Consider the following 118816-nt stretch of genomic DNA (forward strand, 5'->3'; position numbering starts at 1 on the left):
GGAGAAATCTCACTGCTCCTGTGAGCCAGGTGAAACTCCCAGGGGGTGCTTTGCCCTTTCAGCCCTTCCTGCTCTAAAATACATGAGTAATAAAACAGTCACCCAGTGGCCTTGAATAGCAAACAGAGTCCACATCTCCATTCAGGGACCATTATTCTCCAGGGCTATCTTTTAGCATAGACTAAGGAAAAAAGCTTCCTTCACCATCCAAACAGCCCCCACATCCACCACAGGGAACTGACTGGAAAACAGCATTTCTGTAGGTAAGCCTGAAGCCATTCCTGCTTCAGTCAGGAAACAAAGCCCACCTAACTATTTCTGTCCTTTCTGTGATCCAAAATGCTTGGGCAAATGCAATCCAATCAGCATCAGTCCTTCCCCATCCTTTCAGCTGTGGCCCCAGCTCTAACACAATTTCAAGACACTAACCCTATTAGAAGCCAGAAAAGCTTTTACAGTACTTGCCTCCCAGATGGAGATTTAATTATATTATCCCCTGGACTGTTTAGATGTTTCATAATGAATGGACTAAGGGAAGCAAGATTTACATTTTTCTTAAAAGCAGTTTTATAAACAGATCTCCTGATTTTAATGTAGCTTTATTTAAGCATCTGAACATCAATAAATCCAGAGTCCAGTTAACATTGTTCATGGTTTCAGCATATTTAGTATATATATATATTCCATATCTTACATCTGATGAAGAGAGCCACACTGTGCCTTATTGCCCCAACATCCACGGGATCACCACAATCCAGGTGATAAGCCAGGGCAGTGGCTAGCAGATTGTCAGGAATCACTCTGGAGCTGGATGTAGCTTCCCCCTTTATACACATGGGAGGCCTCCAAACTTCTCATCCCCCAGCTCGCAGCACTGCACCTTGGAGCCAACCTGTTGGTCTGATGCAGAGTGTTACAACCAGGACCTGTAGGTCCAGGCACCTCCTCTTCCTTCTGATGGAAAAATGAAGACCTTTGTGTCCTGGAGGCATCTTAACCACTCCACCTTAAGGACATGATAATCAGTAACTGTTACACATTATCTGCCTCTGCCAGCCCAGAAGGTTGAGGGGTTTTTTGACAAATGTGACCAAACAGGTCAAACTTGTTTCAGTAAAGGCTGCTCTGTTTCAGGGAGTCAGAAGAGTACAGTCCACAGAGGATTCTCATTCTCCTCCTTAACACTGAGGGAATGAAAAGGGAGGAACAAACAAGAGGACAAGATTTCTTTTCCAGCACCAGGTTCAATCAGCATTAGCCTCTTATTTAGGTCAAAAGGTGTAACAGGAACTGACAGCTGTTAAAGTGAGGGGAACAACAGAAGAGAACAATCAAGCAGCTCTCTAGACTGCATCCATGAAAAACACTGGCAGAGCACTGAACAACTTAATTTAACAACTTAATTTTGGGGGATGGCAGAATGGGGGACAAGAGGTACAGAGGAAGCCCACATTTCCTCTTCAACCCCATGAGGGGCCCTGACACACTGGCCAGTTGTACATTTCTACTTGATATGCAACAAAACACCAGCAATTAAAAAGTAAATTGGAACTAAAAGCCAGAAGCAATTCAATGCTTCTGAGAGAGTAGATTAGACAGTCCAACTGCTTTTTATCCAGATCTCCCACCTGCACTATAATCATCCATTTCAGAACAGGCTAAAGCTCTGGAAGTGTGTCAGTTAGTGCCTCCAGGACATCAGCTGGAGAAGGATGCTGTGATCTACTCACCCAAACAAGTGACTCGAAACCATTACAGTAGTGCAATCTTAAAGGTTTGGTTCCTTCTCCAGGGGCACAGGAGAAGGTGGGGAGTGTGCAAAGGGGAAAAGAAAATTAGTAAAAAAAAAAAAAAAAAAAAGTTCTGCCTTCAAGCAGCTGCGAGATGTTTATCTCCCAAATCCTAACACCAGCATCTAGATAATATCAGCTGTCTGTGTCCTATCCCACCCCAGTCTGGGGGCTCACTGACTGAACCTGAGTCCGAGGGGAGCAGTACCAGCTGTCACAGAGATGGAGGCTCTAGAGGTTTCCTTGTCTCTTGATCTTTGCTTGCAGGACACTGGACTCCCTCGGCCCCTGACACATATAAGCCCTATTAGGAGCAATGCAGCAATCCCCACATTCATTTTCTCCTCCATTCAAAGGTCATTTCTCCTCACCAGCACAATCCACCTCACCCCAATTCCTGTTCAGAAGAACAGCAACACCTCTAATTCCCCCTGGGCCCTGCTCAGAGGCCAATTAATCTGTCTTGATCCTCATCCTGATCGCAAGCCCTCCCCATCCTGCAACTGAGGCAAGAAGCTGACTCATTCAGAGTCATGTTTGTCAAGTACTCCTTGGCCAGTTTGATAGTGATTGGAGTGGAGAAAGGGGAGCATCTGGGTGAAAGGGGACTGAAATGGCCTTTTGCTTCCTTCTAGTTGATCAGAGGCTTTCCCCTTTTCTCGGGGGTTCAAGCTTGCTCTTTGTCTGCCCTCCACAGGCGCTCTTTGACTTCCAAGGGCAGGGTGTTGAACAGGTCCTCCTCCACCACGAGCCCACTGCGTTTCAGCAGCGGGCACTCTCCCAGCTCCACAGGCAAGCACTCCAGGCGGTTCCCTCGCAGCTCGATCTGCGACAGGTTGGTCAGCTCTCCCACCCGGGAGGGCAGCGACTGCAGCACGTTGTTTCCCAGGTTCAAGGTTCTCAGCTTCCTGCACTGGAACAGCTCTGGTGGGAGACTCTCAATCTGAAAAAAAGAAACCAATCATGGGCAAAGTCACCAACAGATACAGACACGCCTTCACAGGTGACCAACAAGCCAACACGAAGCTCCAAGGTTTATTGTCATTGTTTTCAATTGTCCACTTCTCCCTTGAGTGAGTTCCTGCTTTCTGAGCTTCCTGCTTTGGGTGCTCCCAATGCTATGATTGTATGGATTCCTCTTTCAGACACTGCATTAGTTACAAGTGATCACCAATGATGGTGGCTAAAGCAGATGTTGTCTCCAAGGCCAGGATCAGAGGACCAGAAACCAGCTTATAGCTGGCCTACACTGTCACATGCTTTCATCTGTAATGGCTTCTTTCCATACCAAATCCTTTATTGTGTCATTGGATCTTAGCTCCTTTGCTTTAAGATGCCATTCTACAGTTGACATTACACTGAACAAAGACTGGATTTATTCAGGACTTGGAGTTGGGCTGTAAAGTGACAGAGATTACATGGGTACAACCTCCTGGTCCTGAGAACTGGCAATCATCTTCCATCATTTCTGTAGGGCTGTGAAATGTTGCAAAGACTTTCTAGGCTCCAAGTCACAGGGGCCTTTTACAGTGCCAAAAATAAAACAACAAAGTCATCAGCTGTTAGCTTTCCCAGCACCACCTTCAAGTAACCATGAATCACTAATTTAGTAAGCCTTATTTCTAGCAAATCCTTGTAATAGTCCAGTCTTCCCAAAGAATTTCTTTCTATGCCTAAGGTTTAGCAAACACTAGGCTAGAAACTAAATACAGCAACTCAGGATCCTCCCCTTAATACAAAGTCTCAGCTTGGAGGCTGTCATTTGCCTTTAAAAGCAAAAATTACTTTTCTAAATGCAAATTATGTAGCACATCATTTGTGCTAAATTAGCCTGTAATCCATTCTGAAGGAGGAGGAATCTAAGAAAAAGCCAAGATGAAACCAGACCAATTAGAGACAATTCAATGCAGTCATTGTTACTGGTACTGGAGTGTTTTGCAAACAGCAACATATCAACATATGATCACAGACTCTTGAAAATAATAGAGTTATTTGAGGGACAAGTATTGGTTTAGGAAGGAAGCAATGTGTTAGAACAGCCTGCTTTCCAGAACAGGACAGCAGTGCCAGCCAACTCCAGAAGTCTCTACTTACTAAGACTGTTGAGCTAGGAAAGGACATTTGAAATAATTCCTGTTCTTGGGAAGTGGCAGTCTACCAGTCCTTGTGTTTCTTGCTGTCACCATTTACTGGGAGTAACCAGGCTGTAATTCTGGCTTGCCCAGGTATCTAGTACAGGCTGGCTGGTCCATGGGGTCCTCACCACCTTTTGTTTCTGAACCCACTGGAGCAAAGGCTGCTCCAGCCTTCCTGTTGCGTGGGGTTTTTTTTCCAGAGAGAAATGGGTGGTGCCACACTGTGCTGCAGGAAATGGAGCTGCCTCTAACTCCACTCACCCAAGAAATGCTCCACCCCAAAACTGCAGAGGATATACTGCAGATTAACCCTTGGGAAGCTGTGCTAGGAAGGTTGCCAGAAGGCAAATGTGCAGAATTATCTGAGTTCTGAACAGTAACACACCACAAAGTTTACCAGAGCTTCAGCCACCCACACAAACAGATGCATAACCCTCCAGTGCCAGGAAACCCCAGTGAGCAGATGTTCAGCTGGAGCTGCTGAATGACTGCCCCTTGTCTGCCCTTACTCTGCAGAGGCACAAGCTTCTAGACACTAACTTCAAATTATGACTGGAGTTTTAGGAAGCCTGTCTAATACTGAAATACACTAGCAATTAAATACTTGATTTGAGAGCACTTCTGTGAAAAGCCAAACCACACCCAAGCTGTTGTGTGCCTCTCACAAGCAACCTGGCAGTGTTCAGCCAGAAACAGATCTTGCCAACAGTAGGAAGGACCTTGATGTATGACAGTGAAAACTAACACTGCTCCAGGACAATCCTGCTTGGTCCCAGAAGAAACCAGAAGCACCTAATTATCTGTCTGCAATTTGTACTTATGTTAGAGGCTCTTTCAACTTAAGGTGATAATAAACTCAAAGGGAAAAAGTATCCCAGGAATTTGCAGACAGATCAAATGAAAGCTCCAGCTTTGTCAGACATGGTAAATGAAGTCTCCTTACTCTTAAAGAAAGAAACAAAGAACTAGACATGGGTATAGTTTGCTTTAGGCAAATAAACACCCACCAACACAAGCCAAGAAACATCTTATGGTAATCAGGCAGCAGAGCACACTTGGTCATCCTCTCTTATCTGCCCTGCACTTAGACTGAAACAAAAAGCACATGTTTACAAGACCAAACTGTGGAGTACTCCCTGCAAATTCGAAGTACTCTAAGGAAAGCTGTAAGCCAGACATGCATTCCCTACATGGCTATTCCCACAGTGTATGTACATGTCTGAAGTAGACAGGTTTAAGCACATAGTTTTAGATTCAGACTACAGTTTCTCAGATCTCCATTTAAGCCCAAAATCGATGTCAATCTAGAGACTACATGCTTCCAACTGCAGAGAAAAAACTGACTTGAAGGGTTTCTAAACAGCCTCTAATTGGCACTTGGAAGCAGCCTCACTGTTAAGAGAGGAAATGCAATAGGACAAAGACTCTTGGAAGACAGGCTTGCCCTGGAGCTATCTGCAATGTCTGGCCTTAGATAAACCCCTCAGAGAGATACAAAAGCAGTGAAAGTTGTATCCACAGACCATTGTAGCATGTTTAATCACACAGATAACAGAAGTGCCAGCACTATTTCCTCACACAGCAACTCAGCTCTTTGCTCACTTACCCTGTTGGCTGTCACAGCCAGATTCTGCAGGTTTTGAAGAAGTCCAACGTCTGGTGGTATAAAAGTTAAGTTGTTGTGGCTGAGATCCAAGTACCGAAGTTTTCGGCAATAGAAGAGCTGGGTAGGGATCTTTTCTATCTTGTTACGGTTCAAGTAAAGGCGTTCCAAGTTGGTCAGGTTGCCTATCTGCATGGGGATGTAGGCAATGTGGTTGTACCACAACTTAAGGCAAGTGAGACGATGTAAGTGCTGGAAGCTGATGATTTCCTCAATAGTCTTTAGGTTGTTGTCCTTCAGGTCTATTTCCTGCAGATTGTGGAGGCTAAAAATAGAGTGAGGAATGCGTTCCAAGTCACACCGGATGAGCTCAAGCTCTGTCAGGTTGACCATCTTCTTAAGGCTGTTGAGGACAATGAGCTTGGTGCCCTCATTGTTGATGGAAAGCTTCTGAAGATGGACACCAACATCTGTCACCACCTGTGGCAGTTTGGTGAGGTTACTCTTCATCCTCAACACCTTCAGCCTCTTCAGCTCCCTCAGTCCATCTATCACAATGTACCGGTTGTTTTCAGCGCTCAAATTCCCTGTCAGGTGAAGCTCCTCTAGTGTCTTGAGGCTATAAATCCAAAGAGGAATCTCCTTAATGTCTGTGAACTTGATGTGGAGAGATTTCAAATTCTCCCTCAAGAAGGCAAGGGCTGGGGCCTCAATTTTGGCAGCTGTGTGGTAGAGCCACAGTTCCTTAAGGCTGGTGAGCTGAGCAATGCTGGGGGGAATAGTGACATCAGGGATAAGCTCCAGCTTCAAGACCTCCAACTCGATAAGGTCAAAGACTGTGTCAGGAATGCCACTCAACATGAAAAGATGCAATTCCAGCTTATCCTGAGAGTTTTTGGTGATCCTCTGGCGTAGTTTCTCCAAAGTCCACTCATTGTTGAGGTTCAGCTGCCGCAATTTGTTCTCACTCACCTCTGACAGAAAGACAGCAAAGCGCTTGGAATAGAGGGGGTCATACTGATCAATCAGATGGAGCATAAAAGCAAAGTCATTTTTCACATCAGGAATGTCACTGTAACTGCTCTCCTCCCGGATGGACTCAAAGGAGTATTTCTTAAGCGACCGCCTCAACATCCACCACAGTGTGTACATGCAGATCAAACCATAGAAAATCACCAGACTGATGTAGAAAGAAGCCAAGATTTTGAAGAGAGTGGCCAAAGGATGAGCACAGCGGTACATCCTGTAGCCAGTCAAGCTCTCAATGTCCACTTTACAGTCTACATCAAACGTTATGTTGTTGACATAGTACACAGTATAGCAAATTATGAGAATGAACTTGATTACTTTGATTATGGTCTGTCTCATGTACAGGCGATAAACTATGTCTCCCTCTTCCACATGAGTACGGAACTTTTTCACTTTCTCAAAGAGCGCTTTGGCTTGCTCACCTTCCTTTTTGTCTAAGACACCAGTCTCAGACCTGTCCACAATCCCTTGCTCAATTCGAGACTTTGTTCTCTGCAGCATGGGAACAGTGGCTTCCACATCCTCACTGACCGTGGAGGATTTCTTGTCCATGGAGCCATTCATTTTTCCAAATGCTGGTTTGGTATCACTCTCTTCCACCACCGTCTCAGACAATGCTCTCGTTGTCCATGGAGAGTCAAAACACTTGAGTAAAATAGACACAAAGTGCTCCAGCTTGGAGCTGGTCCTTGGGAACTTGAACCAGAAGTTGCTACAAGCCAGAAAGATGAGGGTATGTAGCAGCACCAGATAAGGAAAATACTTGGCAAACCAGTGAAGACGGTTCTCGTAACACACCGCATCCACATAGTTGTACTGGTGCCGGTCCAGATCGTATCGGATCCCTGTAGGCCCCGAATCAGCAGAGGGAATAAGACTAGTGTTGTAGTAGGGACGCTCCGGGGCTGCCACTGTCCATCCCCTGACAGAGTCATTGCAAGAGTCTTTGGTAACCCATTTACAGGGCAAACAAATCATTTTGTCCTGGGTGACCTGGAGCGTTCCTCCAAACACAGCGATCATCAGCATCACTATGGAAATGTAGTCCGTGAAGACGTCCCACCACGGCTTCAGGATGCGATAGGCTGGCTGAGTGTCAGCGAAGTAGCGCAGCTCAGTGACTGGAATCATGATTCACCTGGAAGCAAACCAGAAACAGCTTAGAGAGTTTGGTCCTGCTCTTCAAGAGGGCATGAGAAAACACATGTTAAGTGCTGGCATAGCAAAACTGGGATTAGCCGAGATGCAATTTCAAGTACTGTGAGACAAATCAATGAGGCTGCCTGTGAGTCATTTGCTACAGCCCAGACAGTGAAGTTTGTTCAGCCTTCCGTGACAGACAAATTGTCACAAAACCTCAGAACTAGTACTTATTGTTAGCATTCTGTGGGGTAAGACACTCAAAGAAAACTCACAGGGCAGACTTAACTCCTTGACCAGACCAGTGTTTGGAAATTTACTGTTTTATCTAGGGATTTTATTTCAGGGATGAAGGAATTTGCCAGCACTGTTAGAAGTGATAAAATCTACACACAGAGCATATTTATCATTGGTTTGTTCCTGCTTCTACATAAAATTCTGCAGATGGCTGGTTCTCAGATTGAAGGGGCAAGGAAAAAGATCTACATACAATACAGTTATGTTTCCTATAATCACTTCATTGATACAACTCATTATGACATTTGTAAAGCAAGCTGGAAAAGAGAAAAAACATTGCTCAATATCATGACTTTTCCAAGTAAGTAATTTTGGCTTCCTTCCTTTGCATTAATTCTCCAAGGAAAGATTAGCTACTTGCTTTCTGATAAATTCAGTACTGAAATGCTGTAGCAGCTGGGTTTTTGTCTTACTTCAGAAACAGAGGAAGGGGGAAACATACTTCCAAGAATTTGCTTCTCTGACCAACCTAGAGTTCATCCCAGCAGGGACTTAAGTGTCACAAAGGAAACCAAAAGGTTCTGGGAAGCACAGGCCTGATGGCAGTGCTTATTCTGTCCTTCAGACTTGCAGATGAAACTTTGAGCATGCTCTTCAAGACGCCCCAAAGCCTGAATGATCCATGGATAATGGAGCTCACAAAATTCCCCTATTTGACAGGTAACACAGAAGAACATGGAGTCACTGTAACTCATTCTAATGACAGTGAAAAAGCAGTAATACCACAGCATCCTTCTAGCAAAGTTCAGGAGCAAGACAAGCACTAGTCTTTCAGTCATTCTGAAACTCACAAAAAATTCAAGTATAAAGGAGAAAGCAAAAATTCAAGCATGCTACCCCAAGCCATAAGACTTCATTTGTACAGACGGTCCAACAAGTCCTGGAGGGCCAAAAGCTCAATATCACTGGTTGGGACAAAGCCTTCTGTGACAAGGGGGGGTACCCACACCACCTGCTTTGGTAGAATTCAAGTTTTTATTTTAAATGAACTTCCACCACTGAACTGCAAAGAAAGCCATTCTTAACATGAACTCAAAAAGCACTACATTCCCTAGAGACACTAAATACAGAACTCTATTCTTTGGTTTGCTGTTTACAACAATAAATGGTCAAATGACAGCTTTGGCACAGTGCTGCTTGGGAAAATTTCAAGGAACTACAAGTGGTAGACTGATAGATGAAAACCATTCCTGAAGTTTTTCCTTCTGCCCATCCAGGTCCAACACTAAAGCCAGACTGGGGAAATGCCATTTTCTTTTTGTGGGTAATTTTGAGAGGAAAAAGTGGTATTACCTGTTCTATGAATTCAGTAAAACAAGGAACATCAAATCTATTAATGATCAACCACAAAAGTCATGAACAAGGGATTAAAACAGAGATCTAGAGCACTGTCAGAGGAAAAAAATGTCCTGTAGGACTGCAGAGCCCCTGAGAAGTGGCTGACACATCTCTCCAGAAGGAACTGCACTAAACTGGGCAGGAGAATTGTACCTCCACAGGTAAGAGAGCAGGCAAAGCTGAACCTCTTCTGGACAGCACCTGAACAGCCAGAGCAGAGTGACAAGGTGTTGAAAGCCTCCCTCCCAGCCCTGTGACTACCCTGCTGCAAGCCCTAGGCAAGGCATTTCAGCTTCCTCCTTGGAATACATCTGCCTCAGGGAGAGGAGAGCCCACAAGCAAGATACATTTAGGAAAAGCTGTCTGTGAGTACTACAGAAATAATTGCAGGATAAAGCAGAAGTTCTCTCTACACACCGAAACACCTGAAATGAATCCAGCAGTTAAACAGTTATTCATGAAAGAACCTACTCCTTCTACTCCACATCAAGGGGAAAAAAAATGTTTATCTCTTTCCTCTTGCCTTGATACCACTTGTCCTAAAAGGTCCTTCCTGCTTCCTCCCCTCTTGGTAGAGAAACTTGCAGGAAATATCAGACCCTCCATTGTAGGATTATGAAACTGGGATGATGTCTTTTCAGGAACTGGGGTCTCGTGACATTTGCAAACTTGTGTTGTAGTGCTGGGTTTACTCATTTGGCACAATCCAGAAAATGCCTAATTCTTTCTCACAAGAAATGAACCTTTTGCTCACTTTGATTTGTAGCTCACGATATGTAGGAAGGAAACCAAAAAGAAATTAGCACAGCTGGCTCCCTAGTTCTGCTTACCAGTCACATGGGGTAGGAAATCCTACACTGTGCACTTACAAGACAGCTAAAAAAAAAAAAATCATGAGCATCCCTTGAAACCTATTACAGTTCAGTGTCAGCAATTAACAGGGTGGAGCAGGAAACCTCCTGCCTTCCAGGAACAATGACAGGGGCAATAGGGGAAGAAAAGAACATTGACGGCAAATTCCCACTTCTGGCAGCAGTGGAAACCTCATTCGAGTCCCAAAGAGGAACAATAAAACTAGGGGCCACCTTTGCAGGAGCTAGAATTTACTGTCTTATCTAACCTTATTCCCAGTATCTGCAATGAAAGGGAAAAGTACCCAGGAAAAACCTAAAGTCACATCCCTCCTCACCAGATTCCCTGTGCATGCAATTCAATTCTAACTCCGGATAGTTCTACATCAGGAGATGTATCTTGTCATCAAATGTCATCTTTATTTTGTGAACTCCATCCTGTAATGATTTTAGAACACGATTCTTGCTGCAACATTCTCCTGGATTAGAGCAGTTTTGCTGCTAGGTGAACAACAGCAAACTAAAAATCACATTCTCAGGGCACATCACTGTCACTCGATTTCCCAATGCACAGAAGGATTCTTCCCACAAGGACTGGGATTTCCACCACTCTATAGGGAGAAAACATGCAGGTAGATGCAACACCAGCTCTCCCAACATGGGCAGTAGAACAGAGGGATTTGCATGGAGGGTATTCTTCTGGCATAGGACTGGGAACAATCCTTGCACGAAGAGACCTGGCCAGAAATAAAATTATCTCCCTTGTGATCAAGAGCAAACCATGATCCCCAGGACCAGCACACTGGAGATTTCAAGTTTCTCCTCTTTTTAAGAGCTGGATTCCAGGATGCTTTGTCAGCAGCAAAATATTCACTGTGAGGAAGGTTTATCTGCCAAGTCCCTTCCAGCACATAACCTCACCAAGGGCTGAGCACAGAACACCTGAACCGAGTGACTGAGTTTATGGACAGGAACAGCTACAGAAAAGGAAGTTCAGTGTCAGAGCAGTGTTGGTGAAGAAGGATCCAAGCTCCTTTGTATATACTTCAAATTGCAGAGCCTTCCAGTTGGAGCTCAGGAATAGCCACATTTGCAGTGTAGCTACCTCTGCCACAGGAAGTCATCAATACTGAGATTCTTCAAGAGTGCCTAAGTTTAAGGACAAGATGACTTTACTAAATTTACATAAGCTGATATGTCAAAACTTCTGTCTAAACTTCTGTCAACTTACCACACAGTCCTTGAGCAGTCCCCCAACCCCTGCCCCCTCAGAAATGACTTTGTATTGGAGGGTTTCAGCTACATCAAGCAACACTACTTTGAGCTTCTCTATATCCAATAAAGAACCACCTCAAGACAGTTTAGAGCAGCAACATCTGAGATTGCTCAGTAAAATATCTGTATGCTAAAGCCCCATTGTTATATAACAGGATCAATTCAGCCAAGATAAATATGCTCCTGAAATATTTACACATTCCATGTTTGGCTACTACATACCTCTTCAGGGCCTGCAAATCCACCTGGATCCAGATCTGCACCCCACAAGGGACCATCCCTACCTCGGCCTGCTGGGCACAAATCTACAAGCCTCCCCACTAATGCTGAACAGGCTGTACCAAGTGAAGGAACAGCAGTTCCAAACTTACATAACTAGCCTGCCAAACCTACCCAGCCTTCAGCCAACCATAAGCATCACCAAGTACTAATCCTATGTTTTACCAAACACACCTGGAGGAGAAAGATAATCACTCATGTTGGAATAACAGGGACATTCTGAACAAACCACACCTACACAGTAAAACCAGTCAGAAACAAGATTAAATGCATCTAGCTGACAGACATCATGAAAGCAGCAAGTACCTTCTTAAAGGCTGACAGAGCTGAGAGCATGAATGCTTCCCACAAACCACAGGTATTAACAGAGTAACTCCTCAGTAACTATGCTCTGATTTTGACAATTCCTCTATCCAAAACCATTTTATTTCAAAAACTGAAGATTGACCTATTGTCAACAGACACCTAGCTGAACAGTACTTCAAATTCCTGCCTGCAGCTGCTGGCCAGCACATCCAGCTCGGGACAGAGTGAACAGAAACAACATCACTGTTCTGTTTCACCAGCCAGTTTGTCAGCTTGACTCATCATTGCTGAATACTTTATCCAGCCTCCTCTTTCCTCCTCTTTTCTGTTGGCCATTCTGTTACCAACAAAGCTATTGGCCAGAAAGCATTTATATGCACAACTCAAGACACATACAAGAATGCACAAACCCCTGATTTGAAGAAAATCCTCACATTTAGTCTCACTAAACAGTACTGGGTACATAGACGTGGATGAATTTTTATGTTGAATCTTGCAACCCTTTCGTTTTGTCTACACATATTTTTAATTACCAGTTGATTTCATGTTAAAATTGTGGAATGCAAAGCACAAGTCAAACCCTGCTGACAGAATTTCTTACCTCTCAGAAGCCCAGAGAAAGAGGGAGTTGTTCAGGTGCTGACAGCATCAGAGGTAGATAGAGGAAATAATAACCTTGATGCCTTGAAGACTACAGCCCTGATTATTAACGCGCTACAACACGTTACAGTAAGTTTTCAACAGAGCAGAGCTTCCCTCCTCAGCAAGCTGCCACCTGAAATCCTAAAGAAGGGCATGACACAGAGCTCTTTGTTCAAAAATCAGGAAATGCAAGAGCTTACTGTGCAGAAATGGGACTGGGAATTTATGTTTCTCCACCCCCATGTTTATTAAGTCCAGAATTAAGATGGGGGGAAAAAAAGGGAGGCTGAAAACAGAGCTGCTTTCAGGCACCCCTCAGAAAACCTTCCAAGCTCAAGAACAGCCACATGATCAACTGGAAAAGCCCAAGACATGAGATGGAACAACTGCAGTTGTTTTGTCCTTTGCTGCTTAGAACAAAACAGCAGTGAAGCCAGAAGCCAAAGCCCTAAATAACCATTATTCCTGTATCAGGCCCCTTCTGCTTTAAAAAGATAAACCCCTCCTGTGGGACAAAACATCTTCTGAGGCACAGAAATGAACATGATCACTAGATGATCTTTAAGGTCCTTTCCAACCCAAACCACTCTATGATTCCATGTAAGTTAAAAGGGTCCTTTATCATTTTGACAGGGTGGAACAGGCAGTGAACCCAACAGTGAAAGCAGGGTAAGGTGGTTTTCACAATGCTCAGCCCCACCCAAGCCACATGACACAGCAGGATGAAGTGAATCCACTGCATCACATTGTCTTTATTGAAGTTCATTAAAAACAATAATCCCCCTACATTAGGGGTAGTATTTTATCATCTTCACACCTATCCATTAATTGACTCTGTCAGATGCAAGACTGTCAGTCTTAAGCCTAGTGCAACAGCTCCTGTTTACCATCACACAACCACACGTGTCCTGACAAGTACAGGGAAGAACAGCTGCACCACCAGAACAATCCATGCTAGACTTAGCTCAGCCTGCCACATTTTCTGCCTCCTGACAGTGTTTTGCCCCAGCTGCACAGAACTGAGCACAGTCTGTAGCTACCAGCATCACTGACACTCGGGGCAGGGACTGTGTGCTGGTGTTGTAAATTTAAATCCATCAGATGACTTGCAACACTGATGTAAACCAGAGCAAAATGGCTGTGTCAGCTTATAAATTATGAATATACATGGCCACAGGCTTCCTATCCAAAATTAATTTTCTCTTTGCCATAACAAAAATGCTTCAAGGACAGGACATTGAACCTGTCTTGGAAAAGTACTACTGGCTTCCTCCAACAGGACACAATGAAGCAGTCCCTTGTGCTGCCTGACACAAGTGATTGAATTAAATCTGCTAGTAACTACTCAAGAAAACCAGACCAGTTCCAAGCACCTCACCAGATGCAGGAGGGGGCTCTTCAGCCCTTAACTCCAGCACCAAGAGCTGGAGGAACCAGCTGCTCTCAGTTCTCTGTGGGTAGACAGAGCAGAGCTTTGGCATAACTAACAACAGATAAGAAGTCAACACTAAATTCCATGTGAGTAAAAGCAAGGATAACTTAATTCACTGATGACAGACTGTCACAGCATGCACAAATCCATGGGTGTTACCACAGCTATCTTCCAGCTCCAAGAGATGAGCCAGTCAGGATAAGACAACACAGACAAGAGCAATGCAAGACAATTAAGACACCAACTATCAGCACACTAATATTTTGCCTCAGTCTGAACAAAGAGGAGCAAGTACATCGTCACACATTCCCTACAGGGCTTGCCCTCAGGACCACCAGCTTTAAAACTATGACTTCCAGCTCAGAACATTTTCTCACTGTATTAGTTAATAAAAAACAGACCTCTTCACCCTGCATCATCAAGGCCTGATAAAACCACAACTCTAAAGGAGAACCTGTTAACTAGTCCAGCACACATCTTTGCTGCGCACAGAAGTAGGCTGAAGCTCCAGGAGCAGCAGTCACTAGAGGAGCTTTGTAAAAGTAATTTTATAGCATATGTTAACAATGTTTGGTACACAAGGTAAGAGGAGCACTGTTACTTCAGCAAGGGAGCCAGGACTGAATTCACCTTTTAGTTTCAAAAGCAGTTTTACAGCAGCAGGAAGGGCAGAGATAACCCAGCTTTAGGAACTGGATTTCAAGTTGCAATACAAGACACATGCACCACATCAACTATTTAAGAAAAAAAGCTGCTTGGAAGCATTCAAGAGACACTCTCCAAAGCATGTAGACTGCTGAATGTCTGTTCAGTATTAGTGTGCATAGCCTAAACTGAGGCTGGGTTTGAAAACACTTGTAGAAATGCGTAAAAGGAGACTTGCCACATGGCAACTGAAGACTGAATTGTAACTGTTACCAAAAAAATAGCTGTGCACAGCTCCCCTCACTTTAATGAGCTCCACACAGAAATCCTAACAGACCCTTCTGCAGCACCACTCACCAGATAGTGCCCCTCTATTTTCTGAGATACCAGTTAAGTTCAGTTAAACACAAAAAGACTTGCTTCTGAAGTACTCTACTGAACAAAAACCTTCTTTAATATTTGGAAAAAGCACATGAAGGCTTCTAAAAAGCCAGCTCTAATCAAACAGCAATAATTTGATACATGTGACCTCCACAGCTTTTTTTTTTTTTTTTAACAGCAAAAGGGACCCCCAAACCACAGACCATCTCTCTTGACTGCCTGCAGCAGTTACTATAATGCAACCAGCTTCAGAAAGTCATCACTGGCTTCAGGCACTCACATCTCAAGCATGGCAACATTAGCTTTTAACACATGGCTTCTGGCATGCTTTAAGGAAATATTTATGCATGTTGTCTTTGACCTACAAGAATTAAAAGTTTTCAAATACCATGACAAAGTTAAAAAAAGAAAAGGGTCAGTGAACTGCCAGAACACCAGATGAGCCTTAGGGGTTTCTTCTATTCTGGAATGAACACACTGCACATCCCTGCTCAGAATACAGCCAAGCTGAACAGAATTTCCCATCCTCAAGATGGGCACAGAACTCTGCAATCCCTTTAATCACGGTCCCAGTGCAGAGCCAAGGAGGCTGGGAGATTGCTGCAACTGGTTTCTGCCATTGCCCAACTGCCACCCACACAGGTGACAGGTGAGTGCACTGGAAAAAGCTGCCTGGAGACGCCTATACAGAAGGACAAACATCAGCCCACGGGAAACACAAGGGCACCCACCAAACCGACAGCCCCTCCTACTTCTCAGCTGCATTCCTTTCAGGCAGCAGTCACCAGAACGTTTACTGAGCAGCCTCTATTTACTGTTAAGTGCAGTAACAAGTCAGGGTTTATGCAGCCAGGATTTCATTTTATGGGTGACTATATACTGTTAGATTCTACTTTTTACAAGGCTCAGTTCCCTTGTCATCTCCAAGCTGGTTAAGGGCTCCCAGAATTTAATTAACACTACCACAATTAGATACCACCTTAGATACCACCACTCTCCAACCAAACACCATTCCTCAATATCAATTATCTCATGCACTGGGCTTTGCATCTATGCTTAAGCAGGTCCCTGGTTTTTTTTTTTTTTTTGGCTTGACAATTTAGAGCTGGTCCAGAGCCCTCACCTTGCAGCAGGGTTCTGCTATCTGCACGTCAGTTCTCTGTGCTGGAAGTGGCTGATATTCCTACTTGCTGGATCCTGAGCGAGTGCTGAAGCGCTGCACTCCCCACAAGCCATGGGAACAGTTTCCCTGAAATGAAACACAGATTATCAGCAAAAGAGAGGGATTGAGTTCACAGAGGGACATGTAAAAGCTCAGCAAACACTATCTAAGAAGCAACAAACAACTCAGAGGGTCACTGGGAGCCAGAAAGAGACATGCTGATACCTAGAAATATGACAAGAACACTAGGAGCTAGGTAAAACTCAGCAGGAAGGAATTTCCAGCATCTATGATTCTAACAGAAGTTACCAAAAAGCAGGTGTTGCAGACCCAGCCAAAAGAGAAGCTGAATACTAACATCACTATTAAGTCCACACAAGTAGAGGCAGAAAAACAAATCATTGTCAGATGGAGAAAGAGATGACTTTACTGCCTAATTTCTAGTCTGAAAAGCCTAAACCACTTTAAATGTTACTATCAGGTATCAGAAAACACAGATCACACTCCTAACCACTCCAGATTCAAGCAACTGCCCCCTTCACTGACAACACGGATCTTCTTGAAGTGGAAGCAGTTTAGCACCATCAACAAAAATTACAACAGGGCTGGGTTTTTTTTCCTTGCTTCCTGCATGTCAGCACGGGGCATGGGAAAACAGGCAAGGGAGCAGATCCTTAGAGGGATCTCTCAAGCATCCAGCCTCCCAGCCATGTAGGAGAGGACTGCAGAACATCGGAGAGCGTTGTGTTAATAACAGGGAGAAATGAGAAAAGCCAGACATCAGTGGGAGAAAGTCCAACCCCGTAATGCTGAGTCCGAGGGTTCATTCCTCTTGATCCCAAAGTTACCATTCGGGCTGACAGATTTTGAAGCAACACCCTGCAAACCAAAGCTATTGCATTTTAGCCGTACCATAGTGCCGCAAAGGCAGCACTGATAGGAGAGGACTCTCTGACCTTCTCCCTGCTCCAGGCAATGAGTACCAGCCTCAACCCAGCACACCTCGACACCAGCCCCCGCCACTCCACCGCGGCTTTCCGGACACAGAAAGAAACATCCTCTGGGAGAAATAAATAAATCCCACCGCGCTTCCGTCCGCAGGTAATGAAGAGCGGCGTCCTCCCCTCGCTGGGGAGACACTGCGCACAGCCCGGCCCTGCCTCGCCCCACAGACAGGGCGAGGACCCCCCTGCCCCGGGCGCTGTGAGAGCAGGGAGGACGGGACACGGAGGAACCGAATCGCTGCCCAATTACTCAGCAAATCCTTCCTACTCGCCGCTTCCGAGCCCCCTCAGCCGCGCCCCTCCCGAGACGGTGTCCCACCTCATCCCCTCCGGGACATCACCCCACAGGGGAACACGTCCCCACAGCCGGCCCGTGGCGTGAGGGGAGCGCGGCACACCCACCTGCCCGCCGCGGCCGTGACGGGAACCACCGCACCCACCTGCCCGCGGCGCCCACTCTCCCTTACGCCGCTCCGGCGCCTTTTGTCCGCCCTGCCCGCAGCGGCCCCGCCCCGGATCTGACCTCACCCGGCCAGCGCTGCCACTATCGCCTCGTCGCACCGCCATCTTGGGGGCGGGCACGGCGACAGGGACGCGGCGCCATCTTTGTGCAGGGCGCGCTCCACGGGGGAGTGGGCGGGAAGAGCGGAGGGAGTGAGGGCGGCGGCGCCATCTTGGTGCCGGGCAGCGCTCAAAATGGCGCCAGTCTTAAAGGAGCCGAGTGCATTCAGCTGCTGAGAAGTTTGTGGTGTCTGAAAAAAGTGATTCACTGGTAGTTATTTTTTACTTGTCTGACGCAATGGAGAACACTGTGCAGCATAATTTCTTTTTCAATTAATAAAGGATGGTTCAAAGACATTAGTTGTAATTTTATTCGTGTACAGCAGGCGGTTCTAAGTGGTTAAGTGCAGCCAATTTTAACTTGTCTACACCAGTGATGTGTGTAACAATAAAGTAAGTGCATCTGGGGCTTTCTAGGAATATTATAAGTCTTAGCAACTTCCTGTAGCCACAGGCACAGGACCTACACCAGAGGAGCTGGGATCCCAGTGCCAGCACATAGGGCTGTAGACTCTTATCAGCCCAGTTCAATACCTACTTTTTTTTTTTTTAACTCAACACTAGTTAAGAATTGTTCATGTCCCAATGCATTTGTTAAATTAAAATTACCTGAAGAAAATGAAAGTTGTAATTTTCCTCGAGTTTTACAGTAAAAAGTACAAGGTCAGATGTGTCCTTTACATCACTGACCTCATCCAGAAATTTCTGCTGAATTTCAAAAGGGCATTAAGGTGAAGTTTCATTATACTGTTGGATGAATATAATGTCTAAATCCTGACAGAGAAGTTGGGGGCTTGTGTCCATCCCTTTTTCTCCCTACTCCTCCCTGCCCACATCTCTTTTCCCTTGCAGGACCTTTTGCCCTTCATATCCACCCTGAACCAGTTCAACTCATGGACCAGACAGAAAATTGGCCACTTTTCTGCCAAACTGGCTTTTTTCTAATATGTGTAATCAAATGAGTGCAGCTCAGGGATAAACAATAACCAGGGAAGGTACAAGGCTAGTGGAGGATAGGGCAAAGAAAGCACAGGAAAAAATGCCACTAAGCCATTTGAAGGCTCCGGATCTGACGTGAACATTCTACCCAACCAAATTTTCCATCAAATTGTTTGTTTCAGTGTTTGATTTAAACAGAATTGTAGAAAACAGAGTTTTTCTCTCCCTGCAGACATTCCCTCCTGCTTAATCACCTCAGGGATGCCTGAGGGCTGTCGCGTTGGGATTGGGAACCTTTGGCACAGCGGATGCAGCCGCTTCCTTTTCCCCATGGCTCATTTTTTCCTGCTGTGAAAGGGCGACAAAATTATTCAGGAGACTTACACGACCTGACTCATGGGTGCAGGTCAAGCCTTGTCACTAAAGGAAGAGGGAACAGAGGGCAGTTTTCTCTCAACACCTCACCGCAGCAGCTGTCAGCTCTCAAGCACTGACAGAGCTCAGCTCCTGCAATCGCTGCTATCCCTGCCTGGCCGCCCACAGCCCAGGGCCGGGCAAAGCCAAAGGATCGTGGCAGGAGGACCTTACACTTATCCCTTCCCTTCTCGAATAATATTAAGCCTGCAGGACGACATTTTTGAGAGGGTTTTGACTTAGAAATTAATTTTTCAAAATGACCGAAGGCTTCACTCAAAGGGAAATCCCTTGCCATTGCCACGCTGAAGTATTTACAGCCAAACCACCAAAAATACGCCGCTATGGTTATGCCAGCATGAGCTTCCACCTGAACACAAGCTGGGGTATTTCCGCAGGCAGCCGAACCCCTCAGAGCCCTCAGAACACTTTTCCCCGCCAGCGCTGCCGCTCCACTCCCGCCTCCCTGCGGCCTCAGCGGCTCCTCCCAGGAAGTCCCAGCCGCAGATGAAGCCTTTCGGGCGGAGGAGAAGGCAGAATGTGTGCCAGGGCAGCCCGGGCGGCTCTGCCAGCCTTTGCAGCCTAAAGCAGCGCGGCCCAGCTCGATGTAAGTTGGTTTTGTCCCCGCTGTCCCTCTGGCAGCTGCTTTGTCCCTCAGTGTCAGCTCCTGCTGGCGCTACTGCTGCTCTCGCCCTGCACTCGCCCTGGTCCTGCGCTCCTCCTGGGACACATCCAGGGACAGCCGTGTCCCCAAAGCCTCCCGGGTGCCCTCCTGAGCTGCCAAGGGGGGGGATCGAGGAGCACCGGGATGGAGGAGACGGCTGCGACCCGCGGGCTGGAGGTGGTGAGTGACCAGTCCCCGAGGTGACCTTCCCGGTTGTCACCTCCCAAATCCTCTGCTCAGCCCAGTTCACCCTTCCAGAGTCAGCGGTGTCCCGGTCGGCTGCTCCCGGGTGCTGCCCTCAGTCCAGTGCACAGCTCTTACATAGCTCTGTAGTTTGCTGCTATCTGATAAAGCCTTTTTTACTGCCACACTTTGATCTGTCCCCTGCAGGGTAGGTCTCCTCATTCCAGGACTCCTTTGCTTTGCACCCCAAACAGTGTCCCCTCACATCTCAGTGTCATGCAAGCACAAGGTGGAGATTTTACAGTCATAAGCAATATGATGCTCCGGCTTCCAATTTTTCCATAAATTGTGCTGTTTTTCCCACTTGACAAACAGATATAAAACCTCACTGGTCTCAGCTGGCAGCTGCTTTACACTTTTTTTAGAAATAACAAAAAATAAAGACACTGGGGACTCTCAGTCTGCATGTAAAGATGGAAAGTGCCCTTAGGAGTATTGAGAGCTTACCTGTGGGCTGGTCAGCTTCAAATCTGTTTTAATTAATTTTTTAGCAGATGGGTAAATTAATTAATGTCTGGTCATAATAAAGATGCATACATCCTCCAGCATCATTGCTTTTATCTTAAGCACCCAATAAAACATTCACTTATTTTAGCTTAAATACTGCATGTTTAAGTAATGCTGTAGAATAGTTGAAGAAACCTGAGTTGAAGGAACAGACTGCATTTTACACACAGAAATCAATTTGTTTGGGCCTTGAAGGAAAGATAACCACCAAGATCACTTTAGAGATAGAAGTGGTTTAATTCCTGTTAATTGGAAGAAAACTTGTGACTAAACCAGAGCTGCAGCAGCTGAGAGGCCAGAGTTTCTCTGTATGGGCCAGGAAGGTGAAAGTGTTGCTAGGGAGGAAAGGCAGAGGCAGGAGTTACCTGGGCTCGGTGACACTGGATGGGGGGCTGATGCTGAGTACCAAATTCCCAAAAGATGCCCTCTCACTGGTGTCCATTCCACTCCCATCGGTGCAGAGGAGAGCAGGGGAAGCCTGGATTGGGAAAGAGGAGGCAGAAGTCATGGTTGCCCTTGTGATCCTGATCCTGTTTGTCATGGGCACAAAGTACAGCCCCAGCACTGTTGGACATTGCAGTGATGACACACATTTTGCCTTTTCCTCTCTGTGGCAGAACAACCTCTGCTTTGGGTCTGGGCCTGCCTGATCCCAGGTACAGGTGTGCTTTAACCCTGTGGAGCAATGGTCTCAGCCCTGTCCTTTATCTGGGAATTGCAGGTGTGTGCCTGCAGGAGTGAGAGAGCAGGAGCCGTGGCATGCTCAGGAGAGCGGGACCGTCCCTGCGCCACTTCTTGCTGGAGAGGAACAGCAGTGCTGGACATAGCTCTTGCTCCAGAGAGGTATGGAATGCCCAGTGGCACTGTTCCTGGCTGGCAGCCTGCCTAGGGCAGCTCAGCTTGGCAGCAAGAGCAGAGCACATCAGGAAAAGCCACTCTGCTGCAATTTCCTCTGTACCTGCTTATTTCCAGGGAGCATTTAAAGGATCCTCATAAGTAAGGGGATATCCTTCATAGAGGAGAAGGCTCCTTGTTGGTGGGGTTGCTTCTTCTGATGGTCTGTACTAGAGCCTCTTGGCTTGCAAAGTACTTGGAAAATATCAGCATCCCACTCAGAGATCCCAACATGTAGAGCAAGGCAGTCAAACACAGCAGAGAGTCAGTGGTGGAAGATCATGGATGCCAAGTGTTCTGCACTGGCACCCAGCTCTCCTGTGTGGCTGCCAGGCAAACTGCCCCTTCTGTCTGGGGACAGAACAGGCTGAAACACATTTGATGGCTGCATGGTCCTGAGCCTGTGTTGCTCTCTATGGCTGCATCACACACAGGCTGGGATAGGATGAGATGCAGGAGATATCAGAAAAAAAAAGCATTTGTTATTTCTGTTCCTGAAGCAGACAATGCCTTTCCTCAGAACTGGGAATTTCAAGGCTTAAGGCACCTTCTTCCCTCTGATCCCCATCACACTTGGTCATCTGTTAAACTCTCTGACCTGTGGCCTTCAGCAGCCCCACTTTGCAAGAACAGCGTTGCAGCTCTTAATACTTTACCTACAGCTATCTTTTACTTCCCAAGCCATAAATCCTTCTGCTCCCACCCAAATCAGCTCAGGCACTGGATCTTGTGACTGTAACAGTCATGAACTTGTGCAGAAAGAGCAAAGCTGAGGGAGAGGAGAGAAGAGAGGAGCTACCATGGATTCAATGACTTCTGCTTGTCCTTGGCTGCCTGCCTGGCACCAGGGTGGAGCAGAGTCCACCTGGTGCCCTCTGAAACACAGAGCTCCTCAGCTGAGTGTTTGCAAAGATCTCCAGTAAGGGCTGAAGCTGTATAAAAATCTAAGGACCTCAGCACAAAGTATCCTTGGGGCACTGCCTAAATTCTGGTGCAGTGCTGTGGAAACAGCAGAGGGGAGCAGGTAGGTCCTGCTGCAGCTGAGTGGTGGGAGGAGGCTGACCCAGTGTCCCCCCCACTGTCCTGGCACGGCAGAGCACAGACCCCTGCACATCCCCTCACCCTCAGCTGCTTTTACATGCCTTCCTGGTTCCAGTTCAAATGTATTTTATTTGCCGTGGTGACAATGGCTTTCTTGACTCATTGCTTCAGGGCTGCCCTCCTCCTGCCCCCACACTGGCTCTTCCTGGTGCACTGAGCTTCTTTTGTTTCCAGTTTCCAACCCCTTCCCTGTCTGGGTGCCTTTTCCCTGCACTGCTGAGTTACTAAATTCTGTCTCTGCTGCTTTTCATCATCCTCGTGATGAATTCCCCATAAAGCACATCTAACTTTCTCCCACTGTGCTTATCCAACTGGAAGAAGGGTTTTGCTTTCAGTGTTTCCTACTGTCTTTCTTTCCACTCCCCTGAACCATGATGTACATGGAAATTACAAACCAGTCACAGCATGGTACCTCAGTGTCTCTGTACATCACACTGACCTCTGTGCTGTGCTCTCTCTTGCCTGTACCTAGTTACTGCTTGGGTTTGACATGAACTTTAAATAGAAAACTCTGCACATTTTGTAGGATTTAGAGCAAGCACTTCAACAGGATAGAAGAGTATCTACTTCTGTTACTTCATGGAGCAGCATGGAATAAAATAGTTTGTTCTTCTGGGAAAAGGGGGTAGTTCATGGCTTGTAGTGTAAGGAGGTCCTTCCCATGAAGATGGAGAGGTTGTGGAAGGTAAAAGCCTGAGGTCTGGGGTCCTTGGCCTAGCTGTTACAGCCTGGCTGAGGTTGACCCTATGACTAATCCAAACAGGTAATGAGGTTTAAGGCATTGCCACCTCCCCAGTGAGTGTACAAAAGCTTCTCTTGTTCATCTATTTTCCCAATTCTTGTTGAAACTTGTAAGTAAAAGCAGAAACCACTGCAACAGTTATTATTGCTCCACGATCAATCAGGAACAGGCCATGAAGCAATACTAAAGGGCACACCTTCTGGTGGGAAAAACTTCCCTGGGGAGGCCACAGCCCCTTTGTGGCCTCATTGAAAAGCTTCAAACTCACTTTCTTTCTCACTCTCTGCAGGCAAAAATGTCAAGGCCAGTGCAAGCTCGGAGGCTGGAGGGAATAGATAAAAATATCTGGTGAGTTAAAAGAATATCTGGTTTACCCAGGTGGTAGATGTGGTTTTAGGCATCCTTAAACCAGATTGAAACCACAGTAGCCACACAGTACAGAGCAGAAGTTTCCCTCAACAGCTTTGCATGTGTTCAGGAAGCACATCAGAGCAAGTTTGTCCCAGAAGACTTTACCATGAGTCAGTGCTGTACCTGCAGCTCTCACTTCAGCATGTGTCAGGTTTTTTGCACCATTGGGCAGGCAGAAGCACCGCCCTCCCTCTGACCCATCCGCCCAAATGATCCCAGTGGCACCCAAATCCGAGCCAAGTGTTTGCTGCACACTGGCTGCTGCCTGGCACCTGCTCCAAGCTCACCCTGGGGCACCACAAGCAGAGAGGCAGGGGAAGGGCAGCTGCAAATGCCATTCCCATCCTGCCAGGCACAATGTGGCATTGGGAAAGTTGTGTGCTGCAAGAAGAGTTTTAAATGGTCTTTCCCCAGGGCCCTGCTGTGTCTGGGCTCAAGCTACAAACTGCCAGTGAGCTGGCTCTTGTTTGGTTTGAGAGGAGCAGCAAGTTCAACCCACCTTGCCCTCTGCAGAGGCCTTCACAATGTCTAGTTGCTAAATTTTGCAGAGCTGGTATGACCTTGAAAACCTCCAAGTCCCCTCCTGCTCAGTCCAGTGTGATCTGAAACACCATAGGCTTTCAGCTGTGACCACACACTGACCACAGGAGCTGTTTCCTGGGAGAATGAATTAAAACAGTTCCCCCAGTGCAATAGTTCATCATCCATGGTTTAATTGCAGCAGGTCTGAAATGACCTGTGCTGGGTCCTGCCTGCCTGTCCTGTGAGCAGCAGGATGGCTCTGCAGGAGGGACACCAACCCCACTCCCTTCCAAAGGGATGCTGCCAGCAGACCTGGTGCCAGCACACTGCTCAGACACTCTCAAAGTGCTTTTATTTACCTTCTCTTCAGGGTGGAGTTTGTAAAACTGGCTGCTACCTACTCCAAGGTGAACCTGGGCCAAGGCTTCCCTGACTTCCCTGCACCAGACTTCCTGAGAGAGGCACTGATGAGAGCCCTCAGCGGGGGGAACCACATGCTGCACCAGTACACCCGTGCCTTTGTAAGTGACAGATCTCCCTCCCCAGCACCACACCCTCCGTCCCCACCTGCCCTGGCTGCTTTAGAGCTCACCAGGCATCAATTGACAGGAAAAAAAATGAGGCAAAATACACATCCAGCCTTGATCCATGCCCACTGTTCCCAGTAGCTCCCTGCTTTACTGGGGTGTTTGAAGCAGCCAGGCTGGAAGATCTCACAGGGCTCTTGGCTTCCCAGTCCCTTTCCAAGGGTTCATCCTTGGTTTAGGGGTCTTCTGCAACCTAATTCCCACCCTCCTCTCACCCCACAGGGCCACCCTCCTCTGGTGAAGGTCCTAGCCCAGTTTTTCGAGAAGCTGCTTGGACGAGACCTGGATCCTATGACCAATGTGATGGTGACTGTGGGGGCATACCAGGCCCTGTTCTGCTGTTTCCAGGCTTTAGTGGATGAAGGTGATGAGGTAACCCAAGATAAGAGCTTGTAGCACTGGCAGCCCTACCCCAGGGGACCTGCAGGCTGGTTTTCATTGTCCTTTTTCAAAGCAAAACCAGTTTTATCCCCATTCTGCAGTACCCAAGCTTCCAAAGGAAGAAAATATTTGCTGCAGGGCACTGTCTCATTTCTGCATAAAGCAAAATAACCCTTTTTGTCCTGAGTGATGGTGTCCTTCCTGACACTCCCCACAGGCAATGCGGGTTCTCCATTACAGTAATGAGGGATTAAAATGTCCTGTCCCTCCCATTGCTCTCTGCACTTCTCAGAGAAGGTCTGAGCAGGACCAGGAGGATGCCGACGTGTCACTTTCTTCCAGGTGATAATCATTGAACCCTTCTTCGACTGCTATGAGCCAATGGTGAAAATGGCTGGTGGGACACCTGTGTTTGTGCCTCTGAGACCGGTGAGTGGGTGGAGAAGGGAAGAGTCAGAGCAGTCAGCAAAGAGGTGAGTGGTAAACAAGGTGCAGAGGTAGCAAAGCAGACCAAGATTCCCGTGTTCTTTCTAGAATCCTCCAAAAGATGGAAAATTGATGTCTAGTGCAGACTGGCAGCTGGACCCAGCTGAACTGGCTTCTAAATTCAGTGAACGGACAAAAGCCATCGTCCTGAACTCCCCCAACAACCCTCTGGGCAAGGTAACACTGCTGGCCAGGCTGGGCCCTGGAAGCTGCTGGGGTGCTGCAGCCACATTTGCAGGGCAGCAGTGACTCAGCCTGCCTTGCACACAAGGGAAGTGGGTGCTGTGGGGGCACCACATGCTGTGCTCAGTCTCCTGGTGGTTCTAAGCCTTTTGTGCCAGCAAAGACAACTGTTAGACCACTGCAGCAGCTCCTGCCCCTCCTTGGCATGGGAGATGGTGCCAGGAGGACACTCACAACCTGCAGGGACAGGCAGGGGCTCAGAAATACTCCCGCTGTGCCTCTGCTGCCCTCCGTGCCTGCTGCAGGTGTTCAGCCGTGGGGAGCTGGGGCTGATTGCAGAGCTGTGTGTGAAGCACGACGTGCTGTGCATCAGCGACGAGGTGTACGAGTGGCTGGTCTACGACGGGAAGCAGCACATCCGCATCGGTACGGGCTGGGCTGGGCTGGGCGGGGCGGGGCTGGGCTGGGCTGGGCGGGGCTGCTCCGGGCAGGGACGGGCATTGCACGGGCCCCTGGAAATCCCGGGAGCTGCCTGCATGCACCGCTGTAGTAGTCATGAATCCCCCACTGGGGGAAGCTGCATTTCAATCTCAGCCTCCAAACCAGGTCCTAAACAGAAGCTCTGACTTCAGAGCCAGAGGGGAGATCTAGAACAAAAAAAGCCACTTGGCTCCAGTGAAACTGATTTTTTTTCCCATGGTTTATGAAGCCAGAGTTTTCTGAGTGTCTCTAGTTCCAGGAAATCCATTTCAACACAGTTTCAGCCTGTTCTTCCAGTTGGAGTAACATGCCATCACCTTGATGCAAGGTGATGGTGCTTGGCATATCCGAGAGCCCCTGGGGCTGGGTACATGCCTGTGAAAATGCTTAGTTAAAAGGAGATGCTCTTGAGAAACCTGGCTGCCTGCTTGGGATGTGCTTTGAGGCTCATCCAGGTGAAAGATGTGCAGTGAACACTAAAGATCACCATGAATTATGGTGACAGAGAGCTCCCACGTGCCATTAACACAGCCCAGAAAGGAGCATGCTGAGCTCTGCCATTGGGGGTTCTCTCCTTTCATTGCCAGCCAGCTTGCAAGGGATGTGGGAGCGCACGGTGATCATCGGGAGTGCTGGGAAGACCTTCAGTGCCACGGGATGGAAGGTGAATATCCCATGGGCACCTCGTTGTGTCCCCATCCCTGTCCCTTTGCCACAACACAGCACCAAGGACACTGCGGCCACACTCAGCTTTGAGCCTCAGGGTCTGAAAGTACCAGAGGTGCTCCATGAAATTTCTAGAAAGTCTAGAAAGCGCAATGAAACCAGCACAGGCACAGAAAGGAGAGCCTGAGCAGGCAGCCAGACTCATCTTCTTCCTCTTCTCCTGGCTGCAGGTGGGCTGGGTTGTGGGCCCTGACAGGCTGCTGCAGCACCTCCGTACTGTGCACCAGAACTCCGTGTACCACTGTGCCACCATTGCCCAGGTAAGGCAGCTCCCTGCACCTGGCCCTGCAATGCCCAAGCCCTCAGAGCAGGGATAAGAGATGGTCCTCTTGCCCACAGCTGACCTGAAAGGCACACACAAGTGATTTGTGGTGCCCTGGAGAGGCTCCTTCCTCTCTCCCTACAGTTGTTCCATGTCTGGGAGAGAGGGGAGAATCCAGCCTGCCTGGGGTGTATTCCTTATCTTGCACTGACAAATTTAAGGGGCAGTTCAGAGGGGCTGGTGGCAGAGAGCTCCCTAATCACCTGAATTACAGGAACTTCAATTCCCGAGAAAGCCCTGACTGTCTTCCCACTGGCCACTGGCCCCTCTCTCCTTACAGGAGGCTGTGGCTCAGGGTTTCCAGAGGGAGCTCATGCTCTATGGAAAACCAGAGAGCTACTTTGTCCAACTGCCCAAGGAGCTGCAGCAGAAGAGAGACTGGCTGGTTCAGAGCCTGGATGGGGTGGGGATGAAACCCATCATCCCAGAGGGCACCTACTTCCTGGTGGCAGACATCTCCCCGTTCAGTGAGTCACCTGCAGTCCTGCCCAGGTGGGCTGGGTGTGGGGTGTGGTACCACTGGCAGGGACAGGAGCCTTCATAAACCATCATCAAAGCAGGGATGGGCTGCATGTTCCTCATCCCAGCTGCAACGAGGTGGGCTTGGGGCTCAGCTGAGGCACCTGGCAGCTGCCCCAGCCTCTGTCCTGCTGTGCTTCTCCTGCAGAATCTGATGTCCCTGATGACCCCAACTCAGATGAGCCCTATGACTCCAGATTTGCAAAGTGGATGGTCAAGAACAAGGTAAAAGGGTCTGGCCCTTCCTGCTCCTTTTACCCTGGGTGGGTTTGTGCCCACCCAAGCTCAGGCTGGGGGCCTGGAGTTCACCCAACCTGGGGCACAGCAGGCTGCAGCCAGCCCCAGAGCAGCACCCTCAGCTCCACGCGCTTCCTCTGCCCAGGGCCTTGCTGCCATCCCGCTCTCCGCTTTCTACAGCGAGGCCCACAAGAACAACTACACCAATTTCATCCGGTTCTGCTTTGCAAAGGTGAGATATGGACAGCACTAAGGAAGGCAAGGTTGGGAGCAATAATCAGGGCTGGTTTAATGAGAGAAATGCCAAGAAGAAATGCAGGATTCCTCGGGCATTGGAACCCCACCATGGCATCCCAGCTGGAGCAACCACTCCTGCAGACACATGAGCTGAGCTGGGGGCAGCAGATGTGCCAGGGCTGTCCTAAACTTTGTCCCATCAGGATCCTACATTTCTTGGCCAAGGAAGGGACTCTCTAGGTACCCCTTTAGCTGCCCAGTGGCTGTGCCTGTCTCGTACTGAACCTGCAGTGCTTCAGAATGAGAACAGGAATTTTGTATCAACAATGGCTGCAGTGGGAGGGAATAGGATTTGGCTGGGAGCCACTGACCAAATCTGTGGTATTTTTTAGGAGGAAGCTACACTGAAGTCAGCAAGTGACATATTACAAAAATGGAAACAGGAGAAAACCAGCTCCTGAATACACTGAGAGAACCAGGCTCTCCTTGGTCATCTGTCCCAGCTGCTCTTCTTCTTCACTTGTCTACAAACTTTGGTATGTTCTTACTTCAGTGCTTTCAACAACATTTTCTGACAGACAAATGGTTAAGTTTTTCCAGGCCCAGGGCCTGGGGAACATTTTCAGTCACTGTGAAATTATTTCAAGAAGTGAGACTTTGTGTGCACGGACAGCATTTGACATTTCTTACATTTGAAAACTTTGCTAATCAGTTCTGGGATGCGTCCAGCAACACACAAGGTGAGGATGGCTCCTGGCCTCTGTCTCACCACCAAATTCTGAAAAGGTGTTTCAGGATTTACCTTTAAGGCCGTGCTGGAGGGTTAGAGTGGTTTGTCTTGCTCCATATCCCTACTCAGGGCAGCATTGCCATTGGCACTCACGTTCCCACAGGACTAGACAGCATCACCAGACATCAGTAAGGTGACTCTTATGATCCTGATGATTACAAACCCAGTGAAATGACATTTCTCATCATAAACTATTTTCCCACTATTATTTTCTGTGCATCTCTGGGGAAAATGACCACACAATTGGTTTCCCCCAGGAAACAGGCTTTCACCAGTAGCCTGGCTATTGTCAAACCTCCCAAATTACTTCTGGCACTTTCTCAAGCTTGGCAGCATCGTCCAGGCTGCAGAGCAAAACCTTCTGGCCTTTGACAAGTGCACACAGTGGCTGGGGAGAATGGGCACCGTGGTCTTGGCTGCTTCTACTGCTGGTGGCCACCACAACCTCCCACCCAGTGGGCTGGTGGGGTAACATGAGCAATTCTGGAGAGGTAATTCTTGCATCAGTGTCAATTTCAGCCTGGATAAGAGTGTAAAACATCATCATCAACCATGTGGGAGTTCTGTGCAACTGACAGTGCAATGAGTGTTTGTAGCAGTTAAATTATTAAAGTGGAATTACTGCAATCATGGAAGAGTGTCTCTGTAATGACTGCAGGACTGGTGGATCTCTCCTTGAGAGCTGCCTCATCTGTGCTGGGTCCTGTGATGGTGGCTACTTGTCCCACTCAGGCTGGTGGGGAGAGCTCAGTAAGTTTTCCGTATTGGGCTGCAGCTGGTGATACCAATCCCCTTAAGAGGCAGAGCTGCATGGGCCAGCAGGAGGGAGGGAGAGAGGGAAGGAGGCAAACAGCCACCTGCCTTTCCTGGTGTCCCATCTCACCTGCGTGCTCAGCCTGGGTGGGTGAGGGTGCTGCTGAAAGCCCTTTTGCACCCATATAAGTACCAAACATGGGGAGAGTCGCAGTCGCTGAAACAGAGAAAGAACCGTGCAATTAAATTGTTAATATAAAGATTAATTGCAACACCCCCACATGCGTGGGCTCTTATCTAGGCCATGACACAACCTGCAAAGGGCAGTGTGCATCTATGCATCATCCAGAACACACGCAGGGCTTGTGCAAAGACTCGCAGACGCGAGTACGCGGATTTTGCACACACTCCCACGCGGGAATTTGGATCTTCCTCAGCGCCAGGGGCTGCGTCCAGCGCCCCGCACTGTTTGGGGTCACCCATCCTCCGCGGAACGCGACCGACCCTGCTTAGCTCCGCTGCCGCGCGGGCCGGTTAAAAGCCAGCCACGTGACCTCAGGCTCCTCCTCACTGTGGGTGGGGCCTGCGCCTTCTGGCCAATCAGCAGCGCGGGGAAGATGGCGGACACGGAGAGCGGCGTGGGGAAGCGGCCCAGGGGCGCGCAGGTGTGCGGTGAGGGGGGGCCCGGGTCCAGCCCGCGACCCTGAGGGGAGCCCCGGGCGTTCCCAGTGTCCGGCTCTGAGGGGAGCCCGGCGGTAACGCGTGCTGTCCCCCGTAGGTTGAGGACAGGAAGGTGGACTGGCGGCGCTGGAAGCAGGAGAGTAAGGAAGGCCGGGCACACGCAGGGCTGGGGCCGCTCGGAGCGGTCACGGCGCGGTGTTTAACGCTAGGCGCTGTTCTCCGTCCCAGGGAAAGCAGAGACGAAGAAATGGAAGGAAATTAAGCTACTGAAGAAACTGGAGAAACAGCGGATGCGAGAGCAGGCAGAACAAGAAGCCCAGACGCAGGAGGAGCAGAAGGAAGACAGAGGTGATGCCTCCGTGACCCAGTGGGGAGACTTGGGTGGAAAGTGCTAGAAAACCTGGCTGTTAAAAGGCAGTCACTGTTCCCTATCGATAGGAAAGGTGTTACTTCATAGATCCGATGTGGATCAGTCCACATGCCCAAACAGGCACGAACACTGTGCAGCAACCACTGCAGTAGAGATCCTTCTTAAGAGAAAACCCATTGTTAAATCTAAGAAACAGAAGTTGCTTTTCCCCCACCACACACAAGTGCAGCTGAAGCAGCAGCTGTGACGCTGCACACTGCCTGCCAGGCTGTGGCTCTCTCATGTCTCTGCTCCCCAGGCCGGCCCCACACGCTGAGCGTGGCCCTGCCCGGCTCCATCCTGAACAACGCGCAGTCGCCGGCGCTGCGCTCCTACCTGGCCGGACAGATCGCCCGCGCCTGCGCCATCTTCTGCGTGGATGAGATCGTGGTGTTCGATGAGCACGGAGAGGACGTCAAGTAAGGCAAAGACTGAAGGAGAGCATGCTTAGATTAGGTTTCAGGAAGGAGTTCCTCCCTGTGAGGGTGGTGAGGCCCTGGCACAGCTTTCCCAGAGAATCTGTGGTTGCACTGTCCCTGGAAGTGTCCAAGGCCAGCTTGGTTGGGGCTTGGAGCAAACTGGGATAGTGGATGATGTCCCTGCTCATAAAAGATCATCTTGTTCTACCTCCTGTCAAGTTCCCTTCCAACCCAGGCCATTCTGTGATTCTCTGAAGAAAGAGCCATCTTGTTCTGCATGATATTTCCTCTCAGCTTTCTGTTCCTTCACTCTTCTATTAAGCTAAGGCCAGGAAGGGACTGCATGTACCTCTCCCCAATGCCAGAATTACAGGGACCACTATACCCCAGGGAAAACGAAGTTGACTGAACTGCCCTGGCAGCTCAGATCATTTATCCCAACGTGGGGTTGACAAAGCAACAGGAGGCCGAGTTCTGTACCCTTAAACTTTGCTGTGGAGGGACAGGGCATCTGTCGGGACATCTTCCTGACATCCTGACACATCACATTAATACATAAAGATCAGAATACAAAACTGAAAAAGGTATTTGGCTTGGAGAGAGTTCCAAGGATAACTTGTTAACAGATTGTCTCTGGAACAGCCCTTTTACAGGAGCTAGAGGGGAAGGATGTGCTGCTGTTGTCAGATTAAGAAGCAAGGCTTGGTCTTCTGGAGACCTGACCAACCTCATGTCTAGTTAACAAGCTGCTTGCTTTCACTTTCAGAAGCGTGGAGGGGGATTTTGAAGGAATTGGGAAGAAAGGCAAGGCTTGTGTGCAGCTGGCTCGGATCCTGCAGTACTTGGAGTGCCCTCAGTAAGTTTGCTTTTCTCTATACTCAGCTCCTTTGAGTCAGAACAGGGCTAGAATTGAGATCCAGATTCCATAAACATACCTTTTCACATTTCACCTTTCTCTGGCCACAGGTACTTGAGGAAATCCTTTTTTCCAAAACATGAGGATCTGCAGTTTGCAGGTAAATGCAGTTGTCTCTCTCCTTCCTGAGTTCTGGCTCATTGTGTGTGGAACAGCCAGGACTTTTCCCCACTTCGGCACTGGACCTGAGAGGGAAGGAGCAGGGGAGCACCTGCACCTGCACCTACCCCTGTGTTTTCCCCCAGCACCTCTTTGCTCTGTGCTGTTCTAGGGCTGCTCAACCCCCTGGACAGCCCCCACCACATGCGGATGGACGAGGACTCAGAGTACCGGGAGGGCGTCGTGCTGGACCGGCCAACCAAGCCAGGCAGAGGCTCTTTTGTTAACTGTGGGATGAGGAAGGTGTGTCTGTTACCCGCAGATGCCAAAACAACTTCCCTTGTCTCTCTGGCAGATTTGCAGCAGGCAGGGTGGGCACTACTCGGTTTCTGAAGGCTGCAGTGGGCTGGTGGGGGGTTTAAGGCTGTTGCTGTCTTGTCCCTTCTGACTTGGTAATGTTTGTGGCTTCCCAGGCCCCAGCCAGCCCCATGCATTCCAGCAGATCATTGCTTTACTGCTACAGCTGAACCTTTGAGTAGGAAAATAGCCTTCAAATTGATGAGCAAGCCCCTGAGCCACACACAGAGCTCCTCGTCCTAACTCCAGGCCAAAACAGACCCCCACTTCCTCAAAGGATTCCCTTCCTTCCCCACCTTCCCCCATCTTTCCAGAATGTCTGGTGCTGATGGTGACTGTCACTGCAGGAGGTACAGATTGACAAACAGCTGAACCCTGGTCTGCGAGTCACTGTGCGCCTGCAGGAGCCCCAGAATCCAGGTAATCCATGGCTCCAGGAGCATCTGTAAACTTCAGTCCTGCAGGACCTGGTCCTTCTGTATAACAGGTTTGAAGGTACCCAACAGTTCTGCATGATCCCTTCACTCCATACACAAATTTAATAACACCCTTACCATGCCTGCCTCAATAACTGGAAAGAACTATCAGCTCTTCTTCTCGGCAGTAAACAGCCCAAACACTCACAGGCTTTCCAGAACTCACCAAATTTCCAGAATAATTTTTCATATTGTGGAAAAAGAGAGGGTGATGGCTGTGGCTGGTCAAATCTCACCAGATCACAGGGGCTGTTTAACCTCTCTGCTTTCTTTCAGAAGCCAAAGTGCGGAAAGGCACCGTGGTGTCCTCGCAGCACCCCCGGGCAGTCTCAGGCTTGTACTGGGGTTACAGCGTCCGCCTGGCCTCCTGCTTGAGTGAGTATCCACAGAGATTCTCTGCCTGGGTGTCCACACCAGTCTCGGGCCTACTGGCTGCGCACATCTCTTTCCTAGAAATCTCCTTGTCCAAAGGAGACGTGCACGTTACACGTGCAGCCAGCAGCCACGTGGCAGTCAGATTTTAGGGCTGAAACGAGGCATGAACCACTCCAGTCACCCTCCAGGACTGTGCCCTGTAACCTCCACTCACCATTGCTCCAAATGGTTGCATGACAGCAAGAGATGAGTTGATGCCCCTCTCTATTTCCATGATAACTCCATCCCACTCATTCACATCAGAGCCAGCAATCAAATGTGAGTTCAAGAGCCCTTGAAAATTCTTTTTGTATCTTCTGGTTGATTCGACCTTGTAGGAAGACTGTAAGCTCTTAGAGGGTGGTTTCTGGCACCTGTCTTGAGCTTTGAGGAAAAGGATGTGGGAGACTCTTGCAGTGTGGGAAAGAGGAGTCATTCTGTCTCCAGCTGCACCTTTGGCACTGAAAGGAACTTCTGCTGCCACCACTCAACCATGGAGTGTTTTAGCCTGTCCAGAAGGCACATGGGTGAGGACATGGCAGCAGTAACCCCAAACTCTGTTTTCCAGGTGCTGTCTTTTCCGAGTGCCCATTCAAGGAAGGTTATGATCTCTCTATTGGCACCTCAGAGCGGGGCAGCTCTGTGGACCAGGTCACTCTGCCCTCCTTCAGGTTTGTGTCCTGCCTGCTTGGCTCCACTCAGAGCTCCCAGTGAGGCTGGTGCAGGCAGCAGAGCAGGGAAAATACCTCAGAACAAGGCCAATGCTTTTCCTTTTTTTCTGCAGTTGGTAGCAGGGACTGTCACATTGGCCACATGTTGTGTGGCTCTGGTGGGGAGGCAGCTGCAGTGGGCACCATCAGCAACAGACACAGCTCCCTGCTTCACCAGCACACACAGGAGCTTGGATGCAGACCTAGACAGTCTGCTCTCTCACCCTGTCCCTGTGCTCTCCCCAGGCATGCCCTTGTTGTATTTGGAGGCCTTGAGGGCTTGGAAGCCGGGGTTGATGTGGACCCAAACCTGGAAGTCACCGACCCAAGCGTCTTGTTTGACTTCTACCTGAACACGTGTCCCAGCCAAGGCAGCAGGACCATCCGGACAGAGGTAGGGCTGATGGTGCTGGGTGTGCACAGGGCAGTGCTGGGTGTCTGCCTGGGCAGGGACACACATGGCCCAGGTGTGCTCTGACCAGCCTGGCTCTGCTGCAGGAAGCCCTGCTGATCTCTCTGTCTGCGCTGAGACCACATATTGAGGAGGCTGTGAAGACACCCAAAGACAGCTGATGGAAGGGAAACCACTGACCTTGCCCTTGAGGAGGCAGCTCTTCAAATGTGGGGTGCCGGGCAAGTCACTCCAGGAGCCTGGAGGGACCAAGGCACAGCGTGACTGGAGCTGGCAGCGCTGCCCAGCTGTGGAGACCCAGGGTCAAAGAGCAGCACCCTTCTGAATACAGTGGTCTCACCCATAAGCAATTGCAGGCTCATGTTAATGCTGCAGCTTATATTGGGATGACCCAGTCCAACTGTCCCTTTTTCCTTATATGGACTCCCTCTAGAATGTTCTCCCCTCCCTTGTCTCCTATTGGTGCTGGATTATTGCAGTGCTCTGCCCCTGTTACCTCATTGGTTCCCCAGTTGGCAGCCCCTCCTCTGCATCACTTGGACTCAGTTCCCATTGGCCCTTGACCCTCAGATCCGCCCCCTTTCCCCCCTTATAAAACCCTGGGTGCTGAGGCTGCTTTGGTCTGTCCCTGGGCCCTCTGCATCACAATAAACTGCGTTTGGAGCTCTGCTCAAAGACCCATCTCTCACCTCGTTTGTCAGCAGGTTAAGCAGGCGTGCTCTGGGCTCTGGGAGTGCAGGTGGCTCACAGAGCCTGGTTGTGGACACACCACAACACCCAGCCAGGCATTCACTGCAGCTGGGAGCCCAAGTCTGTGCCCTCCTGTCTGTGTGGTCCAGCCAAGGGCTGGTGCTGCTTCCCAGCTGGCACGAGCCTGGCAGCAGACTTGGTCTCAGCAACTCGGATATCTAGGGTGGGAATAAAGCACTGTGTAACCTCAGTTGCTGTGAAATACAGGTGTGTGCCTGGATTTCAGGCAGTGCCTCTGGAGCAATGTAGCCTTCAGACTGAAACAAAGTCAGAACTTATGCTTATGCCAAGAAGCTGTTCCTGCCTCAGCCTGACTTCCTCCAGCCCCCCTTCATGGCTTCATCTTTCCCAACAGCAGGAAGGGCTGGAGCTTCAATTGAGCCTCAGCACTAAAACACATCATCTCATTACAGTCTACCTCTGTCTGTGATGCCTTAAGTTCTGCCTACAGTGAGCTCAGACAGGAAAGCAGCTGGAAAAGTTGGCTCCATCCTCCCCTCCTCCTGCTGAGATATTCAGAGCTTTGGTGAGAGCAGATAAGAAACAACCAATACCAAGGGTGTTCAAAGCTTTAATGCTAAAACCATCTTCTGAAAGAAAACAATCGTACAGTTCTCTGGCCACAGGAAGGCAGAACTTCTCTCCTCCCTTGGCACACACCTTGCTCCCCCTCCCTCCCTGCTAAACAGCAACAGATGACTTCCCTTTTGGTCTTAATGAGCCTCACACAACTCCAAGGCAGCAGTGGATTAGGGGCAAATCCTAGAGAGCTACTACAGTGTCAGGTGCCCCTGAGCCTCCTGCAGGACCACTCTGGAGCCCTGCTGTGCGTCTGTGTTTCATTTAGACACAAGGGGAACAGTGGAGAGAAGCACAGGTTTGAATCTTAATTCCACATTTACAACTGCACAAGGAACTATGACTCTGCAGTGATTGCCAGTCCCTTGGCAGGGGTTACCTGTATTTGTTCTAGTCAGGGTTCACTGCTTTCCAGCTGTGATGGCTTTCAAGTTACTTGTTCTCCTGAGGATGTTTGGGACAAAGAGGAGCCCTGAGGCTCGCTCAATGCTCTCAATGGGAACCAGGAACCGTTCCAGGGGGATTTTATCATCCACAGGGCTGTTGGGCATCACATAGGAGCGCAACTCAATCTCCCCACTCTCCTTTTCCAAGATGAGCACCTTGAAAAAATGGGTGGGGACGGCCACGTTGTTCTTCCCGATCACCTGGTACTTCACATACATCTTCCCATCAGGCTCCATCCTGCACCAACAGCAACATCCCAAGTTATCTCCTGGTTTGGTGTCACTCCACCCCCTCAGTCCTCCAACACCCCCTAAATAAAACCCCACCCACTGCAAGCAGCAGCTCTGCCCCTGCAACAGGGCTGTAAAACACGGCTGGGGCAGAGGCCATGTGACATGGTGAGGGTGAGCTGAGCATAGGGGCTGCTCCCAAATCCCCTCCCTGCTGGCTCTCTTTAACAGACTTTCCAAGCTATTTTCTGCTGCTGAAGAGATCTCAACTTGAGACAGCTGCTCTTTGGTGCTACGTGGAGATCTTTGAAAATAAAGTCATGTCCTTAAATGGTGAAGCACTCCATGACATTGAACCTGAAAGCTTTATTCTGCAGGGATGGGGTCTGCAGTCTAATCTGGTAATCAGCTAATCTACTAAATTGTTAAGGACTGCCACCAAAAACAAGCTGGTTATACTGCAGCTCAACAATCCCACTTGACTCATGAAATAATCATCTGGATGGGAAATGCATAAACTAATCCTAATCCTAAAAAGGTACCTTTCCACAGAACCTCTGTGCACAGCTGGTCTCACCTACTGAGAGAGCCCTTAACAGATCCCTCCTGGTCCCTCAGCCTGTTTTCCTTTGCCAGCACAATACATCTTTTGGGTGCTAGTCCAGCTCAGCCCTCGTGTTTACCTCGGCAGGAAGAGGGGTCCTGTGCAGACGTAGACATTCCTGTTGTTTTTTGCCAAACTCCTGCAGTACTTCTCAAGGTTATTCCAGGCATTCTGGTTTAAATGAGGATTCTAGAAACACAACCAGTAGTCAGTTACTGGGGTCCTTCCTCACTCTTCAGAGTAACACCACCTGTAACACATCTCAGAGAGCCCCAAGCACTTTCCATAGCAGATCTCCACTATCACTTCTGCTTTGGGAGCAGCGATGGCCTGGTTTGCAGAACCAGGACAGGACCCATTGCCTAAGGCCGCAATTTTTAGCGAGTGTGCATCTAACTGTTTAATTCTGCTCCTGACAGGAGCTGCACTGAACAGGGTCTCTCTTTCATGGCTTAAGAGGCACACAGAGGCAGGTGCATTTGCAGGATCTCTGTTGTTAAATTTAGCAGGAAATCGGCACCTCGAAGGGGCCAAAGTCACTCCTCTACCTGAACTGCTACAGACACAAATATAGTGGCGCGCCCGGGGGGTTTCCCGCAGGGAGCAGCGTCTGCCCCTGAACGCGGGCAGCTCCGGCTTCCCCCGCAGCCTGGGGCCGTACCTGCGGGGCGATGTTGCTCAAGTAGAAGGTGTCCCGCATGGCCTTCTGGCTCCACCTGTGGTTGGCGGCGGCGGCCAGGTGCCCCCGGTCGAAGCCGCTGCCGCGGTAGTCGGCGTTGGTGGCACGGTGGTATTCGTGCACCGAGTCGTCCTCCTGGAAGTCGCAGGCGGAGCGGTCCGAAGCGCCGCTGAGCGTGTCCCGGTTGAGCTGCTCGATGACCCAGAGCGCGCTGCGGCTCCGCGGGTCGTAGCACAGCACGTAGGACTCGCGGCTCCGCAGCTGCGCCAGCCCGGGCAGCCCGTACTTGCTCAGCTCAGTGCGCCCCGAGCCCGGCGGCGCGGGCAGGCTGGCCGCTGCCACGGCGGGCAGCACGGGCAGGCGGGCCAGCAGCCCCTCGGCCGCATCGCCCCGCTCCCGGTGCTCCCAGCGCTCCCAGCGGGCGAGGGCCGCCCCCAGCCCCGCGCCCACCGCCAGCGGCAGCACCCACCGGGCCCGCAGCATGGCCGTTCCACCGTGCGGCCCGGCCGCGCCTTAAACGGGCCAGCGCCGAGCCCCAGGCGGCCGCGCTGTGCCGGCGGCATCGCCGCTTTAAGGGGGAGCGCGCAGAGCGGGCGCGCCGCGACCCCGGGGCCGCTGTCCCGGGGAACGGCCCCGGGCCCGGAGAGCGGCGGGGACACGGGCACAAGGACACCGCGGTCAGCGAGGCGGGGGGACACCCGCGCCCACCGCCACCCAGAGCGCTCGCAGGTGCGGTGGCACCTGTGCCGCGTATTCCTGGGGAAGGCAAAGCAAACCCATCGCGGAAAGGAGAAGGCGGAGGAGGAGCCAGGCTGGTTCGCCAGGGCTCTCTGTCACGCCTACGGACACCGCAGCGGGAACCTGGAGCGGCCCCAACTCCGAGTCACACCAGCAGGAGAGGTTTGCAGAGACATCCGTTTAGTTAAAGGAAACCTTACAAAAATAGTGTTTGAAAAAAAGAAGCATAAAAGAAGGAGTTTTAGAGTGATGAAATGTTCACTACACCATTTTCTGCCAGTTCTTTGCAAATAAAGTGGGAAAAAAAAGTGTTATCTGTTCCTTTCTTTGGGGAAAGGGCATTTTAGAAGACTGCCCCAAACAGCTAAAACAGTCACTGACATTCCATAAGGAAAAACAGCTTCTGATTCCCAAACAGCCCAGATTCCCCCAAAACAACTTCTGGCCTTCACTCTGTTCAATGCCAAAGTGTGAATAATTCTAGGTCAAGTCACAAAATTCAAACTCTAAATCAGTCTCCCGAGTGACCACCACCAGCAACTTGATCTACCTCACTGGCAAAGCCACCAAGTTCTACAAAGCTTGAAGTCCAGTGAGATGCAGGTAGAACAGACCTCTCCTTCCCAGGGAAAGCTCATCTCTTCCCACATCCAGGAGTGTCCAGTTTTCCCTCCCAGTTGAAGGTGATTTCCCTTTCCCCTGTTTGGCAGTAGTCCTGCCTGTGAGGAACACATGGTAAGATCTATTTAAACATTCTCTGTTCAAGTCCCTATGAGATAATGGGTTCCCAAGGCAACCCAGACTAACACCTCCCACCCTAAAGTTCAGCTCTTTCAGCAGGTTAGGATTGTAAGAAACCAGAAGCAGAAACATCTCGAGGCTGGAACAGATGTTACTTGGCCACACAAACAAGGAAACACCAGTTAAGTATTGTCTCACTTCAAAAACAACAAAAATAAATCACCAAAAACCTTTGAGGAATGAAGCCAAGGGCAACCTGAAGAGATTCAAAAGCTGGTAAAAGGTTAAGACTTTCTTTTGTCCCCTCAGAAAATCTGGTTTTGCTCTTAAAGAAAGGAGAAAGCCTTGGAATAAAGAAATAGATGTCCCACTCCTTTCAATAGCAGGACAGAAGTTCTACCACACAGGAAGGAAATAAGCAGGAATATAAAACAGCTCTTTATGTATGGAACAGCCTGTCTGGATGTTTCAAAGTTGTTGCAAACTCTCCCCACAGAACTCAGTAGGTTTGGCAGCCATAGCTTGGATAAGGCTACAGAATTCATCCCAGAGATCCTTTCCAGCAGCCAAATCTCCCATTGCATCCCTTTAAACCACTGCAAACTCCTTTCAAAAGCACTCACTGTCACCCCGTGAAGCAAGGTGACATAACACGAGTCCTTGGACACCTAGGAAGGGAGAAGGCAGCACCACACCTGTGCTGCCACCTCCCCTGTGCCTTCCCCAGTGGGATGGTCACCCCAGGGCCCAAAGCTATGCTGAAAATGTGCACAAGTTCATTTCCAAGTAATGCTTTCTTCCTGATTTGCCTGCTGCCTCCTCAGGTTACTTTAAGGAGACTTCCAGCTGCTCAGAGCAGGAACACTCCTGTTGCCAGTAAGAAATTCCAGCATAAGGAAACCCTGCAGGTGCCAGGGGTACCCAGAATGAACAGCCCAGCGACAGATTCAGGGAGATGAGAGCAGAGTTTGTGTATGGAATGGGAAAGCTGCAGTATTTATAGCAGTTCTGAGGCAGAAGTGTTTGGAGCAGGTACAATTCTGCCTCCTAAGAGTGGGGCCCTCTGGTTCTACACTTGTAGAGAACCTCCCAGGTGGCTCTCTGACCACACCAGGTCTGGCCAACAGCCTCCCTAGTGCAGGTACCCACGAGCTGATAAGACCACCTGGACAGCTCAGAAAGAAGATCCATCCAGTGGCCAGAGCAGCCAGGATGCTCCACCACACTGCTGTCATGGTCTACCTGTCCCATTTTTCTTGGAGGAAAACTATACCCTCAAGAAAAGATTGCAGCAGAGAGGGATACTGTTGCCACAGGTATTAATTACAGATTGCTTTAAACCTTAAATTGCTCTTGCAACACAGCAGCAACACATGGCTGCACAAGTGGTACTCGAGCATCTTCTCATGAGGCAGAGAGTGCTTGGGATTGCCAATAAGAACATGGAACGTGCACCAACCTGTCCTGCCATCTCCCCACACACCCTGGTGAGAGTTACAGCAGCCTGTGAAGGCCGTCAGTGAAGGAAATAACACCAGTAAAATAGGCTGAAGGCTGCCAGCATCCCTCCTGCTAGGGCAAGTCTAGGCCAGCAGCAGCTTAAGATGATCTTACAAAGACTGACTGACCTTTAACAAATCATCACCCATAAATACCAAAGACTGCAGTGTCCAACAGCAGAGGTGAACTAGCACAGCACAGAAAGAAAGGGAAAACCATGTTGGATTAGTGTTCACTCAAGAGCTTCTGCACCACACAAGCACCTGGGTGCTGGCAGTTTCTCTCTCTGAGGATTAGGGTTTCTGCTCAGCTCAGCACTGTGGCAGGTCAGCAGTTCTCCCTGTGGTTTGTCTCAGTCCCTGTTCACCTGAGCCCACTGGACCATGTCTGAAAGTGCAGCAGTTTCCCTCTCAGGAGGAACAAGTGTCCAGCTCAGGACTGTGACTCCAACAGGACCAGGACAGAACAGTGGATCAGCCCCAGCAGTCAGCTCGAGACAGATGCCTGTATGCCTGCTGGATTGTGCTAGAGAAGGACTCTTATTGCAGATCAGAACTGTCTCTTCCTGGCAAGAAGTACTGTGAGGCAACAGCAAGGTTACTGTGACCAGACCTTAACAGGAGTAGTATTATTTAAGCCACTGAGGCAGAAAACTCCAGTTCTGTGCCTGTAAAAGCTCCTAAATACATCTGTCTTCATTGCACATGATTAGGTGTCCATTTCTTGTGTTTCAGAATCCTGATTGTAGCTGGATATGCTCCAGTTCAGAGCAGCACGAGGCCTCCCAGCAGCAACAATCCTGCTCTAAGGCTGTGTGTAGTAAGGCTTGACGTGGAACTACACTTCAGGGGGGGATTAAAACCACCACAGTGTTGCTTTCAAGGACACCTCGTTGATAAGGCAGTTCTGGATTCAGGCAGTTTGGGTGCACAAAGCCACCAGATGTCACCGTGTCCTCCCACCTCAACTTCCCAAGTCTGTTTCCCAGTCAAAGGAGTGCAAACTGCCAGGTGACCTTCACCAGAAAGTGATGCAATCTTCTTCTTCACACGCCTCAGGGATGGCCAAGTGCAGACACGAGAGAGGAGAATCCAGAATCTACTTGAATGGCAGAATGTGTGACTTTACTGGAATACATTCTATTCACAGGAGGAAGATCCTTCTATCCTCACCCACCAAAAATCACTGGACTTAAGTCTGTCCTTTCCCCATCAGAAGTTACTCCGTGTGTTACTTCCACAATACAGGAGTCCATCCCTTCAGGGATATGCAGACAGAAAGTTTCTTTCTCCCCAAACTCAGTCATTAAAAAAAGATACAAAGAACTGCTTTTGGCAGCAAAGAGGCATTTGAGATGTGGAAAAATCTGGAGTGCAGGACCCAAGTAGATAGGGAAGTAATCAGTCCTTGACCGAATAAATAGAGTAGAAGTCTTCAAGGTGGCCAGTAGTTCTTACAAAACCTGAAGTCTTGCAGAGACCAGTAGGAGCTTTAGTGCACCACACTGCAAGGGGCCATCTCCCAGGATCCACTGCCACACAGTTCTCTGACACCTTTTGTTAGGCCCACAGACTATTTGGAATCTTGAAGTTCCTTTGCCTTCTTCAAAATCAGATGAACATCAGAGATAGGATAATCCTATGGCAAGGAAGCAAAGGGATTTCAGTGACTTCCCAGCATTCTTGATACAGATTGTTTTGATTAAGCAAGGCAAACTTTGTTGTCAAAGTTCTTGGTTTATTATAATATACAGCCATGTTCAGTTACTCCTTTAACAGCTACAGTTTCCTGTTTTGTAACTGATCAAACCTCAATACCCTTCCAGAAGGTTTGTTGTTTTTTTTCCACTTTGTCCTCCAAGGGCACAGCAACCTGGCCTGCCACAGGGCTCTGTCTCATGTCAGAGAGCCTTATCAAAGCCAGTATCTTGCACAGCCCAAAGCAGGAACTGGCAGAACATGAGATATCCAACTGTGCAGTGCAGGCGTTTCCAACTTAAGGCTCTCAGAGATCTCAGAACTGAACAAAACCCTCTGGCCAAAAAATTTAGCAGTGTTACATAAGGTTTCACATCTTTGCTTGAAATTATTCAAATTTTTTTGCAAACCAAAGGAACATTAGAAACCTCCAATCTATGATAATTTCTCTGTAGGGTAGAAAGGGTGCATGTGCTAAAGACTCCCACTTCCAGTAATGAGAGTGCTGTAAGATCTCTGCAGATTTTCCTGCAGGCAAACATCACAAATGTGGTACTTGTCTTGAACCAGGCATACCCTCCCACCCTCTCACATACTGTCATCTTCTCTCACAGCACTATTTTAAGACTTTTCCAATTGCTCTCTGCACCCATTGAATTCTTACCTGTAGCAGCCTCATGTTCAGAGTGAAGTCTCCTTCCAGCAACTGATCCCGGATGAGTCTGAAAGACGGAAATTATTCCAGCTACTTTTGACTCTTTAAAAAGAAACTTTAAAACCGACAACCTCTTCACCAGATGCCCTAACACATGCCTAGAGAAGACTCCTGGATCCACGGAAGAGGAGGAAGGCTGTGTGTGTACTTACGTCAACATGGCACAACAGACGAGCAGGAGGAAATCGAAGCGCTTGTCGTCAGCAAAGAGGGAGTCCCAGATGCGGATGACATCTGGCAGCAGGAACTCTTGGGACAAGAGCAACGTCAGCCAGCGGAAGGCAAAGAACTGGGGTTTGATGTTCTGTTCTTGCTGTCAGACAGGCACCAGGCAAACAATGAGTACGTGCTCCCGGCCAGTTCCCTACAGGCAAGAGATGCACCCCATGTTTCCATCCCTGTCTCCTCCCCAACACTGCTCTAAGCTCCCAGCTCATCCTGCAGCAGCAGGAAAACCTCTGCATCCTTTGGAGACTCTCCCATTCAACCTTCACCAAGAGATTTTCAGTGCAGCCACACTCCACACTTATAGCCAAGCCAGAAAATGCTCCTCTATCCACAACATGGAGTAAAGGAAGCTTTTCTCCCTAAAGGCTCTATTTGTGTTCTGTTAAACCTGCCAAGTAATTCTGAAGTTCCCATTTCAACAGCATTTTATCTGCAAAGCTGCAGCCCTCCCCTGCTAACACAGGCACTGTTTGTCAGGATTTCCTCTCCTTTCCAGAACCCTTGTATTTAGGAAAAGATTTACTATTCACAAAGATAAACAAAGATGGAACAGAGTTCATACTGATGGTCGGTAAAACATGCTGTAAGCACCTTTAGCCTGAAGTTTTCCTGTTTTCTGATGTTAAATCCAACATAGCCTAAGTTTAACCAAGGTCAAACAAGCTCAGGATTCTGCTGATATTCTTAAAGACCAGCTGCTGCACAGCCAAGACCATTTCCTGCCAGCCAAACATTAAGCAGTTTTTCTCCCCACTGGATCTGCTACCAGCCAACATTCTGGGCTGTGTCACTGTGCTGACAAACCATCTTCTGGATTATAGAAGAAACATACCCTGACTTTTCTAGATGGAAAAATACCTCAGTGTAATTTGGTCAAGGTTGCAGTGACAAGAATAGCTTTCCCTTCCAAATCTCCTTGGACTTTCACACCAAATGGACTACAAGACTGGAGATGTTTGTAATGAAAGCTGCCTTGTGTTCTACAAAATTCACACAAAGCCAAAGCAGTTGAAAACCTCTGGATGAAAGGGAACAGTATAATTTGGCCAGTGGGATCATCCAGCTCACTGGTTTTCACTTCTCCTTTGGAATGTGCTCCATGGAGTTTAAGTCAGTGCTGTCAGGGCAGCCAGTGGCAACAGAAGTGTGAGTGTGCAGCACGGGGGATGCTTTTTGTTTTGTTCTTAAAAGCAGAAACAATTTCTGTAGTGTGGAATACTGAAGAGCTCTACAGCAGAACTCATGTTTTGATGTCTACAAGAGAGTAAAAACTCCAGCTCCAGCTATGCAGGTTACCAAGGATCATGGCCAAGTCCCTTCAGACTCCCAGCTGGCAGCTGTGCAACAACCATAGTTTGCTTTCAGAGGCAGGCAGAGGAGGAAGCCTTGCTGTGTCAGCTCACTCTGGGCTCACTCCAAGGAGAGGCTGTTGCAGCTCTCAGTAAGAGTCTCTGCCCCACAGCAAAGCCCTTCATACACTCTGTGTTCTACTCAAGCACAGTTTAACAAAACTGACATTCACGTGCACTGTTAAGCTACTCCTCTCATCCCACCCAAGACCCAGAGAAACACCTGGCTCCTCACCAGTTTCAAATACAGCTCCACATCTTTTTCCTTCAGGGTGGAGTACACCTTCTCCATTTTGTAGGTAATACCACACTGAGAATCATCCAGACTCTTAATGAAGTTATCCCGAATTTCAGCCATTAGATTGGTAAAGCAGAAAAATGTGTCTGCTTCAGCATGTTCTGGGGAGAGAAAAGAAGAACATGGGAGAATAGAGGAAGCCTCACTGAGAGAGGTACAGAGCTGTAAAACTGTCCTTGCTCCATAATCTGGTTGCTGTACTGGATCTGAGGAGTAGATCCCACCAGATCTTGGCTGGCTTGGTCTGGGTCAAAACTAGACAACCTGGTTTAGTTTTTTTTCTAAACTAGAAACATCTACAGAGCCATGGCAGATACTAACCCTGTGTCCAACACAAGGTCTTCGTGACATGAGGTCACAAAACAGTTATCTAGGCACAAGAACCTAATCTGCCACCAGCATGCACCCTCAGAGTTCATGTGAATCAGAAGCAACAGGTGAAGTCCTCCCTTTCAATTTTTTCCTTACCATCTATATAAAGTACAAGGAAACAAAAGCTTCTAAAGGGATTTTGAGTTTAACAAACAAACACAAATAGCTCAAAAATCCTCACTTCCCATGTGCTCACCACTCCCAGCCTATTCAGCTTCCACCAATTCCCCAAAATTCCTCATGCCATGCAGAGAAGTCACAGTACCACAGCCACTGCTGAGCAGTCAAAAGGCTTCCTCACCTTTCCATTCACTGTTAGGGTCTGTAGCAAAGGTGTAGTAAAGAGGCCCCACAATTTCATTCATGCCCTGGACATAGGCTATCCCAGGGTTCAGCTTGGCATAAATGAACAGGATCCTCTCCACCACTTCCCAGTGAGCTTCGCAGCCGTTGGGCAGAACTTCGTACTCGCTCAGAGAGCTGGGGGTGCTTTTAAGAGGGGAGCTCACCTGGAAAACAAGGCTGAATCAGGACAACCAAGTGGCACAGATCCCTTAGCACATGTGCCAAGCTTGGCTTTTAACACACACAGGCCCCCCAAAAGATCTGTGCTGTTTATACCACATAAACCAAGATAAGCAGCTCTGGGAGCACACAGGCAGAGAAGTCCAGGCGCTGGCTGTCCCTGAGGAGCAAAGTCTGTGCAGCAATGCACAGTTCCTTCTGAATCACTGCACCACATGATCTCACACAGTAAAAACCACAGCAGTTCCACTTCTTTGTCAGCAGTACGAAGGAAGGGTATTGAGAGTTGTGGGAAAAACCACCTTCCCCAACAGCACGTGTGCTGTAACGCTCACGAAAGGGGAAAGAGACTAGGCATTTTAACAGATATTCCTGATTCCAAGTTTGAGATCCAGCTCTGGAGGACTATGGAAATTTGTAATTCATAGTAAATTAACTCTTCAGTGTTTTGTTGCCATACAGGAAGGCATATGTCAAGCATAAAATAACTTGTAACTCCAAATTCTACCAGAAGTCAGGTAAAAACAATCTTTAAAATTAAACACACCTACAATTCCCTACAGTCTGTCAGGCACTTCAACTGATTCTACAACATCCAGCCCCCAGAATGCTCCATATCTGCTGGAGTGTTTCCTTAATTCCACCGCACAAGCAGAAAGAGAAACAGAGAACAGCCCAAGAATCACCCTTCCTCCTCCCAGTCCGAGACCTTGCCCTGTGACAAGGACAGCCCCCACCCAGAGCTCACATTTGTCACCCCACTGCGGTTTCGTGCCACCGTCTGCGACTTGAGCGTGGTCTGCTCCACCCGCCTGCGCAGCGTCTCAAACTCGTTCTGGGGGTCCAGGATTAACAGGCAGGGATAATCCGTGGGGCGCTGGAAAAATGCCATGTCAGGGTACAGCCTCCTAGGATGGACACAGGAGGAAATCAGGGACAAGAAGGAAGTTCGTGCCCCATGTTGAGTGGGAGGCTCGGTTTAATATTAAACTCTGTTTTCAAAGTACAATTTCTTGACCAAACCGCCCGGGTTCAGAAATCTGAGTGGCCATGCCTCACACACCTGACATCTTTGTCTATCTGGAGGAGCACTTCGTTATCCTTGAAGTAAGTGTTCCATCGACTGTCTGGATTTGGATTGAGAGGCTGAAGAGAGAAACAACAGAAACAGAACAAGCGTGTTTCACACATATCAATATCCTCAGTAAACATACAGTGATTTAACATTTCTGCTGTCACTCTGCCATCAGCACAATCTGAGCACTGCAGGGTCATTTTATCTCTCACATTTTGGATCCTTTTCACTCATCTCTTCAAGAGTTTGTGCCCAAATAGTTGCTTTTTTTTCCCCTCTCTTAACAAGATTCCTAACTGCAGCTCCAAACCTGTACCATGGAGATGGTATTTAGACTTGGGGTAAGAGTTTTCCACCCACCCAGCACTTTGATGTTGTGGTTCTTCTCTCCACACTAAGTTAACAACTAACCAAAGAAAAAACAACAAGCTACATTCCAAGGGATTCAGAGATCACTGTGACCTGCCTGTGTGGTTTTACAGACATGCCAGTTTTACACCACCAAGGCTCCAGGGATCACAGTGGGGCAGGTGACTGCAGGGGAGTGAACGCTCAGGTCATGGGAGCAGCTGTATCATTTTACAGTCTCTTCTGATCAGTTACTTCACTCACTCCTCCCACACACACACTCCTAACAGCACTTTCAGAGAAGGAGAAAGCCAAGGCATGCAGGAAATAGTCTGTTAAAAAAATAACAACCCAGCAGCATTATCAGAAATAATCAACTCTCCTGCCTTCCATAGCCCAGCCTGAGTCTCCTGCTTCTTTTCTACCCTCTGCTCCGAATCCACTTATGGACCCAAATTCCCAGGGGAGCATCTCATGGCTCCAGGAACCCCTTGTGAGCCTCTCCCTTTTCCTAGGAGACCCATGGCCTGGGCAGGCAGCCCCAAAGGGCAGGAGGAGGGAAGTGCACAGCTGGAAACAGCTCTCTACAGAGCTATTGGTGCTTTGCCAGTAATTCACACTCAAGGAAGCACAACAAAAGTGCCAGGCTGGCACCTGGGAACCATCCCTCGCCCCCAGCAGGGCAGAACAGTTGGGAACAGAGCCAGGAGTAGCCCAGGGGGCCAGGAACTCCCCAAAGAATTTTCTGAGCACAAAGGCTTAACAAAACTTACGTGATCCTCTAAGGTCACATCTTCCCTGGAAACACCCAGGTTGGCCTTGGCAATCCCAGGCTGGATAATCATTTCTTTTAGGAACTGGGAATACAGATCCCTTAAAGAAGAAAAGAGGAATTTGCAATGAGGAAGATAAGGTCAAGGTGAGCACACAGAGTTCAAACAGATGTTTCTGTCCCACCCTGCTCAGCCAGAAGGCATCTGATTTTCTCTTCAGTGTAATAGAAGGGGTCAGTCCACCAGGCAGAAGGGAGAACAGCACATTACACACAAGAACAATTTGTTTTATGAAAGTACTTAATTATTTAAAGACTCTTCTTCTTCTCTGAAGATATCTTTGAAAATAAAGGGACAAGTACCAACAGCCTCACCTCTGTTTCTTCAGCAAAGAGCTCCATAAGGCTTTCTCTAAAGGGAGGTAGTTCAGGAGTATCTGCACAGGAAACAGGTGAACAGGAATTAGTATTCAATGAGCTGTTACACCTGCAAGATGAGCAAAGCTAACCCAGTGGCTCAAACTGGCTCCTGGAAAATACTGGGAGTCCTCTCCAGAAAGCCAAGTACTTTGCTAAGCAACAGTCAGGAATATTTCAGGGACTGGCTTTCCACACAGAACTATTTGCAGGACTGATCAATAGCTAACCTGACTGAAATGCACTGCTTGCTTAAAACTGAGGCTGCTCACATGCAAAGTGCTGATCTCCACAAATTACTGCTGACTTCTAGTGGCTTTTAAGCTCTGGTTTTATTGTTTGTTTACAACTTTAACCGCCAAAAAAGCACTATGTGTACTTAATCAACCCAAAGCACCACTCTCAAGAAAGAAAAGCGCCCCAAGCAAAACCCACCTTCCAGCACAGGCAGCGCAGCCCACCATCAAAGGGAATTCCTGTGGAACACCAGGCAGAGAAATAACCACGTTAGCCCATCTCTCACCGCGGGTTGCTGATGTCACCTCAGAAACAGGCCTGGCAACACTTTTCCTCCCCGAGGGGCACGAAGCTTCCCCAGGGACGCTGCTGGAGCTATTCACGGGGTTATCTCCCAGGGGGACAGCCCGTGTCAGGCGGCACCAGCCCGGGGCACGGCCGTGCCCGGAGCCCCCTCCCCAGCCGGGGGCCGGTCCCCGCGGCACTCACCGCTGAAGCACAGCTCGCGGAGCTTGGTCAGAGCCACCGTGGGTTCGCCGAGCACCTCCTGGAAGTCCGCGATCCTGAGGGGAGCGAAGCCGCGGGCGTCATGAGGGTTGGTACAGGCAACCCGAGACACCCCAGAGCCCACAACCCCTCAGAGCCCCCGATTCTCGAGAGCCCCCACGCCGCGCAGCGCAGCCCCGGCACGGTGGGGAGGGGAAGGATCCCCGTCCCTACAGAGACCCCGACACGGACCTGCTCTGGTGCAGCCGCGACATGGCGGCCCCGACGCCCCTTCCCCGCGCGCCGCATAAACGCTCCGGCTGGAAACGCTGCCCGGGAAGGGGGATGCGGGACGGGCCCCGCCCCGCGAGGGCGTGGCAGAACCACCCGCTCCACACGGACCCTTCCCTCCGCTAAGCCCCGCCCCGCCCGCCCCTGGGCGCCTTTCCTGAGCGCCTGGCCCCGCCCCCTCCGTGACAAAGCTCCGCCCCGCCCATAGCGTCAAGCCCCACCCCCGCCCGTTGCATTCACTGTCCGGTAAGCCTCGCCCCTGCCCGCCTCGGAGCGCTGTCCGAGCCCCGCGGACCCGGTCCCTGCCCTGTCCCGGCTCACCGCGCCCCCCGGCCTGGGGGACACGGCGTGGGAGCCTCCCCAGGCACCAAGAGCCAGGAGAGACCCCGCGGGCTTGCAGCAGTCGGTCCCCCAAGCACTGAGGGGATTCGCGGGGTGGTCGCGCTGTCCCGGGCACGTTCCGGCCCATGACAATGGCAACCGTGAGCGGGGCTCGCGGGAATGGCCTCGCTCAGTGAGGAGGCCCGGCGGCACCCTGGCTCTACGGCGGCGGCAGCCGAGGCTCCTGAGCGAGGGACAGCCCGGGCTGCGCCGACCCGTCCCAGGGAGGCCCTGCCGGGACGCCGCGGCCAAGCTCTGCCCCGCGCAGTGACGTCAGTGTCTCCGCCGCGTGGCGTCACAGCCCTGTGACGTCACTGGGCGTCCCCGTCCCCGCCGGGTCCCCGCTGACCGAGCGTTCCGGCCGGGCCGGTGTTTCCGGGGAAGGACTCGCTGGCGCTTCCGGCGCGGGGGGAGGAAGTGACGGCGGGTTTGTTGACAGCGGAGGCTGCGGCGGGGGGAGCGGGCCCGAGCAGGACGCGGACCCCGGCCCGCCCCGGGGAGCCGGGACCAGCCGGGACCAGTCCCCCATGGCGCCAGGTGAGTACCGGTGCCCCCCTCCCCAGCCGGACCCGGGGCAACAGGCCTGCCCGCCCGGGCGGGGGGAGGAACCGCCGCCCCCGGCAGTGCCGGACGGTGCCCCCGGCGCAGTGCCCATCCCCTCCTCGGGACTCCTGGGAGCAGCCGGGCCCCGCCGGGCAGGGCTCCGGCCCGCGACACGGGGAGGTCACCTCCTGCACGGCGAGGTGACCTCTGAGTGCCTCGGGGACGAGGGATGGCTCGGGTTCGGGGCCAGCGCTGCCCGCGGGGTTGATAGAGACTCTCGCGGGCTGACGGAGCCCCAGCGCCCAGAGAGCCGTGACCAGGGACTCCGGGTAGTCTTCTTGGGCAGGTGACCTATGGAATGAAAATCCGTGATGTAATTTAATTCAGTGAGCTGAAGGAGCATCTTTACTGCAGGCAGGTAAAGATCTATGCATTCCCTGGCGAGTGCAAGCCGTCTCATTTAGGATGTCAGCCTGGCTGGCTGACAAGTTTGGGAGTTGCAGGCTTTGATGGGACAGAGGATAGTTCCATATCCTACTTCACTTTCCCTAGTGTCAGAAGGGATGGTGTTTCCCCACAAAGGCAGCGATGACCCATCTATTAATAAAATCACAGTGATTTGCAGCTGCAAGATGCCAGCTAAAATGACAGTGCAGTTTCACTTCAGAGCATAACCTGTGCCAAACTCTGCATTTACGTTACATTTATAATTCTGAAGTCGCTGTAATCAGCTCACGTCAGTGCATATTGTTTGCCCTCTCCTTGGATGAGTCCCTGATGCTGGAACAGTCAGCTTTGCCAATCATTTTTGTAGCAACAGCATAAACGTTGTGTGGTTGGCGTGGAGCCATGGTGAGTCAGGCTTGGCTTGGCTCCGGGCACTGCCTGGAGAGAGGCTGTGAGAGATGATGGGTCTGAAGTCCAAGGGAGAGGATATTGGCACTGGCAGCCCCAGGAGAGGTCCCCAGCCTCACGTGCTAGTGCAGCCCAGAATGCTGTAAGAGTGCAGATGCAGCCTGGAAAGAAGGAATATTTGCAAAGAGCCTGGTGGGTCCTGGATGCTGGGGAGGGGGTAAGTAGAGCTGCCTGTATTGCACCTGGTTTTGGGTCCGTGGATGGCAGGAAGGTGCTGTTACTGCACAGAGAGGGCTGTGTGACCATGGAAAGGGCTTTTGTGTGCCTGCTCCCGAGGCCCTGAGGAACTCAGGTCCTTGGTGCAATAAGATGGAAGCAAACCTGTCAGAGAAATAAATTGGAAAAAATACTGACAGCTGAAGTTCTGGTCACTTTTCAGTTCTTGCTCTTGAATTTTCAGCGTCTTTCATGCTGAAAACCTCTACCAAAACTCTATCAAAACCCACATGGCACCAGGCAGCTCATTGCTGGAAAAGCACTGGTGGCAGTCACTAGGCAGCTTCATCCTGTATGAAGCTTCCTGAGGAGAGCAGTTAGACAAATGTTAATGATTTTCCAGCCTTTCCAGTTCTTTTCTTTTTGTCACACATCGAGGTTATGACTAGAGACAGTATTGATTAGGGCAGCTATCGGCACTTTTACTTCCCTCTCTGCTGCTAAGGTGTCATGTCTTCAGTCTGAGGAGGGAGAGGCCAGCTTGTGTTGTCTCCTGGACAAAAGGTCACAGCAGCTGCTCAGATATCTGTAATAAATCAGGAGTATGAAAGCTTTTCTTTGGTCTTCTTTCAGTGGGACAGTTTAACCATTCTTGATATTAAACTTCTGCATGGGATTGTGTTGGTGGATCACGGGGAGCTCAGAAGTTAAAGGGCAGCTGATTTCTTCAGGGCTGAGAATCAACCAGCTGCATTGTGCTGGTCTCAGCAGAGAGGGAACAGAGGCTTGTCAGAGCCACAGGAAGGCAGTCCTTGCCCTCTGGTGCTCTGAGCTGCTTGGCCAAGTCCCAAGCACTGGCCGTTTCCAGCTGCACGTGACAATAGATTGTCAATGGGAATTTGTTTTCGAGTTCTCTGGCCGTCGGTAGTAAACACTGGAAGAACACTGGCTGCAGAGACCTCCTGTCTGATGGCACAGGGGAACTGGTAGGGACAGCAGAACACGCTTCCCAGCTGGTTCACATCTTCCTGTTGATCTTGCCTTTCTGGAAAGATTCTCTCCAGCAAGCTTCAGGCAAAATCTGCGAGAGGGACTTGTTCTGGAGGTGAGGCCAATTCATCTCCAAAGCAGACACAGGACAGCTTCCTCCCACCTGCATTCCCTTTGCCAGGACCTCCCAGCCAGGGAGACAATACTGTGCACTCAGTGGCCCATTTCAGCCTTGACTTCTTACCTTAGTTAACTCCAAAGGTGAGAACTGTGGATTGTGGAGCTCCTCCTTTATCAAAGCTGCAAATCCTCCATTTTCATTGACTGGACCTCATGCACCTCAATGGAGCTATTGTGACACTGTTGAGAAGTCTCAGTTTTACGTTCTTGTGACCCGCTGTCAGCACTCAGTGACCAAAAGAGCAAGTTCCACCCTTAACACCATGATTGGAGAGAGTTTAAAGTACAATTTTTACGATTGCTGAAGTTTTGGGGTTTTTTGCCTCAGCATTACCTTTTAGAGTGATTAAGCTGAGGAATGAGAGTTAAACTCTTCTGTCTTGTACTGATACCATAGCAATGAAGGAAAGAGAACAGCATAGGCTTTAGAGAAGCAGAGAGCTGGTGACACACAAGTGTCCTGCTATTTGCAGCTGCAGGATAAAAAAAAAGATCTGAAATAGAATATGGTTAAGGACATTTTGCAACAACTTCTCCAGCAATGGCTGCTCAGCTGTGGTGCAGAAAATAACAGCTACCTCCACAGCATCAGTGTTCTCAGGCCCAGCAGGGACAGACTTTTGATAAGACATAGGTTTTATATCAAAAATAAACATGTCAATTTTTTGTGTCTGTGGAAATATTTAGAAAAGTTTAGGTTTGCTTGTAATGTGATTTGACCCTTTGAAAGTGAAATGTCACTGTTGGTCTTCAAGCTATCTTCTCTGATAAGCCCCTTGGGGCCCACTGAGGAAGTCTTGATAGCAGAGCAGTCAGGTCATTTCAAATCAGAAAACAGGAATAGCTTCCCCCAGTGGTCTGCCTCACCCATCCTTTATCCTGTTCTAAAAATGAAGAAGGGCAAAAGCACTTTGTCTTTTTCCAGTTAGTCACTCTTTGTGACAGATTTGGGGTGGTGAGGGTGAGCTGGATGTAGAGGTATCCAGCACAGTCACAATCCTTGCCTTTACACTGCACTAAGGGGGATCCCAGACCAGTCTGTGTTTCCCTCTGGCTTCTGATCCACTTCACGCTCTAGTTCAAGGATTTGCATGAAGCTTCTGGCTTGGCACTACAGAGAAACACTGAACTTGAAAATGAAACTTGACTTGGAATGTTGGCAAAGAGAAGGACAGGCAGGAGATACAGGGCCACAGATCCCACTGGTGCCTTACAAAGGATTATGCTGACAGTAAATGTTCTGCTGGTTTATCCAACCCACCCTGAAGGAAACCAAGCAACGTGGCTTCTACCACTTCCCTTTCCAAGGGCCTTTGTCAGCCAGATAACCCTGCAATGAGGAAACATTTTGCTGTGTAGCCTCATTTCCAAACACATCACACTAACTCGTTCCCACAGTGTCCCCTTGGAGTGGGAACACCAAGGAATTAAGGGCACACTGCCAGAGAGGCCAAACTGCTGTGGGTCCTTTTGAGGTCAGCAAGTGATGAGCTGCAAATACAACGTCCTGCTGGTGTGACAGCTTTGTGGGACACTTGCAGTTGTGCCTTTCTCAATGCATCTTTTTTCCCTTCTCTGCTTATAGCTATCCTGATGGGCCCATAAATTCATCCCAGGACTTCATTTGAGGGAAGGATCTCCTGCATCAAAGCTTCCTTCTGCTCTTCCCTTTCCCATAATTTCCCTCAAGATGGCATCTGACAGTCCTGAGTCTCTGATGACCTTGTGCACTGATTACTGCCTTCGCAACCTGGAGGGGACTCTCTGCTACCTCCTGGACAACGAAACGCTGCGGCTCCATCCCGACATCTTCCTGCCAAGCGAGATCTGTGACAAGCTTGTCAATGAGTACGTTTCAGGCCTGGTTTGGGAGGATCTGGGAGCTCAGAGAAGGGGGAGTATAGTTCTCCAGTTGATCATATTAGCAAATAAGGGTTTGCATGAACTTCAGGAGGAAGTGTTCCCTTTTGTACTGCTGTCATTCTAATTTCTGTGGTAGTCACCCTTTCTAAGTTAGTCAGAGCTCATCGTGATGCTGTAAAAAGGGAAATTAAAAGAGTAAACCCAGAGTGAAACAGTCACTGCTTCTTCCTAGAATGTCAGTGAGCAACAAGGAAACCTTCCCATTTCCTATCACTGAAGCATTACAAGACTCTGTCCAAGCAGAGAATAAGAGTCCAAAGTGCTAACAGATGTTACATTTTAAGGCTTCCATAGTTTTATAAAGCAACTTGTTTCCAGGGATTTATGTAATTTGGCTGTCACAATCTCTCTTGGCTGAACTTGTGCTCACAAAGTCTGGCAGAGAATTCTGGCCAGCTAATTTTCTGAAAAATGGGGAGAAAAAATCAAATTACTAACTTTAAACAGCTAGGGAAAAAAATTCCTGGAGTTTGTGCTTGCCAGAATCCAGTTTGCTCACACACATTGAGTCCTGCACAAATCTTTGCCCAAGATTTTCCTAGGGATCGTTGGTTCTGTGCCAGAAGAGGTGGGTGAGCTGCTTTGCCCCAAAGGCTGATCTGGGTGATACTGGGAGGGAATGGGTTGGTGTGTGCTCACAACTCTGTCACGCTTCCTTGTCACCAGTGCAGGTTCCAGAGCTGTGGCTGAGCCTGTGCTGTGCTAACACCATTGCCTCACCCAGGTACGTGGAGCTGGTGAAGACAGACAGCATCTTTGAACCCCATGAAAGCTTCTTCACCCTCTTCTCAGACCCACGGAGCACCAGGCTAGCTCGGATCCACCTGCGGGAACACATTGTGCAGGACCAGGACCTGGAGGCCATCAGGAAGCAGGTGGGGCTGCACTGACAGCTGCCACATTACATAGCAGCATTGCTGCACAGGCACCAGCTGGAATCCCAGACACCCAGAGATTCCCAAGGCTCCATCCTTTGCTGTCCAAGTCTTCCTTGGACTAACCTCAGCTTCTCCCTTCTCAGCTCCCAAAGCCACTATTGGGAATGGCATAGGACACTGGTCAAGTTGGATGATACATGATTTCAGGCTGTCCCAGTGGGAGGTGTGGGGCAAACAGGGTGGGCACTTTACCTGTGAAATATCTCTAACCTTGATTTCCCTTTTTTTAGGATCTTATTGAGCTCTACCTGACTAACTGTGAGAAGCTGACAGCCAAGAGCCTGCAAACCTTGGTGAGCTTCAGCCACACACTGATCTCCCTGAGCCTCTTTGGCTGCAGCAATATCTTCTACGAGGAGGAGAACCCCGGGGGCTGTGAGGACGACTGCCTGGTGAACCCCACTCGCCAGGTCTTGGTCAAGGACTTCACTTTTGAAGGCTTCAGCCGCCTGCGCATCCTGAACCTGGGCCGCCTGATCGAGGGCGTAAACGTGGAGACGCTGCTGCGGCCCCTGGCCTCCCTCGCAGCTCTCGACCTTTCTGGGATCCAGCTGAATGATGTGGGATTCCTGACCCAGTGGAAGGACAGTCTGGTTTCCTTAGTGCTTTACAACATGGACCTTTCAGAGGAGCACATCCAAGTGATTGCACAGCTTCGCAAGCTCAGGTCAGCAGAGCTGTTCTTCATTCTTTATCCTTCTCTAGATGATAGGGAAAGGTCTTTGAGGAATGGTCTTCTTGCCTGCTATCAGAGAGGCACTCACTGCTGGGTTCAGCTTATAAACCTTCCTGTGAACAGGCTCACTGATTGTACTCTGTACATATTTGACATGTCTAAAGCCAGCCTGAATTTTGCTTGTAAGAAGACACGACTTAGCAGAAACTTCCCATTGGAAAAACAAAAACCAACATATGACCCCATCACCCCCACCTGGTGTGCAACAGGTAGAAGACACTTTTGTGAGTGGGATGTTTGCTCCAGTCTTCAGTACAAGCCAGCAAAGTCTCTCTGTCCTGTAAAGAACCCCACCTGCACACAACGGCTGGTCAGTTTGTCCCACCATTCCCCTAACAGCAAGATTTCCTCAAAGCTTAAGCATTTAAATACCTGAAAGAAATCAGGATAATGTAGTAGCCTGGGGTGGAAAAATTATAAGATGGGGGAAGCAGACAAAAAGATCTTCTGGTGCATCTTAATCTCCAGGTAGAAAGGCACAGGTGGCTGCTGTGATGGAGTTGGAAAAGGCAGTTTCTGAGCCTGGAGCAATTTCCTTTGTGATGTGTGGCTAGGTGATTCACTGTGGTCCATTCCAAGTAGCCCTCTACCAGATACCTGTGTGCTTTGGTTAGACACAGGGCCAGCTGCTGCTGCCAGAGCCTACAGAACCACATTCCTGTGGTTCCTTCCTTCTTGGGAAGGAAATAATGATAAATAATAATCACACTTGGCTCTGGTCGGGAGGCAGAAGCCCCAGCTAATGCTTTCCAGGCTGTGAGATGCTCTCTATCACTTGCAGGCACCTGGATATCTCCCGAGACCATCTGTCCAGTTATTACAAGTTCAAGCTGACCCGGCGGGTTCTAAACTTGTTTGTGGAAAACCTGGTGAACCTCACTTCGCTCGACATCTCAGGGCACACCATGCTGGAGAACTGCACTATCCCCAGCATGGAGGAGAAGATGGGCCAGACAAGGTGAGGGAACAGCAGTTACTGAGGTCTGCTAGGATGGATAGATAGTCAAAGATGAATTAAGAACAGTTCCCTCTTCTGAGTTCTCAAATTCTGTAGGTCTAACCAGTACTAAAAAGCAGGATACAACTCTTGCCAGGTTCCCCTGACAGTAGAGACTAGTGTGAGAATCAGCTGTGATTACTGTATGCAACACATGTAAGGACTTGTAAGAGTAATAAAGAATTCATCCCATCTGCCTGCCATGCATATCTGAAGTATTTCAGTTTTTTCCCCACACACATTCTCCCAGGGATCTTCTGCTGGATTTTTTTCTGAAAAGACTCCAAAGCCCTTTGCACATTTCCTACACAGAATACTCTTACTCTTGTGGAAATCCAGGCTCTTCTGACAGAACATTTATACACTGAGTCAATACATCAGCACTCATAGGAAGGCTGTGTGTTTTAGGACCTTGGAATCTAAAGGCCTGTTTCAGATTTGACCTGAATACTGGGCAGATCAACCCTTGGAAATCCCGGTGCTCCTCAGCAGAGGCATACCTAGAGGTCTGGTTTTCCACATCAGCCAAGACCTCTGCCCTCCTGTGAAGCACTTGCTGAACAGAATCACAAAAGTGAGACAGTAATGGCTCCTTTTCACCAGAGCTGGTGATAATGCACTGGCTCTTGGTCAATAAGAAACATGGCAGCCAAAACAATGTTCTTGCATGCTCACAGAAACAGACTTAGCATGTTTATCACATTACAAATACATTGGATGAGTGAAATCCACAGCATTTTAAGAGGAAATTTTCACCCCAACTAGTGAATTTCCGGACAGATTTTACCTGGGAAAGCTGCATCCTGTCTGCAGTAATTCTTTCTGCTGGTTCCATTCAGCTGTTCACCTCTCACTCAGGATCACCTGGGATGAGTATTTAGAGTTATGTTCATAAGCAGCTGCCTGGTATAAAATGAAGTGTAGCTTTTGCCACTCTGGGTATGAAGCAGTACAGCCAAAGTGAATGGAGGACTGCAGCCATCTCTGTGTCAGAAAGAAACATGGTACCAACATGAGCAATCTCGTGTGTTTTCCCCCCAGCATTGAGCCAGCAAAGAGCAGCATTGCTCCCTTCCGAGGCCTGAAACGACCGCTGCAGTTCTTGGGCCTTTTTGAAACATCCCTCTGCCGCCTGACTCATATTCCAGCCTACAAGGTAAGGAGGCTGCAGGAATATTGGCAGTAGGAACTTGCTAGAGGTTGAAAGAACATGAGAACCCTGGCTGCCAGTAGAATGGAGTTCTTTGGGTCTTGGGTGTGACAGCTGAGCTCTGACCTTTCAATAACTACTTCATAATGCAAGAAAACTGTCAGAAAGCAAGACCTGTACCCCACATAGTTTTTATAAGGATTGAAAAACATTGGAGAAAAGCATGGAGAAACCATCCTGCCTGGAGGATATCTGTGACTACAGAAAAGGATTTAAGACAGTAGGAGTCCTACTTTTGAATAGCATCCTCCTACCCCAAAGGTGCCCTTTCTCATCCCTCTGGACTGAAAAGTGACTCAACCTCTGTCTCATCCTGGGCTGAATCTACTCTCTCAGGGCAAAGGGAAGGTATACCCTTTGACCTTCCAGAGTTTCCTTCTCATGTCGGTTTTCCTCCTTCATAATTTCTCCCCTGACTCTTTTTGCTCTTCCACACCAGGTGAGTGGAGACAAGAACGAAGAGCAAGTCCTGAATGCCATCGAGGCTTACACCGAGCACCGGCCGGAAATCACCTCCCGGGCCATCAACCTGCTTTTCGACATTGCCCGCATCGAGCGCTGCAGCCAGCTCCTGAGAGCCCTCCAGGTAAGCTTTGGCCTCACCCTGACAAGGGGAATTTTGCATTCCCAGTTTTTTTTTCCACCCTGGGACACTGTAGCAGGCCATTCCAGAGAAAGTTCCAGTAGCGCAGTGGAACTGGGTACCTTCATTTCCTAAGCACGTTCCTGCTATGCCTGGGCCACACTTTCATTGTGGGCTTCTAACAGTCACTCCAAGAATCAGCAGCAAGTGTGTGGCACTGAAGCTCTGTGTTGCTTCTCTGCAGCTGGTGATCACAGCCCTCAAGTGCCACAAGGATGACAAAAACATCCAGGTGACAGGCAGCGCTGCGCTGTTCTACCTGACCAACTCCGAGTACCGCATGGAGCAGAGCGTGAAGCTGCGGCGCCAGGTCATCCAGGTGGTGCTGAATGGCATGGAGTCCTACCAGGAGGTCACAGTAAGAGCACCCCAGGCACCTTTGGTTCCCATAGTCCTCTTCCCCTGTATCAATTCTTTAGCCTGGTGTCAGCATTTGGGTTTCCTCTGCCTGCAGGGAGTTAAGGTAGAGAAGTTACTGCTTGCCCAGGTCTGCTCCTGGTCTCCACTCAGCAACGGGGATTACATGCAGGGTGCTCCTTTTTTTCCATGAATGGTGGTCAAAGTGTGTGTGTGACACACAGATACCCAGCACTGACTGTAGGGTGAAATTGTTGTGGGTAAAGGGCATGTTGAGTCAGCAGAAAGAAGCATCTCAAATCTCTGTACTGGAAGTCAGCTGTTTAGAGAGCCAATCAGCAGTGAGGAACTGGCTTGGAAAGCAATGGGCCCTGGATAATTGGGTGGCCTTGTGAGGCTGGAGTGACAGTCATGGAGCATGGCTAAAGCACAGCACGAGATCAGAGGGTAACAGGAATCTCAGTAGTTGTAGTCAGGCAAGAAGATGCTTTGAGTACCAAGCAGCAAGGAAACATGAGATGGTGGGGTCTGTGCTTTTGTAGCCACTTGGCCCAGTGCTTGCTTCCTTTTGCCCCAGGTGCAGAGGAACTGCTGCCTGACACTGTGTAACTTCAGCATTCCCGAGGAGCTGGAGTTCCAGTACCGCCGAGTGAACGAGCTGCTGCTCAACATCCTCAACCAGAGCCGGCAGGACGAGTCCATCCAGCGCATCGCTGTGCACCTCTGCAACGCCCTGGTCTGCCAGGTGGACAACGACCACAAAGAAGCTGTGGGCAAGATGGGGTTTGTCATGGTTGGTATGGTCCCAAGGTGTCTACTTATCCATAACCCAAGCTAGGACAATTCCGTTACAGCTGTCCATCAAATGCCTCCAGCCATGATCCATCCTTGCAATATCACAGAAGGGAACCAGTGTCCCAGCAATGCTGAGCTCTCCTGGAACCCACCCCTTTACTTGCTTAGCAGCACTGGAGGTTATGATCTCAGAGACAGGCTGGTGTGAGGGCAGGAAATCACTGTAACCTAACACCTGACCTCACCACATCAGGTTATTTCTAGATCTGGTACCACCTTGTGGCTGTCTTCTTCTGCTTCTCCCCAAGTTTGCATCAATTTCCCAACTCAACCCATATCCCCTGTCTTTTCCAAGAACTGCAAAGGCTGCTTTGGTGCAGTTATGGTGCATCCCAGACCTTGTCATACAGCTCAAAACTAACTCAACAGCTCAGGGACTGTGGCATGTTTCAGCTCTGTGAATGCTTAGCGCTTGGAACATGACCCAGTCCCCCTGGTTTAGAGAAAGATAGATCAAGTAGATTCTCTGCAAAAGATCAAAATTGGCCATAACTGCTGTGATACTACAGGACTGGTTAAGTTTTAGCTTCATGATTTTTGAACTGTTTCTCTCTCTTCCCCTTTCTTTGCCCACAGACAATGCTAAAGTTGATTCAGAAGAAGTTGGCTGATAAAACGGTGAGTGTTTCTCAAAGAAAAACATATACATAGAGTATTTTCTCTTCAGTCTGACTTAAGCATGGAAATCAACCCAGAGTGCCAGCTCAGCTTCTCTAACAAACACAAGACATCTCAGCTGATGCTGCAGAATTTCTTGTTCCAGGGTGAGGGCAGGGGAATGTGACAGGGAGGCAAAAATATTTAACAAAAAACCCACTTACTGACAAGTTGAAAGTGAACAACAAGGTTTTCTTACCTCTGAAGTCATCTAGGGTGATGCCAGAGAGGAGACAGGTGATTGGCTTGCACCAGGCTCCTGCATTATCAAAGCTCTGACTCTGTCCTTTTCCCTATAGTGTGATCAGGTGATGGAGTTCTCCTGGAGTGCCCTCTGGAACATCACTGATGAGACCCCAGATAACTGTGAGATGTTCCTTAACTACAGTGGCATGAAACTGTTCTTGGAGTGCTTGAAAGTAAGTGTCTGATTGTCTCTGAAGAGATGCTGACAGGAGCAGTGGAGATGCAGGTGCCTGGGCAGGATCCCTGGCTCTGCTCCTCTCCAAGCATTACTTCCTACACTTCACAAACAAGAAAGAAAAAGCTTGTGTAAGTTCTTATTTGTCACATCGTTCCACCCAGCCAGTAGAACAGAGAAAATTAGAGTTAACACATCTTCCCCTTTGCCCATCTTTGCTCAGCCCCCCTCAAGCAGAGCAGCAGTGAACAGCGGGCCTGGTTTTGATCCTCTCTTTTCACACATACCTTTAGCACCATTTGGCACCTGCCAAGGGGCCATTACTGACTACCCAAAAATACTGAGCTTTTCTAGATGTGCTGTACAGCTTTTTCCAGGGTTGCTTGTTCTCAGCATCACCAGAGTCCTACCTGTGTATAATCCTGTTCCTTGCCTGGCCAGGAGTTCCCAGAGAAGCAGGAGCTGCACCGCAATATGCTGGGCCTCCTGGGCAATGTGGCAGAAGTGAAGGAGCTCCGCCCGCAGCTCATGACCTCCCAGTTCATCAGTGTGTTCAGGTGAGTGCCTGGCTGGTCACCAGCTAGGCTCTGATCTCTTCACCTGAATCATCTGGACACTTGTGAATCTTTACTGCATCAGCAGCTCTAAGTGATCTCTTCTGTCTTGGCAGCAACCTGCTGGAGAGCAAAGCTGATGGGATTGAGGTGTCATATAATGCCTGTGGAGTGCTCTCCCATATCATGTTTGATGGTTTAGAGGCCTGGGGGATCTGTGAGCCTCACAGAGAAGAAGTTGTGAAGAGGATGTGGTCAGCCATCCAGAGCTGGGATATCAACTCCAGGAGAAATATCAATTACAGGTGAGCAATGGAAAAGATTGGCCCACTCACACAGGAGCCAGGATTGTCACAGGAAGGAAACACCAACAGAGAGAAAGGAAGAGAGAGAGCCTAGCATGGAGGCTCTGTTCAGAGTGAAGGAGAGATATCTTCAGGGACATATTCTTTAGTGAGGGTTATACATCTTCCTTTGAAACATAAGATGCTGAAATTAGACACCTTACCTGACAATTCCTATGGGAGAAGTCCGGTAGCCCAGCAGAATTTCTCCTGCAAGTTTCTGCTGAAATTGAGTAGTTCAGGAAAACCATGGTCTGTCTGGGACTGCCTAAGCATTTTCCTCTGATACTGCTGTCCTTTGCAATCTGTCCTTTTAAGTCTGTTTGCTTCCCAAAGCCACATGCTTTCACTCTTGTCTGGGGCATATTTAGACACAGGTACCAGAAATCCCTTCAGAGGTTAATACAACTGCTGGAATCCTTTTAACCCCTTCCTGTAAGAGGTTATCAGGTACTCAGAATTCCCTTAGTGCTTGGCAGGGATCCAGAACTGGCATTCCAGTGCCTGTTTACAGTATAGACAATATAGTTGTCAGAAGAAACACAGGAACCCTTGCACATGTGCAGCCAGCTTTGCCTGGGTATAGTTTGGTTTTGTCTCAAACTGATCAGTGCTGCTGGATTTCAGCTCTTGTGAGGAAATGCCTAATGGAGGATGGAAATCAGTTCCTGGGCTCAGTTGCCTTCATTGCAGCTATTTCTCTGAGCAGTGTGTTTGTGCTGCAGTGGTGGGGCCTGTAATCCTGCCAGCACTGCCCTGGGACACTGACTTAGCCTTGGTGCCAGAATCTTTGAAATGCCAATGGATTTACTGCTGTGTTTTCTGTGAGCAGATCCCTTGCTGTATTGTATTGCTGTGAGTGGCAAAGGTGTTGAAAGAAGTAACTCTTGGATTTTTAACAGCTTCTGTAATATTTCTGTGCAGGTCATTTGAGCCAATCCTTCGACTTCTTCCACAAGGGATCTCCCCAGTCAGCCAGCACTGGGCCACCTGGGCACTCTATAACCTGGTCTCTGTCTACCGTAAGTTCTCTGTTTGAAATCATATTCCCTGCACTGTAGAAGTTGAGGGGGTGAACCTGGGGCTGTCAGCAGAAAAGGTCTTGCAAGATAAACTATGTAGGTAGAGAAAAACTTTGAGTGATGCAGGAATGTCCAGGCAGCACAGCCAAATAAAGCTAATTAGACTCGGTGTGTAGGAAATTCCTTCACTGTTTTGATCCTTCTCCTTCCCCTCCTGCCACCCTTTGTACACTGTTGTGAGGGTTCACAAGGACCTGATTTGTTCTTTTCTCTGCAGCTGACAAGTACTGCCCACTGCTGATCAAAGAAGGTGGGATTCCTCTCTTGAAGGACATGATTAAAATGGCCTCAGCACGACAAGAGACCAAGGAAATGGCCCGGTAGGACACCAGTGCACCATCACAAACTCTCAGTTTAGCCTTATTTTAGTTTTTAATTCTTCCTCTAAAGTGAGGCTACCAAAGCAAGGCTTGTAGTGATGTGTATGAGAGGTATGAATTGAATAGAGGAGAAACAGAGGAAAAAGAGGATGAAAACAGAATACTAGAGATGTTTATAGGTGGGCAGTACACACAGATCATTACCAGGCAAGTGGGTTGTAGATTGGCTTGTTGAGCAAGGGAAACACATGGCTAATTGCAGTTCTTAGGCCAGTCGTCTCCAGTTATCACTTTTCCCTGTACTTGGGTGGGCTGCCTGTCTTCAGAATTATACTGGCCTGTCACTGACCTGCCAACTGCACAGTTAAAATGAGAGCATTTTTCAGAAGGTAGAGTCCATCACCCTTGCAATGACACCCTTCTTTGGAGTCATCCTTCCAGATTTGTAAAAGACAGCTGATCATTGGCAAAGTGAGAGCTGTCATTTCATACCTGCAGGATGAATAGAAGAGAGAAGTAGAGATCTGGGAGTACATACCTGGTGAGTGGGCAGCAGGTATTCCCACAGCTGAGGGTTCCTAAATTCTGGAGGGGACTGGAGCCTGCAGGAGACAGTCACAGTTACACACAGTGTGTGGGATGGGACAGGTGACAGCACAGTGAAGGACAAACATTTGTAATAATGTATTTCCTGGTGGGATTTAAAGGCATCTGAGGTTTTGGGTGTAGGGGTAATGAATGAATGGTCACAGCTGGATCTGGACATGCACTACCATAACTTGACGTTCCAAATTGGGAGCTGCTTTTGTGGAGTTTACTGGTTTTGACAGATACAAAAAGTTTGTGTCTCAGATACAAACAGGACACTGTTAACACAGAAATCAACTCTGGGACAGTTCTTACCTTACTGTCCCACAGCTGAGGTGCAATAAGCTTTAAACTAAACCCTCTCTCCTTGTCCTTGTTTTATCCATAGGAAAGTTATAGAGCACTGCAGTAACTTTAAGGAGGAGAACATGGACACTTCCAGATAGAGGCAATCAGCCAGTGCCTCTTGCCAGCACTGTATCCAGCTTCTCTCTAACTCACTGTACATAGGGAGGACTCTTTCTTACCAACTCGCCCGTTGGAAGGAAACTTTATGTGTGTGTATGAGACCCTCAGTAGATGAAGGTGAATAGGGGAGGGGGGAGGGACTTTTTGCACAACAAAATGCTTTCCTTAACTTAGTGGACTTTTTTGTTATGAAGTTTCAGGTTGAAGTTCTGTGTGTATGATTTCTGTATAAAAAGAAAACAAAAAACAAAGACAATTACATTATGTATCTTTTAACCATTTATTTTAGACCACACAGAGAGCCTCAAATGACCATGAGCTTGAAGACCTAGTTGTGTGATCACTAGTGTGGCGTTTAATTCCCACTTTTTAGAAAATTCCCTTTTGCTGTACTGCATGAGGTCCTGTGATGTCTGCAAGAACACCAGTCCTGAATCAGCATTGGCTGCTCAGTGGGAAGTGATGAGTTATTTATTTGGTTAGAGAGGTTGGGGGACACAATACCAGAGAGATAGACCAAAAGAACTGACATTTTAGTGAGACTTAGAAATGGAGAAACTAAAGACCTTTCAAGGCAATTCACTCCCTTAAGGGCTTTTTAATAGAAGACTCACATTAATGGAAGCATCACTAATTCTATGTGGGTCATTTGGAAGTAAGACTTCCCCAATTAAGTCAAGAGGTCTGTTTTGTCCCCATTGGCAGTACACTGGGATCTGCCAGCCCACCCAGCCTCAGAAGGTCAGGGATGATCAGCAGAACCAGTTACACCTTCTTGGCTACACAGAGCTTCTCTCTTGAAGGGAGACTGTGCAGCAAGGCACAAGGTTTGTTCACAAAGGGCTACACATCTTCATTCCAGTCCTTCACCACCTTTTTTAGTAGTGTTCTGGTTTGTAGGGAAGGGCTACAAAGCCAGAGTATTTCCCTCTGCATACTGTACTTTGCTAGGCCCCAGGCCTGAGCAGCTGTACCCCCTCGTGCAAGTCCCAGGATGGGACTGGAGCTGTTCGGCCCTTCCTTAATCTGTCATCACAAGCTGTGCTCAGTAGCATCATAATCTCCCTTCACAGGAAGCCCACTGCTGCACAACTCCTGGAATTGGAGGTGGGGAATCTCCAGGCACCCTCTGAAGGGAAGTCCTAGGAAATAGCACCTTTTTTTCCACCCCAACATCTTCCCCCTATTCTCAGAAGCAGAAGGCTCTATTCCTGTCTGACTCCCAGAAGCACTTACCAGTGCAGTCCCAGTCCCATCAGCAGCATTAGTCCAGTCTGTGTGACACAGGTGAGAGAAGAGTCTCGCTGAGCTGGTCTTCACCTGTGACACTCCAGACCTATAGTGGCTCAAGAAGGTGAAGGCCAAGGCTTGCCTCACAGCCAGGCACTCAACAGCACAGTTGTCCATGTCATAGCCCACTGCTCATCACAGTTCTTTGACAAATCTTCCCTTAGCAGGGACTCAGAAAAGATTATGTGCCTGGCAGAAGGAAGATGAGCCCATGGCCATGCAGGCTGGGACATGTCAGGCCTCAGAGCACAGTAACTCGCTGCTCTCTTCCCTTGTACACTTTGCTCTTGGATTTGAGTCGCTGCTATGAGGTTCTGCTAATGCTCAGAGTTCATGTTGTCCTTGTGAGCACGTTAGAGATGGATCCTTGATCCACAAACTGACACTTTAAACTGACAGAACACAACTGCCTGGAGAGGTTTACTTTTACTGCCAATACGGTGTTATTCAATGTCTTTTTTTTTTTTTCCTTTTTAACCATACGTCCATTTGTTTTGGTATTGTGAGATCTGTACTTTTTTCTTTTAAGTATTTTTCAAACTTATATATATTTTTGTGTCACTTTTAAATTGTTTTCATAAGATTGCAAAACTTGACAAATTATACTTTTTTGCAGTCATTTGAAATGTATTTTTCTCTTATTCCTGTTTCTTAAGAATTTGTGTCCCTATGAGTTTATTTCAAGAAGCTTATATCAAGATCTATTTTCTGTGTAACATTTGCTAATCTTCCTTCTAGATGCAAAACTAAGAGGGGCTGCAAATACAGCCTTGGTTGTTAGGGGAGTCAGGCTTTGCTCTTTAACTCCCCATTTAGTGCTGCTGTCCTTGGGAAGTTGTTTCACATGGCAGTACCACCCACCACATCTGCTTCCTTTCCAATGCCCATGTAGTGAAACCTCCTGTCACTAAAATCTTGAACCAACTGACAAAAAGCACTCAAGATTCTGACTGTGTTGGCAAGGTGGGAGTAGAGCAGAAGGGGACAGATGACAGATGTGAGGTATCAGAAAGCCTTGTCCCCAGAGAGCAGCTGCCACAGAGAGAGAGAGAGTGAAGCTGGGGAACTCCCATCTCAGCTGGAGCACATCCCAGCCTCTCACTGCAATCCACCAAGCCAAGCAGTTGGGCTCTACTCTGAGACTTGGGCACAACTACATCAAGGCTAATGACAATCAATGGTTTGGTTTTATCTGCCTTGAGACCCCAAAGGTTTGGGTTTTCCAAACCAGTGCTTCCACAAGTTGAGCAGTTTCTGGAGTCTCACCTGCTGCATCCCAGACTAACAGGATGCACACTGCATCAAAGCTGTTTGACACTGCAGAGGTAACCTCTGTTCTCACTGCTCGCAGACCCTCAGCAAGCTGTACCTCAGCCCAAACCAGGATAAAAATATTTCAATTTCCCAGCAATAAGGAGATGAATGGAACCAGGCCAGGCTGACAGAAAAGCTCAGCTTGCTGAAATCTGTCACCACTCCCAGGTGAAAGAGGGAACTCTTAACTGGGCAATTGCAGAAAGCCTCACATAAGATTTTGAGTCAGGCCACCAGCAAGGTAAATGCCTAAGACAGCACATTAAAAGGAATAACATCCCTGTTAGAGTAACATAATCTTTGCCTACAAGCTTCAGTATCTTCAAGATTTTGTGAGCTGAAAAATAACATTTTTCCTTCAGTAAGAATCAAAGAGTAAAAAGTATCCTTTGAGCACCAGAGCACAATCCAACAGTTCCTGTAATTGGAAGTCTGAAACTATTTTGGGCCTCAGTTTCCCTAACTGAAACAACAGGAATAATGCATGACCTGAAAACTTTTTTTGGTGGCGAGGATTTAACTGGTGCCATAGATCCAGAGCTGAGGTCAGAACAGGAGAATTGCCTGCAGACATCACATCAATGTTCTGCAAAGGAAGGGAGGGCTAAGTGGCAGATGTTTTTATGAAGGTTTAATGTAAAAGGGGAAGTTGGATACCCTGAAATTCTTGACTGCTCCAAGGATGCTTCTCAGGCCTTTCAACTCTGCTGGATCAAAGGAACAAGCCAGGAAACTTCAGCTCCACACGAAATGATACAGCCAGTGACCAACCCTGCTCAGCAAACCAGAATGGGGTTCTAGTTTTCAAATGAAAATCCAGCTGTAGAGAAGTTCATAGCATGTAAGGATATCACAGAGGGGCTCCTTGTGCTCAGTAGCTGTTGGCCCACTCAGACTCTTCATGTTTTCACTACTACATTTCCTTTAATATTCCAAAGCTTGGCAAGCAGAGCACGAACACAACTCAGTAGCTCCCTGCAGAGACTGTGCCAACAAAGGAACCCTCTACCCGAACTGTGTGTGGTTTCCTTCCTGGCTGGAGGCTGCCCTGTCCTCCAGTGGCCCTTGTCAGTGACCCAGCAGTGCCAGGTGTCCATCCTCTCTGGAGCAGATAAGAGCAAATTGGTGAGCAACTTCCCACCAGTGCTTCCATTTTATAAAATCTGTGGGAGGAATTGCTCATAAGGATTGGCATCTACTTGGATGATGTTTAACACCCAGAAGCACCAGACTTTCTCATCTAGACCAAGCCAAGAAAGTTTAGCACTGATATTTGTGACAATCAGAACACTGCAGATAATTCATCTGCACCATGGCTGCTGTTTCCCTGCACCTTCCTACTGAAATTATCCTCTTCAGCACTGAATCTTACCTAGCTTGTCGCCTTGGCTGGGCTTCTGCTGCTGTCACTTTGGTCTCTGCAAAAGATGAGTGGGAAGAAAAGTCTTGGAGCTGTAAGTCAATTCCCTCTCATTACCTGAAGAAGGCAATTAATTACCAGTAGGGCAAGAGCTAGAGGGCACTGCAGTCAGGCACTATCCATAGAAAAGACATTTCCTTGAGACTGTTTAGGGAGGAGTCTGCCACAGCTCAGGTGTTAGAGGACAGCTTGTGCTGGAAAAAGAGAATTAAAAGTAGGGAAACAGCTGGTCTCCACGACAACCATGTGTGTGGATGAAGCACAGAGGGCAATAGTCATCAGGAATAGAGAAAAGCAACATGGGGGCTGAAGGAGAAGAGAGCACTTAAGGAATGAGGGAGATACTCTGCTGAATTGAAACACTTCTGCTTTAGCAGACTCTTTTGATTTCATGTAATTGTCACTGATCCTCTCTGTAACTCTTTCCTTGTTTTAAAAAAAGTTTTTCAGCTAATTAAATATGTATTTCCTTGTTTTGCAATGAAAATACCCTCAGTTATAATGAGCAAGTGTCTCCGTTTACTCTGTCCATGGACCTGCCTGATGCCGAGGCCTGGTTCCAATGTTTGTACCTGGTGAAACTGAGCAAAAAAATCAAAATGCACAACTGTTGCTTCCTTACAATTCTGAATGAATTAACTTTTCTGTTGTATCCGTTGGATACCCGCTGTGTATTAAACCTAGTGCTCAAGAGTGTCTTCTTCCTTTGTTCTATGAATGTGGTTTATTTAGGTACATTACTGGTCCATTGGCTGTCGATTATTAAATTAAAAATGAAAGGAACTGCCACGTGTTGATGATGCTGTTCAGTGCCTTTGCCTTTCATCACTCCAAAAGACACAATACTGCTTGTCAACAGAAGAAAGCAGTGGAAGACGAGAGCATTGTTAGAAAATTGTGTGAGAGGAGAAAAAAATCAGGACAATATTTGAGTGTCCAGATTGCTCTGAACTCTGTAATCTATCTGCAGTTCATACTCTACAGCCTGGGCTTTGGAAAGGGCAGGATCTGAGCACTTAAGAAAAGCCAATCTGCTTTAAGGCCAGCCTGACTTTCTCCTTAAGACCCTGGTCCTGGAAGGGCTCAGTGCCAGTTAATTCAGTGGTCACTGTGGAGTCTGTAAAGGAGTAAGGTGAACAGGATGGGAGGAGCATTTCTATGAAACTGAACTGCCTCTGAAAACCTGCTGTGCTGTAAGAGCCCAGAGAGATACCTTAGCTTTCCAGCAGCATGGCATTCTGACCTGGGATGCCATAGGAACCAAGATTCTCCTCTACTTACTAGTAGAGACTTTCTGTAACTGAGCCTAATTTCAACCAGTCACTGAGGCTGAAACCCTTGAGACAAGAGATAAGCCCTGATCTCTGCAAGATAGGTTTCAAAGCTGAAGGAGAAGATAAAAAGAGTAACATGCATGAAATTATTTTCATCACAAAGAGATTGAGAATATATTCCTTAGGAGAGATTATTCTAGAACATCAAAATGTTTCTACTTTTAAGTGGATAATATTATTAGTACTCACATTGCTTTCATTAAGCTTTAAAATTTACACCTCTCTATGCTCTCTGTGAAGAAGGAAAGACACTACCCACCTTTTTCTGAGCACCAGTACAGCCTGAAGTGTCTGAGGGAAGAGAGCCATAGGCTTTGCATTTACCTAGAATTAAAAAGAGTTTGAATGATTGCTGAAAATTTAGTTGACAATTTCTGTTAACATTTCAACCCAGCTGTCTCAGGTAAACCATTTCAGTGACCCACACAACCAGGTGCTTTCCTGGCATCAGCACTGACTCATGAAGAAACTAAAATAATCAATTTGTAGGCAAACAATACCAAGGAATTCACTACCAGGTGCTGGAGAGTAAATTTAATAAGAATATTATATTTCTTTCCCAATTTTTATTGGGAAAGAAGGTAACAAAAGCAGCAAGGTATAGCTATGTTAGAACTGAAAGGAGTTAAATAGAAAGCATTGATTTTGGAACTTCTACAGATCTGTGATAACATTCATCTCCCTTAGACACTCAAAGTGTAAAATATATATGCACTATAGTCACCTTGGTGGGTTTTTTTATTGTTAGCAAGAGACAAAAATCAAAGGTGCAATTCAATTGCTTCTAGGTGTCTGTTCTAGCTAAGAGTCTATACACACCGCTTCCCTCGGCAGCCCTCGGGGGAGTTCAATGACCTCACCCAGCCAGGAGCCTCTTGACTGCAGCCATCTCAACCAGATCAAATCCCTCTCCTCGACTTATGTCAGACATTCTACAGGCTCTGTTTGGTTAATAGGCAGCTTCCAGCCAGACACAGCCTCTCCGCGCTTCTTCTCGGGGGCTGGAAACCAACACATGGAAAAACCACATTAGCGAGAGCAGGATTAACGCAGAGCAGCACCTCGGGAATCCCCTCGAGGAGCCTTTGAACGGCACCTGCTGCCCGACCCTTCCCCAGCTCAGCACACCCAGCAGCGTCTGCACCGGTGTAACGGAGCTTCTGAACAGCTTGCCCAGCCCTGCGCCCCAGAGCCCGGGCTGAGGGCGGAAGGACACGCGGGAAGGGCTCAGGGAAAACACATTCCTGGAGGAAAGGCCCACAGGGCCGGCTCGCAGGGCACAACAACGCCGGGGCGGTGTGGGGGACAAAAGGAGCCAGGTGACCCCTGCTCACGGTGTTTGCCGAGCCCCAGAGAGCAGAACCCGGCCCGCTCTGGGAGTGGAACCAGTCGAACAGCCCAGCGCAGCCTCCCCCGCAAGGCTGGACCGCCCTGGCCCCGCCTCGGGGCGCTGCCCGTGTCCCGTCCGGCCCTGCCAGCGCTGCCCGGAGGCCTTCCGGGCCGGCGGAGCCTCGGAGCCGATGAAGTCGGGGGAAGCCATGGCCCCCGGCGGGCGCTGGGTGCGGGTGGCACACACAGCCCTCAGCGCGGCCCTGGCGCTCGGGCTCCTCCTGCACCGCACGGGTGAGGCGGGGCCCGGCCGGGCTGCGGGGAGGGGGCGGCCGGGGCTGCTCCGCCCCCGGGGGCAGGCGGAGAACGGGGATGGCGGGCGGGGCACGGGGATCGGGGATGGGCCATGCGACCCCCGCGGGACACGGGCTGAGCCTGGCTGCGGCCCCGGGGTGCCCCGAGAGCGGGGGGGTCTGGGAGCCCCTTCTCAGCCTCTCCTCTCTCCGCCTGGTCTCTCCCCATTTCCTCTTCATGGATTCGGGACCCCTTTGTTGAGGCTAGAGAGAAAAATCCAGGACGCTTCACAAGGAGCTGCTGCTCTCTGTCTTTTCTGGGTACCTTTCAGATCTGCAAAAGCAGGAGGAGCGCGGGGAGCTACTTCAGCCGCTGATCTTCGTTTTGCTGGTTTTATGCTCGATCCTGCTGTACTTCAAGGTGTCCCTCATGGATCCGGGTTTTGTTAAGCCTGAAGAGGAAGTGAAGGTAGATCCCTTCATGAACAGAACAAAGTGGAGTAGCTGTAAAGTCTATAGGCTTTTCTACTTTTTCTACTCTGGCAGATAAGAACAATCTGAAACAATTTCTGTTGTGCTGGCATGAAGGACACATGCACAGACCGTTGGAGATGAGGACAGACTGTCTCACACTGGTATTTGGTAACAGCAGCAGGGTTTACAGGCTTTAAATGTGCCTTTCATACCACACTTCCCTTGTACTTAACTGTGCCATTTGAGCTCAAGTCCTCTCCTAGAGCAGAGGCTGCAGTGCCCTGTGGAATGTATATATGACCTATTTTACAATAATCACTGCTAAGTGGTACAAGTGCAAAAAAAGCCCCCAACTGAAGGGCAGGCTTGGCAGACAGTGCTCTCTGCAGCTCTATTTATTGAACTCTTTATGGATTTGTTGCCCTCTCAGAGGACACATCCACAAACAAGGTACAGTGAAATAAATGGAGATGCAAAGTTTCAGTAACTGCTAGTCTGCTCAAGGTTCACTGCCTTATAGACTGTAGGACAAAAGCATTATCAATCTTAGTCATCCATCACTAATGTCAGTGTTGGCTGTGTATGACTAATTAGCACTGCTCATACCAAAAAAGACATAACTGTGTTTAGAAGTGAAGTGTAACCTTGTTTTTGTCCCAGACTGTATCTTGTCCACAGTTATTTCTGCCTCTCTGCAGACATTCTTTGGAGGGTTGCAGTAACCTGTTCTCTCTCACTGTACCATAACTGTCAGCAGCTTCTGTAGGTATCCTAATGAATTATTTTGTTCCTAATGATAGAGATAACGAGCACTTTGTAACTATTAAGTAAAAGCATGCAGCAAGACAGCTCAGTCATACTTAGACAGGAGCCCAAGAACCCTCCTCAGTCCATTCCTTTCTCTTTTTTGTAGGAAAGTGAAGATAAAGGACAAGGTGTGGTGATCCCTCAGATCTCAGGTGACATTAAGCTGCGGCGCTGTGGTTACTGCCTGGTGAAGGTGGGCATCCAGAATGCTGGATGAGGAAGGGATGAGTGATTTGAAAGCTTATATTGTTCTTCAGCTGCTGTTGGTAGTCTGTAATTGCTGCTTAGAGGAGGCTGGGCAGACTATGTAGCTACACAAGTAGTAGTGATGGCATTGGCACACAGGCCAGTTTTCCAAGGCTGAAACAAGTCCCTGCTGGCTTATAGAAACAAGAATCTTTCTTTTGCCATGAGAAAATTGTATTCCACATTCTTACTGCCATGTCAGCCAGACCTTGCAGTACTGTCAAAGAAGTTATTTTGAAAATACCTTGATAGTCAGAAAAGCAGCTGAGTGTAATATGTGGGAACTGGTCATTGTGAAAACATTGGCCTGAATGGTAAAAGACAACATGAAGGAGAAATTACAGCAATTAAATTAGCTCTTAAAAGTTTGCCTAAGCCTAGAAAGGCTTCTTTTCAGAGTGATCCTTATCAGTTTAATGAAATTAAGCACTACCCCAGCTCCCATAAATTCCCGAAGAGTATCAACCAAGAGGAATGAGCTTATTGCAAGAAGAAAAGCTGGCAAAGCATTTATACACTTCAGGGGACAAATCCTAGGAAGCACTGCTTTTCTCAGCCAGGTCTTTCACCTTCTCTGAGCCTGGTAATTGAGCTGTTGTGCGAGTGTCTTGCACTCACATGAAGGCACTTCTCTGTACATCCCCAAAAAGCATCACATCCTGCCCACTCTGTTTGATAGTAGTGGTTCTAGTTTTTCACCTCAGTACTCTGGTTCATGCTTTCCTGACTACACTGATTGGCTTTGTCTCCCTCCTTGGCACGCTGGACTTTCTATAATAGGTGGATAATAAAGAAAATGTGTGGATAGGAGGAGTGTGGGAGGATCACTTAATTTGAATGCCACCGATCTGGGTCTTGACCAGGAGAATCACAATTCCTTTGATTTGTCTTAGCAATGTTGATGTGCTGTGTCTCACAAGCAAGTGTATTAGGGACAATATTGTGGGGAAAGACAGATTTGCATGATGTTCTCTTCTACCCAGTGGGATTGGGACAGCCATGAACTATAGCCAGTGAGTTTTTTCTTTTCCTGGTTGTGTTTTGCAGCAACCCATGCGAGCCAAGCACTGCCAGCTATGCCAGCACTGCGTGCGGCGCTACGACCATCACTGCCCCTGGCTTGAGAACTGTGTAGGAGAAAGGAATCACCCCCTCTTCGTAGTTTACCTGAGTGTGCAGCTTGTGGTTCTGCTGTGGGGAGGCCATGTTGCTTGGTAAGGCTGGGAGATGGCTTTTGGACCTCTGAGATTGCTGAAAGTTGTAGTGCTCCTTGAGCTGGCATAGAACATAGACTGCCTCTGGATCTTCACCCTCTTTTGCATCCTGGCACTCCCTAATCTTGAGCAGTCTCTGGTAATTTAGGTTTCATTGTTCATTTTGCTTCAGTCCCTGTAACACGATCTTTGTTTACACATTCAAGTGCTGGAAATTCCAACAGGGTTCCAGCTGTTCAGGAGAGGAGTTAACCCAGGGCGATTGTGTCTCACAGCTGTCAGGGAAACAGAATCTTCTAAATTTAGCTTCCACTCCCTGTGGTGCAGTCTCTCAGGACTTCATAGTATATTAACTCTCTGTAGTCAAGGATTATTAGCAGCTCATTAGTTATGAATCAAATGTGTCATGAGGTTTGCTTAGTTTAGTTAGCAGAAACTAGTTCTGCTTCTTTAATTACAGATTTATTTCTGTTTGAATTGAAAGGTCAGGCCTCTACTTTGAACAATCCCGGGAGTGGCTGCAGCACAACATTTTCCTCCTCGTGTCCTTCCTCCTGATATTCATATTCACCATTGTGGTCCTGCTGCTGCTTGTTTCCCACCTGTACCTGATCTCATGCAACACCACGACCTGGGAGTTCATGTCTCACCACCGCATCTCTTACCTGCGGCACTCGGAGCTGGAGAACCCCTTTGACCAAGGGATAATCCTCAATCTCAGGAGATTCTTCTGTTCACGCCACCTCACTGCATGGGAGAACATCTATTTTCACAAGAACAGTGAGCCTGTCTAGTCCCAGTGTGCCAACACACCTGTCAGGCTTGTGGGTAAAACTTTGCTAATGCAATGGCTGCTGTTTCCTTGCACTGAACTTTAACACATCATGGACTATGCAACCTGCTCCACAAGCTGTTCATCTACAAGTTACATTTCAGGGATAGTCAGGGTTATTTTTTATATATAAACCACACTGTTAAAGGCAAGAATACAGTTCTGGGAAGAGAAAAGCCATCAGAGCTGATTTCCAGACTGAGCAAGGTATCTCTAAATTTATTTCCTTTTGTTAAGTGCATCCACATCTCTCCAGAAGAAATGCAAGATTAGTGTGACTATTTGTGTTCCAGTTCTCTTCTCCAAGGTCTCCCTTGCCTTTTGCTGCTAGGGAACAGCAGCAATTACACATAAAACCAACCAGGATCAGTGTAATTCCTGTGGCCTTTTTTCAGCCAAGTTCTGACTGTGAGAACTGCAATGCCTTTTGGCAGTAGCATCAGGCATGCAAGAGAAATATTTGAGTAAATATTTAGAGAGTCAAAAGCAAATTTTATTTTGTCCACATGCCTCAACTTAATGCTTTCCATGAAGATTTAAGGCTTAATACTGTTAATGTGCATAAGAAAGAGCTGTAAGACATCCAGTTAATCTTATGAGATAATTAACCTGTATTTTGTGATGCCCTGAGCAGCTTTCTCACAGCTTTTTAAGTTGATGATGCTGCTGACAATTCACTGTTTTGAATCAAGTCAGTGAAGAATGATACCATCACTTTTCTTTGGACAGAAAAGTAATCCCTGGCTACTGAGTTATTTCTGCAGATAGCATTGTGCTCAGGCCTTTGCTGTAGCTTGCTGCAGGGAGAGAAGCAGGAGCAGAGGTGGGTACCTCATGCCTAACTACAGTAACACTGTTGGTAAAACTACTACTACCTCAACTCTCTAGTGAGATTTTAATAAAATAATACAATTTCAATGCAAGAGAAAAGCTGCCAGGTCCTGAGATGAGAGATGCTGACAGCTTTCAGGACAGCAGCAAGAGGATCTGTTTTCCATTGAAATAAAAGGTCATACTTCAGATTTCCATGGGGAACTAAAAGGAAGTTTGGGATGACCAATCTTAGCTATAAAACAAAAAAGACTGTGGTGTGAATTTTAGTCATGACCCTTTTCTGTTAAAACTAAAACAAACAAAACAAGAAAAACCACAACAAAATGTTAGTTAAAATTATCTTGTGCCTTAATTATCTTGGCTCAGGAATTAACACCAACTCAGAAGCACTCAGGGTTTAAAGCTGATGAACACTCATGAAAAAATAGTGTAGTTACTAATACAGCACGACAGTACAAAAGCAATTTAAATGCAGCAATAGATCCCTTTTTTGACCAGCTCCAGAGTTTGTAATCTGTGCACAGTCTGCTTTGTTCAGGGTAGAAGCTTTATCAGAGGGATAGCAGAATGCTAAGGATTGTTTTTGTAAAGAAGTGTACACCATTCAGAAGTATTCTGCAGTATGCTTGTGTTGCTGTGGTACCTGCTAAAGTGTGGATTATCCGTCACACTGCAGTTCCTGGTTCTTCAGGTATCAGTCAAGTCAAAGTTTATCAGCAGGTACAACAGCTCAAAACAGTTTTGCTCTGTCTGGTATTTCTTTAAAATACACCTGGGTGTTGATTTACCATTTTTTTTACTCAACCATAAATTATAAAATAAAATACTAAATATGCATTTTAAAATTGTCTATGACTCTTTCTTTGAACCCAAGTTCTAGGCTTCACCTGTGCTAACAATCCACTGTGCTACCTCCCACTGCACAGTGGCCTTGAACTAAAGCCACAAAATACACCACAGAGGCCAACAGCAACTGCCACTCCAACAAGAGTGAGGAAAATGTGTATCCTGCTCAAACAGGCCAGTGCACTGCCAGGGTGAGCAGGAGGTTGAAAGGATTTTTGTACATGGGAATTTTCAGCAGCAGCTATACTTGGCTCTGAAAATAGAAAATCTAGGTTGAGTGTGAACTATCCCTGGTTTGTACAAACAGAGCTCTTACCTCACTGAATCCTGAAGCACTGGGACCTGCCTTGGCTTAACAATTCCCTAGATCCTTGTCTCCAGCTACAGCACAGTTGCCTTAGTCCCACTCCTGTCTCCATCTGGTGAAAAACTGAAAGAGCAATGATCGTGTCCTTGTTTGCATCAGATACCTTTTCTCTAAAACCCCTTCCCTTTTTGCCCAATGAGCTAACATTGTGAATTTAAGACATGAAAATGTATCTTATCAAGTATAATTACAAGACAGATTATGAGGCAATGAAATCACGTTTAACTCACTGATTTTCCAGTATTGACTGTCATTACTTAGCTATCCCCAAAAATTATACAGGATGTACACACTGATAAAATCTGTGGAGACATAAACTGACTGCAGTCATTGGTATCTCTCAGCTGATGACACCATGCAACATGTACACAGATAACCTGAGTGAGAAGGAAGAAAGAAAGAAAATATTACTACTGGCATTTATGGGGAAAACAAAAGTCCTGCCTGTTGAGCATTTTGGTTAGCCCTGATCTGAAACATTCAGCTGACATAAAGGAGATGAAAAGCTGAATATTTATTATATAGAAATGTATCTTTATTTTCAAAAAAGAAAAAATGTGCAAAGCTGTGTAGTTTGATATCGTTATAAACAATAGTTAAGAGTTGGCATCCTTAAATAGAAAGATTCATCTTCCTTCCAATAAATCACTTGGATCATTATCAAACATCATTGTCTTGGTAGTGTTAAAATCCATTTCTTGTCTGGCATACACATTTTTATGAGTGGGAAATGGCATACAATCATTACCAGGAGGGAATGCTGCATCTCTAGAAAATCAGTAAGAAGTGGCCACTCCCCTGCTATGCTACAACTTTAAAAATCACACTACTTACTTAGGCTTTTTGCAAAGAGTAACCTGGGTTGCAGAGATGATTTGATTTCAAGTCCAGCTCAAATTCCAAATTTCATCTATGTTCAATGACAGAAGAAGACATACCCCATCAAACGTTAATTATTCCTTAAAGGTAATTGACACCCAAGATCCTTCCAACACATGAGGCTGGAAAACCCACAGCAGGTTAATTCAGCTTGCAGGGCACCTCGTCCTGGGGCTATCAGCACTACCTGAACTACAAATACTGCTGGCTTTTCCACTGGCCCTGCAAAGTCTTCTCTATGCTCTCCCAAGGTGGTAACAATCTCTTCATGTTTTTGTTGCCCAGGAATCACACATCTAAAAGATGTCTGGAAACAAAGTCAAAGTCCTTGAAGACAGTCTGCTCCTTTCGGGTTAGGAGAGAAACCTCCTCAGGAGGAGTAAGGATTGGCTTTTGGGAAGTGAACTCTTCATCGAAGTTGCTGATGTCAGTTGGATCTCTTAGTGTGGGCACAAAGGGGGGCTTCAGCCTCCTGGCAAACAAGGCATTCCAATCAATTCCCTGTAAGAAAAGGAAGGCAACAGGCCAGATTGACATTTCATAAATAATCTTTGTGTCAAAGTCAGAGGGACAACTGCAGCCTCCCTTACGGATCACTTGCAACCTGTCTTATTTCTACTAATTAAAAAAAGAGAGAGAACTGAAAAAGGTCCAAAACAAACATCACAGGAGGTAGTGCAGAGAATCCATGCAGTGTATTTTACAGCTACAACTGTATTTAAGAGGGACATAACTACAGCTGAGCGGTGGCCAGGTGGATCTATGGATCCCAGAAATTTCTGGTGACATCCAAGTTCTTTTCTTGCTCCAGCACAAAGCCAGACAAGGTTATAAGGCTAAAAACTTTTGGACAGATGAGTAATAATGAGCAGGGATGGCAACACCTTTGCCTGGAACAAACACATACCCCTGATACAAAGCAATTTAGCCTCCATTTCTCTTAAGAGTCATGTGTATCCTGCAAAATCAGGTGATCAAATAGACTGACTGACAATCACTGTGATCACTAGATAACATCTTTGATGCTGCCGTTTAATTTTAAAAGGAATATTTGTTTATGTCTCTAAAGTTAAGTATATTTGTACATAGAAACAGCACAATCAGAAATAAACTGACTCTGAAAGCATAAAGATCCCAGAAAACAGACTTGGGGGATGTCATTTCAAGCAAGACTTGAAACACATATTCCTGAAAGAAGCAATGAGGTGCAACAGAAACTATCAATAAGATCTCCCTGATAACAAAGGGAAATAAGCCTCAACAGCAACAGAGAGCAAATCACTCCCTGCTCAAACACAAGAAACAAGGGAGAGGTACAAACCAAGTTCCTACCTTAAAAAAGGGCTGAATTTTAATCTCTTCTGCATCTTTTTCCCCTGCTCCCAATCTACGTTCTGGACATTTCCGAAGCAGCTGCAGATATCAGTTCAAAATTAAACAATGGGAACCAGAATGGACAGAAATAATGTTCCAGAGAGAAAAACAAAAGAAAGGAGGTGGGCTGATCCCTCAGTGTTTCCTCATTCTCACTTTGCACCAAGGTCATCATCTGCCAGGAATAACTCAGACCTAGTTTCTTGTAAACAGTTTGCCAACAGCAATAAGATACCTGCCATAAACTGCATATAGCATCTCAGCTTAATTGTGCACCTGTGACTATGGGGTCACATTCAAAAACTGAATCCAGTCATCTCCACTGAATATCTCTGACATTCTTGCCCTTGAATCAACACTTCTCTGTGCCAGGCTTAGCAGGAACAGTAAGCAGCCTGCTTAGTCATCCTTACAGGGAAGAGCTGCATTTACGTAAAGAGAAGGGAGGGAAAATACGTGCAAATTTTAAATATTTCCTTAGCCTATGTAGGCAGCTCCAGATTACACACAGAAATGCTGTACAGTCCTAATCAAGTCCCTCTGGATCCACTTACACAGTAAATGCAAATTCCTCAGGCTCCCAGAGACCCAGCAGCCCTTTACCTTACGGATTATGGAAAGTGCTTCAGTTGAAAGGAATCGTGGATATCGGACTTCATCATTGACAATGCTGTCAAAGACTTCCTCCTCATCATCTCCAGGGAATGGTGACTGCAATTGGGACATTCTATTATTCAATCCACATAGCACCCATTCCTTACTATTAAACAGGCATGAGAATAGCAGGGAGTTGTATGGATTCATTAATTACTGTTTGGCAAGCACTATGAATGAGAAAAATGTAACTGAAGTTCTAATAAATAGTTGGCTACATTTAGCAATATTTTACCTCGGGTGGTCAGGTCCCCAAGCCTGGTTAGTGAGATCCCCTGAGGGAAGCTGGCCTTACCTCACCAACAAGCATCTCATAAATGAGCACACCCAGGCCCCACCAGTCCACTGCCCGCGTGTACGAGATGTCGGTCAGCACTTCTGGGGCCAGAAACTCAGGGGTGCCACAGAAGGTGTTTGTCCGGTCTCCAAAACCTATTCCTGTAGGAAAAGGACACTTTGCTAAAATCCAGCACAAGTTACTGAATGGATCTGATGCAGCCTCACCTCCTGAAAGCTGTAGTTTGTCACTTGATGTTGTTACCTGGGTAAGGGGAATTGCCAGTGAGAAGTGTGAAACCTGAGGCCCCCAAGGACTCCAAATAACAAATATACAGACTATGCTTAAATGAAGAGCAAACCCAAGGGAACTTCCTGCACATTCCATTGCTCATTTACTCATCTATATGTTTCATATGATCCTATATTCTGGCTCCTTTGAGCGAACAAGCACATTTTAAATGCTTTCATAAGTCTCCTGAAGATTACACAACAAGGTATTCTTCCCAAATTCATCATGGTCAGACAGGTGAGGGGCTTTTTGTTGTTTGGCTTTTTTGATGTTAATTTTTTTAATGGGGATTAATACAAGTTACACACAAACACCTACTAAAGCCCAGATCCTAAACTGATCCTGATGGCTCAATTTAAGCTTCTCCAGTTACTCACCTTCCTTACACAATCCAAAATCTGCGATCTTCACAAATCCTTCAGCATCTAAAAGGAGATTATCCAATTTCAGGTCCCTGCAAGCCAAGAAGATGAAAGAAAACAGTGAATGAAGACTGAGGATTGCCACCCAACACAGCTTTTTTTGCAAGAGGCAGAAAGTAGGTGTTAATAAAGAGAATAAAATCTAGATTGAGTAAAGTCTACATTTGGTTTAATCGTGCATTATTTGGAAGATTCCCCTTAACTGACTGATATTTTTCCCTAAACTAAAGGCTCAAAAAGCAGCGTGGAGCTGGGTGGGGATTATTCATTTGGAAAAGAGCTCCCACAACAACATGACAAATTACCTTTTCCAGTGAAAAGAAAGCAGTGACTTACAGGTGCCCCCCAGAATGTATTGACATGTCACAGAGGATTAATCACCTGCAACATGCCAGATGAATAGCTTCTAGGTGACTTTCTCTACTGTGAGCACGATGAACATGCTGATAGTGACAGGCAGAAAGATTAGAAACCCCAGCAAGAAAGTGAGCTCCAGACACAGCTATAGGAAAAATCAACCTTCAAGTTGCTGAACTGTCTTGAGTCTCTGCCGCATTACCTATAAACAATTTTCTTCTCATGCAAGAACTGGAGCCCCAAGACTACACAGGCTGTATAAAACCTAAAAGACAGAAATAGTTATCAGGCAATATATGAGATTCAAGTTAAAAATTTATAGTGCCTGGAGACAAGAGCAATTCTAACTCACTGTGCCATATGCTCTGGAAAGACATCTTCGTGTATGCGCATCATCAGATCCCCACCTGGAGTGTATTCCATCACAAAACAGGCATGGTGAGGGGTCTGGAAACATGCAAACATGTTCACAAGGAATGGATGATCAGAAGAATTGACCACCTCAAATATTCGCTTCTCACAGTTCAAGCTGCCAGGATTCAAAGAATGAACATGTCAGTGCTAAACAGACTCAGCAGAAAAGCCTGTTTTGAGAAAGAGAGGACAAAGAAGAAAATCTTTACATCTGAAGTTAGAGAAATAAAAAGTGGGGGTTAATATAATATTTATCTTACATACTTCCAAACCTCGAATTTTGGAGTTTTCTTCAGGTGTCATTCTTACAAAAGTTAGACACCATTCTAAGTTTTCTTATTTCTGATTTTAGTTATCCAAGCCTTAAGGTCACATTTAACCTTTAGAGTACCACAGCCAGTACACAGCCAGTACCATACCTGCTAACATTTGATTACAGTTGTGGTAATGTAGCCTCTGGCAATAGTACCATCTCTAAACAAAGCTCACCTATCAATTTCATCTCTCCTAATAATGTCTTTTTTCTTCAAGGCTTTGATGGCATACAGCTTCCCAGTTGCCTTGTATTGGGCCAGCAGTACCTGAAAGACAACAGAAAAGCTGTACTTTAAGCAATCGTGTATTTCCTTATCAGATTTCTTTAACTCAAATTGATGCCAGCGATTTCCATCCACTCCAGACAGTCATCCTCAAAACCAAACTCAAGGAACTCGAAAAATACAGCACTTCTGTTTTGCAGCAGTCCAGAAGGATGTCAGTGTAAGTTATGGCCTTCTCCCAAACAGCACTATCACAGCTGGCCCAGTGCTTTAGGAGCACCTCAGAGTTCTCACAGAGGGAGCTATGCAAAGTTTTGGGAATGGAGCTCTTCCACTAGTGATCCTCATGAAAGAAATGGTAATGGTGTGCCTTGATTTAGCACTCTCAGGACAGCCTTCTCAAGGCTTTGAAGGCACAAATCCTCAAGAATTTTGACTGTTAACGACAGTTACCAGCTGCTTGTGTGGCTGGGCTGGGTTTGTTGTTCCACATCTGCACTGCAACAAATCTCTCCTGTCCTGCAATGTTTCTATTCAGACCACCAGGCAGAGCCCCATTGTCACAACCACTGCCCTCCTCCACAATGGACTTCTCTACTACCTTCCCAAAGTGGCCACGGCCCAACATAGCAATGCAGTGAAAATCCTCCAGCTGAACTGTCCTTTTCCTGCAGAAAAACAGAGGAGAGACAATACCCAAGAGATGCATGAGCAGATAACAAAGGAGTGTGTGTTTGTGTCAAGGAAAGAAGCTCTGTATGGCAAAAAGGAAAGCAAACAACTATGCCAACCACCCCTCACCTAATCCTAACAACTAAAGCTTGTGCTGCTGTTCTGTCACTTAAGAAAGAAGGTAACCCTGATGTAAGGATATTGTCTTTTTTCAACAATAATAAATTGGTTTTTTACTTTCCTGGGTATATTTACTGCTGTGTATCCCTGTTTTAAACAATATGTGTCTGTGTAAGTGCCACAGACTATAATCAACTTCCTGTTTTATGCCTCCCATCATAATAAGAGACAATGTACTGCAAATCAATAGAAACAGATGAGTGTGAGGGATGCCAAAAGTAGTTCTGGAATGTATTACTTAGCACACAGACACATCTAAATATACTATACCACAGCACTTCAAACACAAAGAAGCCCTTGAAAACAGCTAAATGACTTTACCTTCTACTAAATCACCTCTTACACTGCAGTGCACAGTGTACCAAGAGGCTCAGTATTTGGCTTAATGAACAGATAGACACAGCAGACATTTAGACAAGTGAAGCTCAGAGCAGATTTTTCATTGTATTGTCCACACTCAACATTAAAAAATTGTTGCTGAGAAACCAAAGCACATGTTAAGCAGAATTTTAGACTTTATGCTCAAAAATCTGAGCCCAGTGACTCTTTAATCTGTGACCTGAGACAGCCCATGCTATCCACAGTTACCTTGGAGACGCTGGGATTGGAAATCCTGTTACAGGAGAGCTGCAAGACTTCTCCTCAACATGAAGCCTCTTCAGGCACTAGGAGGAGAAAGAAAAATACAGTGGGTCATTCTCTGAAATCACTAAGTCTAACCTGAACACCCACATCCAACTTTTCTCCTCTGTCAGGATCCAGCATGACCACAGACATGTTCTTGCAGATGGTCATTGCCTCTGCTTGGACGTAAGTAGCATAAAACCAGATTATCTATGAGCACACAAAACTATTCCCATGTACAATAATTTTTATAGGGTCAAATCTTTTAAAATAAACACTTTTAAAAGTCTAGGATAGAACATTTACTTCCTAGATGTCAAGAGTCAAAACGATCAAAGAATGCAGTTTCCTCTAGCACAAAAGCCAGATGAGAAAGGGTACAAACAGGTGGCAGAACAGGTCATTTTACTGCTTAAAGAAATGTTCTGCTCATTGCTGACAGAAAAGTAGAGCTACTCTTGGTTTTGCCCAGTTTCTTTAATGACAAAGAACCTCATTTGCTTGCTGAAAGCCTGCTGACCCTCCTTCCCTGCTTTCTCTGTGCAGTCTGCTCTGTACTCTTGCTCTGGACTCCCAATGCTGACCTACCTCCCATTTTGCTTCTCCAAGAAAAGCAAGTTATAATTTTTTTAAAAGAGGGGGGGAAAAAAAAGGTGCAACTCTTTTTGAAGACTCCATGCCAAATTGGTATAGCAAATTTCTTCAGTAATAAATTAGAAGAACAGGGCTTTGAAAGAACACCAATCAGCAAAGACAACATTCCCAATTAGCTCAGATGGTTACCGGAGAATCTGCAGGAGATGGCGCTGATTCCTTGGAGGTGGCCATCAGAAAAAGTCTTGGAGGCTTGGCTGGTGCTTCATCAGCAAATGCAAGCTTAGCCACAGGGAAGTCACTGCATTTGTGAGACAGAATCGAAGGAGATTTTGCCTTAGGGCAGAGCACTGTACACAGACACCTTTGCATCACCTCTGCTGTGCTAGTTCAGTCCAAATCACTGGACAACAGGACACCCTGGCTCACACCGTTAGTCTGTGAAGTACCAACAAGACATATTCTCTCCTAAATTAGTTAAAGGTTGGTTAGACTCACATTCTAACACTGGCTCTCTGATGCTATAAAATTAATGAAACACAGGTATGTAGAAATAAGTCTTTAAAGAAATCTTGATTTTAATAGCAACACAGCAACTGAGTAAGGTGTTTTTCTTTCCTAGGTCCTGTGCATCAGTGGGAATAATCTCTTTAGAGAATAACTGATTCGAGTTTTTAAAAAAATATTTTGGGGGAAATTTTCTTCTATAGCACATTCAAAATCTCAGCTATGTCCCTTCTGAGTGCTACATTACTCATGAAAGCAGAGTGCATTTTTTATCACAACAATCACATGGTGACCTTGCATAGCTCAGTTACTGTACTGGTGAAGCCATTTAATTAATGGAATTTTCTTTCCTTCAGAACACAGAAACTATACATCTTTTTTTTTAGACAGATAAATTTTTCTCATCAATGTCTTCTACCACCTCCGTAAGGTGCAACAGAATTTTAAGATCTACCCTACACCCATTCCAACACTCAGGACATCACTTACCTACTCAATTTGGACACTGAATCACCATGACTTTGTGGGGAAGCTGGAGGAAAGTCTGTGTGATTGGGGTCATGAAGTGGGGGACTCAGCGTGCTGATGGAACTACAGGGAGGGAGGAAACTCATCATCAGGCGACCCCAAGCTGCAACATTCATGTTCATTTGAGGAGCTCGGAGAAATTCCTTCCCTGGAGGAGTCAGAGTCAAACATCAGTAAGATTACAACACATAAATTACAGTCTCACATAGTGTTAAACTCTAGTTTTCAAGTAAACACCTGTGGGTTACCCCAAAAGGGTAGCTCACCCTTGGGAGAATGGGCTTTTCCTCAGGGAATAAAGATTAATAATGATGATGATGATGAAACAGATCTGCTATCTCACCTAAGTTCAGCTCCATATAATATCATAACAATCTTCAAGTTGAAATTGAATAGAACATTAAAAATTGATTTTACTTCAGGTCAGGTTTCCATCTCTTTCAACACTACATTTTAATTATGCAGCCTGCTAACAGGAAGTTTCTGAAAATGTGTTAAAAAGAGTAAAATATTTGGGATATTTTCATTATTTTTACTACTTCCTGAAGAGTATAAATATAAAATCTCATTTATCCCCACTGTCACAAAAGCTCAGTATGTAAGGTTTCACCTTATTCAGCTTCACAAGAAAGAATCTGCAGAGAAATAAGAAAGGATGCAAGCTATTCCAGTCCATAAATCTCATAAATCTGAGATGCCAGCTCTAGAGACTTGACAGTCAGTAGCCTGTTCATGCTACAGTGTTCTGTCATTCAGAGTTTTCCAGAAAACCTCCCAACATCTCTTCATCAGTAACAGCATGGCTGGTTAAATTAGTACAGTTTGAGTCCTGGATCTTCTCATAGAATCATGGAATGGTTTGGGTTGGAAGGGACCTAATGACCATCTAATTCATGCCCCATGCCACGGGCAGGGACACCTTCCACTATCCCAGGTTGTTCCAAGCCCCATCCAACCCGGCCATGGGCACTTCCAGGGATGGCACAGGCACGGTTTCTCTGGGCAACCTGTGCCTCACCACTCTCACAAGGAACAATTTCTTCCCAGTATCCCACCTAATCCTGCCCTGTCAGTGGGAAGCCATTCTCCCTTTGTCCTGTCATTCCAGACCCTTGTCCAAAGTCCCTCTCCAGCTTTTTTGGAGCCTCTTTAAGGCTCTGGGAGGGGCTCCAAGGTCTTCTGAGAGCCTTCCTGAGCTGAACAGTCCCAATTCTCTCAGCCTGTGTCCAGAGCAGAGAGGCTCCAGCCCTCTGAGAATTTTGGTGGCCTGCCTTGCTGCAAGAGGTTCACATCTTTCTTATGCTGGAGGTCCCAGAGCTAAGTAGTCTGCTAAATAACTAGCAATTAAATCCTCCTAGCAATGTTAATTGTGAGTAGCAGCACCATGACAATATTACATTACAGACGGAACTGCAGCCAGACTGCCTGCAATTCATGTGACTGAACAAACTTTCACATACACAGTAATTAGAAAGAGTTTTAACATCTCTCAGATTGAGTAGGACAGCAGAACCTGCTTGTGCAAACCCCTGCTCCCACCCTGGACAGTCACTTCTCCAGCACCTCACCTTTCTGTTTGGGGAAAATGCGCTTCTGTCGCTGCAGTTTTGGCTTCCTCTCAATTACAGGATTACAGAACATCACCTGTCAGAGAAGCAAAAGAGATTTTTCAGGTTTCTCCATTTAAATTGTAAACCCAAATTTTCACACATGCCTTTTTTCTCATCAAAATCTCTATTTATATCTGTTTGGTAAGTTTTGAGTCAATTCCAGACTCCAAACTTGGTTATTCCAGATTCACCCTCTAATCAGCTGCTACTTCAGTTGTGGGTTTAGAGACTGGAATTATCTGCTGCCTGAAATTGAGAAAAGCCCCAGAATTAAGACCAATTTGTATTTCCCAAAAACTTATTCTAATTTGTGAAGCCATGCATAAAGAACACACCCATTTGTAGGGTAACAAACACAGTAGCTCATGGTACAGAAGTAAAAACAAAAAAAAAACCAAAACCAAATGCTACAAACAACCACAAAAAAAAAAGAAAGCAGGGAGAGGAGGCAAATTTTGGTGCATGAGGTTTAGATCCTACTTTGGAATGGTAACTACAGGAACTTTCATCACAACACAAAGGAGAAAATACTGCAGCTTTTAAGGGATTATCGAGATTATCTCTACATTGATGGTACTTCAGACTATTATTAGCCTCAGAAAGATGTTAAAATAAGCATAGCCAGAGGGAGTTTGGATCTCTGATTCTACAGTCTCTGTGATTCAATCCTGACCATTAAGCCATATGTTTAATTAAAGTGCCACCAATGACTCATAATGAAAGCAAATAAAAACGAAGGGATTTCACAGCACACACACACATAGTTACAGTGGAGCAGCTGAAGAGTCACTCCAGGCTATGGCATGTGCACATCTATTCTATTGTGTTGTTCCTTATTCTTATACAGGCTATTGATGCAAGAGGGTTTCAGGTATCACTCTAGATTATTGCTGCTTCCATTCCTTGTACTCTGGGTTGAACAACTGCTTTCAGGGCAGACACCCTAAAGAGACAGAATTCTCTGAGAAAGAAACAAAGCTTACATTTATACCTCTGCAAAAAGCATTCCTTGGGGCTCCAGCGAGAGGCACATCCCATGACGTTCATTATCAAGAAAATCATCCAAACGTAAAAACTTCACTGCACAGAGTTCTCTCCAATCTCTCCAATAAATTGCAATTTCTAGCTCACGAGACTGGTGGGATGGGTGAATGGTGGGGGAGAAAACAAAGGCAGAATAATTACATATTGCTCCATGCTCTAGAAATGGCACATGTATTTGTAAAAAAATAATAAATAAAATAAAATCAGTAAACTAAAGAGTATGCATAAAATACTTCTTAAGTGCTTCTGTTCCCTGCTTTTGATGTTTTTAGATCTTCTTAGCTACAGACCCTCTTGGGAGTCCCCGTTTAGAAATCCCTGAGAGCCACTTTGCTGATAAGATGAAATAAAACTGCTCAGATAAGGAGAGAAGGACAGCAGATGCTGTTCAAGCTGAATCTCTGGCAGTGATACTTTGCCTTCAGGGAAGGCCAAGCTAACTGGCAAATCAAAGGCCATGAGGACAGCAGCAATACAGGGTAGAGCTTAGTGGAATGACAGCTAAACAAACAAATCAGGTAAGGTTAAATGGAAAAATAAACACCACATGAATCTGAGGCAGACTTACCCGGTCCAGCTCAATGGCAAAGCTCTGGTCCCACGCCTGGTTATTAACTGGTCCCCAGTTTGTCTGGCCAACCACTTTATTGTCCACTTTGAGCACAGCAAGGACCTCATCTGGACAAAGAAGGAAACATGGATTGTAATGTTTCATCTCTCATCCCGACCAATTTCCAGGAGAGTCCTAGGAGGACCAGGCACAATGCAATTCATTCTCTCTCTTAGTTTTGCAAAAATTGGGTTACTTATAACAACACTTGTACCAGGCTGAGCCAGTGAGAAGCCCCCTTGCTCTGATATGCCACCAGCAGGTCCCCAGGGAACCCTGTACTCACTACTTGGCTCTTCATTCCGGTATTTTCCTGCAACACCACGGCCATGGATGCCCAGGCCAACTCGTGTCCGGGAAAGGGATCTCAAATCACTTGGGCTGCCACAGATGGGAGAAGAACTTGTCATTCGGGAACGTCCTGGAACATTTTCCAACAGATCCTGACACCCCATCAGTCTCACTTCCAGTGTTCCTGAGGAATTTTAGGAGAATAAGGAATATTATTATGTAAAAGATAAAGTGATTCCAGTCAGTCTGACCTCAAAGAGGTCCCAGAATGTCTCAGATTCATGATTTCTTGATTAATAGTTTAAATTGACTCCAGATTATTAGACTGCAAATCAGTATGCTCAGAAAGCTCTGCCTGACCTAGAAGACAGAAGTCCAGCTCCTAGAAAATCCAATGTCCATATGACAACAATGAGAAAAAACAGAATTCATTTTTCTCTCTGTCCTCCTCACAACAACAAGTGATGCAGGATCCCTTTACCTGTAAGGGCTGTAGGTTTGATGACTGAAGTGGGTTGCATGCTGCCATGCCGGGCTCCCAGGGAGGAAGTGTTTACCAGCTCTTGTTTGATGAGGGCTCTTTTTGGGTGATCAGGAGAAAGCTCACTGAGCTGACGTTCCAGGGAGAAGCGCAGCAGATCAATCTTCTGAGAGGACTCTTGCAAACGACCCTGAGCCTACCAGTGTGAAGGAGAACAGAAGGCAGGCAGAAATTTTCCATGTAGAGTCATGTAGACCAGGTATTATCAACTGGAGTAAGCTCAAAAAAAACCCAACAAGACAACATCTTGCAAATACAGGATACAGATAAATTAAAGACAAAATATTTTCCCATAGAGCTTGAACTCCCACCAGTGTCACTTCTGATGTTCCTGAGAAATTTCACCAAAGCAAGGAATGCAATCCCTAGAAGGGGAAGTGATTCCAGTCTGTCTCGACAGAGAGACAGGAAATTCCTAAATTAGTAACTTGGTTAACCCTGCTCATTCATGCTAAATCACTAATGTGAAGGCATGAAACCACCCTCTCAAGAAGGCCTGAGCAACGTCTGCTTACCTCAGCCAAAAACTTGCGATCCTGTACCCGACTGCCCCCCAGGATCTTCAGCACATTTTTGGCCCCCTCTGCTACAGCAGCTTCAATGCGCAGGTGATGCCTCAGCTCCTCAATCCGCAGCTCCAAAGCACTGATGGTGGTCCCCATCTTCACTGGCCATTCAGGAGGTAAAACATGGCAAGGATGAAAATCAACCAAGTACTGTGGATCTCAGGGCTCTGTCTGCATTTGTTGTGGACTGTCTCAGTTATTTAAAGCATGTTACCTGCTGGATCCACTGTATCTTCCATCCCTCCTGCTGACTGAGATACTTTCACAATGTGCATGCGGATTATTTCAATCTTTGTCTTGCTGTCCTGAAGCATCTGCTGAGCTGTAGCCAACAGCTTCCGCTCCTGCCGAAAGGAATCAGATGCAGAGAGAGAACCATGATCACTAAAAATGGGTGGTGATGATGACGTGCTCACATATGAGGGTGAGGTGGTACTTGCACAAAGGGTCTTAACTGACTCTGAAATGGAATACACAAGTGGTTATGTAAAGGAGGCACCACTGAGGATCAAGGACTCTGAGATCACGATCTCCATTTGCAGAGGGAAAGGACAGGTCAAGGACGTGCCCAGTTAATACCAAATCCTGCAGTCACTGAGACTCTTGTTCCCTGGTTAACTGCACTTAGAGTGTTCTGTAAGCAGAGCAGAGGTTTTGAACACATATAAATATCACAGCCCTCTTACACTGCTGGTCTTATTGAATTAAGCCTCATTATAAGCTTGGATTTGAAATGTTTTAAATTATCTTTTGACTTTTAAATATGATTATGCCAAACTCAAAAAATGAGATGAATACGAATTCACTAAACCTCTGAAAATTTTTCTCACATAAAGAGATACCACATGCTGTGCTTTATCCTAAACAACTCAGTGATATCAGAACATCACACCACCTAACTCAGTTACAACACCAGTGCTTTCTTAGCTTTCTTTCCTCACCAGTGACTTAACACACCTCTTGTACCACCCTTATGTGCTGTCATTATGCTGAGACTCACAGTACAGAGCTAGGATTCAGGCAAGTAATCTTTGCAAATTAATTTCTCTCCCAAATTAATTATCAGAGAGAGAATTGTGTATAGACTTAAAATACAAATTTTGATCCAGTAATCCATGCTCCCAAATGGCTCTTTATTCCTGCTTACCTTGGATGCTGAATACATTTGGATCATGTTCTCAGCTCCTTGTTTCACTTTCATTTCAACATGCAGCTGCTTTTTCAAAGCTTCAACCTTCCTTGCCATGGGGTCTGGGTTTCTTTCCCAGAGACAGGGATCTGGAGATACAGATCCATCTGCACAAACAACACAATCAATACCATTAGTCATCTTGTCTCATTTCATTTCACCGGGTTACAGATGGGTGACTCTGCAAAGGAAAGTTAGGCTATAAAATAAGGTACAAAAAGATCTTGTCTACAAAACTGATTGGGAAACACTTTCAAATTAAACTCAAAATCATATCTGTAAATATTTCTTAATTTGTCAATGAACCTGTCCTAACAAGCACTCTTCCAATTTTATACTCATTATATAATAAAATAGTCGGATGTTGAACTGTCCAGAAATTCTATTCAAATCTCTTCAATTCCACGTACAACCTATTCCTGAATATTGCCCATGCCCACCACTCTCAGGTGGTTGTCTCCCTATACTCCCTTTCACCTTTATAGCACCATTCTGAACTTTTTATACACAGATAATTTCATCAGCTAAATACCAAGAAGCTCCCACTACTCGTGAGCCCTCAAGAGAAGACTATATCAATTCAATACCTCTAGAGATTGAAGCATTTTAAGAGAATGTTCCAGTCAATCATGACCCAAGAACTACCTGTTGTACTCTTCTCTTTGTCTGGTATCAAAATCCGTGCATTGAGCTCCTGAAGTTCCCAGTGCAGCTGCTCCAGTTTTCTGTTGGAAGATTTCAGCATGTGCTCGATGTGGACAAGGTTCTTTCTGTCTGTTGTCGCTTTGCGCAGGTTTTCTGCTCCCTCTTTAATCTTCAGTTCCTTCTGTATAGCCCGGCGAAGCAGCTCCTTCTCACCCTCCAGTTTCTGCTGGAAGCTTGGATCCATTAAGTTCACATCATTGCCCAGCTGCAAGAGAGAGCTGCCCTGCAGCCCAAGAGCATTGAGCAAGAGGATTTCAGAGAGAGCACTGTCATTGCCATCTTTATGCCATTGCCATTTTGCTGCAGAGCCATTTTTATGACACTGCAGCAATATCCTCATTAGATTCCACTCCTTCATTTCTTTCAGAAATTCTCAAGTCAATCTTTTCACCAGTTTTTCAAGAAGACAAACCTACATTTCAATTGCAGAGGACAGAACACAACTTTGATCTTAACATGCCTTAATTTGATTTTAAACCATAATGGAGAAAAACCTTCATTTTACTCATCTCCTTGTTATTTAATGTCTACACACATCTTTGTTCTTCAAGAATCAAAGTTCAGCCAATATTTGCTCTTGTTCTGATCAACATTACCTTTTACCAGTTTGATGTTTTAGATACAGATTTTTATCTGATTATGCCTTGATGCTGACTGCTCAAAGACACATCTCAGCTAATCCGTTAGAGCTTTTAGGAATGCTATGAGCATGTGTTAACCCTCAGCTGTTGTCCCTGAAGAAGAAAAACGCAAGCCCTACAGCTGTTTCTACAAATGAACAAGCAAAAGAATAAGTTTGACTGTCTGCTATGTCTGAAAAGGTGAGCAGACTAATGTCTCAATCTCTGTTCTCTAAAGGTCATGCTAAACACTGATTATTTTGAGTAGCATTAGTGGCATTCACTCTTGCCCTGGGCTTTGTTTTACATCATTTCAAATACCACTTGTTCTAGTGAGATATGGCTCAGCAAGAGCTCTGGACAGAGCTGCCCTGTCACAGACTCTGGACATACCCAGTTTGGGCAGAGCAGAGGTTTATCTCACTGCCCAAATAAACACTGGATCCAGACAGGAGCTGCAAAGCATCCCTGAGGGTGCTACCCAACACCACAACACATCCAAGCAAGAGCTTGTGCTTCTCTCTTCAACAGGAAGAGCAGCTTTAAGGCATCCAAAGCAATGAATGCATTCATAACCTCACACTAATGACTCACACCCATGGCTTAAATGCAAAAGAAGTGGTCAAGCACTGCTACAGTAACTGGCTTAACATCACAGAGCACATCAGTGCCTAAAGACAGGGCTCAGGAATCCCGACTTGTTTTCACACTCTGTCACTGGTTGACCACATTTCCAACAACAAACCACGCTGGCTTTGTGTTACTCATGTACATTGATACACTTCCAGAGTGTGCTGTGCATCCAAACCTCCTCCAGAAACAATTACTTAATCAAAGACTCAACCAAACATCCTTGATTAGTTTTTGCTACAATTTCAGTTCAACAGCACAAAGAAAAAAGGGGAAAAAAATCCATTTGAAAAGTTGGCCTAAATCCAAGCTTTGGCTGCAATGGCCAAAATAGGAGTTTTTCAGATTGGTAGCAAAACAAAAAGGTTCAGACCAACATCCTGATTTCAGGAAGTTCTCGCCCAATTAGTAAAGCCAGGAACTAAGCCAGAGCTTTGAAAGACATCCAAAGTTTTGTGAGGAAGAATTTGAATCATGGATTTCCTGAGTCACAGGCAACCTTTACCAGCCCTAAGTTGGAAAATCAAAAAGCTCTTTATGCAGTCTGTAGCAAGTTACTAAAAGGAGTTTGATGGTTACAATTCTCATTTAAATAACTTATAAATCACATAGATTCATCTTCTATCCAAATTATGCAAATGGGTGTAAGAATTCCCCCCCCCCCCCCCCCCCCCGACTGTACCTGTTCTCTGGGTATTGATTCAGAGAACAGGTACAGTCTCAGCAGTTCTCACATCAATTTTCCTCTACATCAGTCTCTGTCAAAAACTAATCTGAGTATCAGTTAATGCATCAGGCTAAATCTCTATATTTAGAATGTAACATGTTTCACTTCCCCGTCTTCCCCTCTGCGGATCAGAGGGTGCCATAACATGAACACTGTTTGCACCAGGAAGATAAAACACTCCACTTTTCACGGCCACAGCCTGTGCTACAGCTGTTCGTGGGTTCCCTGGAAAGGTCAGTCTCCAACAGAATCCTGAAACACAGTTACAGCTTGCAGAGAATTACCCAAAGTAGCTGAAATTGCCTTGCTTTTGGCACTCGTAGTGGGGATGCTGGAGCTCAACCAGAACTTCTGCCAGGCTCGTGTCATACCCAAGTGTCCAGACTGCTTTCTAACTAGCAAAAATTTCAGCAGTATGAGTTACACTTAATCCTTTGGACTGCAGCCAGGGAGATCCCATCCTATTAATTATGCCCAGCTTGGAAATGAGTTTCACCTGCACAAAGCCCAGAGCAGTCCTGGCCTTTACACTTTCACCACTAACACAGAAATTGATTTATAATTTGATTTAATAAGCCAGTGGTGAGGCTGCCATCCTCCCTGCAGCCCAAACACTCCCAGGACATCTTAAATCCCATCTTTCACAGCAGCTTTGTGTCGTAGGGATGAGACCGAGGTTGGGGAGCCTCATACCAGCTACATTCATGTCTTACAAGAAAAAGTCACGGATAACTTAGGAAAAAGACACTTGTGGTCCTGCCTGGAGCCTTCCCAACTCCAAGTCTGAGGGCTGGAAGCAGCGAGCCCAGGAAGCACCGGGATGGGAAGGACCCGGGCGGGCGGCAGCCAACGCTCTTTGTGTCGGTCTCTCTGACCCTTCTTTCCCAGATTAGGCTTGAAACTTTCGTCTCAAGGGAAGACGGCAGAACATCTCCCCCTCTCCGAGGAGCTTGCTCCAGACACGAATGTTATCCCAGCCCGGAGCTGGCTGCCCTCCCGGCCCCGCGCCAGCCCCAACAGCTGCCTCGCCCCCAACACCTCCTCGACGCTGAGAGATTTCCTCAGCAGGCACCAACTTGGCCCGAACCCCATTTCCCTGAGGCGAAGAGGGACATTTTTAGGGGATCCCACCAGCTTCCCACACCCCCTCCCACATCCTTGGGGCGCGGCCATGCGAGCGGAGGGAGAGCGGCGTGAAGCCCCTCACCACAGCCGCCTCTGCGGGGGCTCCCGGCGGGGCGGGACACAGGATTTTCCCGGCGGGAGATGGATGGAGGGACCCCCAGAGGACACAGGGACTCCCAGTGGGCGCAGGGCCGCAGTGCTTTCCCGGCGGGGCAAGGATGGAGGGACCTCCAAAGTGTACAGGGAACCCCAAAAGGCGCGGGGACCGCCTTCCCCCAAGGCGCTGCTCGGCCCGCTGCCACCCCCGAGCCCTCAGCGCTCACCTGCGGGGTCGCCATTGCCGCCATTGCTCCGCCCGGACCGGCACTTTTCAAACTCGGCGGTCCCGGGGCCGCCGCCAGCGCCCTCTCGCGGGGGCGGCCCGGGGGAGCTGCCGGCGGGCGGCCCTCGGGAGCGGGACGAGGAGCGGGAGCCGCCCTTCCCCACACGGCTCCGGGGCAGCAGCCGCTCCGGCCCCCGGCTGAGGAGGCGCCGCCGCCTTCGCCCGCCCCGGGGGGAAACGCGCGGTCGAGGTCCGGAGAGGCGGCGGGAAGGAGCGAGGACACCGTAGATGCGGAGGTACCGGACATCGCCCGCCGGGGAAGGACAGGCTGGAGAAAGGCTGGAGGGGTCAGTGCCCGCGCTGGCACAGAGGCCGCGGGTCCGTGCCGAAGGGAGGGCACGGGAGGCACAGTGGCGGATCCCCGCTCCGTCTCTCTGGAAGAGCAGAAAGCCCCGCGGGTGGCCCCAGCCGGGCCCTTTGTCCCGAGGCCATCGGGTGGTTCCCAGTTTTAGTTCTCCACATGGGCTCGTGACCGGCGCTTGTTCGAAGGGGAACCAGCGAAGTGCAGCTCTGCTTGTGACGGGATCCCTGCATCCCATCCCTGGGACGGGGCGATGCTGGGCTCTGGGGAAGTTTTCCCCTGCAGAACTGCCCCTTCCCACGCAGTGTCTGCTGAATATTTGAGGGAAAAACGTCCCACATGAATTGGCGAGGCTGTCGGCAATCCCCTGGCTGCCGTAGTGAAAAAACATCGTGCTGCAGTAGTGCCACAGCATCACACAGAAAAGACTGTGTGTCACAAGCCCAGTGCTTTAAACAAAATAAAAATATACTTGTTGTTTTCAGGTGTTTAAAGACGCTCCTCAGCGGTATTACATAATGTTACTGTCCTACGAATATGCTTTTCAATCATGGAGCAGTGCACAACTGTGAATCAGAAGGCATTTAGAGGTGATAGTATTCCCACATACAAATTTAGAAATATACTAATAAACAAAGTGTGTTCCTTTTACTTAATTAGAAAAGTTTTTCTAGCCTAAACATTTTGTAAGTGATTTGCAATTGAGTAATTAATAAAAGGAACCCATCATAAAATTAAAAATCTGAACCTAGCTTAACTGACTTGAATTAATAAAGCCTTAAACTAATACAAAGCCTTTGAATATGCCGCTGTTGTTAATAAATGCACTTAATCAAGTGTATTTGATTAATATAAACCCTTCAGAAACCTGATGCTATTTAGAACACGGTCCAGGCTCTGTTTACTGTTTAAGCAATTATTTTGACTGTTCATTCAGTGGAAATACTGGAAAGGGGAAAATCAAACTAGCAAGTGTAGACTGAGTTCCAGAGGTGCAGGGATGTTTCCACACCTCCAGCAGATCCGTCCCAGCAGTTGGGATCAAGGCTGTCACTGAGGATGTGCTTGGGGGGCTCTGGGCTGGGGTCCTTTGCCCACCACACACTCAGGGTTCCTACAGTGGCGCTTCCCCCTCTTTCCTTCAGGTCTCAGACCCTCCAGGGGAGGCAGAGGAAGGGCAGGGGGCAGTTTAGGGATTCTGGGGAGCTGGAGTTCTGCAGCCTGGAGGGAAAAGGCTGGCTGCTCTCAGCTCCTGGGTGACCCCAAGGCAGTGTCCCTGGCTACCCAGTGTCCCAGCCCCCTTCCCCGGGCATGGCTCAGCTGTGTCCCACAAATCCTGCAGAGAGAGGGGGCCGGTACATGGGACCAGCAGTTCCTGCCCATTCAGCAGCCACCTGTCCCGCGGGAAGTGTCACAACTGGGAGCACGACGTGCCCCTCCATCCCCTCCAGGATCCCGCAGGGCACCATCCCCTGGTGCCAGGGATGATCCCGGATCTGGGTGGGGGCTAAAGGTGCGTCCCGACCTTGAGCCGGCAGTCCCTGTCCTCCATTACACCCGAGAGAGCTCGCGGAAAAGGTGATGATCAAGAAAAAGTCTTAAAAGTTTCAATTTTTAATCCAGGAGAGGGAGGAAGGACATTAAGCACAAATCTGTTTTCCCGCAGGAGGCAAGTGTCGTGTACCAGTCACTTGCGACCTCCCGTCACTCTTCTCCATAAAGGAAAAGCAAGCACTGTCCACGTCACCCGTGGGGTGGCCGAGTTTGGGACTAAAAAACTGATTTGTTTGAAAAAGACTCTTAGAAATGGTAACATCAAGTAACAGTTAAATGTATTTTAATTCCTTCAAACAGAAGGATAGCTTGAAGGTACAGCAGAGAAATTATTTCATTGATTTCATTCTCTTTAAAAAACAAAAAAAAACCCAAACCAAAACAAAAAACAACATGGCTTCAAAATTCAGGAACAGCATCCAATAAACAAAGAACTATCCTTATGCACCTGGTTTAGTGTGGTACAAAGAGCTTACAGATTCAAATGAATATCATAAATGACTGAGAAATCGATTCAGATAATGCTTGTTTACAGGGACAGAAACTATGTTGACAAGTATGAATAAGTACACAGATAATCTCTTTAAAAACCCCAAACCTTCCTGACTGTATTTACACACTCAGCTGTATTTGTTTCCTTTGGCACGAGAAATTACAGACAAAAGATTCCATTTTATAGCAAATAAACTTAAAAATAACCTTTGAGATAGTTAGGCCATATAGCCACAGCACAGCAGCTTTATTAAATTGCTGCCAACTCTATGTTCTAGCCCTGGAAATTCAAGCCAAAAAACCTGAAGTCATTTACCACCTGTGACAAATTTCACATGGTGGGATTAACTGTATGTGAGGAACTCAAGCAGTGGGGAATTAATGATATTTAATAAGAATGAATCTCCCATTATTATCCAAGGTAGATGTCTTTTAAAAAGCTCTTTATACACATATAAAATAAATCCAGTAAAAAATGGACACCCATTACATATATTCAGCCAAATTAGACATTAAGTGAACAGTCAGAGCAGACAATGGCCAGCTGTAGTATTTCTTGAGCATTGCAGAGAAATGTGTTAATCCCTAATCATTTCCATGCTAGGAAAAAAAAAATAACACTTAACTAATATGGTTTATTCTTTCACCATGTCAGTTTACTCTTTAGCCATTGCCAGGAGTAAACCCTCAAGTTTCACAGCAAATTCAGTATTATCAGTACAGTAGCAAGAGTATTTTGGCACCCTGTAAAATCCTAAAGAATGCGCAAGAAAAATCTCTTAAGTAGCATTTAATTATCCAGACTTCTCATTTCTTGTTCCTGGTATTAGACTTTACAGAGCCTGAAGCTTTGATTACTTTCAAAACAGTTTTTATAAGTTTTCTGCTAGTAACCAACAGGGATGGAACAACAATGGCACAATATTTTTCCTAAAGCATTCAAGACTAGCAAAGGATTATTTTCCTTGAGGAACTACAATTAGGACTACACAAAAATTAAGTAATGAGGCATCATGGCAAGAAACAGCACATCGACCCTCTACCACAACAGGAAGCTATTTTCAATCTTACAACAAAAAGGAATCAAATTAAAAAACACTAAAATTTATAGGACTTCATGGGTTTTGTTCCTTCTCTCTCTAGATGGTAAGAAACCATTACTGATCAACGTTGTACTTGGCTCTGCAAAGCAGGATGAGGGCAGAAGCTTTTGTTGAGATGGAATAAAGTACATGGTTGTCTTATTTTTGCATTGATCACATGAGACTGGACGTTGCATTGTCTCTGATAACTGGATTGAATCCAAGCTGGACCACACACTTACAGAATGTTTTCCCTCACACGTTATTTGTGCACGTCTCAACCAGACATTGATCTTGTTCTGCCAAGTGTATTCTTAAGCATCAAAAAAAGCTGAATTTGACTACAGCAAATTCTGTGAGGAAAAGGAATCAGAGAATATAACAAGTCTTCCCAGAAGACAGTCTTTTCTACACATCCAAAGAGCTGTTTGAATTTCAGATGAGCTGATAGAACATTTTTTCTTAAATATTTCAAAAGCAAAGCATGTTAAAACAACTTCCATTACATTTTGTGGAATACCAGTTCCAACACCCTCTTATGTGAAATTGTTACAAGTTTCTCAAATGCAGTCTCTTAAAATGAGAGTACAGTGTATCTAAAGCACATATACATGCTGCTACCAAGAAAAAAAAAAGCAGTGAAGTAGCAACTTTTTATACATGAACTTTACTAAGAATCTTGCTCTTTGAAATAGCCCCCAAATTAGCTTGCAATTAAGATTTGTTTTCAACTGAAAAGACTTACAAAACCACCCAAATATTTTAAAACCACCCCTTGGTCTTTTTATTCTGAGCTTGCATGGTATTTTCATGCAAACTGATGTACTGGAGATACAGTACTGCAGATAACTAAAAATTCTACAAATCAAGTGACTTTCCTTTTTGCAAAACATGAATATACACCTGTGTCTTCACACACAGCACATGACTCTACAGGGACCTCAAGAGTCAGCCTGCAGTAGGAACTACCACAGGAAACACTTTACAGGTACTGAAATAGTGGGAACTACATGAACTGGTTCAGTCCACACAACCACAAGGCTGCACTGCACTACAGAAATACTGACAAAATGCCCCCAAAAATGCCAAGAAACTACAGCAAGTTCTAAAAAGGATATAAAAGCTGTTTCTTTCAGTGAAGACCAACCAGTCCCTTTGTGTACACATTTAGTTTTATTGTAACAAAGCAACTTGTACACTTTAAACGTTTAAAACTGAGCATCTTTCTTTCCTTTCCAGTGAAACAAAAAAAAAAAAAAAAACCCAAAAAGAAAAAAAAGGAAAAAAACACCAAAAAAAAAACCAAAACAAAAAAATTTTAAAAATAAACAAGAACAAAATTACAATAGAGAATGTCAATTCCAAATAAGATCCTACAGGTTCTGCTGATTCTCCATCAAGTGGCAGGGCTCAAAGTCATCATTAGGAGAAGATTTTATTTTAAAAGTGTCATCTTAAACTGCAAGGATGTTTGTTAAACATCACAATTAAACATGCCAAAGGAGAAGAAGCCATGTTGTCAAAATGCCCACTTAACCCACCCAAACTTCTGAAACCCACCCCGGCTGACCTTCTATAACCCCATTTTTATTTTTATTTTTTTGTCGTTTTTTCTTTTTTTTTAAACAAGAGAAAGTAGACAGATACATGTTGGTAAATGCTAACTGTCCATATTCACATAGAGACACAGTGTAATCTCTGAGCCCAATATACAGAGAAAGAAGGAAAAAAGCTAGATTCTATGCACTACTACACAGGGGCCTAGCACTCTTCAGCTTCCAGCAGAGTGAAGGGAGCAGAAGGTTTTCTTTTTTCCCACAGAACATGGTGTGTTGAATTCATAAACAGTTTTTGTTTTGAGACAGAAAGGGATAAAAATGAACTTGAAACAGAAACTGGTAGATTCTTTTCCACTGTATTCTGCTCAAGATATTTCCCCAAAAGAAATCTTGAACCATGGTGTAGAGGAGAGAAAAAGAGACCTCAAGAGAACAAGGCGACTGAGCACAAGAAAAAAAAGACAGCAACTTGCTCCCAGGGACTGGAGAAAAATTAAAAAGGTAAAAAGGGGGTTTGGAATCCATCAGTGTTCAATTAGTCATCTTCTCCTTCATCCTCCTGTTGAAAGATAAGCAAGAATTAAATAAATCTAATCACTAAACTTGAGATAGCAAATGCAGTGACCAGAACTTTTTACAGTGCTACTCTCATGGTGCTCTCTGATCATCTCTTCCCTCACTAAAGGACGGTAACACTTGCCCTGGGTGCCCAACTACTGACCACACAGAAATCACTCACCCCCTGGGTGTCCCAAGGAAAACACATCAGAGGTTTGAGAAACTGTGACTTAGAGTCACTACAAACACTGACATGAGTTTAACATGTGGAAAATGAAGGGGTCATCTTTTCCCCCTCATTTAAAACTGCAAAGAACAAAATGCTTCACCTTTCACATGCCAAATTCTAGGTTATAGAACAGAGCCCAGCACAGCCCTCCTCTCAGTGCACATGGTTTGTGCTGCTGGAAGTCAGACACACCACACCCAGTTTCAAGAAACAAAGACATTCTAAACTAACTTCCCAAAACCCTGGATGCTGAACCTGAAATCCCACTTACTACTAAAGCAAAGTTTTAATTCCTGAACCCAACAGAAAGTCTTAGCTAGGCTGGCCATAAGCAGAAATCAACCAACAAGTGGAAGGATGACTGCATGTATCAACAAAATTTATTTATATGTAAAGCATTGCTAGAATACTCAGTCATGAAGTAAGAATTTTGTCATATTAATATCTTAGTTCTCCTAGAGCAGTTCCCTTACAAATTTACTAAAACTGTATACTTCCACTGCCTCTCATACACACAAACATACTTACTGCTACCTGAAAGCACTCAAGTTAATGCAGCCACAGTTCTCACACCTTGGGGAGCAGAAAAGAGCCAGTTCACCTTTGCCACAATTGGTATTATTACAAGATCCCTCTCAAACATCACATGAATGGCATGAAGGGCAAGATTACTCACCTCTCCTTCCTCTCCCTCATCATCATCTTCATCCTCCTCCCCCTCATCTTCATCTCCTTCTTCATCAATATCCTCTAATCCTTCCTCCTCTTCATCATCATCGTCATCCTCCTCTCCCTCCCCTTCTTCATCATCCATATCAGGAACCTTTAAGACACATTTGCAACATCAAATCAGTGATCAAATTCACTCTTTCCCAGAGCTGCTGTGGGTGCAGATGGCCTGCTCAGGGCTGTACCTACCAAGTAGTACTGTAGGGGATTTGGCCAGATGTCATCCTTGATGACTTCTCCTAGCTCATCAGCCCCTGCATCAGAGTGGTCAGTGAACCAGGTGAAGAAGCTTTCTGGCTCTTCATGCTGCCTCTTCCTACTGGCTTTGTTCTGTGTCTGGCTTGAACGTTTTGTCAGGTCCTGAAAAGAAAGTTAAGAAACTCCCTAAAGTCATCTTTCTATGGCATTTTTTTCCTATAATCACCATTTTAAAAATGCACTTGTCTAAACAACCCTAAGAAGTTACTTTCCCCTCCCTCTTAGAGGGTAAATCTGTAAAACACATCTGAAGCCCAAACAACTGACAGAAGATACTGCATTTCTCATAAACATGAGAGAACAGTAAACCCACTTGTTTCTTTCAATGGCCTCCACTGGAACACTGAAAACTCACATAATCTCACATTTGATTTCCCTGTCTCAGGGGAACACAAGTATGACAAGTGTTTAATGACACACTGAACTTACAAGGTCTCACAATGAATAAAGACTACTCAGAGTAGTTGTAACTGCAGCAACTACTACATACAGCCAATTTAAGAAAGTCTCCACACCTCTAAGCTCTTTTAGCATTTGGATATAAAGACCTGCCAAGCCTTTTTGCCTACAACTTCCCACTCTGAAGTTTTCAGGCCACCCTCTGTATTAAGTGCAGAAAAACTCCACACAAACTGCTAAAACACATGGTCACAAGAATACATGTAAGGTCTGTATCTATCACCTCACCCTAGAAAAGAAATGTACTAAGTTTGCAACAATATTTTTGTTAAGTCCAAAATTAAATAAATTACTTCTTTGACCATATGGTTACACTACACTTTCAGTGGTTTTTTCTCCTGACAGAAAGGTAACATTTATAGGTTTAGACTGTTTAAGAACAGAGCAGAATTCACACTGATTTTGTGCAGTATTGGAAAGATTACATGACTGGTCTGTACAGGAATGTGACTTCTGGTACAAGAGGAAATGTTCTAGTTCTCAATACGAAAAACATTAAATTTTCTCCTTGGTCTTAGAGTGACAAAACAAGCTGCAATTTAACTGCAAGCCTCAGCTCTACTTTTAAAAACTCATTTCAAAATCTTCAGGATAACACTGAAGAACTTCTACAGAAATAAATCAGTAAATTAATGATTCTTGAACACTGCCTGGGTGACAGTTATGCCCACATTATTATGGCTGAAAATTCTACAAAAGATGTGGCATCTGGAAACAAAGTTGAAGAAACAGAGGAAAATATAAAACAAGATCACACACTGCTATCTGATCCCCCCAAACCTGTTGTCCTTGGAATTCTTCATTTAATAGTTATTTTAAGTAAACAACACAACACAGTCTAGATCCTGGCCAAGCAAGAGACAAGCTAGTACACTAGGTAATGTTTTTACTTGGTCACACTTGTGCTCTCCCACATGCAATACATACCTTTCCAGATTTCCATTTGATCTCAGTTGATTTTGAAGATGGGTCTCCACTTTCATTGAGGTGAAACTCTTTGGAGAGAACTTTATTTTCAAAGTAGGGATTCTCATCAAAATACTGCAGAGTGGAAAGCAAAGAGTTAGAACCCACAGAATGGAAACCCACATTAACAAGTCAAACCTGGCACTAAATAGGTAATTGTAGAGATTTAAGTTATAAACTACAACCCACCACACAATTACATTGACAAAATGACAGCAAATCACAAGTGAATGAACCATTTAAAGTACTTACAAAATCTATTCTGTAACCTGATTTGATGTCTTCAAATTCTGTCACCTCAACTCTGGTCAAGTAATGCAGTGCTTCCTCATCTTCTTCTCCCAGCAGTGCAGATACTGAGAGAAAGAGGAATCCCCCATTAACAAAGTCATGGAACAGACAGGCAAAACACAGGAAACTGATAGCCAGGAAGATCTAAAAAGCAACACATCTGTCCAAGCCAACTCCTCATGGCTCTTTCTTTTTAAGCTACCAGCCAAGAGCCTACCCACACATACCCACCCTTCCCTCTGAAACAGATTTTCATACATGTAGTTTGCCCAATCTAAGCAGTGTACAAACTTGTTTTGTAGAAAGTTTATTGTCAGGAGTCCCAAGGAGCTCACTTCCCAGGAAAGAACACCCAAACAATCTAAAACAATTTTTTTCTTTGCTTTTTTTGCCCCAAGTTCCCAATGAACTGAATAAAGTGGGAAATTTGCAATTTAAAATGCAGAAATAAATTTTAAGATTGAAATATTTTAATAAACAAGATGTTCCTCTGGCCAACAAGTGTGAGAAATAAAATGCTTAAAAAATTAAATCTAGGACAGAAAGGAAGGGTTTTGTATGCTTAGTAACAACTCCACAAGACCCTTGGAGCTTTAAGGCACCACATAACTAACAAGCAAACACTGAATTTACAGGGGAAAAAAAGAGGGCTGTTAAGAATGTACCTTGTGGGTGGTTGACAAATGTTGTTACCCAGAAATTCGGGATTTTGGCGATCAATTCTGACCTCTTCTGGAAGAATGGTTGGCGGAGTTTGTTGTATTTCTGTTCTACTTTCAAAATTTCCTCACTGGCTTGTTCATTCAGTCTGTAATAGAAAGAGTCACATTAACCACAGGGAGAGAACTGGGATTTAAGGACACATCAGAGCAGTTAACTAAAAGTTTGATAAGACCAGTCTGCCATATTCTGCAGATGAAGTGTCCCAAAAACCCCAGAAGCTCAGAGCTTTTTTTTTAACAACTGTTAAAAAAACACTCTGCCAGAAGCAATCTCACTGGTCTGAATGGAACCTTCTAAACACAAAGCAGTATTTTACCTCTTGAACATTTTGCCTGCATAAAACCTGCAGAAGTGTAACACAGCCCTATCACCTGCACCCTAAAACTTTTAAGCAGGCAAGAAAGCTACAGCAAAGAAATTCTGCACCCTGTTCAAGTAAAATCTGAAGACTTAAAACTGAGCTGTTGTTGTAAAAAGGCAAAGCCCTCACACTGCAACAGCTTGACACATTCACAGCCCCAACAGCCACCTGCAGTCCCTGTAGGACACTGGGCATGGAGAGAACATGCAGGCAGGGACTGACACAGAACCCACAGCCCCAAGAGCTTTGGCATACAAAATTAACACCTCAGAGACATTTTCTGTGTATTACTGCACAAGCATATGAATATTAAATTAAAAATGTATAATAAAAGCTGACTTTTCAGCCAAGTGTTTGGTTCTGCTTGCTAACAGGGAAATACTTTAGCCAAACAGCTTACACATTAACTTGAGAAGCCAGGGCAAAATACATTTCTATTATCAAAAATACCACAATTAATTAAAAATTTTAAACTCAAGTTCTACCTCTTTAATTATACACAATTAAGCAAGAAACCAGGACACTTCTTTGTTATTTTAATGTCTCTAATCAAGTCAGAACACAGGTATATCTTGGCAGAGTTCAAAGACAGTGAGCACTACCAAGTGCTCACTTTATACTAAACACTTTCACTTTTGTCAGCTACATTTCAATTTCTGCTAAAACATTTTAAACGTTAGACAATGTTTACCTGTCTATTTCATTCTGTACTTCATCAATGTGCTCAATTGCTTCCTGTTGCTCTTTTTCTGAAAAACAGATGAAATTGTGTCAATATTCCTTCATTCATAAGCCTGACAAATCACCTGGGGTTTCTCTTTGAGAAATTCTCTAGTGACTTACTGTAGAAGTTCTCAGGTATTTCTATTAGATGTCACAAGAGTTACAAGGCCTCAAAGCACCAGCTGTACACGGCGTGCTGCAGCTGAAGTGCAGCAAAGTTTGATAAACCAGCCCTGAAACTGAGTTCACCCTTAGAAACCACAGCTCACATCCCGCTACACTCTTTTACAAGCCAACGTAAACTATAAGCCAATAATATTTTAATTAAAAAGCTGTAAGCTACATTTGCTACGACCAACACATCTGGAGAAGCGTAAAGTACTTTACAGAGCGCTGGAATATCAAAAGAAATAGGCTATCTGGGCACACGCCACCATCCAAAAACCGAAAAGAACATTCAAAAATAGTTACAAATAAAAGAGACGCGAAAGCCGCCGCTTGGCAGGTATTTTCTAAAGGGCACTTCCCCTGCACCAAGTTTGGCCGAGGCCGGGGTTACGGAGCGCTGTTTACCCACCGCGCGGGAGATGAATGAGCGGCAGCGGGAAGCGGCTGCAGCGGAGCAGCGCCCGGTGCGCGTCCCGCACGGCCCGGCCCGCGCTGGGGGACAGCTCTGCCTCTCCCGGCGCGGAGGACGCACGTGGGGAAGGCGCTGCAGCCGGGGGCAACCCCGACCTTTAAAAGCCGAGATCGCACGTGGAGCCGGCGCGGGCGGCCCCAGCACCGCGTGTCTCCGCCGCTCCATCCCCGCGCGGCCCGGCAGCACCACGCGGCCGCGGCCGGCGCGGGAGGCGGCGGCGCATCATGGCGGCGGCGGCGGAGCACAATGAGGCTCCGCGGATGCTGCTCCGGGAGGGGCGGCGGGGGGGTCCCGCTGCTCCGCCGAGCCGCAGCGCCCCCCGCCCGGCCCCGCGGGGAGGGAAGCCGGGCGGGCAGCGCAGACAAAAGGGCGCTAACATGGCCTCCTCCCGCCGCCGCCGGGCCTGCACATCCGCCCGGCCGGGCCCGCGCTCCGCCCGCCCCCGGCGCGGCCGCGGCCCGTGCGGCGGGGGAAAATGGCGGTCGGCGCGAGGCGGAGGCCGCGCCGGCTGCCGCCATTCCCGTCCCGCCCCCGGCGCGGCCTCACCTGAGGTCTCGTCGGCCCCATCGTGGTTGGAGTTCAGCTCCTTCTTACTGACTTTGGCCGCCGGCGCCGACATGTTGGTGGCTGCGGAGCGCGGAGGGCGGGAGGGAGGGGGGGGGCTGCAACGGGGCTGCGCGGGGAGGGGGGGCCGGGCACTGACTCCTCCTGCTGCTGCTGCTGCTGCTGCTCCCGCCGCCACTCAGGTCCCTCCGCCGCCGGGGCGCTCCCGCCTCCTCCGCGCGGTCCTGCCGGATACCGGGGCGGCAACGGCGCCTCTCACTCCCCTCGCGCTCCCTCGCCCAGAGCCGCCACCGCCACCTCCTCCTCTGCTGCTGGCGAGGGGCGGGCACGCGGCGCGCATGCGCGGCCCCCCCCCCCCCCGCCTGGCCGGGCCACGGCGGCCGCAGTGCGCGTGCGCACCGAGCCCCCCGCCCCGGGCGCGCTGTGCCGCGGGCGGTACGATGCGCAGGCGCACTGCTCTCCGCACACACACACGCGCCGGGAAGGTCCCGCGTGCGCAGCCGTGGAGAGGCCGCGCCCCCCGACCGCCCCAAGCCGGGCGCTCATTGGTCATGGAGCGTTGGGAGGGCGTGGCCGCAGCGCGGAGACACAGAGGACGGCGCGCGCGGGAGGGCGGGGGCGCGCGCGGGGTGTGTAGGAGAAGGGGCCGCGCATGCGCGCGCTGCACGTGCCCGCGCGCCCTCGCTATGGCGGCGCGCGCGAGGCCCCGTGAGTTGCGCCCCTTCCCCTCACGGCCCGCGGGGTCACCGACCCCTTGGTGTAGCCGGTATGGGGCCCGTCCCCTCCCCCGACCGGGGGACACCCCGGGGCACGAATGGATTTCGGGACCCCCGACCCCCAGACAGTGCTCAGAATGCGGCTGCGTGAGGAGTTCCCCCGGTTGTAGGCTCAGCGCTTCCCTGCCGGGAGGGAGGTCGCATTTCCAGCCTGCCGCGCTCTGGGGATGTTGCATCCACGTCTCCCTGCTGCCTGCCTTACCTGCGACATGGCACAAAGCAGTCATGGAATCGCCGAGGTTGGAACAGACCTTGAGGAACATCATGTCCAATGTTCACCCAGTACAACCACTGTAATCCCCAAACCATTAAAGCACATCACCCAGAACCAGATCCAGACACCTCCTGAACGCCTCCAGGGATGGTGACCCCACCTATTCCAAAGCATGGCCACCCTAGCAGGGAAAAATTTCTCTTAAGTGTCTTTTCAGAATCTCCCATGTGAGCTTAAGGCCTCTCACTGCAGGCAAGGCAGAAGAGACCGGCTCCCATCCCTCCTTTCAGGTGGTTGGAGAGAGCAATGAGGTGCCCCCGAGCCTCCTCGAGACTAAACAAACCCATATAAATAACTTGGGACATTCTGTGTTGAAGGCACAGAGCCCTGTCAGTCACATCCAGCTCAGTTACTGGGAAGCTCAACTCCAGAAGGTCACAGAGCTGCCTGCCAGCACACCTGCCACTGCACCAAGAACAGGCAGACTTTAAATAACCCTTTTTGTCCCTTTCCTGTCCACCTGTCATGGAAGAGCTCAGTGCAGCTCCACAGCTACAGCTTGCCGGCGTTTGCTCTTAAAGGAATAGCCGAGTCACTCTTTTCCATCAAAACCAGCAGCATATCATTCACAGCTGAGTGTTAGGATACAGGTCGGGTTAAGAAACAAAGACAGTTTTGATGAAGTAGGAATTTGCTGTCTGTATTTGCTTCCCCAGTCATACAACATTAGCATAGTCTTCCTGCTCATTTCCTGTTTTGCCTCTTCAAGTTGTTCTTTTACTGGACCTACTCAATGAGGCCCGGATTAGTTCCTGCCTCCTCAGTAGTCCTGACTATACTTTTCTGAATCCTGCTCCCACCTTTTGTTTCCAAATCCCCATTGTTTTTTTCTTTTGTATTCCCAGCTGTCACTTCCCACCAGCTATGTCCTCGCTTCCACTGCCACCCACAAGGGCTGTGGCATGTGCAGGGTTTGTGTTGTGCTTCCCTGTGCAAACAGCAGGAGAGAGGAGCTGCCATCCCTTACTTCTCTGGTTTCACATACAGCAATTGTAAATGCTGGACATAAAAGGTAAGCAAAGCATCACAACTTTATAAATGCAAGATTAAGAAATCCTCCCCAAGGGGAGGATGTCTCAAGGCCTTCCTGAAGCCCATCACAGCAAGATGACTTTCTTTATTCTGTCTACATCTCCCAAGATTGATTAATTTGGATATCTTCCAATTCAGACAAGGTAAACTCCTGTGTGCAGCTTGATTTTCTTCCTTCTGTTTCGTTTGGGTCTCTTGACTATGCAATTGTATCTGCTTGTGGTTTTTTCCTCTTTTTTCACCTGTAATTTACTATATTGTCTTTCTATAGATTAGTCTTTGAAGTTCTATAATTTGAAATACAGATGGCAAGTCTGAAAGCTAAAAAGCAACAAGCTAACTTGTTCCGAGCAGGAACAAGTGGCACCTGTCAGTTCCTTGCTAGAACCCCTTGTTTAGTCTGTAAATTACCAGGTATTCCTGAAGTACGCGATTATAGTGATACTCTGATATATCTAAAACCAAGTAATCATGAATTTTAACTGCTGTACTGTTAAAAACCATACATTTCCAAGATCTGTTTTTACTACCCTATAATTAGCTATTATCAACAAAAAGGGGTATATTGATCATATATAAATATTTAAAATAATATAAATACATGTAAATAGTAAAATAATATTAATTTAATATCCCTGAAAAAGTAACAAAAGAACCCAAAAAATTGTAGAGGGTTTCTTGATAAATAAAGTTACCTCCCTTCAAATCTTTCTAATGTTTTCATGACCTGTAGCTAACCTCTAAGACAGTTTTAGTCCTTGAATAACTGTTGAGGGTTTAAATGTACAGTTATAACTGCACATTTTTTTCAAGAATTGACTAAACTCAATTTCCTTTCTTTGTGAAGGAAATTTCATATTTGCTCCTTAAAGTTCAGATCTCCAGTGTTTCCTTCCTTGGTTGGATATGTTGCTACAAGGCAGAGACATAACTGGTAATCATGTGTACTTTCTGGACTGTCAAGTCAACTGTAAATTGTAAACTTGAACCCCCAGTTTGGCAAATGAAATCAGAAAATGTGCTAAAATCATCTCCAATATAGTGCAGTGGTGTGTGAAAAAAGAAGAGTGAATCTCCCCCTAAGTATTTCTGCAAGGCAAAATGGGCATATATACAATCATGCAAGTAAGTCAACGTAATTAATAGCAACTCATGGTTCCACAGCCCTCCACCCCAAATAACCAGAAATTATTGTAGAGGAATACAAAACAAGGATCATTTTACCATGGCTGAAACTGCTTAACAACTGCTTAACAACTGTCCCTCTATGCTGGGAGCCTGGTTTTCCACAGAGAACTTGTAGGCTTGGGCTCTGTATTAAGAACAAAGATTCCTCCTTGGAGTGCAAGACAAGTTTTTAGAGTATATAAAAGCTTTCAAGTTACTGAGCACACCTGTGAGTTGAAGACACATTTGAAGAACACACAAGCTTGTACTTGATAGCAAAGTCTGACTGGCACATCAAGGCTTGCTGGGAGCCAGAGCCAGAGACACGGGGCTGGTTTGCTGTGTGTGATCAGTCTGACAGCCCCCAGAAACTGCTGAGCCTCCCCGGCTCTACACACACATTTTGGCACACACATTAACCAGTTAAATACCAGCTCCTACTGTTTATTCATCTCCACTAGTCACAGACCTTCCCAGTCAAGCATTCATGTTAGAACGGAAGAGTGAGATAATGACAGAGGAATCTTCCACATGTCCTCACAGTTGCTGCAGTTTAAACCTTTGGATGAAAATATTTCAAGACTGGTAATTGCCTTGAAGCAGGACAGCAGTTCAGTAACGCAGACAACAGGCAGTGACTAATAATATGTCACTGAATAAATACAGTGATCCTATTTGTATTAGTTTTTATTTTTATTTTTTATGAAATATCCATTAGACATCGTTGCTAAACCTGACTTTTACTTGTTTCTGCACCAACATCTCTAACTTACCAGAGCACCTGCTTGTAATCCATGAAGAGATGTATGGTTACATAACACCTATGCTTGTTCCCAGATACTAGAGGCAAAGAGGCAGTTAAAAAACTCTTTAAAATATTAAATTGAAAGTCAACAGAACCTTAGACATTGCTGAACATGAGGCATAAGCTTTTCAGACATGTTGAGGATGAGATAAAACTGTACCTTGTGCTTCTGCAAGGTGATATACAGAAGATCCTCTCCATCTTCTTCACTCATAGGAAAATTAAAAGGGAGACAACATTTCTACAGAGTCAATGTATAAATGTTTGCTTTCCAGGATTTTAACTCTGGCCAATTCTTAAAACTCTTATTTATCATCTCCTCAGCCCTACAGCAGGAAAACTTTTGCTGAATCCTAGGCAAAGTTGACTATCACTAGATTTGGTCCCTTGGGAATAGCACTAGAGGCAAAAACTTTACACTCAGTGTATTTCATCCATTGTCTTGTTACCAAGTGGCAGCGGTTTTTGTGGGAATCATTAAAAACTTCCCTTGTTATGTAGAGTACTATTGATATTTGCACTCTCAGGGGGAGTAACCTCTGTCTCTATCCAAAAAGTATCAGATAAAAATAAACACACACAACATTGCTCAGCAAAGAACAAGTACATTAATTACAATTCATTAGTCTGAAGTTGGCATTACTCAAACATTTACAGTGTGTATTGAGTCCCGTGTAGGAGTATGGTGACAGGAAAGGTGAGACAAAAGACAGGAAAACATGTAGGAATCTGTCATATACAGTTTTTGCTATAATAATACACTGTGCACATTATTCTTTTCATCTGAGAATGTCAAAGCTCATTTAAAAAATCTGGTTAAATGTAAAAAGCTCTGTGAGGGAAGCAATTCTTTTACTGGTAGGTGAACTGAATGCCAGAGTTATTCAGAGTTATTGCTCATTAGAGCCAGAGATGGAACTCAGGAATAGAACTGGTCTCCAACTTCAGCTACATAAAATGCTGCATGAGTTGCCAACTATGATCTGTGAGTGGAATTTGGTTAATTGTGTCAGTCTGTAGGAACAGTTATTATTTTTTGGTTTTACAATAGCTCTGAGAGTCCTGCAACTGTAATCCCTGCATGTGAGGTTCTACCTGCACACACAGCAAAGAATGCTTCTGGTTTGGAAGAATGTAAAGTCAGGACATAGTTTGACAAACAATTTTTTGGTAGAAGTTCCTACTTTAGCATTCTCCACCACACATTCCTTCCCTCTTCCCCTTTACATTGTTCCTGCATTGTGCCAGTGATTTTCTTTTTGTGTGTGTTAAATTGAATCTGAATCTGATTTCAATTAGAAATAGTCCCCACAACCCCTTTTTTTAAAAAAACTCAGACTAGTACTCTGATGTGGTTCCCTGATGCAGATGCAGGAACAATGTTACAAATTAGAGTCCCATGAAGGCAGGAACGAAAGAGTGAGGAACACTTTGCACAAGTTTCACTTAGCAGAGATGTTTGTCAAACCGTGCCCTTAACTGAGCCCAGCCATGACAAGGTTCTAACTGCAACTGGTGTGAAAAAACAGCAATTTGGTTTTGTAAGTTTTTTTTAAATTAACACAAACAAGTGGAATATATAGTAAACAAAAGAGCAGCTCTGCCACCTCAGGTGATACTGTAAAAACTTTCAGAGTAGAAATTGAGGTCATTGACAAAACATCTTTCTTTCCCCTTTGGAGTCAAAACTAATGTCTCTCAGAAACACACAAAGGAAATAACCTTTAAACTCCATGTTTGTTTTTGCAGTGGTATGACTGGAAAATAATTTCATCTCCCTTTGTAAAGCGGGGGGGTGGGGTGGTATAAAACAAAGTGGAGACCATTTCCCTCCCACCACAGCCGTACATCTATTATCTGACTCACCACTTCTGGGACTCCTTCTGGCAGCTCTGGTTTTATTGCACTGAAAATTCAAGGCTATGAAAATATTCCCTATTTTCAGGTTTACTTTGTTCACTGCTTTGTTGAGGTCAGTATTCCTTCCTTTAGGGGTCTGGAACTCAGAACATTCAGCAAGGGCTGGATGTTGCTGTTCTTAAACCTTGTGAGAAGGACCAGCTCAGTGGAAGGAAGGGGGGAGGGAAAGGAAGGGGGAGGAGAGTCCATATCTGAAGAGAGACTCCAGACTGGAGAAATTTTACTGACATCCATTCAGTTTCCAGCGGGGTCTCCTTCAAGGGCATTTACTGAGCTCCAAAAGCCCCTGCAATTCACAGCGGCATTTACATGCAACGTTTCCCTCTGGGAGCTAAGGTATAACTGTACTCCTGGATAATAATCACAAAGAATACCACCAGACTCCCATTGAAATGTCAACCAGCCACTACCGTTGTAGAGAGTAACAAAGAGATGCTAATATAATTAATTATGAAGCCTCAGTACCCTCATTAACACATCTTTAGTGCCTAGATCTTTGAAAATCAGCTGTATAAAGTGACTGTCAGAGTTAATTCCTTATAAATTGCCTCCTGTCACATGCCAGCACTGCAGCAAGTTCTCTCAGGCCTTGATGCTAAGAAATCCGTGTTTTTTTAAAAGTTCTGATGCAGTTTTATTGGTATTATTAAAGGTGTAAACTGTTGCATAAGCAGTTTGTCAGGCTAGAGTAGAGAAAAATAAAAATGCCTTTAGCCAGCCCCGTTTACACAGTTGATGGCATAAATAGGAAAAGTTTCAGTTAATTAAATGGAAAATTAAGGACAAAAGAAAAAACAGGAATGAAAGGTGTCACATAATTTGGCATTTAAATGTTTCCGGACCTTTTTTTAATTTGAGGATTGCAGCCAGTTTATAGCTCTCCCTCCTACTGCTGCCTTTGCGACAGCATTCCAGCTCCAGGCCTCATTCCAGAGCATCCTCCTTCCCCTCCTCTCCCGCTCACAAATATATATTTCAATAGGCTTAGGCTACATGGAGTTCCAAAACCAGCATGTAATTGGTGCAATTGTCTTTTACACTTCTCCAGAGAGAGCCACATTCATGCTGCTTAAGCCCTGTTTTGTCATGTTTTTCCCTTTTTTTTTTTTTGTTTTTTTTTCCAAGCTGGACTGGGATCAGTACTTGTGTTGGGAACCCTACATATATACTGAAGAAAGGAGTTACAGAAACAGGCTGTATGGGTGGTTCATTCTGTTACTTCTCAGAACCAGACTGTCACTCTGCTACAAGATAAAGGGAGACGATAAAAAGAAAGTGATCATTACAAATCACTTGGCATTTTCTGCGAGCACTTAAAACACTTGCACTGACATATCCAATTTGTCTATACAAGATACTCTGCTTCCCTTCATCTTCCATGTGCTTTTGAGAAGGTGATAATTCTGCAGTACATAACTTTGTAAAGTTATCTCTCTGTGCTTGCATAATACGTTCCAGGATTCTTTGTAATCTCTGTTATACTTGGGATAAAAAAATCAAATGAGATATTTTTATTTGCCATTTAAGAAGTGGCTTTCACAGTGCTTTTGCTGGTCTAGCTAATCTGGCAATATGTTAACTCTCTAAATGGAGGTGAAATTTATATCAGTAAAAGGAGTCCTTGCAAATCTGTCTTTCCTGCTGCATTAGCTAACACGGTAGGAACGTTATTTTGTTCTCCACTCTTAAATTACATATCCTACCCCAGTAAAACCAAGATGTATTATTGAACATTCGGTGTTCATAGAAATAATGTCTCAGAAATGAAAGTGGCATGCTTGAAATTAAATAATTACAGAGATTTCTGAAGAGCAACCCAGAACTACCACACAAATTCTGCTGGTAGCAAGTGGAATGTAACAACTTACTCTGAATGTCCTGTTTTGAAACCACACTTTTGCCAAAGAGAGACAGTTCTGTTTAGAGGATTAATATCTGTCCACATCACTTTCTAATATAGCCACTGGCTTTAAACATAGCAGTTAAATTCCAGCAACTGTTTGAGATACTACAGATGCAATATGAGTTGATGAAGTGATGTACAGAACAGATAACTAATTTTTAGTCATGCATGGTTACTGAATATGGGATTAATTTAAGGGATCTCTGTTTTCTTTCATGCTGTCAGCACTGCAAAGGGTCAGGTACCTTTGAGGAGTGGCACAGCAGATTGTACCTTTATTTCTGAGATGAGATGCTGGACATGCTGCTATGAACTCAGCAGGAACTAGAGGCTGCTGAGACCAAAAGGAGAGAGACACTGCCAGTCACCTTGTTGACAGCAGCAATCCCCTGCCCAAGGCAGCTGCCACTGAGTTCAGAGCACCATGGCAGCCAGGATTCAGGATCCTGAGCCTTTCACAGATGCCTCTTTGGACAATCCATGGCACTCGGCCCCGTGCCAGCTCTGCTTGCCATTCCAACCCTGCCGGCAGTGCCTTTGTGCCCCTGTGGCGGTGACTTGCTGCCACCTGCCACAGAGCTTCCCCCCTGCTCCTTCCTGGGCTGCTTACACTTCACTAAAATCTTTGTCTTGTTATTAATCATGAAGGAATGAATAGGGGATAAACAATACCTGCACAGGGCAAGAAACTGCACCCATCTTTATAAGGAACCCCCGACTAATTCTGCAAAGCACAGTAGGTCGTGATTTTAATGGAGATGGATTCTTTTGATAATGTATCATGTCTTTTGGTACAACAGGACTTCAGAAGCAGGCTGACGTTTTCTGCTAAGAAGGAAAAATAGGTTTTCAAAGCAAAAAGGGCACAGGATTTGCAGGAATATTTGGGAGGGGGGACAGGGGAAAGGAGGTCACAAATTAGATAAAATGCATGAGCCTGTTACAGATGGCACTGGAAAAGAAATAGCTGGGGGATTCACACAGCTTGAGGTAACACACAAGAGTCCACACGAGGACCTGAACCCTCATCAGCTACTAAGCAGCTGGTGGGTAACATGGACATGGGTTCAACACTGACAGGTGTGGGGACCTCACTTCCCTCAAGGTCTGGTGAATTTTAAAATCATCAATTTCTAACAAAAAAGAAACATGGGAGTAACTGATCAGATATTGTCCATAGTCAAATAACAAGCACAAAATGCCAGCAAAAAGCCACTTCAAACTCCAGGTTACATCCTTTGGTTAATGCAAAGGCAATAGCTCAGTACCCAGGCCTCAGGCAGACCACATCTGTCACCTCAGGCTGTTCAGCAGTGCACAGGTAGGATGGGAACTATCAGGGAACAGCATTAGATCTTGCTGGTTATGGAAGCTGGAGAAACAAGTAGGTTCTGGAGTGACAATTCTTTGAAACAAACCCTTGCTGTCGGTTGAAGAGTTTTGTTTGTTGGCTGTGGTTTGCTATGAATAAACGAGAATACCTATAAAGTTCTGTTCCTCTAAACAATCATAAAACACCAAAGGTAATACCTTCAATCCCCTGTCAAGCCATTCCCTGCCAGACCAAGTCCAAGAACTCCCTCAAGGCTGGATTGATCTGTGCTGGTTGTTTTATTCGTCTTCACATACATCTGTTCGGGGTGGAAGGAATGGAGGGGAAGTGTAAAAGGAGAAGACTCAGTTACGACTCTCCGTTTTCGGGTACAATCTCCTGTTTCGCCTGTCTGGAGCCTCAACAGAATTGAATAGTTGCATTTATCACAAATCGAGGGCAGCGACTGCACCCACTAGTGGGGGAATTTTTACCGAGATGCAGCTCCGAATATTTCTTTTGCTCAGGTCACAGCGATCACACACTAGCGTGCAGCTTTTTTCTGACACTTTCCCCCTCGCTTTCGTTTTTGTTTTCTCTTTACCTCAACCTTCTCTTGTTGTTTTTTGATGCTGATCTGCTCCATTATGTAAAAGTGAAAACTTCCTACACTTTGTCTCATGAAACTGGGAGGGAAAAGCACAGATCAGCCCCGTAAAAGCAGCCACTTAAAAGAGACTGGGTAGCCTCAGGCAAGTAACAGCCCTCCCCCACTCATCCCCGATTTTGCCTTATTTCTGATGATGTGAAGATGAAACCATCCATATATCTGATACTGCCAGGCCAAGAAAAAAAAAGCAACGTAAGATTTCTTGAAATACCTTTGATATATTGAAACCCCAGAGAAATTGGAATAAAGGATCAAAGTGCAGTTACTTCCAACAGTCTTTGTCTGGAGCTGTTTGCTCCTTTCTCATCCTCAGGGAAGAAAAAGCCCGGACATGCACCACTATACAGGGAACATGTTCTACATTTGCAGTAACTTTGCATACTACCGGCTAAAAAATAAAAAAGGATTTATTTCTGTGTTTCACATACCTAAATTCCAGTTTTCTTATCTCTTTGCCATCTCAAAAACCCACAAACTTTTCTCCTTAAGTCCCCCCTGACAAGTTATTTAAAGTTTTTAAATTGCAGTTTGTGCTTAGCATTTTTATGATGATGCAGCCTGTATATTAATTCACACTCATAATATTTACTCCTCTACTAAAGAGTAATATGCCTTGGCAGTTCTAATCATACCAATTAAAGATAATTTATTGATGACTGAAGATGATCTATTTATAGAGGATAAATCTTAAATATTAAGACCCCTCTTAAGAAAACTACTCTGCTGTTGGGTTCAAATACTTAGTATCAGTTTTTCAACACATGAAAAGCTGCCCCATGCAGTGACCCAAAGCCAGGAGCCTGCCTGCAGAAGTGAGCTGGGAAAGTGCTCAGTTACATCCAAGACGGTCTCTGCCCGCCATTGCTTGTGCTTCCACGTGAACCAGCTGCTGCTGGAGAAGCCAAGCTTGAACTTTGGAAATTCAGATTAACTCCTGTGCTGATGAGAGAGAGTCGACAGGGCTAAAAGGGCCATCAGTCCAGCCCAAGAGTGTTTATGCTGTTATGTTCTTGTCTCTTCTATGAGGTATCATGATCCACTCCAGCCAGGATTTGAAATTCTAGAGGATTCAGTTCCATTGAGACCTTTTGCTTTTGAAGGAGGTGCCACTGAACCTCCTTCTGCTCCAGTTTCACTGTCTGTAAAATGGCTATAAGAGTTCTTTACCATTCGTTTTAGGGACTTTTAATTCACTGTTAATTGTATAGTACTTTAAATTCCTCAGCAGAACCACTGCACTCAGCTGTGATGTAAATCGACTCACATGTGCTCAAGAGGT

The 118816-nt window shown here is 46.7% G+C and overlaps 9 protein-coding genes and 1 long non-coding RNA gene across 17 annotated transcripts; 4 read left to right on the top strand and 6 right to left on the bottom strand.

The window, feature by feature from the left end:
• Positions 1 to 583: 583 nt before the first annotated feature.
• Positions 584 to 17829, bottom strand: LRRC8A (leucine rich repeat containing 8 VRAC subunit A). 3 transcript variants are annotated; one of them, XM_059865432.1, is made up of 4 exons: positions 17750 to 17829; positions 16267 to 16392; positions 5532 to 7695; positions 584 to 2733 (listed from the first exon to the last, which is right to left on the bottom strand). In XM_059865432.1, exons 3-4 carry the CDS (start codon positions 7686 to 7688, stop codon positions 2458 to 2460), a joined length of 2433 nt encoding a protein of 810 aa, XP_059721415.1. In that variant the 5' UTR covers positions 7689 to 7695; positions 16267 to 16392; positions 17750 to 17829; the 3' UTR covers positions 584 to 2457. The 3 variants fall into 3 exon arrangements, with proteins under 3 accessions (XP_059721415.1, XP_059721414.1, XP_059721413.1); XM_059865431.1 differs by having other exon boundaries at positions 17712 to 17829; XM_059865430.1 differs by lacking the exon at positions 17750 to 17829 and having other exon boundaries at positions 16267 to 16956.
• A 1873-nt stretch (positions 17830 to 19702) lies between these two features.
• KYAT1 (kynurenine aminotransferase 1) lies at positions 19703 to 29882 on the top strand. 4 transcript variants are annotated; one of them, XM_059865055.1, is made up of 14 exons: positions 19703 to 19830; positions 21359 to 21480; positions 23664 to 23722; positions 24678 to 24828; positions 25117 to 25266; positions 25618 to 25704; positions 25810 to 25938; positions 26250 to 26370; positions 27012 to 27088; positions 27321 to 27410; positions 27753 to 27939; positions 28140 to 28216; positions 28374 to 28460; positions 28858 to 29882. In XM_059865055.1, exons 2-14 carry the CDS (start codon positions 21397 to 21399, stop codon positions 28924 to 28926), a joined length of 1368 nt encoding a protein of 455 aa, XP_059721038.1. In that variant the 5' UTR covers positions 19703 to 19830; positions 21359 to 21396; the 3' UTR covers positions 28927 to 29882. The 4 variants fall into 4 exon arrangements, 3 of the variants coding, with proteins under 3 accessions (XP_059721038.1, XP_059721039.1, XP_059721040.1); XR_009489046.1 differs by lacking the exon at positions 28858 to 29882 and having other exon boundaries at positions 27753 to 27964; positions 28374 to 28446; XM_059865056.1 differs by lacking the exon at positions 28374 to 28460.
• Positions 29883 to 30519: 637 nt separating this feature from the next.
• SPOUT1 (SPOUT domain containing methyltransferase 1) lies at positions 30520 to 35576 on the top strand. Its single transcript, XM_059865058.1, has 12 exons — positions 30520 to 30673; positions 30787 to 30829; positions 30918 to 31037; positions 31358 to 31517; positions 32284 to 32373; positions 32484 to 32533; positions 32705 to 32835; positions 33237 to 33309; positions 33642 to 33740; positions 34348 to 34450; positions 34736 to 34883; positions 34988 to 35576. The coding sequence occupies exons 1-12, from the start codon at positions 30626 to 30628 to the stop codon at positions 35060 to 35062; spliced, it is 1140 nt and encodes a 379-aa protein (XP_059721041.1). The 5' UTR covers positions 30520 to 30625; the 3' UTR covers positions 35063 to 35576.
• Positions 35577 to 36206: 630 nt separating this feature from the next.
• On the bottom strand, positions 36207 to 38933 carry ENDOG (endonuclease G). Its single transcript, XM_059864810.1, has 3 exons — positions 38173 to 38933; positions 37591 to 37700; positions 36207 to 36914 (listed from the first exon to the last, which is right to left on the bottom strand). Exons 1-3 carry the CDS (start codon positions 38671 to 38673, stop codon positions 36632 to 36634), a joined length of 894 nt encoding a protein of 297 aa, XP_059720793.1. The 5' UTR covers positions 38674 to 38933; the 3' UTR covers positions 36207 to 36631.
• Positions 38934 to 40094: 1161 nt separating this feature from the next.
• On the bottom strand, positions 40095 to 50096 carry TBC1D13 (TBC1 domain family member 13). 2 transcript variants are annotated; one of them, XM_059864808.1, is made up of 12 exons: positions 49941 to 50096; positions 49692 to 49765; positions 49401 to 49441; positions 48924 to 48985; positions 48550 to 48649; positions 47417 to 47499; positions 47102 to 47261; positions 46130 to 46337; positions 45394 to 45557; positions 43734 to 43894; positions 43531 to 43588; positions 40095 to 42807 (listed from the first exon to the last, which is right to left on the bottom strand). In XM_059864808.1, exons 1-12 carry the CDS (start codon positions 49961 to 49963, stop codon positions 42742 to 42744), a joined length of 1200 nt encoding a protein of 399 aa, XP_059720791.1. In that variant the 5' UTR covers positions 49964 to 50096; the 3' UTR covers positions 40095 to 42741. The 2 variants fall into 2 exon arrangements, with proteins under 2 accessions (XP_059720791.1, XP_059720792.1); XM_059864809.1 differs by lacking the exons at positions 40095 to 42807; positions 43531 to 43588 and having other exon boundaries at positions 43883 to 43945.
• Positions 50097 to 50234: 138 nt separating this feature from the next.
• On the top strand, positions 50235 to 65498 carry ZER1 (zyg-11 related cell cycle regulator). The gene is made up of 16 exons (XM_059864806.1): positions 50235 to 50897; positions 54730 to 54992; positions 55792 to 55942; positions 56236 to 56672; positions 57523 to 57699; positions 58780 to 58894; positions 59388 to 59534; positions 59776 to 59949; positions 60526 to 60741; positions 61380 to 61421; positions 61760 to 61879; positions 62323 to 62438; positions 62552 to 62740; positions 63704 to 63801; positions 64079 to 64181; positions 65158 to 65498. Exons 2-16 carry the CDS (start codon positions 54835 to 54837, stop codon positions 65213 to 65215), a joined length of 2301 nt encoding a protein of 766 aa, XP_059720789.1. The 5' UTR covers positions 50235 to 50897; positions 54730 to 54834; the 3' UTR covers positions 65216 to 65498.
• On the bottom strand, positions 51118 to 71960 carry LOC132336896 (uncharacterized). Of its 2 annotated transcripts, XR_009489017.1 has the most exons (7): positions 71456 to 71957; positions 64720 to 70919; positions 62292 to 62558; positions 61660 to 61984; positions 59654 to 60715; positions 58526 to 58602; positions 51119 to 51254 (listed from the first exon to the last, which is right to left on the bottom strand). It is a non-coding gene; the product is annotated as an uncharacterized LOC132336896 (long non-coding RNA). The 2 variants fall into 2 exon arrangements; XR_009489016.1 differs by having other exon boundaries at positions 51118 to 51254; positions 58526 to 60715; positions 71456 to 71960.
• Positions 71961 to 72042: 82 nt separating this feature from the next.
• Positions 72043 to 77469, top strand: ZDHHC12 (zinc finger DHHC-type palmitoyltransferase 12). Its single transcript, XM_059864811.1, has 5 exons — positions 72043 to 72218; positions 72550 to 72686; positions 73605 to 73691; positions 74792 to 74958; positions 75443 to 77469. The coding sequence occupies exons 1-5, from the start codon at positions 72116 to 72118 to the stop codon at positions 75750 to 75752; spliced, it is 804 nt and encodes a 267-aa protein (XP_059720794.1). The 5' UTR covers positions 72043 to 72115; the 3' UTR covers positions 75753 to 77469.
• Positions 77470 to 78350: 881 nt separating this feature from the next.
• On the bottom strand, positions 78351 to 96565 carry PKN3 (protein kinase N3). The gene is made up of 22 exons (XM_059864805.1): positions 96131 to 96565; positions 92646 to 92928; positions 91959 to 92107; positions 91026 to 91155; positions 90761 to 90912; positions 90186 to 90381; positions 89700 to 89888; positions 89372 to 89481; positions 88751 to 88894; positions 87718 to 87793; positions 86111 to 86297; positions 85304 to 85415; positions 84485 to 84561; positions 83646 to 83712; positions 82995 to 83086; positions 82444 to 82620; positions 82294 to 82356; positions 81690 to 81766; positions 81040 to 81182; positions 80694 to 80801; positions 80049 to 80129; positions 78351 to 79217 (listed from the first exon to the last, which is right to left on the bottom strand). The coding sequence occupies exons 1-22, from the start codon at positions 96434 to 96436 to the stop codon at positions 79005 to 79007; spliced, it is 3132 nt and encodes a 1043-aa protein (XP_059720788.1). The 5' UTR covers positions 96437 to 96565; the 3' UTR covers positions 78351 to 79004.
• Positions 96566 to 100772: 4207 nt separating this feature from the next.
• SET (SET nuclear proto-oncogene) lies at positions 100773 to 108011 on the bottom strand. The gene is made up of 8 exons (XM_059864987.1): positions 107661 to 108011; positions 106443 to 106500; positions 105333 to 105475; positions 104629 to 104732; positions 104338 to 104451; positions 102883 to 103053; positions 102641 to 102787; positions 100773 to 101736 (listed from the first exon to the last, which is right to left on the bottom strand). The coding sequence occupies exons 1-8, from the start codon at positions 107731 to 107733 to the stop codon at positions 101713 to 101715; spliced, it is 834 nt and encodes a 277-aa protein (XP_059720970.1). The 5' UTR covers positions 107734 to 108011; the 3' UTR covers positions 100773 to 101712.
• Between the last annotated feature and the right edge of the window lie 10805 nt (positions 108012 to 118816).

The sequence above is a fragment of the Haemorhous mexicanus genome, chromosome 21, assembly GCF_027477595.1.
Source record: "Haemorhous mexicanus isolate bHaeMex1 chromosome 21, bHaeMex1.pri, whole genome shotgun sequence".
Taxonomy (NCBI): domain Eukaryota; kingdom Metazoa; phylum Chordata; class Aves; order Passeriformes; family Fringillidae; genus Haemorhous; species Haemorhous mexicanus.

Excerpts from the sequence above, each read along its gene's own strand:
- LRRC8A (XM_059865432.1), bottom strand. The coding sequence starts at position 7,688 with ATGATTCCAGTCACTGAGCTGCGCTACTTCGCTGACACTCAGCCAGCC. Across the intron at positions 2,734-5,531 it reads TGGCTGTGACAGCCAACAGG|ATTGAGAGTCTCCCACCAGA; the intron begins GTAAGTGAGCAA and ends TCTTTTTTTCAG.
- KYAT1 (XM_059865055.1), top strand. The coding sequence starts at position 21,397 with ATGCTCAGGAGAGCGGGACCGTCCCTGCGCCACTTCTTGCTGGAGAGG. Across the intron at positions 27,940-28,139 it reads GGCAGACATCTCCCCGTTCA|AATCTGATGTCCCTGATGAC; the intron begins GTGAGTCACCTG and ends CTTCTCCTGCAG. Across the intron at positions 28,461-28,857 it reads TCCGGTTCTGCTTTGCAAAG|GAGGAAGCTACACTGAAGTC; the intron begins GTGAGATATGGA and ends GGTATTTTTTAG.
- SPOUT1 (XM_059865058.1), top strand. The coding sequence starts at position 30,626 with ATGGCGGACACGGAGAGCGGCGTGGGGAAGCGGCCCAGGGGCGCGCAG. Across the intron at positions 32,374-32,483 it reads CAGTACTTGGAGTGCCCTCA|GTACTTGAGGAAATCCTTTT; the intron begins GTAAGTTTGCTT and ends CTCTGGCCACAG. Across the intron at positions 33,310-33,641 it reads GCAGGAGCCCCAGAATCCAG|AAGCCAAAGTGCGGAAAGGC; the intron begins GTAATCCATGGC and ends GCTTTCTTTCAG.
- ENDOG (XM_059864810.1), bottom strand. The coding sequence starts at position 38,673 with ATGCTGCGGGCCCGGTGGGTGCTGCCGCTGGCGGTGGGCGCGGGGCTG. Across the intron at positions 37,701-38,172 it reads TGAGCAACATCGCCCCGCAG|AATCCTCATTTAAACCAGAA; the intron begins GTACGGCCCCAG and ends TTGTGTTTCTAG. Across the intron at positions 36,915-37,590 it reads GGACCCCTCTTCCTGCCGAG|GATGGAGCCTGATGGGAAGA; the intron begins GTAAACACGAGG and ends CTGTTGGTGCAG.
- TBC1D13 (XM_059864808.1), bottom strand. The coding sequence starts at position 49,963 with ATGTCGCGGCTGCACCAGAGCAG. Across the intron at positions 49,442-49,691 it reads CCGCGAGCTGTGCTTCAGCG|GAATTCCCTTTGATGGTGGG; the intron begins GTGAGTGCCGCG and ends GGTGTTCCACAG. Across the intron at positions 45,558-46,129 it reads CCCTAACAGTGAATGGAAAG|AACATGCTGAAGCAGACACA; the intron begins GTGAGGAAGCCT and ends TTCTCTCCCCAG.
- ZER1 (XM_059864806.1), top strand. The coding sequence starts at position 54,835 with ATGGCATCTGACAGTCCTGAGTCTCTGATGACCTTGTGCACTGATTAC. Across the intron at positions 58,895-59,387 it reads CTCATATTCCAGCCTACAAG|GTGAGTGGAGACAAGAACGA; the intron begins GTAAGGAGGCTG and ends CTTCCACACCAG. Across the intron at positions 64,182-65,157 it reads GAGACCAAGGAAATGGCCCG|GAAAGTTATAGAGCACTGCA; the intron begins GTAGGACACCAG and ends TTTTATCCATAG.
- ZDHHC12 (XM_059864811.1), top strand. The coding sequence starts at position 72,116 with ATGAAGTCGGGGGAAGCCATGGCCCCCGGCGGGCGCTGGGTGCGGGTG. Across the intron at positions 72,219-72,549 it reads GCTCCTCCTGCACCGCACGG|ATCTGCAAAAGCAGGAGGAG; the intron begins GTGAGGCGGGGC and ends GGTACCTTTCAG. Across the intron at positions 72,687-73,604 it reads AGCCTGAAGAGGAAGTGAAG|GAAAGTGAAGATAAAGGACA; the intron begins GTAGATCCCTTC and ends TCTTTTTTGTAG.
- PKN3 (XM_059864805.1), bottom strand. The coding sequence starts at position 96,436 with ATGTCCGGTACCTCCGCATCTACGGTGTCCTCGCTCCTTCCCGCCGCC. Across the intron at positions 90,913-91,025 it reads AGATACAGTGGATCCAGCAG|TGAAGATGGGGACCACCATC; the intron begins GTAACATGCTTT and ends CTGAATGGCCAG. Across the intron at positions 90,382-90,760 it reads ATCGCAAGTTTTTGGCTGAG|GCTCAGGGTCGTTTGCAAGA; the intron begins GTAAGCAGACGT and ends TCACACTGGTAG.
- SET (XM_059864987.1), bottom strand. The coding sequence starts at position 107,733 with ATGTCGGCGCCGGCGGCCAAAGTCAGTAAGAAGGAGCTGAACTCCAAC. Across the intron at positions 105,476-106,442 it reads GTACAGAATGAAATAGACAG|ACTGAATGAACAAGCCAGTG; the intron begins GTAAACATTGTC and ends TTTCTATTACAG. Across the intron at positions 103,054-104,337 it reads TCAAATGGAAATCTGGAAAG|GACCTGACAAAACGTTCAAG; the intron begins GTATGTATTGCA and ends CTTTCTTTTCAG.